At 42.5% G+C, this 143,535-nt stretch overlaps 8 protein-coding genes, 1 long non-coding RNA gene and 1 pseudogene across 23 annotated transcripts in view; 6 read left to right on the forward strand and 4 right to left on the reverse strand.

Moving 5' to 3' along the window:
• The first annotated feature begins 12,918 nt into the window (after positions 1-12,918).
• On the forward strand, positions 12,919-17,855 carry LOC139559934 (retinol-binding protein 1-like). Its single transcript, XM_071376409.1, has 4 exons — positions 12,919-13,124; positions 13,603-13,781; positions 16,211-16,312; positions 17,132-17,855. The coding sequence occupies exons 1-4, from the start codon at positions 13,052-13,054 to the stop codon at positions 17,180-17,182; spliced, it is 405 nt and encodes a 134-aa protein (XP_071232510.1). The 5' UTR covers positions 12,919-13,051; the 3' UTR covers positions 17,183-17,855.
• Positions 17,856-23,868: 6,013 nt separating this feature from the next.
• On the forward strand, positions 23,869-44,029 carry LOC139560561 (coatomer subunit beta'). 2 transcript variants are annotated; one of them, XM_071377446.1, is made up of 21 exons: positions 23,869-24,034; positions 32,168-32,305; positions 32,424-32,510; positions 32,658-32,784; positions 32,913-33,061; positions 33,248-33,394; positions 33,762-33,861; positions 34,057-34,199; positions 34,438-34,637; positions 34,953-35,063; positions 35,257-35,345; positions 35,575-35,681; positions 35,900-36,043; positions 36,165-36,295; positions 38,466-38,673; positions 38,918-39,028; positions 39,392-39,606; positions 42,462-42,738; positions 42,935-43,018; positions 43,291-43,449; positions 43,608-44,029. In XM_071377446.1, the coding sequence occupies exons 1-21, from the start codon at positions 24,032-24,034 to the stop codon at positions 43,701-43,703; spliced, it is 2,826 nt and encodes a 941-aa protein (XP_071233547.1). In that variant the 5' UTR covers positions 23,869-24,031; the 3' UTR covers positions 43,704-44,029. The 2 variants fall into 2 exon arrangements, with proteins under 2 accessions (XP_071233547.1, XP_071233549.1); XM_071377448.1 differs by having other exon boundaries at positions 23,895-24,034; positions 43,294-43,449.
• A 5,522-nt stretch (positions 44,030-49,551) lies between these two features.
• On the reverse strand, positions 49,552-51,547 carry LOC139560250 (uncharacterized). The gene is made up of 2 exons (XR_011671898.1): positions 51,186-51,547; positions 49,552-50,274 (listed from the first exon to the last, which is right to left on the reverse strand). It is a non-coding gene; the product is annotated as an uncharacterized lncRNA (long non-coding RNA).
• A 2,911-nt stretch (positions 51,548-54,458) lies between these two features.
• LOC139559647 (piggyBac transposable element-derived protein 4-like) lies at positions 54,459-60,379 on the forward strand. Of its 6 annotated transcripts, none has more exons than XM_071375825.1 (4): positions 54,459-54,564; positions 54,820-54,892; positions 55,481-55,639; positions 57,665-60,379. In XM_071375825.1, exons 2-4 carry the CDS (start codon positions 54,840-54,842, stop codon positions 59,892-59,894), a joined length of 2,442 nt encoding a protein of 813 aa, XP_071231926.1. In that variant the 5' UTR covers positions 54,459-54,564; positions 54,820-54,839; the 3' UTR covers positions 59,895-60,379. The 6 variants fall into 6 exon arrangements, with proteins under 6 accessions (XP_071231926.1, XP_071231925.1, XP_071231924.1 ...); XM_071375824.1 differs by having other exon boundaries at positions 54,556-54,658; XM_071375823.1 differs by having other exon boundaries at positions 54,557-54,646.
• Positions 60,380-65,749: 5,370 nt separating this feature from the next.
• On the forward strand, positions 65,750-81,870 carry LOC139559592 (segment polarity protein dishevelled homolog DVL-3-like). 3 transcript variants are annotated; one of them, XM_071375715.1, is made up of 15 exons: positions 65,750-66,366; positions 70,949-71,018; positions 73,335-73,465; positions 76,325-76,437; positions 77,145-77,277; positions 77,396-77,486; positions 77,579-77,648; positions 77,842-77,981; positions 78,182-78,258; positions 78,500-78,567; positions 78,697-78,846; positions 79,133-79,264; positions 79,666-79,833; positions 79,936-80,157; positions 80,685-81,870. In XM_071375715.1, the coding sequence occupies exons 1-15, from the start codon at positions 66,206-66,208 to the stop codon at positions 81,053-81,055; spliced, it is 2,097 nt and encodes a 698-aa protein (XP_071231816.1). In that variant the 5' UTR covers positions 65,750-66,205; the 3' UTR covers positions 81,056-81,870. The 3 variants fall into 3 exon arrangements, with proteins under 3 accessions (XP_071231816.1, XP_071231818.1, XP_071231817.1); XM_071375717.1 differs by having other exon boundaries at positions 73,335-73,456; positions 77,112-77,277; XM_071375716.1 differs by having other exon boundaries at positions 65,751-66,366; positions 73,335-73,456.
• Positions 81,871-106,804: 24,934 nt separating this feature from the next.
• LOC139560566 (AP-2 complex subunit mu-A) lies at positions 106,805-117,856 on the forward strand. The gene is made up of 12 exons (XM_071377457.1): positions 106,805-107,017; positions 108,043-108,164; positions 113,526-113,791; positions 113,891-113,973; positions 114,125-114,130; positions 114,253-114,388; positions 114,678-114,822; positions 115,768-115,893; positions 116,079-116,214; positions 116,422-116,519; positions 116,673-116,784; positions 116,902-117,856. The coding sequence occupies exons 2-12, from the start codon at positions 108,091-108,093 to the stop codon at positions 117,034-117,036; spliced, it is 1,317 nt and encodes a 438-aa protein (XP_071233558.1). The 5' UTR covers positions 106,805-107,017; positions 108,043-108,090; the 3' UTR covers positions 117,037-117,856.
• Positions 117,857-118,427: 571 nt separating this feature from the next.
• Positions 118,428-125,747, reverse strand: LOC139560562 (choline-phosphate cytidylyltransferase A-like). Of its 7 annotated transcripts, XM_071377452.1 has the most exons (11): positions 125,385-125,743; positions 123,601-123,724; positions 123,054-123,123; positions 122,816-122,936; positions 122,053-122,152; positions 121,761-121,877; positions 121,393-121,544; positions 121,195-121,273; positions 120,952-121,094; positions 120,104-120,292; positions 118,428-119,884 (listed from the first exon to the last, which is right to left on the reverse strand). In XM_071377452.1, exons 4-11 carry the CDS (start codon positions 122,927-122,929, stop codon positions 119,705-119,707), a joined length of 1,074 nt encoding a protein of 357 aa, XP_071233553.1. In that variant the 5' UTR covers positions 122,930-122,936; positions 123,054-123,123; positions 123,601-123,724; positions 125,385-125,743; the 3' UTR covers positions 118,428-119,704. The 7 variants fall into 7 exon arrangements, with proteins under 7 accessions (XP_071233553.1, XP_071233555.1, XP_071233554.1 ...); XM_071377454.1 differs by lacking the exon at positions 123,601-123,724; XM_071377453.1 differs by lacking the exon at positions 123,054-123,123 and having other exon boundaries at positions 123,657-123,724.
• Positions 125,748-127,991: 2,244 nt separating this feature from the next.
• Positions 127,992-131,797, reverse strand: LOC139560565 (stress-associated endoplasmic reticulum protein 1). Its single transcript, XM_071377456.1, has 3 exons — positions 131,530-131,797; positions 131,101-131,176; positions 127,992-129,358 (listed from the first exon to the last, which is right to left on the reverse strand). The coding sequence occupies exons 1-3, from the start codon at positions 131,611-131,613 to the stop codon at positions 129,318-129,320; spliced, it is 201 nt and encodes a 66-aa protein (XP_071233557.1). The 5' UTR covers positions 131,614-131,797; the 3' UTR covers positions 127,992-129,317.
• A 1,520-nt stretch (positions 131,798-133,317) lies between these two features.
• On the forward strand, positions 133,318-139,058 carry LOC139560563 (thioredoxin reductase-like selenoprotein T1a; annotated as a pseudogene).
• Positions 139,059-141,649: 2,591 nt separating this feature from the next.
• Positions 141,650-143,535, reverse strand: part of LOC139560567 (glutamate-rich protein 6) — a 13,654-nt gene continuing 11,768 nt past the window's right edge. The window contains exon 11 of the mRNA XM_071377458.1: positions 141,650-143,535. This exon is cut by the window's right edge and continues 5,341 nt beyond it. The gene's annotated coding sequence lies outside the window, so the exon portion shown is untranslated.

Genomic DNA, 143,535 nt, shown 5'->3' on the forward strand with positions numbered 1-143,535 from the left:
CCCTGAGGAGGGTGTTGTCGTGTGGTCTTCCTCCGGCTGGTCATTGAACTCTCCGATTTTTCATAAGCACCAAACAAAACTACGAGTGTAATAATAATGATACATAAGAAACTCAAAATCCCCACCCTTGATAAAGGCGAAAAACCAAGAAAGAAGAATCAATTTCCTTAAAGGTGTCCATAATGGAAAGAAAATTGCCTTATTAATGTGTATGCTTTAAGTTCATATGATCCTAAGTGTTTTGATTCTCTGAACAGCATATTGTTAGAATTAACCAAATTCCAAATGGTTATTGGGACAGACATGAACGCCATTCTGGACATGCGGGACAAATCTACAAAACTACAATTCACAGGCAACCAAGCCTCTCCAACATATACTCTCTAATAACTACCTCATTGATGCCTGGCGAGCTCAAAACCCTAAAGCAAAATAATACACTTTCTATTCAACCAGGCACAAAACATTCTACCGAATCGATTTCGTACTGTTATCTACTCCTCTATTTTCTTTCATCAAGAAATTTGAAATTCGACATATGAACCTACAGTATCTGATCATCATGCTTACTACTGCCAGATACACATTCCAGAATCTCCTGAAAGAGCCACAAGATGTCGCTTCAATGTTTTCTTACTACAAAATCCTACTTTCTGTGAACAATTTGAAACTTAATTAAATGAATTCATAATGATTAACCAAAAATTCAGTTGATGATCCTCTGATTTTATGGGAAAGTTTTTATCATCAAAGTTTTTATAAAAAACTATGCAACTGCATTTGCATCTGGGCTGAATAAATCACAATTAAAAGAATATATCAGAATTGGAAATGTTGTTAACGATGTTAGAGCATTCTCAGTGTGACAAATTGAAAATGTAGAGTTTCCATCAACTTCGCACGCAATGTAGATATCAAAGAACACCGCAGTTCGCGGGTAGAGTAGTGGGTGAAACCATTCACTTCAGGAAAAGGTGTGATATAAATAAAGTTTCCTTTCATTATGTGTTGTCAAATTCATAAAAATATATTCTGCCATTGTAGAAGGTTGCCAAAATGAGAGGTCTTCGGATTTAACATTTTTGTATTCTTTTCTTTGAAAGAACAACTAGTGGGTTTGGAGTGAGAGAGATATTCTGAAAGCAGGTTTGTGTCTCCTTCTTCTGTACACACAATAGTGTCTTTGGAAAACGGGTTCATATTCAATAGCGAATGTGGCTATGTAAACTCAGCAAAAAAAGAAACGTCCCTTTTTCAGGACCCTGTCTTTCAAAAGAATATTCGTAAAAATCCAAATAACTTCACAGATCTTCATTGTAAAGGGTTTAAACACTGTTTCCCATGCTTCTTCAATGAACCACAAACAATTAACATGCACCTGTGGAACGGTCGTTAAGACACAAACAGCTTACAGACGGTAGGCAATTAAGGTCACAGTTATGAAAATTTAGGACACTAAAGAGGCCTTTACTGACTCTGAAAAACACCAAAAGAAAGATGCCCAGGGTTCCTGCTCATCTGCGTGAACATGCCTTTAGCATGCTGCAAGGAAGCATGAGGACCGCAGATGTGGCCAGGACCATACATTACAATGCCGGTACTGTGAGACGCCTAAGACAGCGCTACAGGGAGACAGGACGGACAGCTGATCGTCCTCGCAGTGGCAGACCACGTGTAACAACACCTGCACAGGATCGGTACATCCGAACATCACACCTGCGGGACAGGTACAACAACTGCCCGAGTTACACCAGGAACGCACAATCCCTCCATCAGTGCTCAGACTGTCCGCAATAGGCTGAGAGAGGCTGGACTGAGGCCTTGTAGGCCTGTTGTAAGGCAGGTCCTCACCAGACATCACCGGCAACAACGTCATCTATGGGCATAAACCCACCGTTGCTGGACCAGACAGGACTGGCAAAAAGTGCTCTTCACTGACGAGTCGCGGTCTTGTCGTCGAAGGAATGAGCGTTACACCGAGGCCTGTATTCTGGAGAGGGATCGATTTGTAGGTGGAGGGTCCGTCATGGTCTGGGGCGGTGTGTCACAGCATCATCGGACTGAGCTTGTTGTCATTGCAGGCAATCTCAACGCTGTGCATTACAGGGAAGACATCCTCCTCCCTCATGTGGTACCCTTCCTGCAGGCTCACCCTGGCATGACCCTCCAGCATGACAATTTCACCAGCCATACTGCTTGTTCTGTGCATGATTTCCTGCAAGACAGGAATGTCAGTTTTCTGCCATGGCCAGCGAAGAACCCAGATCTCAATCCCATTGAGCACGTCTGGGACCTGTTGGATCGGAGGGTGAGGGCTAGGGCCATTCCCCCCAGAAATGTCCGGGAACTTGCAGGTGCCTTGGTGGAAGAGTGGGGTAACATCTCACAGCAAGAACTGGCAAATCTGGTGCAGTCCATGAGATGCACTGCAGTACTTAATGCAGCTGGTGGCCAAATCAAATTTATTTATATAGCCCTTCTTACATCAGCTGATATCTCAAAGTGCTTTACAGAAACCCAGCCTAAAACCCCAAACAGCAAGCAATGCAGGTGTAGAAGCACGGTGGCTAGGAAAAACTCCCTAGAAAAGCCAAAACCTAGGAAGAAACCTAGAGAGAAACCAGGCTATGAGGGGTGGCCAGTCCTCTTCTGGCTGTGCCGGGTGGAGATTATAACAGAACATGGCCAAGATGTTCAAATGTTCATAAATGACCAGCATGGTCAAATAATAATAATCACAGTAGTTGTCAAGGGTGCAGCAAGTCAGCACCTCAGGAGTAAATATCAGTTGGCTTTTCATAGCCGATCATTAAGAGTATCTCTACTGCTCCTGCGGTCTCTAGAGAGTTGAAAACAGCAGGTCTGGGACTAGTAGCACGTCCGGTGAACAGGTCAGGGTTCCATAGCCATAGGCAGAACAGTTGAAACTGGAGCAGCAGCATGGCCAGGTGGACTGGGGACAGCAAGGAGTCATCATGCCAGGTAGTCCTGAGGCATGATCCTAGGGCTCAGGTCCTCCGAGAGAGAGAAAGAAAGAGAGAATTAGAGAGAGCATACTTCAATTCACACAGGACACCGGATAAGACAGGAGAAGTACTCCAGATATAACAAACTGACCCTAGCCCCCGACACAAACTACTGCAACATAAATACTGGAGGCTGAGACAGGAGGGGTCAGGAGACAATGTGGCCGGATCCAATGATACCCCCAGACAGGGCCAAACAGGAAGGATATAACCCCACCCACTTTGCCAAAGCACAGCCCCCACACCACCAACTTACCATCCTGAGACAAGGCCGAGTATAGCCACGGCACAACCCAAGGGGGGGCGCCAACCCAGACAGGAAGATCACGTCAGTGACTCAACCCACTCAAGTGACGCACCCCTCCTAGGGACGGCATGAAAGAGAACCAATAAGCCAGTGACTCTGTAATAGGGTTAGAGCACCAGTAAGCCCCTGTAATAGGGTTAGAGGCAGAGAATCCCAGTGGAGAGAGGGGAACCGGCCAGGCAGAGACAGCAAGGGTGGTTCGTTGCTCCAGAGCCTTTCCGTTCACCTTCACACTCCTGGGCCAGACTACACTCAATCATATGACCCACTGAAGAGATGAGTCTTCAGTAAAGACTTAAAAGTTGAGACCGAGTCTGCGTCTCTCATATGGGTAGGCAGACCATTCCATAAAAATGTAGATCTATAGGAGAAAGCCCTGCCTCCAACTGTTTGCTTAGAAATTCTAGGGACAATTAGGAGGCCTGTGTCTTGTGACCGTAGCGTACGTGTAGGTATGTACGGCAGGACCAAATCGGAAAGATAGGTAGGTGCAAGCCCATGTAATGCTTTGTAGGTTAGCAGTAAAACCTTGAAATCTTAACAGGAAGCCAGTGTAGGGAGGCTAGCACTGGAGTAATATGATCAAATTTTTTGGTTCTAGTCAGGATTCTAGCAGCCGTATTTAGCAACAACTGAAGTTTATTTAGTGCTTTATCCGGGTTGCCGGAAAGTAGAGCATTGCAGTAGTCTAACCTAGAAGTAACAAAAGCATGGATTAATTTTTCTGCAGCATTTTTGGACAGAAAGTTTCTGATTTTTGCAATGTTATGTAGATGGAAAAAATCTGTCCTTGAAACAGTCTTGATATGTTCGTCAAAAGAGAGATCAGGGTCCAGAGTAATGCCGAGGTCCTTCACAGTTTTATTTGAGACGACTTTACAACCATCAAGATTAATTGTCAGATTCAACAGAAGAGCTCTTTGTATCTGGCCACACCAGATACTGACTGTTACTTTTGATTTTGACACCCCCTTTGTTCAGGGACACATTATTCCATTTCTGTTAGTCACATGTCTGTGGAACTTGTTCAGTTTATGTCTCAGTTGTTGAATCTTGTTATGTTCATACAAATATTTACACATGTTAAGTTTGCTGAAAAGAAACGCAGTTGACAGTGTGAGGACGTTTCTTTTTTTGCTGAGTTTATATATTTATTTTACCGTTAATGTATTTAAGGCCTATTTCGGCAAGTTAACCAAGTTTTTGCTGGCTTAGCTAGCCATGTTAAGGACGAGCTAACTAGCACCGTCTGTCAGTGCACTATAATGTCACGCTAGCTATTGCTAGCAGGTGATTTATCGAAATATTAAGTTAATGTTTATTTTCTTACTACCTTAAAAGGTTTATATAAAAAGGGTTGTACTTGTGCTCTGTATTTATGGATTAATATCACTTCACATTGAGGGCATGTATCATTACTGTTGCTCCTATCTAAAATATATATTGTGTCCTACCTAACCAGTGAACGTGTGGCTGTGACCATCCTGTCAATGCCTGTCATCACTGTGTGATATTTTTTACTGCAGATAAAAACCAAGTCATCCTGAAGTGTGGGTGTCCGTGTGCCTTTCTTCTGAAGGGCTATGTGAAGTTGTTTACATCAGCAAACACTTTTTCAGACCAAGTAGCGACTATTCAAGACAGAGTCAAGACAAAGTCAAGACAGAACTAAATCTATTGATAAGACAGAGAGTAGAAGTTGCCACCCATCGCGTTAGACTCTACCTTTACTTCCATGGTAATCGACCCAGTCGTCTACTGGCTAACAAGCGTCGCACTAATGATCAATTAGCAGATATTGCAACTATTGAATCTGAATCAGGTGAATTACTATCAGAACTCAAGTTAATCAACCAAAGATTCTCCTGTTCTATAAAGAATTGTACACCTCTGATTGTAAATCCACACCAAGCTAGATTGAGTTAAAAAAAAAAATATATATATATATATATACACTGCTCAAAAAAATAAAGGGAACACTTAAACAACACAATGTAACTCCAAGTCAATCACACTTCTGTGAAATCAAACTGTCCACTTAGGAAGCAACACTGATTGACAATAAATTTCACATGCTGTTGTGCAAATGGAATAGACAACAGGTGGAAATTATAGGCAATTACCAAGACACCCCCAATAAAGGAGTGGTTCTGCAGGTGGTGACCACAGACCACTTCTCAGTTCCTATGCTTCCTGGCTGATGTTTTGGTCACTTTTGAATGCTGGCGGTGCTTTCACTCTAGTGGTAGCATGAGACGGAGTCTACAACCCACACAAGTGGCTCAGGTAGTGCAGCTCATCCAGGATGGCACATCAATGCGAGCTGTGGCAAGAAGGTTTGCTGTGTCTGTCAGCGTAGTGTCCAGAGCATGGAGGCGCTACCAGGAGACAGGCCAGTACATCAGGAGACGTGGAGGAGGCCGTAGGAGGGCAACAACCCAGCAGCAGGACCGCTACCTCCGCCTTTGTGCAAGGAGGAGCACTGCCAGAGCCCTGCAAAATGACCTCCAGCAGGCCACAAATGTGCATGTGTCTGCTCAAACGGTCAGAAACAGACTCCATGAGGGTGGTATGAGGGCCCGACGTCCACAGGTGGGGGTTGTGCTTACAGCCCAACACCGTGCAGGACGTTTGGCATTTGCCAGAGAACACCATGATTGTCAAATTCGCCACTGGCGCCCTGTGCTCTTCACAGATGAAAGCAGGTTCACACTGAGCACATGTGACAGACGTGACAGTCTGGAGACGCCGTGGAGAACGTTCTGCTGCCTGCAACATCCTCCAGCATGACCGGTTTGGCGGTGGGTCAGTCATGGTGTGGGGTGGGGTGGCATTTCTTTGGGGGGGCCGCACAGCCCTCCATGTGCTCTCCAGAGGTAGCCTGACTGCCATTAGGTACCGAGATGAGATCTTCAGACCCCTTGTGAGACCATATGCTGGTGCGGTTGGCCCTGGGTTCCTCCTAATGCAAGACAATGCTAGACCTCATGTGGCTGGAGTGTGTCAGCAGTTCCTGCAAGAGGAAGCATTGATGCTATGGACTGGCCCGCCCGTTCCCCAGACCTGAATCCAATTGAGCACATCTGGGACATCATGTCTCGCTCCATCCACCAACGCCACGTTGCACCACAGATTGTCCAGGAGTTGGCGGATGCTTTAGTCCAGGTCTGGGAGGAGATCCCTCAGGAGACCATCGGCCACCTCATCAGGAGCATGCCCAGGCGTTGTAGGGAGGTCATACAGGCACGTGGAGGCCACACACACTACTGAGCCTCATTTTGACTTGTTTTAAGGACATTACATCAAAGTTGGATCAGCCTGTAGTGTGGCTTTCCACTTTAATTTTGAGTGTGACTCCAAATCCAGACCTCCATGGGTTGATAAATTTGATTTCCATTGATAATTTTTGTGTGATTTTGTTGTCAGCACATTCAACTATGTAAAGAAAAAAGTATTTAATAAGAATATTTCATTCATTCAGATCTAGGATGTGTTATTTTAGTGTTCCCTTTATTTTTTTGAGCAGTGTATATATATATATATAAATAAGAAGTCCTGTTCTCTCAATGGAGGAAGTCGGCTTGCTGGGAGCCCAAATCTCTCGCCATGAACTCAAAAGAGCATTGGATAACATGAATAAAGGCAAATCACCTGGTTGAGGTCTATTTAACATTTTGGAACCAAGTAGGTCCACTGTTACTTGAAATGATTTACACAGCCGTTCACAAAGATTCATTTGGAAGGGATGTACCTTTTTTTTATATATAAAAAAGGTAAGGACACCACCCAGTGTTCTCACCATCGCACCCTATCTTTGATAAACACTGTCTCGAAACTTAACCAAATCGGTACATCCGGACCAAATCCGGGTTTGTTAAAACATAATTCTCCTCAAATAACCTCCGTCGTCTGTTACATATCTTACATGCTTCATCAGAAACCAAAGCTCCTTGGGCAGTTCTATCTCTCGACGCAGAAAAAGCTTTATGTCAGTCCCTCAACCATAGTAATAATAAGCAATACCTGCTCTGTTCCGTTCAGAATAACTAGAAGTAGTGTAACAGTACTCTTCTTGCGTTGTGAACGATCATCGACAAGGACTCCAGCATGTAGCACCATTCAATAGTTTATTATCTGATAGGGAAACAGCACAGATAGTGAGTTTATTATCTGATAGGGAAACAGCACAGATAGCACGTCATGCAATGCATCCAAAACAGATCATTCTACTCTCTGCACGCACGCTGATTTGGCGCTTGTTGATTGGGGTAACCACAGTTACCAAAATAATGCAAGTTTACCACAACAGGAATATGTGAAGATTACAATGCACAATATACTAATCATTTCAGAAATGTACCTGATAGGGAAACAGCACAGATAGCACATCCTGCAATGCAGTCACCACAGATCATTCTACTCTCTGCATGCCCTATACAAAATACATGAAACAGCCCCAGACATAGTGAATAACCATCTAGCATTAGCTGAAATTATATTCACAAAGGAAATACCACACATCTGATGTACAATATATCAAGCAATGTTTACAAACAAATTGATATAACTTGTACATTCCTATCTGCACTTAGGAGTATACAAATTACTTCAATTATATGAATTTGTGTTGTACATGTAGCCCCCACCCAGCAAGAAAATTGGTCACAAAGAAATTATCATTGTAAGAAGATAGTGATCACATAACTTGGAAAACTGGATCTAAAAAAGAACAGTATTGCTATTAGTCAGATTTATGAATTGTTGTGTCCAATTGTTTTTTTTAACTATTCAAGTCACAGCTGATTTCTCTTTGTATCTGAATAGTCCACTCTTACCTTTTGTATTGACTGCTCATCCCCAGGGGATTTCAAAAGTTAGTGGCATGGTGATTACTCATGTAAGCCCCTGAAAGTCCCATATTGAATTAAATGGATTATGGGATGTAATCAGAATGCTCGGGGTTAGTTGCGTTGTACGGTGTGACTAGGGTTGCAAAGGGAGGGTATATTCCTGCACTGTAAAAAAAACAATATGTTGATTCAACATACCATTGTAAGGCAACCAGCTGCAAAAGGATTGTGAGTTTGCTCAACAGTTGGGCATAAATCTGAACATGTACATTCTTAAGTTTAATTGTATGTTCACTCAACTTTGAATTTTTGGTTGAGTGACTTGACAATTTATTATACTTTATCTGCATATTTCCCAGCATGCCTTGCTTTTTGTTTGAATTATAGTTGCCAGTGTTATGATATGGGAGGAAGGATAGTGTTAGTGTAACAGTATAGCTTCCGTCCCTCTCCTCGCTCGAACCAGGGACCCTCTGCACACATCAACAACTGACACCCACAAAGCATCGTTACCCATCGCGCCACAAAAGCTGCGGCCCTTGCAGAGCAAGGGGAACAACTACTTCTAGGTCTCAGAGCAAGTGACGTCACCGATTGAAACACTATTAGCGCGCACCACCGCTAACGAGCTAGCCATTTCACATCGGCCACACTAGGACATAGACAAACACACTACCCTGATACACTTCCACACTCCAGGTGACAGCACCAACTGGGTGAGGGCTGTGTTCTTCCAGGAAGCCTTGATAATTCCCCAGGTGCAAGCGATCAAGATGATTGTGACTCAGGTTTCCTGACAACTCTCTCACACTATCTGCCGGACTTTTGTTTTTCTATGTGTTAGTTAACCTCTTTAGTTGGGCATGCCTTTTTGTAGTTTGGTTTTTGTACAGATTTATTTTGTCACCATGAACATATGAATAATGTGACCAGGTGCATTCAACACCTAGTCACACGCTTAAGTCTCACATTTATGCACACATCAAATAAGGTTCCAGCTTGGCCTAAGACCCCTCGACATAATGAGTGCCGCAAAATCAGGCTAGTTATTGGTTTCGTAACACCTCCATGACTATCGGTTAGTGACAGAGTAGGGCTGTCAAAGTTTATGCGAGTAACATGTTTATTGGCTTACATTTTTTTGACCGCCACAAAGGTATATGCCTCTCCTATTTCTATAATTTATCTTCTTAAAATGTGATTTTAACCCTAACTTTAACCCTAACCTTAAATTAATACGCTGAATAAAAATATAAACGCAACATGCGACAATTTCAAAGATTTACAGTTCATATAAGGAAATCAGTCAATTGAAGTAAATTAATTAGGCCATAACCTATTTATTTCACGACTGGGAATACAGATATGCATAGATTGATCACAGAGACCTTAAAAAAAGGTAGGGTCGTGGATCAGAAAACCAGTCATTATCTGGTGTGACCACCATTTTCCTCATGCAGTGTGTCACATCTCCTTCGCATAGAGTTGATCTGGCTGTGGATTGTGGCCTGTGGAATGTTGTCCTACTCTTCAATGACTGTGCGAAGTTGCTGGATATTGGTGGGAACTAGAACACGCTGTCGTACATGTCAATCTAGGGCATCCCAAACATGCTCAATGAGTGACATGTCTGGTGAGTATGCAGGCCATGGAAGAACTGGGACATTTTCAGCTTCCAGGAATTGCTTACAGATCCTTGCGACATGGGGCCATGCATTATCATGCTGAAACATGAGGTGATGGTCCAAACACACCAAGGTAGTTGTGAATAGGGCACGGCAATAGCTTTCCCCCTAAGGAGACTGAAAAGATGTGGCATGGGTCTCCATATCCTCAAAAAGTTCTACAGCTGCACCATTGAGTGCGTCCCGACCGGTTGCATCACTGCCTGGTATGGCCACTGCTCGGCATCCGACCATGAGGCGCTACAGAGAGTAGTGCATGCGTAAAGCCCAGTACATCACTTTGATTTGATTTGTCACGTACACAGTTTACACCATGTATAAAAGGTGCAGTGAAATGCTTGCGTGCTAGCTCCCTCAACATTGCAGTACAATAATCAGTATCAATAATTAATTATTAATGCGGCAGTGTAGCCTAGTGGTTAGAGCATTGGACTAGTAACCGAAAGGTTGCAAGTTTGAATCCCTGAGCTGACAAGGTACAAATCTGTCGTTCTGCCCCTGAACAAGGCAGTCATTGAAAATAAGAATTTGTTCTTAACTGACTTGCCTAGTTAAATAAAGGTAAAATAAAAAGTCAAATAAAAAATATCAAATCATTAGAAGGTAGTACTGAATGAAAAGTAATAAACAGATATGTACAGAATGGGATGTACAATATAGATGATGAGTGTGCTATGTCAAGTATAACTGTATTTACAAATATGAAGTGGGTAGTGTATTGGTCACGCAGTTAAATAAATAATATATAATAGAACAGCGGTGTTGAGTGTGTGTGTGTATATATAGAGTCAGTGTAAATAATCTCCAATGTTCCAATACCACTTGCCAGATGATAACGTAGTGAACAGTCCGTGGCTAGGGTGACTGGAGTCCTTGATGATCATCCAGGCCTTCCTCATACACCGCCTGGTGTAAATGTCTTGAAGGCCATCTGCACCACCCTCTGTAGAGCCATGCGGTTTAGGGCGGTGCAGTTGCCATACCAGGCGGTGATACAGCTGGTCAAGATGCTTGTGATGGTGCAGTTGTAGAACTTCTTGAGGATCTGAGGGCCCATGCCAAATTTCTTCAGTCGCCTGTTGCGCCTTCTTTACCATGGTGTCTGTGGGATTGGTCCATGTCAGGTCCTCTATGATGTGCATGAAAAGGAACTTGAAACGTTTGACCCTCTCCACTATAGCCCGTCTATGCAGATGGGGGCATGCACATGCCCTTGTTTCCTGTAGTCCACGATCAGCTCCTTGGTTTTGAGGGATGTTGAGGGAGCGGCTGTTTTCCTGATAACCCCTCTGCCAGGGCTCTAACCTCCTTCCTGTAGGCTGTCTCGTTGGCGTCGGCAATCAGGCCCACCAGCGCTGTATCGTCGGCAAACTTGATGGTGTTGGAGTCATGTGTACAGGGATTACAGTAGGGGGCTGAGCACATACCCCTGCGGGGCCTCCGTGTTGAGAGTCAGCTTGGCGGAGGAGTTGTTGCCTACCCTCCTCACCTGGGGTCTGCCTGTTAGGAGGTCCAGGATCCAGGGCCCTGAGCTTAATGATGAGCTTGGAGGGGAATATGCTATTGGAAGCAAAGCGCTAGTCAATAAACAGCATTCTCACGTAGGTGTTCCTCTTCCAGGTGGGATAGGGCAGTGCAATGGCGATTGCATCGTCCGTGGATCTGTTGGATCGGTATGCAAATTGTAATGGGTCCAGAGTATCAGGTAAAGTGGAGCTGATATGGTCCTTAACCAGCATCTCAAAGCACTTCATGATGACAGAGATGAGGACTGCAGTGCGATAATCATTTAGGCAGGTTACCTTTGTTTGCTTGCGTACAGGGACAATGGTAGACATCTTGAAGCATGTGGGGAAACTATTACATTTTCGCTCCGCCCCATGGCAAAATTAGTAGAATTGCATGAAATTAGTTTTAAAACTGCAACGTTTTGAATTGCAGAAAATGTACTTTACCACCACAAAAAACACACTGGCACAGTCGTTAATTCATTGTATATTCTACGTTGGTTCAACGTAATTTCATTGAAATGATGTTTAAACAACATGTATTCAACTAGTGTGCGCCCAGTGGGAAAAGAATCCACTGCCAAGAGTGGATGGCACCAACCAAATATCGGTTAGGGCCCCCATTTATTTTACCTTTATTTAACTGGGCAAGTCAGTTTAGAAAAAAATCTTATTTTCAATGACGGCCTAGGAACAGTGCCTTGTTCAGGAGCAGAACTGCCTTGTTCAGGAGCAGAACGACTGATTTTTACCTTGTCAGCTCGGGGATTCAATCTTGCAAGTGTAACCGATGTGAAATGGCTAGCTAGTTAGCGGTGGTTCGCGCTAATAGCGTTTCAATCGGTGACGTCACTCGCTTTGAGATCTTGAAGTAGTGGTTCCCCTTGCTCTGCAAGGGTCACGGCTTTTATGGAGCGATGGGTAACAATGCTTCGTGGGTGACTGTTGTTGATGTGTGCAGAGGGTCCCTGGTTCGCGCCCGGCGAGGGGACGGACTAAGGTTATACTGTTACACAACCTATGGGTTACTAGTCCAACGCTATAACCACTAGGCTACCTGCCGCCCCATAAGGCTAGGAGCCTCTCATGGAACAGATGGATTTTCCATTTTATTTACTTTATCATAATAAATAATGCCACGTGGTGAAGAATAAATAAGTAGCCTAAATATTTGAAGAAATTCTTGTTGTCTTTTTTTATGAGTCAGCAGGAGACCGATTTTGCGTCTCTATTCTCCTCTCAGTGTAAGCAGGTGCCTCTATTCTGGCAGAACACATTGAGCTCTTCATTACCCATTCTATATCATTCTCCATTTGATGTCACACTGGGTGACTCAGAGCTGTCAGAGCAGTCGCCCACAACAGCGAGAAGTACTTTCAAGTAAGCACTCTCAAAATAGCTCATGCGTTAATTGTTAATTGGTGTAGGCTCTTCACCCAAAATGCAGTTTGGACAGGGTTGGATTGGGGGTGAGATGAGGTAGTGGATCAGCGACAGAGGCAGGGAATGAATTAGCGGAATTCCAATTCTGTAAAAAAGTAATTGGATTAAAGTGGTTCTGGTTAAAATTGGAGGTATGGACAGCGGTCCGACACTCGATCGCAAGGAAACAGCGGTATCAGATCTCCTTTACCCTTTTCACTGGAAACAAGGAAACTAGAAACACACAGCCAATATGCCAGTTGACCTGAATGGGTATTGGAAAATGACCTCTAATAACAACTTTGAGGAGTACATGAAAGCCCTCGGTGAGTTGTTCCAGCATCTTTCATGGAGTTGTGGTGTAGGGGGACTCGAACGTTGATGATGCTTGAAGATACTGGCACTGCGCTCTGCGCTCAATATTTGCACTCAATCAAAACCTAAACCAGGCTTATAGCTAACATTACCACACGGAATATATTGACAAATATAGAGGGCTAAAGCTGAAAATTGGTTTATGAGCACTGGTAGATACTTACTGTTACTGACATATTGGTTGTCAATTTGAATCCTCTCCAAAATGTTAGTTAAAAAAAATCATATTTTCAAAGATGTCCAAAAAGAGGACAGGATTTACTGAGTTGGATCCAGTTATAGGTTGGATCCTACTGAATAGTGCCTACTTCTCACTTAAAGCATAGTTTTTTAAAGGGGTAGGAGAGAATGAGTGTGATGTTTGGGGCCACCTTACTGGTCATTAGTATTAAACTCTCTCTCTTCTTTCCTTGGGGTTCTATCACACAGATGTAAATGTTGCCATTAGGAAAATTGCCAACTTGTTGAAGACCGACAAAGACATCAGTGTTGATGGTGACCACATGGTCATCAAGACCCTCAGTACCTTTAAGAACTACAACATGGACTTCCATGTTGACAAGGAGTTTGAGGAGGATCTGTCAGGGGTGGATGACAGAAAATGCATGGTGAGTCTGTTGTACATTCAAACTACATTTTTATTTGGTCAAAACATCTTTCTGGATATAGACTGCATGAGAACAAAGAGTAAATGTGATGTCTCAGTATGATTTGATTAACCAAATGCCCTCTCAGATCCAAATGGCAGTCTTTATGTGCTTACCCACACATGACTGAATTACAACTGTGAATACAATGGGCCTTGAGTTGACACTGAGGGGGGAAAGGTAGATTGCTGCTTCAGAGGGAATCAGCTGAATAAGGCTAAAGCGGGTGGGTATAATTTGTGGAACGTTCCAACAGGAATCTGTTCCAAAAACTTCGTAAAGTACAAGGTTGCCAACAAAAAACGCATACAAAGTAGCATGATCACTTCACCTAGCTAACTAGCTGCCGAATAGGCATCAACTCACCACGTAGCTTATTCTTAATGTTTGTCCATAGGGTACCAGAGTGAGAACAGACATTTTTTTGAATAAACGGGGTGAGTGAAAAACTTTATAAAATGGCCCACTCCCTACCCGGTATCTTATTCTGCCACTATACAACTTTGTATGCGTTGTTTGTTTGCAAACTGGTTATTTACAAAGTTTTTGCCACAGATTCCTGTTGGAACGTTCCACAAATTATACCCACCCGGCTAAAGACCCCTGAGTACTGGAGAACACTTATGCCTATAGGGCCAAGCCCAGTGGCACTAAGGTAGCCTGGTTGAGCACCCACCATAGTTGTTGGAACTGCTTAAAAGGACAGCGTGGAAGGAAAAATATCCAAGCCAGCACAGTACAGTTTGGGTCGGCCTCAGTGTGAATCAGGCTATAGAGGACAATGTTAGAAGGATAGTCAGGATCTCTGAGAATTGATTCTGATCTGCGCATTCTTCGCCTCAAAAATAACTGCCCTTGTAAATTTGTAGGCAAATTACTTTCCAAGCCAATTACATGCTGACTAGAACGGGAACGCAAGTGCGGCATCGTGCGCATGTTGATTTTGTCCATCCACACCAGACGCGGTCAGGACAACCAGGTTGGACTCTGAACCAGCTATATTAATTTGGCGACAGGTCAAAACACATGAAACATTCATGGTCATTTAGCTAGGTAGCTTGCTTTTGCTAGCTAATTTGTCCTGAGATATAAACATTGGGTTGTTATTTTACCTGATATTCACAACGTCCTTTTTTTCTGGATCGTTTTAGAATTTTGTCCCATTTAGAGTCACACAAAATTGTGTGTGCTCTACTCCGACAATTAATCCACAGATAAAAGGGGAAATCTAGGTCATTTCTAGTAATCTCTCCTCCTTCAGGCTTCTTCTTCTTCTGTGGACTTTATATGGCAGTTGGCAACCAACTTTACGGTGCATTACCACCACCAATTGGACTGGAGTGTGGACCTCAGTTCATCTTTCAATCACTGACGTGGGTATATGTTCCTAAAAACCAATCAGGGGATGGGAGAGGCGGGACTTACAGTGAGTAACGCGTATAACCAAGTTCTATTTTAGCACCTGGCTACGAGTTTGGATTAAATTATTGAATAATATGTATGTTTACATTTATTTTGCAACATTTCCACAACTAACGCGAGCGGTGTGGTCAGCATGTTAGCCATCACCTTGTGCGCTGCTGCGAGTAGGCTACAATCAGGGAATGAAATGACGTAGTCTGTTATTGACCACTGGGATAACTATTTATTGTTCTAATTTACCATCTGTGAGTCCAATTGATAAATACTTTACTATACCTTTATGACTATTTACGGTTGACTCCTGACTTGTTTCATGTCATGAAAGAGCTGGTGTGTATAATATCTGGTCAGTATTGTGTGTATATATATATATAGTCAGAATGACTTAGCACTAGAATGCTCCTGTTGGTATGAATATGAACTGGCTTGGTGTAGTGTTTTGAAAATGCTGATGGGTAAAGTGGTCATATCAAAATGGTTGACTCTCTGTGGTGTAGCTGGTTGTGATAACGGTACAGGCACTGCACTGACCTGTATAGAACTGCATTCTCGTGTTTCTCTTTTTTCTATTTTTTCATTTTTATCTGTATTTTTACCTTTATTGTGCATTGTTGGGAAAGAGCTCGCAACTTCTCAACTTAAGCATTTCACTGTTCTGTTTTACACCTGCTGTATCCTGTGCATGTGACAAAAAAACGTGAAACTTGGTGACTTCAACAACATGGGAAGAAGATCTCATTCAAGTTCTTTAGCATATTATTTTCTCCATCTTGTAACAGTAAACTCAACAAAAGTTATTTTTGCTCTGCTGAGAAAAGTGTGTGTTTGTTTGCAAGCTTCTGTCTGCATGTGTGTTCCCTGTAAGTTGTTCTACATATGGTCATGCACCCTCTGTGTGTGTGCGTGTGGGTGGGTCATGCTCCTAACTGACAGTAGAATGCATAATGGTGTCTCCTTTCTTCCCGTAGACCACTGTCTCATGGGAGGGGGACAAGCTGGTGTGTGTTCAGAAGGGAGAGAAGGAGGGCCGAGGCTGGACCCATTGGGTGGAGGGAGATAGGCTTTATTTGGTAAGAGAGTCTATTCATGTCATTTGACTTCCTCAGTTCCTGATTTTACTTTTTGTCACAACATATCTCAGATCAGGTGATTAAAAAATATATATATATATATAGATGGATAGGCAATAGAAAAAAATAGCAGAGATGAAAACTTGCATTGTTTTTGTATGATTCAGTTTTGTTCAAATATAGCTGGTTTCTGGCTTTGGTAATCTCGTAAACAAGATTTGAACAAAACATGAACCACCGGGGGAAATACTGCATTACTAAATTCATAAACTTTGTGGATAGCATTGGAGTCTAAGGACCCTTAATATAATTGGCCCTTTTATAGTGCACCCCATGTCAACCCATACACAAACATTAGTACATTTACTGACCTCTACAATGACTTCATTACCTTGTCATTACCGATTTTCATTGCTATGATTATTGTCATTAAAGCTAAATAAAAAGCATTTGACTGCCAACTTATGGAGTCAAAGTGATTCCAACAGATGTTCGCAATCTTTGGCCATTAAATTATTCATTAGCAAAGCGGCTCCCTGGAGTCACTAATCCCCGGATCACTGAACAACCGCGGCGTCTGGTGGTTAGAAATACAACTACAAGTACAAGTGCTTTACGTATGGTTATTCTCCATAGAGGAGATTGATTTACTGCAACCATTTTTGATGTCTTCACAGCTGTTTACCTCAATTAATGATGACAATGATGATTTATTTCTCTATCTCTGCACAAACAAATAAAGAACGAATCAAAGGGATTTATTAAAATCCTGTGCAATCTCTCGATGGAACATAATTTTACCTTCTGTTTTCTCTGAAGGAGCTGAGAGTTTGTGGAGTTGTGTGCAAGCAGGCTTTCCAGAAAACCTAAACCAGCACTGGAACAACAGAACGGCGCACCTGGCCTGAGAGCACAAGACAGACATGAACATGACCCGAGCCTGTGACAGAGAACCCCTATTGTAATCATCTGTCTGCCCATCCATCCATTCATCCTTTCTTCCTTATTTCCATCCATCCTTTTACATTTAATTCCATCAAGACTGTTACCTTGCCCCACTCAAACTATCCACAACAGGGGTGATGTAACAAAAAGGAAAACACCTATTCATCACTGTACTGTAACTCTGTCTCAGGGCGGGTGCTCAATTGATTAACATGTTATATGTGTGTACGCATTTGCATTGCAGTAGGTGTGGTAGGCTTTGTGATTAGTGCCTCAATCTCTGATGATGCACCGGACTGATAACTAGTGGTGAGCTTGACCACTACCAAGGAAGGTTTCAGTGTAAAGTCAACTAATATTTGGGCCATGAGAGAAGCAGTGAAATTCATTCAAACACACAAACTTTGGATGCTACATTTTAGGATGCATAAAGAAATGAAAAATCTGTATAGAAAAGAGTGAAGTAAAGAATACACATAAATGTAGGAAGATGCAGTGATCACGTAACCAGGACAACTGGATCTGAAAAAGACAAGCGGATTATTAGTTGGATTCATGAAATTGAATGTAAAAAATGTAATAAAAAATTCAAATCACAGTTTGTCTCTTTGTATCTAAAAAGTCCACGCTTACCTTTGATCATCCCGAGGGATTTTAAAAGTACCCTTTCCCAATCCCAGCGACAGACATACCTCTGGAGACAGACAGACAGACATACTTCTGGAGACAGACAGACAGACAGACATACCTCTGAAGACAGACAGACAGACATGGAGAGAGAAGAAAAAAGGTAATCACTCATATTGACTAAACCAATCAAATCAATACATTTTAATCTATAAAGCCCAACAGTTATCACAAAGTGCTTTACGTGGTCCATTCCCACAAATTCTGGTTTACATAATCAATCAACCAATCAATGAGCAGCCCATTAAGCAATCTATCAAATAGTTATCACTAGCCTTCTCATACCTTTTCACTTTCACCTTTTCACGCCAGCTGCAGTGGCGATTTTAGCATGTAAATCTTGGTGGGGCAACAAAAAAAAAGCAGGATGCATTCCAGCAAAGCCACTATAACCGTGTCAAACGGTGCCCACAAACTGTTAGGGCCTACATAAAGTTGTCCCAACAGCAGTCCCAACATCTTACCACCGCTACACCTGTCTATCAGTGGAGCCTTGTCTGGCAGAAAAATAGTCAATTCAGCCTCATTTACTGCCTTTTTAAAAAACATAGCTGATATGGCTGACTTGCTTAAACAAATGTGGTTTCTAATGACAATTGAGATGTACAAACTATGGTATAAGGGGACGACATATAATATCCAACAAGTAATCAAACAATTCCACAACAACGACCTAATACACACAAATCTAAAGGGATGGAATAAGAATATGTACACATAAATATATGGATGAGCGATGGCCGAGCGGCATAGGCAAGGTACAATAGATGGTATAAGGTACAGTATATAGATATATGATTAATGTAAGATATGTTAACATTATTAAAGTGCCATTGTTTAAAGTGACTAGTGATCCATTTATTAAAGTGGGCAGTGATTTGAGTCTATGTAGGCAGGAGCCTCTCTGAGTTAGTGATTGCTGTTTAGCAGTCTGATGGCCTTGAGATAGAAGCTGTTTTTCAGTCTCTCGGTCCCAGCTTTGATGTGTGGTCAACAGTCAATATAACTATTTGTTCAGCACTTTTGAAATGTAGAGCGATAGGATTCCGAACATGGACCGTTCTTACAGTGTACTCCCTGTACAAAAAGTCAGAACGGTAGGATAAATAAAGGAGGCATATAAACAGACAATGAAAGCTCTTACAATATTCGATGATTACATTTCTCTAAAACAGAATATAGGCTACATGTGCACCACCAAGTTAGAACAGTAGGTGAAATTAAGAGGTGAAAATAGACCAAATTATTAGGGTGAGGCACATTGAACGCCGTTCGGGTCTTTGCCTGTCAAAAAAGATACATGTCATATAACACTATTTGACTCGTTAAATAATCTTTTAATTTGACTCGTCAAATAACAGAATTCTATTATAAAATGATGTGTGTTCTGAATTTGCACGTGCAAGCCAAGCGCCACTACTACTATCAGTAGCACTGATACAAAAAAAGTTGTCCAAAAAAAAAGCTGTACAAAAAAAGTTGGCAAACAAGCACACACCGGCCACGAACGATGTGTTACAATACTGCGTTGGTGAAAATAGACCAAATTATTAGGGTGAGGCACATGGGCTGCTAACAGCTTACTATACAACATACACTTAGTATTACTTTCTTAGCTACAGTATACATTTATTCCTTGCATATTGTATCGTTTATGCAGCAGCATACAAGACATTTTTGGACTCTTGGGAAGGTGTAACGGCTTTCTTCCATAGGTGAAGGAGAGGACCAAAGTGCAGCGCGGCTAGTGTTCAACATGTTTAATAAAAGAACAAGTGAAACACTACAAACATACAAAATAACAAAATGTGCAAAAACCGAGACAGACCTATCTGGTGCAGACAACCACAGAGACAGGAAACAAACACCCACAAAATCCCAACACAAAACAAGCCTCCTATATATGATTCTCAATCAGGGACAACGATTACCATCTGCCTCTGATTGAGAACCATATCAGGCTGGACATAGAAACAGACAAACTAGACACACAACATAGAATTCCCACCCAGCTCACGTCCTGACCAACACTAAACAAGCAAAACACATAATAACTCTGGTCAGGACGTTACAGAAGGTGGCGCAGCAGTCCTTTGTGGGAAAATCAGACTTTGTCATTGAAGTCTGGCATTCTCTGGATTTATGGTGGGAACTCAGGAAAAAGAACACACAGCCACTCCATTGAATAGCAGGCTAATGTTAGTGGTTGCTTTGCAATGCTTGCAGTTAGCCACTGATTCGTTCCGAACGACTCATTGTTGAATTTTTGGGGGGACTTGCCTGTTTTGCATGTTATTTTGGCATTAATACGTGTCACATATCAGTTTGCAAACAATGTATATATATATATATATATATATATATATATAGATGTATATATATATAAAATATATATACAAGAACAAGTTAGACAGGCCCACTAGGCAAAAAATGAACCAGAAGAAATATGGCAAAATCAATGAGCCACACCAGTAATTTTGCCATATTTCTTCTGGTCCATTTTTTGCCTAGTGGGCCTGTCTAACTTGTTCTTGTTTTTTTGCGCAAAATGATAATTATCTGGCTAATAATGGGGATCTCAATTAATAAAATGGGCCATCGTGGGAGCCTCATGGGACAAAAATGGGACGTTGTGTTAGAAATGCCAGAGCTGATTTCTGGTCCCAGTCCGCCCCTGGAGAGGATTATCAGCAAGCAAAGCTTTTACTTTGTCTTTTGTCCTGTTATTTAAGCCTGACTTTTTTGTGTTTGTAGAAGTTTAATCTCAGAACACAGAACCAAATCTCACATGCTCTGGCCAGCAGTCTGTTACAAGGTGTGTTTAGTAACAGTAGTGTGTATGGTAGATTCAGCACAATTTCAAGAACATGATCTTGTGTGAGTGAGCCTTACTCAAACTTTTCAGTTTTCCATTAGCAGATACTTGGTTTGCACATTTTGAACTTGATCAACCTGCATGCTCAATAGCCTGATGTTTGAGCAGAATAAATACAAGGGACAAGAAAAAAAAGAAAAACTCTCAATGGTGCAGATTCAGTCGATGAACCTGTTTGCCTGTGTGTGTGTGTGTGTGTGTGTGTGTGTGTGTGTGTGTGTGTGTGTGTGTGTGTGTGTGTGTGTGTGTGTGTGTGTGTGTGTGCGCGTGCGCGCGTGCGTGAGAATTGGCACTACGTATCTCCCCATTTCCCCCTTTAAAAAAGAGAGAGTAATTTTGATGGATGGCTTACTGGTGTGAACACTACCGGGGCAGTCAGTGAGGTAAAACATAGAATGATACAAAAAAATGGCACCAATATCGTCTTACCAGTGATTTTGCCATATTTCTTCTCTCATTAAAGCCAAAAGGATCAGGAGCGGACTGGCCATCGGGCATCTCTTCCCCCATAGCCATAGCATTCAACTATTTTAGCAATAGTACTCTGCCCTCAGCCTTGGCTGATATATAGAGAGACTGGGACACTGTACACCTTCACATATGATTCAGCTAAAAGTTAACCATCCCACAGAACCAACATGCCAGCAGACTTCAATGGAAAATCAGAGTTGGAGAGCACTGAGAACTTTGAGGATTACATGAAAGCACTGAGGATTCGTTTTTTCTCCATTATCTCCATGGATTACCACAATGGTACATATCATATTTTTCCATCCATCTGCAGAGAAGGATGAGAAAAAATATATTTTATTATCACATACATACTAGTGCCTGTGCAGTGCTCACTACCACTGCCAATATGCTGTATTGTAACTGTTTAGTGTGCCAATATGCTGTATTGTAACTGTATAGCATGCCAATATGCTGTATTGTAACTGTTTAGTGTGCCAATATGCTGTATTGTAACTAATTAGCAACATTGCATACATGTTGCTTTCATTACAGTGCCTTCAGAAAGTATTCACACCCCTTGACTTTTTCCGCATTTTGTTGTGTTACCGCCTGAATTTAAAATGGATTCAATTGAGATTTTGTGTCACTGGACTATACACAACAACCCATAATGTCAAAGTGGAATTATGTTTTTAGAAATGTTTAGAAATGTTACAAATAAAAAGCTGAAATGTGTTAGGTTCTAAATAAACAGAGTAAAACTCACAGACGACTAGGGTCACAGAGCTGCAAAAGACAAAAACATATTTACACAAGCACTGGTATTCCTCCTATGCTGTCTCCTCCTTACACATCTGGACAGCTGATACATCTCTGTTGCTAGACAGGACTTTAGTGATGCCTGTTCTTTCTCACTTCATCTGACGTGACCTCAGCCCAAATTCCTCACTCCTCCCCAACTCACGGCTGTCTTGTTGACTTATACCAGACTGTGGCCCTTCTCCTCTCCATAGGATACCTGATGTCTAACAATAACATGTTCTGACAGAATATAAACGTTCTGCATTCCCCTCTCTCCCTCAGGAACATGAATAAGGATATTTCATATTTCAAGTTTAGAAGTCAGTACCCATCAAATGTCTTGGGTCAATAAGTGTTCAACCCCTTTGTTATGGCAAGCCTAAATAAGTTCAGTAGTTAACATTTGCATTGCCTCACGCTGTGTCCAATAATAGTGTTTAACATGATTTTCAATTGACTACCTCATCTCTGTACCCAACACGTACAAGTAAGGTGCCACAGTCAAGCAGTGAATTCCAACCACTGATTCAACCACAAAGACCATGGGGTTTCTCCAATGCCTCGCAAAGGGCACCTATTTGGCAGATGGGTAAAAAAAGCCTTGAACATCCCTTTGAGCATGCATGGTGAAGTTATTAATTACACTTTGGAAGATGTATTAATACACCCAGTCACTACAAAGATACAGGCGCCCTTCCTAACTCAGTTGATTTCACCATGAGGCCACAGTGACTTTAAAACAGTTACGGAGTTTAATGGCTGTGACAGGAAAAATTGATCCATAACATTGTAGTTACTCCACAATACTAACCTAATTGACAGAGTGAAAATAATGAAGCCTATACAGAATACAATTATTCCAAAACATGCATCCTATAAGGCACTAAAGTAACAACACCTGATATCTGACCTCAGACACTTGAGATGTATTCTCTGAATTCACAGAAACTGATCTGTGAGGACATAGTCTGCTTGTAGGCATTTAAAAATTAAGAAAAAATTATAAAGGACATCTGGATATAAGTTACTGGATTCACCACTTTTTTTTGTCATACTGTTTCAAACTCATATCATAACACAAGCAAATCTGAATAAAGCATTGTTTATTGTTCACTCTTTTTAGCCTTATATGTTGTTTTTGTTGGGCAAATCTTCCATAACTCTAATACAATGTTGTGAGTCTTTTCATAGAAATGAATCCGTCATATGTTAGCCTAAAACCTCTCAACGTTGATCATGGGAACCCACTATTATTGCTAAATAATTTATTAGACTTATTTGTATAGCCCAGTGTTTCTTAACCTCTAAGTCATTGACCAGTGTCAGTCTGAGGGATGTGCTGAGATAGTTAATTTACAACTGAGTAGTTTTCAGTTCTAGTTTTAATGTAGGCAGTCCCCCAAGCAGGAAAAGCCCTGACACAAGAGGGACCATAGCTTGTTGGTCCCAGCTGGCATAAAAAACTACTACCTGATCAAAGACAATCCCATGTGGCCATAGCTGATACACAGCGAAGACTCCTAAACCATATAGAATTAGGAACATCAACTAGTGGGTATGCTTTCTACCCTGGACTGAACACCAGTCTTACAAAGATGAGTTACAGTTGGGCAAATGCAGCAAGTATACTGGCATTTGGGCCATCACAGTGATTCATTTTGCTCGGGAAATAACCCTGTCTGAACATGTTTATAAACTGCAGAAACATCTTAATATGCACAACATGTATATGCTATGTTCGAAATAGTAATTGTAACAAAATAGCTCAACTACAGCCATGCACCTTGGAAAAAGTGCCACGACCCCAAACCACACGTCATCGATTGCCATCGCACGCAGTTTCAGGAAGTTTCATGGGTTCCACGTCACTACTCGACAGTCCGTCCACAGAAAACGCAGCATCGACTGTAATTATTCGTAATTCATTCACATAAAGAGAGACAATCCAGGAATAAAACATGGTGAGACAAGTTTACATTCGATGTTGAAAGTTATGTATTCCGTAGTCTGAATTGTAATGTTTGGTGACATGTGACCAGTTTATGTCAGGAAAGACGGTACGGTAGTGATTGAGACAAGCTAGCCATGCTAACTAAGGGTAACGATAGCTAGCTAAACAAGCTAGGCCTGTTGCTAGTCAGTTAGCTCACAATTTGTCCACCTACTAACGTTAGTCAATCAAATGTATTCATAAAGCCATTTTTACATCAGCAGATGTCAGAGTGCTATACATAAACCCAGCCTAAAACCCAAAACAGCAAGCAATGCAGATGTAGAAGCACGGTGGGTAGGAAAAACTCCCTAGAAAGGCAGGAACCTAGGAATAAACTCAGAGAGGAACCAGGCTTTGAGGGGTGGCCTGTCCTCTTCTGGCTATACCGGGTGGAGATTATAAGAGTACATGGTGTTCATAGATGACCAGCAGTGTCAAATAATAATAATCACATTGGTTGTAGAGGGCGCAACAGGTCTGTATATCAGGAGTAAATGTCAGTTGGCTTTTCATGGCCGAACATTCAGAGGTCGAGACAGCAGGTGCGGTAGTACTGTTCGCCCTTGTGTCTAAACTATTCCAATGCATTATTATATTTTGGGAATGATGATAGCTACCCAACACTTGCTAGCTAAGTAGTAAGGATAATCAAGTCAAATCAAATTGTATTTGTCACATGCTCTGAATACAGAAGGTATTTCACCTTACAGTGACATTTTTTTTTTTTTTGACCTTTTATTTAACTAGGTAAGTCAGTTAAACTAATTATTATTTTAAATGACGGCCTAGGAACAGTGGGTTATGCCTTGTTCAGGGGCAGAACGACAGATTTTTACCTTGTCAGCTCGGGGATTCGATCTTGCAACCTTTCGTTTACTAGTCCAACCCTCTAAATGCTTACTTACAAGCCCTTAACCAAAAATCAAATAACATTTTATTTTTCACATACACATGGTTAGCAGATGTTATTGCGAGTGTAGGGAAATTATTTTGCTTCTAGTCCCAACATGTAATCTAACAATTCCACAACAACTACCTAATACACACAAATCTAAGGGAATGGAATAAGAATATATACTTATGAATATATGGATGAGCAATGACAGAGCGGCATAGGCAAGATGCAATAGATGGTATAAAATACAGTATATACATATGAGATGAGTGATGCAAGATATGTAAACATTATTAGTGGCATTATTAAAGTGACTAGTAATCCATTTATTAAAGTGGCCAATGATTTCAAGTCTGTGTGTAGACAGCAGCCTCTCTGTGTTAGTGATGGCTGTTTAACAGTCTCATGGCCTTGAGATGGAAGCTGTTGTTCAGTCTCGGTCTCAGCTTTCATGCACCTGTACTGACCTCGCCTTCTGGATTGTAGCGGGGTGAACAGGCCTTGGCTCGAGTGGTTGTCATCCTTGATGATCATTTTGGCCTTCCTGTGACATCGGGTGCTGTAGGTGTCCTGGAGGGCAGGTAGTTTGCCCCTGGTGATGCGTTGTGCAGACCGCACCACCCTCTGGAGAGCCTTGCGGTTGTGGGCAGTGCAGTGGCTGTACCAAGCGGTGATACAGCCCGACAGGCTGCTCTCAATTGTGCATCTGTAAAAGTTTGTGAATGTTTTAGGTGACAAGCCAAATTTCTAAAGTCACCTGAGGTTGAAGAGGCGCTGTTGCGTCTTCTTCACCACACTGTCTGTGTGGATGGACCATTTCAGTTTGTCTGTGATGTGTGTGCCGAAGAACTTAACTTTCCACCTTCTGCACTGCTGTCCCGTCAATGTCGATAGGGGGGTGCTCCCCCTGCTGTTTCCTGAAGTCCATGATCATCTCCTTTTGTTTTGTTGACGTTGAGTGAGAGGTTGTTTTCCTGACATCACACTCCGAGTACCCTCACCTTATAGGCTGTCTTGTCGTTGTTGGTAATCAAGCCCACTACTGTTGTGTCGTCTGCAAACTTGATGATTGAGTTGGAGGCGTGCATGCCCACGCAGTCATGGGTGAACAGGGAGTACAGGAAGGGGCTGAGCACTCACCCTTGTGGGGCCCCATTGTTAAGGATCAGCAAAGTGGCTAGCCTGTCTCAACAATGCAGTTTAAAGAAAAATAAGTGTCAAGAAAGTATTTACAAAATAAAAAGTAAAAATACTATAAAAAAAGAAGGAAAATAACAAATACAGTTGAAGTCGAATGTAGAGGTTGACCGATTAATCAGAATGGCCGATTTTAATTAGGGCCGATTTCAAGTTTTCATTACTATCGGAAATCGGTAATTTTGGGTGCCGATTTTGCCGATTCATATTTTTTTTTTACACCTTTATTTAACTAGGCAAGTCAGTTAAGAACAGATTTTTTATTTTCAATGACGGCCTAGGAACGGTGGGTTAACTGCCTTGTTCAGGGGCAGAATGACAGATTTTTACCTTGTCAGCTCAGGAATTCAATCTTGCAACCTTATGGTTAACTAGTCCAACGCTCTAACCACCTGCCTCACGAGGAGCCCGCCTGTTACGCGAATGCAGTAAAAAGCTAAGGTAAGTTGCTAGCTAGCATTAAACTTATCTTATAAAAAAACAATCAATCAATCATAATCACTAGTTAACTACACATGGTTGATGATATTACTAGTTTATCTAGCGTGTCCTGCGTTGCATATAATCGATGCAGTGCTCATTCGCGAAAAAGGACTGTCGTTGCTCCAACGTGTACCTAACCATAAACATCAATGCCTTTCTTAAAATCAATACACAGAAGTATATATTTTTAAACCTGCATATTTAGCTAAAAGAAATCCAGGTTAGCAGGCAATATTAACCAGGTGAAATTGTGTCACTTCTCTTGCGTTCATTGCACGCAGAGTCAGAGTATATGCAACAGTTTGGGCCGTCTGTCTCATTGCGAACTAATTTGCCAGAATTTTACGTAATTATGACATAACATTGAAGGTTGTGCAATGTAACAGGAATATTTAGACTTATGGATGCCACCCGTTAGATAAAATACGGAACGGTTCCGTATTTCACTGAAAGAATAAACGTTTTGTTTTCGAGATGATAGTTTCCGGATTCGACCATATTAATGACCTAAGGCTCGTATTTCTGTGTGTTATTATGTTATAATTAAGTCTAGGATTTGATAGAGCAGTCTGACTGAGCGATGGTAGGCACCAGCAGGCTCGTAAGCATTCATTCAAACAGCACTTTTGTGCGTTTTGCCAGCAGCTCTTCGCAATGCTTCAAGAATTGCGCTGTTTATGACTTCAAGCCTATCAACTCCCGAGATTAGGCTGCTGTAACCGATGTGAAATGGCTAGCTAGTTAGCGGGGTGCACGCTAATAGCGTTTCAAAGTCACTCACTCTGAGACTTGGAGTAGTTGTTCCCCTTGCTCTGCATGGGTAACGCTGCTTCGAGGGTGGCTGTTGTCGATGTGTTCCTGGTTCGAGCCCAGATAGCGGCGAGGAGAGGGATGGAAGCTGGCAATACTAAAGTGCCTATAAGAACATCCAATAGTCAAAGGTATATGAAATACAAATCGTATAGAGAGAAATAGTCCTATAATTCCTATAATAACTACAACCTAAAACTTCTTACCTGGGAATATTGAAGACTCATGTTAAAAGGAACCACCAGCTTTCAAATGTTCTCATGTTCTGAGCAAGTAACTTAAACGTTAGCTTTTTTACATGGCACATATTGCACTTTTACTTTCTTCTCCAACACTTTGTTTTTGCATTATTTAAACCAAATTGAACATGTTTCATTATTTATTTGAGACTAAATTGATTTTATTTATGTATTATATTAAGTTAAAATAAAAGTGTTCATTGTTCATTCAGTATTGATGTAATTGTCATTATTACAAATATATATATATAAATCGGCTGATTAATCGGCATCTGCTTTTTTTTTTTTTTTTTTTTGGTCCTCCAATAATCGGTATCGGCATTGAAAAATCCTAATCGGTCGACCTCTAGTCAGAATAATAGTAGAGAGTGATTTATTTCAACTTTTATTTCTTTCATCACATTCCCAGTGGGTCAGAAGTTGACATGCATTCAATTAGTATTTGGTAGCATTGCCTTTAAATTGTTTAACTTGGGTCAAACATTTCGGGTAGCCTTCCACAAGCTTCCCACAATAAGTTGGGTGAATTTTGGCCCATTCCTCCTGACAGAGCTGGTGTAACTGAGTCAGGTTTGTAAAGCCTCCTTGCTCGCACGTGCTTTTTCAGTTCTGCCCACAAATTTTCTATGGGATTGAGGTCAGGGCTTTGTGATGGCCACTCCAATACCTTGACTTTGTTGTACTTAAGCCATTTTGCCACATCTTTGGAAGTATGCTTGGGGTCATTGTCCATTTGGAAGACCCATTTGCGACCAAGCTTTAACTTCCTGACTGATGTCTTGAGATGTTGCTTCAATATATCCACATAATTTCCCTACCCATGATGCCATCTATTTTGTGAAATGCACCAGTCCCTCCTGCAGCAAAGCACCCCCACAACATGATGCTGCCACTCCCGTGCTTCACGGTTGGGATGGTGTTTTTCGGTTTGCAAGCATCCCCCTTTTTCCTCCAAACATAACGATGCTCATTATGGCCAAACAGACCAGAGGACATTTCTCCAAAAAGTACGATCTTTGTCCCCATGTGCAGTTGCAAACCGTAGTCTTGCTTTTTTATGGCGGTTTTGGAGCAGTGGCTTCTTCCTTGCTGAGCGGCATTTCAGGTTATGTCGATATAGGACTTGTTTTACTGTGGATATAGATACTTTTGTACCTGTTTCCTCCAGCATCTTCACAAGGTCCTTTGTTGTTGTTCTGGGATTGATTTGCACTTTTTGCACCAAAGTACACTCGTCTCTAGGAGACAGAACGCGTCTCCTTCCTGAGCGGTATGACGGCTGTGTGGTCCCATGGTGTTTATACTTGCGTACTATTGTTTGTATAGATGAACATGGTACCTTCAGGCGTTTGGAAATTGCCCCCAAGGAAGAACCAGACTTGTGGAGGTCTCCAATTCTTTTTCTGAGGTCTTTGCTGATTTCTTTTGATTTTCCCATGATGTCAAGCAAAGAGGCACTGAGTTTGAAGGTAGGCCTTGAAATACATCCATCGATACACCTCCGATTGACTCAAATTATGTCAATTAGCCTATCAGAAGCTTCTAAAGCCATGACATAATTTTCTGGAATTTTCCAATCTGTTTAAAGGCACAGTAAAGGCACAGTCAAGTTAGTGTATGTAAACTTCTGACCCACTGGAATTGTGATACAGTGAATTATAAGTGACTATAGTTTGTTTTAACAAGAAATTTGTGGAGCGGTTGAAAAACAAGTTTTAATGACTCCAACCTAAGTGTATGTAAACTTCCGACTTCAACTGTAATTAAGGAGCAACAATAAAATAACTGTAGCGAGGCTATATACAGGGGGTACCGGTACAGAGTCAATGTGCGGGGGTACAGTACCAGTCAAGATAATGAACATCTTGCCTCTTTAACTCCATTATCTGTTCTCTGCTACTGACCTACTGTATATTTGACTCCACGCTAATTTTGATCATACAAGTCATTTGATGAGCATCAACAGATGTACTATTTACTAGGGTTGGGCTGTATCCAGATTTGAATACCCTCATACCGTTCCTGTACCTTACCAGGACATACAGGTATTACTGGCAGTGCACACACAAGGTGCTATTACTGTCCAAACGTAAAGAATAACAATGAAATAATACTAATACTTTTTTGATGCACAAAACTAATTTAGGGATATTGATCCAAGAGGGGATTGATTGTCTCTGATGTAACCAAGAAGCTTGATCTTGCAAGATAGCCACTTAGCTAGCAAGTTAGCAAACCAAATGCATAGCTGGAGCCCTGAGCTGGATATAATTTACAGTGGCAGTCAAAAGTTTGGACACACCTACTCATTCAAGGGTTTTTATTTTTACTATTTTCTACATTGTAGAGTAATAGTGAAGACATCAAAACTATGAAATAACACATCTATGGAATTATGTAGTTACTAAGAAAGTGTTGAACAAATCAAAATATATTTTGCCTTGATGACAGCTTGGCACACTCTTGGCATTCTCTCAACCATCTTCACCTGGAATGGTTTTCCAACAGTCTTGAAGGAGTTCCCACATATGCTGAACACTTGTTGGCTGCTTTTCCTTCACTCTGCGGTCCAACTCATCCCCAACCATCTCAATTGGGTTGAGGTCGGGTGATTGTGGAGGCCAGGTCATCTGATGCAGCACTCCATTACTCTCCTTCTTGGTCAAATAGTCCTTACACAGCCTGGAGGTGTGTTGGGTCATTGTCCTGTTGAAAAACAAATGATAGTCACACTAAGCGCAAACCAGATGGGATGGCACATCGCTGCAGAATGCTGAGGTAGCTATGCTGGATAAGTGTGCCTTGAATTCTAAATAAATCAACGATACTGTAACCGGCAAAGCACCGTCAAACCTCCTCCGTGAGATCATCCGTTCACCTACTCTGCATCTCACAAAGACACAGCGGTTGGAACCAAAAATCTAAAATTTGGACTCAAGACCAAAGGACAGATTTCCACCGGTCTAATGGCCATTGCTTGTATTTCTTGGCCCAAGCAAGTCTCTTCTTCTTATTGGTGTCCTATAGTAGTGGTTTCTTTGCTGCAATTCGACCATGAAGGCATGATTCACGTAGTCTCCTCTGAACAGTTGATGTTGAGATGTGTCTGCTACTTGAACTCTGTGACGCATTTATTTGGGCTGCAATCTGAGGTGCAGTTAACTCTAATGAACTTATCCTCTGCAGCAGAGGTAACTCTGCGTCTTTCTTTCCTGTGGTGGTCCTCATGAGAGAGTTTCATCATAGCTCTTGATGGTTTTTGCGACTGCACTTGAAGAAACTTTCAAAGTTTCAATTTGCTTATTTGAGCTGTTCTTGCCATAATATGGACTTGGTCTTTTACCAAATAGGGCTTTCTGTATACACCCCTACCTTGTCGCCGCACAACTGATTGGCTCAAACACAACTGATTGGCTCAAACACATTAAAAGAAGGAAAGAAATTCCACAAATTAACTTTTAACAAGGCACACCTGTTAATTTAAATGCTTTCCAGGTGACTATCTCATGAAGCTGGTTGAGAGAATGCCTAGAGTGTGCAAAGCTGTCATCAAGGCAAAGGCCGGCTACTTTGAAGAATGTCAAATATAAAATATATTTTGATTTGTTTAATACTTTTTTGGTTACTACATAATTCCACGTGTTATTTCATAGTGTTGACTTCTTCACTATTCTACAATGTAGAAAATAGTAAAAATAAAGAAACTTTTGAATGATTAGGTGTGTCAACTTTTTAAACTGGTACTGTACATGTAGGTAGAGGTAAAGTGACTATGCATGAATAATAATCAGAGTAGTAGCAGCGTACAAATGGGTAGCCATTTGATTAGCTGTTCAGGAGTCTTGTGGCTTAGGCTAGCTATCCTTTGGCAATGACGCTCTTGTCCTCGTAGCTAGTTAATTAAGCTAGTTAACGTTAGCTAGCTACAGTACATATCACATTTCCCTACTACCGTTACGCGTGAGCAGTTACAAGTTTAATGTCACATGCATAATTACAGTGAAATGGCCTTTTTACAAGCTCTAAACCCAACAATGCTGTAATCAATATCCAATATTGTAGTCAATATTTATCTAGCTAGCTATCTTTCTACATTTTGCATGTAAAATATTTTGATGGTACGGTAGCTGCATTGCTAGCTACTGTGCTGTGTTTACATTTTTGGGGATTTTGGAAGGATTAGTAAATGTGTACCAGCTGAAGTTATATCACCATTAGCTAACGTTAGCTAGCAAACTAGCTATGATCTGCAATCTGGGGTTTATTCATTAAGCCGATTCTGTTGCAAAACGTTTCTTTAACAGAAGCAAACGGAATGAAACGTGGAGGGGCCTACCTGAATTTGTCCAATATAGACTTTAGTTTTCGTTGCAAATTGCAACTGTTTGGACTAATGATTACACCCTAGATCAGTACTCTGTGCACTGCTCTGTCAGTTTATTTGGATTGACTTGACAGCATCTCATCTGTCTCACAGCCTCTCAGGCTGGACATCAAGCGGAAGCTGACAGCCCGGTCAGACCGCGTGAAGAGCGTGGACCTCCACCCGACCGAGCCGTGGATGCTGGCCAGCCTGTACAATGGTAGTGTCTGTGTCTGGAACCACGAAACACAGGTAAACAAATACACACTGTTCCAGTTTGATGTTGAGTACTTGCACCATGGAGATAAACAACTCGAAGCGAAACTTATATGCAATTAAAATGTATGATTTGTAAATATCTCCAATCCAGACCTTGGTGAAGACCTTCGAAGTGTGTGACCTTCCAGTGAGAGCATCGAAGTTTGTAGCCAGGAAGAACTGGGTCATAACCGGCGCGGTGAGTGATGCTGATTTAACATTCAGGACAAGCATCTAATGAGAAAAGAGACGGTCTATCTTATCTTCCACCACTTTGTGTGGACTTGTAGAATGGAGACTACTCGCTCACTGCATTTGCAATGTCTTTCCTCCTTTCTCTCTGTAGGATGACATGCAGATCCGTGTGTTCAACTACAACACCCTGGAGAGGGTCCACATGTTTGAGGCCCACTCTGACTACATCCGCTGTATCGCCGTGCATCCCACCCAGCCCTACATCCTCACAAGCAGTGGTACGCAATCAGTAACTCTTCTTTTTTTGGGGGGCTCCCGTCTTTTTATACTTGTGTCAAATGCATGAACTCATTCTCTGTCACACAAGTATGATATTAAGTGACTGTTACATCCTGTGTGTGTCCAGACGACATGCTAATCAAGCTGTGGGACTGGGAGAAGAAGTGGTCTTGTAGTCAGGTGTTTGAGGGCCACACCCACTACGTCATGCAGATCGTCATCAACCCTAAAGACAACAACCAGTTTGCCAGCGCTTCTCTGGACAGAACCATCAAGGTAACACCAGACACTGTGTGTGTGTGTGTGTGTGTGTGTGTGTGTGTGTGTGTGTGTGTGTGTGTGTGTGTGTGTGTGTGTGTGTGTGTGTGATGACTGCCTAACAAAAGTCGTGTGCTTACAACAACCATAGAGTTTCGATGTTTGTGAGTGTTTTTTTCTGACACATGGTCTGTCTTATCCCAGGTGTGGCAGCTGGGCTCCTCCTCTCCTAACTTCACCCTTGAGGGCCATGAGAAAGGAGTCAACTGCATTGACTACTACAGCGGAGGGGACAAGCCGTACCTTATATCAGGTGCTGATGACCGTCTGGTCAAGATTTGGGACTACCAGGTAAGACAGCGGTGGGATGAAACAAGGTAGCCACTTCCAGATCTTAACAAGCAGTGAAATTACCTTCTACTGTAGTAGATTCAGATTGATATGTAGATGAGCATGGCCAAATTCTGTGTAACTCTGTCAGTAGTAAATGCAGTAAGACACCATGCAAAGCATCCATTCACTACTGTGTTACTAAGGGTGAGTGCTGTCCTGTGCCTCACCTACTCAATGGAGGCGGGGTTAGTGGACTGTGTGTTTGCGCATGACTATTTTAGTCTTGCTGCCGTTCTCATCCCCTTGTCTCTCACCAAGAAAAAAGTTATATTATAGATGTTTGTAGCAGAGTATCACTCTCTCTCTCTTTATTTCCTCCAATCAGAACAAGACGTGTGTGCAGACCCTGGAGGGCCACGCCCAGAATGTGTCGTGTGTCAGCTTTCACCCAGAGCTGCCTATCATCATCACAGGCTCAGAGGACGGTGAGGAAATTCCTTATACACTCTATCATATTCTGATCCTCTGAAAGTACTTATTCTGTTGTTGGTGAGCAGATCTATTTGCTCCACTCTGGATGATTTTACATATTGAAAAATACAAACGTTAAATAAAACCACACAAAAACATGCACACAAGTCCCAAAAATGTTTTTTGAAATCCATTCTCTGGTTCCTTAGGCACTGTGCGTATCTGGCACTCGAGTACGTACCGTCTGGAGAGCACGCTGAACTACGGCATGGAGCGCGTGTGGTGTGTGTGTGGCCTGAGAGGCTCCAACAACGTGGCGCTGGGCTACGACGAAGGCAGCATCATCATCAAGGTGTTCAATAGAAACGTCAATGACTATATATTTGTGCATAAGAGTCAAAACTCAAGATAATTTTTATTTTTTTCACACTGATGGGTTTCCACTGTGAGGTTGATAGAATTTCTGTTTGTACACATTGCACACGTACTCTTTAACTACCTTTCTATGTTGAAACAACTACTCAGTGACATCTCCTCTGCACCTCCTGAAAGCCTTGGTACTTTATTCCATCCTCTCCTGTGATCTGTAGCTGGGGCGTGAGGAGCCAGCCATGTCCATGGACACCAGTGGGAAGATCATCTGGGCCAAGCACTCGGAGGTGCAGCAGGCAAACCTGAAGGCCATGGGCGACACGGAGATCAAGGATGGAGAGAGGCTGCCGCTGGCCGTCAAAGACATGGGCAGCTGTGAGATCTACCCCCAGACCATCCAGCACAACCCCAACGGAAGGTCAGTCCGCACTGCATTGGACTCCCGTGTCAGCTAATTCAGTGAATCTATCCAAATGTCTTGCACAACAACTGCATATTTGTGTGCCACACCTTTAAAGGCAAAGCTGTTTTCAAATGTTATATCAAAAAACGAATTTGTTAGAAAACATGTGGACCCCCCCACACACACACACACATACTTTAAAACGTGTTCCACATCTCCAGAAATAAATGGCTCTTTCTCCAAACACACCTCAACTTCAAAGTCTGTTGAAAATCTGGATGTTTTATATTTATATCTTTAATCCATATGCATTGTTGTTTGTGTTGTCAGGTTTGTTGTGGTGTGTGGAGACGGAGAGTACATCATCTACACTGCCATGGCCCTGAGGAACAAGAGCTTCGGCTCAGCGCAGGAGTTTGTCTGGGCACACGACTCCTCCGAGTGAGTCCATCACACACACCCCTACAATTCATTCACAGCAATTGGGATTTAGCTTTATATAATTTTATTAAATAACCAATCAAAGTTTTTATGGTATGTGATGGTATTTTATGGTATGGTATATGGTATTTTTTCCCAGAATGGATGATTACTTTCTGTCACTCACAAATGTCCATGGTCTGTCTGGTCATAGGTATGCCATCAGGGAAAGCAACAGTGTGGTCAAAATCTTCAAGAACTTCAAGGAGAAGAAGTCTTTCAAGCCAGACTTTGGTGCTGAAGGTAAGTGGAAGAAGGCAGGCCCAGGTAGTTAGTTGTGTGAACAAAGACACTGCAAACAAATTGTTATGACAGTTTTGATGGAACACGGCAGGTAATGGAAAAATGTTTTACAACAGAAAATGAAATGAACGTTCTTATTGGACAAATCCAGGTAGTCCATATGCGTTTCAGTATGTTTTCTTCCAACTGGTGCCCAATGAATATGACCCTGATATAAATTTCCCTGCAGGTATCTATGGAGGCTTTTTGCTAGGCGTCAGGTCAGTGAACGGTCTGGCCTTCTATGACTGGGAAAACACAGAGCTGGTCCGCCGCATCGAGATCCAGCCCAAACATGTGAGTACTGTAGAGAAAATAGCATCTTTATCAGAATATAGATATGTACAGGAGCATCCTAGCATGTACAAGGGTCTGTTTCGGTGAATGTTTGCTTTTCTACCCAGTACCGTATTGATAGAAATGTGCATATGACATTAACGTTTTCATCATCATGACATCAGGACTGTAAGCGAAGCATGAGATAACACTGCATCCTCCTCTCTCTCTGTTTGTAGATCTTCTGGTCAGACTCAGGGGAGTTGGTGTGTATAGCCACAGAGGATTCCTTCTTCATCCTGCGCTACCTGTCAGAGAAAGTAGCCGCCTCCCAAGAGAACAATGAGGGAGTGACCGAGGATGGCATCGAAGACGCCTTTGAGGTGTGTGTGTGTGACAGGCAAATACTCTGGTGCCCTCGACAACAGAACACCAGTGAACACCCACCCCCCCCTTCCTCCTCCCTAATCTGTCGGCCATTTTGTGTCTGTTTTGATCCTCCAGGTCCAGGGGGAGATCCAGGAGGTGGTGAAGACAGGCCTATGGGTGGGAGACTGCTTCATCTACACCAGCTCTGTCAACAGACTCAACTACTTTGTGGGGGGAGAGATTGTCACCATCGCTCACCTGGACAGGTACGGCGAACCAGGGTTATATTTATTGGAGCACCGCGTAGCAATACGTTTTGCAACAGAAAACAAAAACTAATATTTCTTATTGGACAAATTGAGGTAGGTCCCTCTCTGTTTGCTTCTGTTTGGTTCATAGTGAATACGATCCAGGAGTAAGAGACTGGAGTTGAAGAATAAGTGGAGCTCAGTACTGCTGTTGCTTTGAGTGCGACCCCAGTCTTGCTGGCTGTGTAAGCACTAGTGTTTGGGGTATAAGACCAGAAACAATAACCTCTGTAAATTTGCTAAATAGGCTAAATGTTTGTGTTATGTCAGCTAATGTAAAGCCAAAAGTCCCCACTAGTGTCCTCTTTAGGGCAACATTTGAATCAGTCAAGTCCTTTTGTGTTGAAAGCAGCAGATGTGCTTGGGCTACATTGACATTCATTCTACAACAAGACTATCCAACAAATAACTGAACTGAATAAATAGGGTGAGATGGGAACCCCACTAACTTACTCAACAACCTCCTAAGTGTATTTTTTTTGTTCTGGACAGAGATTAAAGTGGAACTGACAGCGTTTTAACTACTTTGCAGATATCAAACAGACAGTCATATCAGTCAAAAATATCAAATTCACAGTTTATGCTACAAAACCAACAAAAACTTCCAAGACGTACAGTAAGACATTGTTGGCAGAATAGATGGATGTTGTTCAGAACATGATTAATATAATTCACCAATACATTTCTTGGTAGACCAAAAAAAGATTGCTATCAGGTTATAAATCACAGATGGCCTGGTACATTGTTTGCTGCCTCCACCCACTCGGGATGCACTGTTTCAGTTTCAATTACTTGAAACTGAAACTATGTAACTAGGCTGGGAATGTCAATATAATCAAACTAGCAAGGACAATGATCACAAGTCAGTCATAACATGGCTAATAGGCTACTTATCTATTTAGGAAGCTATTAGCAAGCTAAAAATACAGAGCCCAACGTTAGTTAGCTAGCTGCTGGGAGGATGTCATGTCATTGGACAAGTGGGTGAGTGACTGACTTTTTCCCCTCGCTGTTTTTCGGGGGCTACAGCTAAAGATGCAGGTGTCATTTGGTTAGCTAGCAAGAAATGTGAATTGCTTTGCTAGCTATGCTGAACTTGAACATCTTTTCTCCACAGAATGAATATCTCTTAGTTGTCAATCAAATGTATTTGGCATTGATCAAATGGGCAGGCAGGCAGTTCCCATTCAATTGTCAAAATGTGGGTTGGGACAAGCATGCATTGGCAGGCAAGCTGCAGAAGGGCGAGCAAGCTACTTTTCCCCATCGTTTATCAGTGCAATTTTGACGGCCAACTTTAAAGCTGAAGAAGAGGGTTTGTCACTCTAGATTTGAGCTCATCTGGCTCTGGCTAACTTTTGTTGTTGATTTTAGGGAGGAAGAGCGCCTACCTGTTCATGGTGGTTTGATCAATAGGACTGTAAAGTTCCCAAATATAAGAGGACTCCTGTGGTATTTACATTACTGCAGAAACCCATTCAGGTCTTGTGCGAATGCTTTTTAATGATCTAAAGACGCACTGTTGCTACTGCCTGTAAACACACAGTCCAGTTGAAAGTGAGTGATGGCAGGCCCTACTGCCTGTAAACACAGTCCAGTTGAAAGTGAGTGATGGCAGGCCCATATGTCTTATTTGCAAACACGCCTACTGTAGTTCTGATTGTCTATGGCGCACCGGTCTATGTAGAGTCTGGTCCAGGACAGGGCCGACATCTTTATTAGGTTTTATTTACTGCGGTGTCTATTAATTGTCCAAACACATGGACGCTTTCTCACTATATATTATTGTAGAATTTTCACAAATGCCTTACTCTACGTCATTCCCAAACATTCTATGAAAGTGCTCAGAAAATGTAAAATAATAAGGGGGCGTCATTCTTCCTTGGGGTGTATATGAACAGATTTGTATCAGATTTCACGTTGCTAAAACGCTGTCAGTTACACGTTAAGCCTAGTCCTGGACTAAAAAGATCTTCCTATGAAAAGATCTTCCTTCATTCAGCATGCTTTTTAGTCTACAACTAGGCTTTATCTGTGCATTGGAAACTAGCCCTAGAACGCCAGCTCAAAGTGTGATCAGTTTCCTTTTAAATCCCTATTACACATTGTCTATCTGCTCCATCCGTAGGACCATGTACCTCCTGGGCTACATCCCCAAGGACGACCGCCTGTACCTGGGCGACAAGGAGCTGAACATCGTCAGCTACTCCCTACTGGTGTCTGTGCTGGAGTACCAGACAGCTGTGATGCGCCGGGACTTTGGCATGGCCGACAAAGTGCTGCCCACCATCCCCAAGGAGCAGAGGACCCGTGTAGCACACTTCCTGGAGAAACAGGTCAGAAACTTCCTGTTCACAGAGGAAGTGAGGCGAATAGATGAAGTAAAATGTAGTATTTTGAATCTATGGTGGAGCCGGGGTGCAACGGGAATTCTAGCTAGACTATGGGATGCTAGCATTTCTGGACTCTCCATTTCAAAACAAAAATTTTATGTGGCTGCTGTTGTATGTTGTGAACTGACTGTGTGTCTTTGCGTGAAATGTTACAATGTTTACTGATATGTTCTTGTTGGTCATCCAGGGCTTTAAGCAGCAGGCTCTGGCCGTGTCATCAGACTCGGAGCACAGGTTTGAGCTTGCTCTGCAGCTGGGGGAGCTGAAGATCGCCTATCAGCTGGCTGTGGAGGCAGAGGTGAGACCAACAGTACAATAGGCAATGGAGAGACCACTGCACACACACTACAAGAGTTCAAAGACTAAAGATGAATGTATGTCAGTCATTCTACAATTAGTTATTCAATACTGAAGACTATCTTCTCGGTTTAAATCTATTTAGTCAACATCTGATTTAGATCTGAATGGACTTTGTAGTCAAATGGTTAAATTCAATTAATTAACCGTCCTTCAGCTAAGCTGCACTAAACGATGCTTAACTATGTAATTGTTTTAGCTTGAAGTGAGGATTCAACTTCGTACGATATCCGTCTAACTGACAGTACTGTATAACGTGAATGTAAACGTTTAACATTAGAACCGTTGTTTTCTCTGGTGGCAGTCGGAGCAGAAGTGGAAGCAGCTGGCAGAGCTGGCCATCAGTAAGTGCCAGTTTAGCCTGGCCCAGGAGTGCCTTCATCACGCCCAGGACTACGGCGGCCTGCTGCTGCTGGCCACCGCCTCGGGCAACGCCGCCATGGTGGGCAAGCTGGCCGAGGGCGCCGAGCGGGACGGCAAGAACAACGTGGCATTCATGACCTACTTCCTGCAGGGGAAGTGAGTACAGAAGAGGGGAACAGGCAGGTGGATGGAGCACATCATGTGATTTACATTGAACAAAAATATAAACGCAACATGCAACAATTTCAACGTTTTTACTGAGTTACAGTTCATATAAGGAATTAAGTTAATTGAAATAAATTCATTAGGCTCTATGGATTTCACATGACTGGGCAGGGGTGCAGCCATGGGTGGGACTTGGAGGGCATAGGCCTACCTACTGTGGAGCCAGGCCCAGCCAATCAGAATGAGTTTTTCCCAACAAAAGGGCTTTATTACAGACAGAAATGCTCCTCATCACCCCTCCCCCCACAGATGATCCCGCAGGTGAAGAAGCCGGATGTGGAGGTCCTGGGGTGGCGGGGTAACACCTGGTCTGCGGTTGTGAGGCCGGTTGGACATACTGCCAAATTCTTTAAAACAATGTTGTATTTATTTAGGATTCCCATTGCAGCTACTCTTCCTGGGGTCCAGCAAAATGAAGGCAGTTTATAAAATTTACAACATTAAATCAAATCAAACGTTATTTGTCACATGCCCGAATACAACAAGTGTAGACTTTACCGTGAAATGCCTACTTACAAGCCCTTAACCAACAGTGCAGTTGAAGATGGGTTAAGAAAATTTATATTTACCAAGTTGACTAAAATAAAAAGTAACACAATAAGAATAACGAGGCTATATACAGGGGGCACCGGTACCGAGTCAGTGTGCAGGGGTACAGGTTAGTTGAGGTAATCTGTACATGTAGGTGGGAGTGAAGTGACTATGCATAGATAATATACATTACAATACATTTCACAACACGCTGTGTGCCCTCAGAACCCTACTCCACCACTACCACAGATCTACAGTACTAAATCAATGTGTACGTGTGTGTATAGTGCGTATGTTATTGTGTGTGTGTGTATACATGTGTCTGTGCCTTTGTTTGTGTTGCTTCACAGTCCCCGCTGTTCTATAAGGTGTTTTTTGTATCTGTTTTTTAAATATAATTTTATTGCTTGCATCAGTTACTTGATGTGAAATAGAGTTCCATGTAGTCATGGCTCTTTGTAGTACTGTGCGCCTCCAATAGTCTGTTCTGGATTTGGGGACTGTGAAGAGACCTCTGGTGGTATATCTTGTGGGGTAATGATGGGTGTCTGTGCTGTGAGCCAGTAGTTCAAACGGACAGCTTGGTGCATTCAACATGTCAATACCTCACATAAATACAAGCAGTGATTAAGTCAATCTCTCGTCCACGTTGAGCAAGGAGAGATTGACATGCTTATTATTATTATTAGCTCTCTAAGTCCTTTTTGTGGCACCTGACCACACGACTGAACCTAGTCCAGGTGCGACAACTTGGGCCTGTAGAACCTGCCTTGTTGATAGTGCTGTTAAGAAGGTAGAGCAGTTCTTTATTATGGACAGACTTCTCCCCATCATAGCTATTGTTGTATCAATATGTTTACAATCTAGTGTTACTCCAAACAGTTTAGTCTCCGCCACTTGTTCAATTTCCACCTTATTTATTCCAAGATTTAGTTGAGGTTTAGGGTTTAGTGAATGAATATTTGAATATCCTAAATATTTAGGACTAACTTATTACCTGCCACCCACTCAAACTAATTGCAACTCTTTGTTAAGTGTTGCAGTCCTTTCAGTTGCTCTAGTAGCTGACATGTAGTATAGTGTTGAGTCATCCACATACATAGACACGCCAGTGGCATGTCATTAGTAAAGATTGAAAAAAGTAATGGGCCTAGACAGTTGCCCTGGGGAATTCCTGATTTTACCTAGATTATGTTGGAGAGGCTTGGGCTCCCAAGTGGTACAGCGGTCTAAGGCACTGCATCTCGGTACTAGAGGCGTCACTACAGACACCCTAGTTCGATTCCAGGCTGTGATTGGGAGTCCCATAGGGCGGTGCACAATTGGCCCAGAATCGTCCGGGTTTTGCCAGTGTAGGCCGTCATTGTAAATAATAATTTGTTCTTAACTGACTTGCCTAGTAAAATAAAGGTTAAATAACATTAAAACTCCAGCAGCAGACTATTGTCGATAATGTCAAACGCCGCACTGAAGTCTAACAAAACAGCCGTCACAATTTATCATCAATTTCTCTTAGCCAATCATCAGTCATTTGTGGAAGTGCTGTGCTTGTTGAATGTCCTTCCCTATAAGTGTGCTGAAAGTCTGTTGTCAATTTGTTTACTGTAAAATAGCATTGTATTGTACCAAGTTGTCAGACCCTGGTGGCTTGTCATTGTTGATAGACAACGGCTTAGGCTGCTTATGGTAGAGAAATTAACATTAAATTCTCTGGTGGACATCCCTGCAGTCAGCATGCCAATTGCATGCTCCCTAAAAATAAATCTGTGGCATTGTGTTCTATGACAAAACTGCACATTTTAGACTTGCCTTTTATTGCGCAAGGTGCACCTGTGTAATGATTATGCTGTTTAATCAGCTTCTTGATATGCCACACCTGTCAGGTGGATGTATTATCTTGACACCGGAGAAATGCTCACTAACAGGGATGTAAACAAATGTGTGCACAAAAGTTTAGAGAAATAAGCTTTGTGTGTGTATGGAACATTTCTGGGATCTTTTATTTTAGCTCATAAAACATGGGACCAACACTTTATATTTGTTTAGTTTTTTTGTTCAGTGTATTACCAATGGAGTCTTTCTGTCACCGGCGCTATTCCTTCATCCATGTCAGTGAGGCATCCGACTTCCTTGTTGTAGCTGTTAACAATGAGCTCTTGGAAAGTACATAACTCTACTCTTTATGATAGAACATGTGATTAGTAGGAGTGTTTTGGACCTCTCTCTGACACTGGTGTCTGGCTGTCTGTCCTCAGACTGGACCACTGTCTGGAGCTGCTGATCCGGACCAACCGGCTGCCCGAGGCGGCCTTCCTGGCCCGCACCTACCTACCCAGCCAGGTGTCCAGAGTGGTCAAGCTGTGGAGGGAGAGCCTGGCCAAGGTCAACCAGAAGGCGGCTGAGTCACTGGCCGACCCCACTGAGTATGAGAACCTGTTCCCCGGGCTGAAAGAGTCGTTCGTGGCCGAGCAGTTCCTCCGTGAGACCTGCCTGGGCAACTCCCGGCCGGCCACCGACTACCCTCTCATCACGGTGAGTGGTGGGGGTTGGAGGTGGAGCTCTAATAAATGTGAATAATCTGACGTTCACATCTCGAAGCTGAAAGATAGTTATGGATGCATATTTGCATCACAGAAGTAGTCCACTCTCTCCATCCTTATTTCATCCATTGCTGTCTTTGTCTGATCGTTGACACACAACACCCATTCCTCGTGTCTCTTCTCTCCAGCCCAATGAAGAACGTAATATACTAGAGGAGGCCACGGGCTACGAGCCCAAAGGAGCTCCACTCTCCCTCGCTACACCGGTACTGGTAAGTCTTAATTCTTCTCAGAAACCACCACTACAAAGACTAATTTGTAGCCAACTTGATGAAAGGCTTTGTAGTTCTAGTTCTACACAGACAATATGTTTTTGATATCACAGACCTAGAAGTGGAAGAGTAGAGTTTCACATCTAGAGAAGCCCTCACATGTTGGCTGGATTAAAGATGGAAACAGGGGAGATGCTAAAAAACAGATCACACACCCCTTGTGTGTACTGTGTGTGGAGTCCTGCTCATGTCTGTGTGTGTGCGTCCACCAGCAGGCTGAAGACAGCGGCGAGGAGACCATGCCGGCTGCAGGCGTGATGGCGTCCGTGTTGGCGGCGGTAGTGGCTGCAGCCGTGATCCCCTCGGAGGCAGAGCCTGAGGTTGCACCTGAGGAGGAAAGCCCCAGCTCATCTGAGTCACAGAAGGACAAGGTAGGCAACAGCCTCCCTAGAAATAGACAAATGTTCAGTAGGTGAGGCGCTTTACACAGTGAGAAGAAATCGAGATGTATGAACATAACCTGTTGCAATATCAGTACCATTAGCTGTGTTATGGGCCAGGTGTTAACGTTGTGTGTTTACTTCCCCAGGTCCTGGACGAACTTGAAGACGACCTGGACAACATGGAGCTGGACGACATTGATACCTCGGACATCAACCTGGACGAAGACTTCCTAGATGACTGAGAACTCCCCCTCTCTCATTCACGCTATCAATTTATTTAAGAGACCAAACCTACTTTTGTATTTTTACTTTACCTGTGTTATTTTTGTCCTACAGTGTTTGGAAGATTAAGTAGATTATGATGCTGATTCCCAGGCGAGGGAAAGAGAGGCGAGTTATACATGTCTTGAATCTTAAAGCAGATTTTTTTTTAACTTCATCCAGGACCTTGCCTTCACTAATTATCTGTGCATTGAGTTATATATTTTCACCCCTGTATGTGTTCGATGGCAAATCAGTGTTCATTTACGCCAAATAAATTGCAAATGATGTACATGTATGTCAAACACTGGTGTTGTCAGTTTGACCTTTTTGATCCATTGGGGGTGTAATCATTAGATGCTGGCTTTTAAACTGACCTCTAAAAAGTTCAAGATTTAATTTGTGCTGTGTTTATCAGCGTTCTTTCACAGTAGACTTGATTGTTGTTAACTCAGTTTTTTAGCTTCATTTCTCGTTCCTCATGTATAAAACTAGCTGGTTTTGAATGTTATTTCAAATTGTTTTAAAGCAACCGTTATTATAACTTGCCAGTAAGCCATCATAAAGTATGTTTTCGCTTTGACCAGTAGGTACACTGCTTGACTTGACCAGGTGCTCACCGGAACCGAGTGCCAGTACCTCACATTTTCTACTGCTTGTTGCTGCACCTAAATATAAACAGTACCGGCATCTAGTTCAGTCCTGTGTTCAGCAGGTCACACAATTGTGGAATATTCAGAAAAATGTGTAGAAATCTAGCGTTATCGTATTTTGTCTAAATCCCTCACGGATTCAACAATTAACCACGTCTAAAAGAGAGTGTAGTGTGTGTGTGTGTCTGCGCAGCTTAACTGCAATGTAGTCTCCCTGATGTCCATGATCTCGCCATCACGGTTGACAACTCCATTGTGTCCTCCTCCCAGAGTGCTAAGAACTTTGGCGTGATCCTGGACAACACCCTGTCGTTCTCGACTAACATCAAGGCGGTGACCCGTTCCTGTAGGTTCATGCTCTACAACATTCGCAGAGTACGACCCTGCCTCACACAGGAAGCGGCGCAGGTCCTTATCCAGGCACTTGTCATCTCCCGTCTGGATTACTGCAACTCGCTGTTGGCTGGGCTCCCTGCCTGTGCCATTAAACCCCTACAACTCATCCAGAACGCCGCAGCCCATCTGGTGTTCAACCTTCCCAAGTTCTCTCACGTCACCCCGCTCCTCCGCTCTCTCCACTGGCTTCCAGTTGAAGCTCGCATCCGCTACAAGACCATGGTGCTTGCCTACGGAGCTGTGAGGGGAACGGCACCTCCGTACCTTCAGGCTCTGATCAGGCCCTACACCCAAACAAGGGCACTGCGTTCATCCACCTCTGGCCTGCTCGCCTCCCTACCTCTGAGGAAGTACAGTTCCCGCTCAGCCCAGTCAAAACTGTTCGCTGCTCTGGCACCCCAATGGTGGAACAAACTCCCTCACGACGCCAGGTCAGCGGAGTCAATCACCACCTTCCGGAGACACCTGAAACCCCACCTCTTTAAGGAATACCTAGGATAGGATATAGTAATCCTTCTAACACCCCCCCCCCCTTAAAAGAGTTAGATGCACTATTGTAAAGTGGTTGTTCCACTGGATATCATAAGGTGAATGCACCAATTTGTAAGTCGCTCTGGATAAGAGCGTCTGCTAAATGACTTAAATGTAATGTAAATGTAGTCGATCTCAAACGTTCCCCCTCTTCAAGTGACCGGTCCTACACTTTAAGTAAACACGTGTAGCTTTGTCTGCTCTTGGCTTTAAGCACAATGGTCTCTTGGCGCGCTCTTTTATACAGAGCTTTTCAGGAGTACATTTTCGCTTTAATCTGAAAATCCGGTGTTTCTCAACCAGATAAAATCGTTCAAACAAGCTACTTTAGATATATGGCCACAGCAAATAAGGAGATGGCTTTATCTGCCTAAAGTAGCAACATCGTTTTCATTTTACGTTCCCGCGGAGACACAGGTAGCATTGGCTACTACTAGCTACAACAAGCGGAATAGCCGCCAGTTTAGCGGCGAAGGGTATGGATTGCAATGTTCTGACATTAACATTTCATTTTCGAGATGGCTTGTGATTTCGTGGATGAGTGCAAATGAGGGTTGTAGTCCTTCTGTGTGGGATATCATCTGAACTACTTAGGCCGGGGGTGTTTATGCTGTTCCACGTTTTTGTGGCCACCGACGGCCATGATGGAGCAAAAGGAAGTGAGAAGAAATGGTGGCGCGGCTAAACGCACTGTCGTTGAACGCAAGAAGAAGACCATGGTGGTGTGAGTTTGTGGAAATGTATCTAAATAAGTTCATAAGAGCCTACAATGGTGACTCCCTTTGGGTTTCAATCATTTTGCTCAGATGAATACTATCCAGAGGTTGACTAAAACCCAATATGCACTAAACGGTATTTATCTACACATTAAGAAATGTCTAACTTGTTGTTTTTTTTATTGGGCACAGAGGGGGTAGTGCGTTTTTTCCCCCCATGTTCACATTAGGTCTTTTGCAGGTTTTACTATCTATTTTTACCTTTTATTTAACTAGGTAAGTCAGTTATGAACATTAAGAACAAATTCTTATTTACAATGACGGCCTAGGAACAGTGGGTTAACTGCCTTGTTCAGGGCCAGAATGACGGATTTTTTACCATGTCAGCTCAGGGATTCAATCTAGCAACCTTTCAGTTACTGGCCCAAAGCTCTAACCGCTAGGCTTAGAGTAGCCTAGAGACTTGCTCTTAGTCCTTCTGGGTCTCTAAGTCTCTAACAGCTGTAATCACTGCCAAAGGTGATCCTTACCTACCGGAACTTAAACTTGCATAACAGCGAGAGAGAAAAAAATCCTTAAAATACAAAGATACACTTACTGTGCAAAGTTGCACCCAGCTGTTTTCACACACCGCCACACCACCTTCCGCTCGCATTCCACATTTCTGTCTTGATCCTGTTTCTCAAAATACAGCCGGGTGAAACTTTCCTTAACTGCGTACAGTAAGTGCATCTTTTGAATTAGATTTCTCTAATTTCCAGTGCCTTCAGAAAGTATTCATGCCATTTGACTTAATCCACATTGTTGTTTTACTGCCTGAATTCAAGGGTGGCAGGTAGTGGGGTGGCTCTAGTGGTTAGAGCGTTGGGCCAGTAACCGAAAGGTTGCTGGATCGAATCCCCAAGCTCCAAGGATCGATCGAATCCCCAATCCCCAATCTGACAAAATCTGTCATTCTGCCCCTGAACAAGGCAGTTGTTCCCCGGTAGGCCGTCATTGTAACTGACTAGGGGGAAAAAGTGAAAACATGTTTTTAGAAATGTTTGCGAATGTATTGAATTAAATAAAGTAACATCTCATTTAGAAAAGTATTCACACCCGAGCCAATACTTTGTAAAAGCACATTTGGCGGCAATTACAGCAATGAGTCTTTTTGGGTTAGACTAAGAGCTTTGCACACCTGGAATGTACAATATTTTTGCCCATTATTTTTTTTTTTAAATGCTTCAAGCTCTGTCAAGATGATTGTTGATAATTCCTAGACAACCATTACTTGCCATAGATTTTCAGGCCGATTTAAGCAAAGACTATAACTAGGCCACTCAGGAACATTAAATGTCATCTTGGTAAGCAACTCCAGTGTAGATTTGGCCTTGTGTTTAAGGTTATTTCCTGCTGAAAGCCGAATTCCTGTGTCTGTTGGAAAGCAGACTGATCCAGGCTTTCCTCTAGGACTTTGCCTGTGCTTTTAGCTGTATTCTATTTCTTTTAATCCTAAAAAACTCCCTAGTCCTTGCCTATGACAAGCATACCCAACACATGATGCAGCCACCATCATGCTTGAAAATATGAAGACTCAATGAGATCAAATGTATTTATAAATCCCTTTTTACATCAGCCGATGTCACAAAGTGCTATACAGAAACCCAGCCTAAAACCCCAAACAGCAAGCAATGCAGGTGTAGAAGCATGTTTGCCCCGAACATAACACTCTGTATTCATGACAAAAAGGTAATTTCTTTGCCACAATGTTTGCTGTATTTTAAGTGCCTTGATGCAAACAGGATGCATGTTCTGGAATATTTTTTATTCTGTACAGGCTCCTTCTTTACACATTTAGGTTAGTATTCTGGAGTAACTCCAATGTTGTTGATCTATGCTCAGTTCTCATATCACAACCACTAAGCTATGTAACTGTTTTAAAATCATCATTGTCCTCATTGTGAAATCCCTGAGCAGTTTCCTTCCTCTCCGGCAACTGAGTTAGGAAGGACGCCTGTATCTTTGTAGTGACTGGGTGTATTGACACAGCATCCAAAGCCAAATTAATATATATATATTTTTTTTTTTACATACACATGTACCATTAGGTGACCTTCTTTGCAAGGCATTGGAATATCGCCCTGGACTGTGTTGTTGAATCTGTGCTTGAAATTCCCTGCTCGGCAGTTGTATGTGTGGGGTACAGAGATGAGGGTAGTTATTCAAAAACCATGTTAACCACTATTATTGGGCACGGAATGAGTCCATGCAAGTTATTATGCAATTTGTTAAGCAGATTTTTACTCCGGAATTTATTTAGGCTTGCTATAAAAAAGGGGTTGAATACTTATTAACTCAGGACATTTCAGCTTTTGTTTTATTTTGAGATTATGGGGTATTGTGTGTAGATCAGTGACAAAATCAAAATGTAATCAATTTCAAATGTAGGCTGTAACACAACAAAATGTGAAAAAGTAAAGGGGTGTGAATACTTTCTGAAGGCACTGTATATGAAAGTTAAGTTCCAAATGTTTCCAAAACTGTATCACCTGAGGCGTATTTGGATTTAGAAAATTGGGGCAGTCGTCAGGGTATTTGCGTCAAGGCTAAAGTCCAATGGCTCAATGTAATGAATAAGTTAGTCACGAAACGGCGATGCCTTCAATTGTGTAGGCAACACTATGCACATTTACATAGAAAAACAACAAAACGTTCCTTGTCTGTCATGAATGTTGAATAAAATTATATTTGAACCTACTCTGCCGATTGATTGTCCGTGGTGTTGGTTCTTCACCTGGTTGAAATTTGACAAAGTAAAATATTACTAAATCAACTTCAAAACGCGGGTCTGTGTGTGTGGCGATCAAGATGTTTGCTCATGACTGAAGGCACGTGCACAAGAGTACATGTACGCCATGTGTGCATACTAACAGGTATTTACATGGTTTTGCGCATGTGCCAGGTGATAGAAATTTCTATTTCAGTACCGACACTCTAAAAGTCAGGTAAACAATACTTTCCTGTGGATATTTAGTCTCAAATTTTGAGCAGCTGAAGGACCAACCGCACCAACAACCCAGAGTAAATGTAAATATCATTTTATTCAACATTCTGGTTTGTAAAAATGGCTCTGATTTTGCAGTGCTTTGTTTGACTGTATACCAATAATTGGTATTGAAGTCTGATTTTAGGGAAGAATAATGGTTGTATACTGACTAGATAACACACTTAAGTATCAAATCGAAAAGGAGGGTGGAAATCCCCAAAAGTAAAATGTCTGCCCTTGCACTGTTTAAGGTTATTTTTTGATTTATTAAGGTTATTTGATTTATTATAAAATGTTTGATTATCAACTGTTGTCAGTCATGCACATGGGAATTTAAAGTCTATTTTCCTCCTGTATGGTGAAATCATATGAACCATCTTAAACCACACAACATAGTCGGAAAAAAAGCCCAGCTGATTCATAATCATAAACCATGTTTCTTATCCACAGTTTATCCCAGTAAAGGCATACCGTAGAAAACAAATAATGAGCTGTGAAACAGGTACAATTTTATAAATGGCAAGAGATAATTTATTCATTTGACATGGTGGGATCAGTATGTCGGTAAAATGTATTAAATCATATCAGATTTTATTTGACACATGCGCTGAATACAACAGTGGAATGCTTACTAACAAACCCTTAACCAACAATGCAGTTAAGAAAATACCTAAAATAGTAAGAGATACAAGTAACAAATAATGAAAGAGCAGCAGTAAAATAACAATAGCGAGGCTATATACAGGGGGTACTGGTACAGTCAATGTGCGTGGGCACCGGTGTCGAGATGGAGGTAATATGTACATGTAGGTAGAGTTAAAGTGATTATGCATAGATAAGAGTAGCAGCAGCATAGAAAGGGGGGGGGGGCAATGCAAAGTCTGGGTAGCTATTTGAATAGATGTTCCGGAGTCTTATTGCTTGGGGGAAGCTGTTTAAAAGCCTCTTGGACCTACACTTGGTGCTCCGGTACCGCTTGCCGTGCAGTAGCAGAGAGAACAGTCTATGGCTAGGGTGGCTGGAGTCTGACAATTTTTAGGGCCTTCCTCTGACACCGCCTGGTATAGAGGTCCTGGATGGCAGGAAGCTTGGCCCCGGTGATGTACTGGGCCATACGCACAACCCTCTGTAGTGCCTTGCGGTCAGAGGCCGAGCAGTTGACATACCAGGCAGTGACGCAACCAGTCAGGATGCTGTCGATGCTGCAGCTGTAAAACCTTTTGAGGATCTGAGGACCCATGCCAAATCTTTTCGATTATGCAAGAAATGGTTGTGGAAACACCTTTATGTGTAAATATTGATATAATAACCATCATATCGAAGTAAACTTGGGGTCACGTGATGATATGGTGTGTGGTCCTCCCACTATGACTCAGGAAACCATGCAGTTTATTAGGCTACAGATGAAATAAATTATGAACTTCGCAGGGTGGTGAAAGTGCACAGTGATCTTGATGCTCCTTTCCAACAAATAGAGGGACTTATTCTGGTGACATGATGATCGATGCTTGCCTGTCATTTGACAAATAAAAATATTCTCGCTCTTAACTATAATAATATCATCATGTAGACCAGTGATTCCCAACCAGGGGTACTAGGACCCCTGGGGGTGCATAGCCTATCCACAGGGGGTACAAGAGAAGACTCATGAGACCATAGGCTTGCTGGTAAAATGCACATGAAGGGGTACTTTACCACCACTGTATCTGCAAACTGACGACTAGAGCACATTTGCTATTAAACGCAACAGTTTGTGACAAAACTATCCGTAGAGTTGAAAATGCGATGTAAACACAAGTACCTTGTGTGCACTAAGTTATCGCCCACTTAATTTTATCCTCAACAAATCCTTTGTGTGGAAACACCACTGGTGAGGAAATGTGCATGTTTTCTTCAGCTATACGGATGATAGAATATTCGCATGATAATCTGTCGCCAATTGGATGAAATTCAGTTACCCATAGATTGATACATTGTTGCGATTTCCGCGCCAAAATAGAAACCACTCCCCCGCGGTTTGCCTTGTGAAAGCACGTTAGCTAGCTAACATAACTAGCTATTGTTACCGCCATGACATAGACACCACGTTATTACAACAACTGAACAATGGCAGAATGGAATCACACATTAACAATTTACCTTTGCCAAGTGTGCTCAGATGCTTCCCAACGCGTGTAGCTAACAAATAGCTAGTGAACGTGGCAGGGATGGTCTGGCTTGGTGTAGCACCTATTCTAGACACTGGTAAGATACTGCTGTTGGACAAAAATAGTGTACACCTGGAGAGCAGTGGAAACTTTGGCCATGTGATCTTCACAAGCGCTTCCTCTTCTTCACAACAAACTATGTAGCTTAGCAAGCATGTTTCATATCGTTCTCAAGATGATGGACGCGCGAATTCGTGGCCAAACTGAAAACATCTCGTCTACGTCATTATGTGACGGGCGGGCATTCCGTGCAGTATTTCTTTTTACTCCCAAGTTTTTTTGTTTGGTTACATCCCAAAAGGTGTATTGCCGACACCTACTGGGTGGGGGTAAAAACGGAGACACTTAATAAAAATAAATCATTATTCTCAAAAAAACGAATCAAAAGTCAATGTACTCCTTCACTTAGTAAAATGTACTCAGATCCCTACACAGGCTCTGGAACCTGAGAGGGGGAAGCATATTCAGACAGTATTCCCTGCAATGTTTCAGCTGTGAGTCTTCAATAATGATATTCTGTTTGCAAAAACTTGACACATGGCCAAATTTTTTACATTTATGACATATCAGATGCTTTTGGGGAGATGGCTGGGACTGCTGTCCTAGCTTCAGCTTGTTCCACCATTGGGGTGCCAGGACAGAGAAGAGCTTGTACTGGGCTGAGCGGGAGCTGCCCTCCCATAGGGGTGGAAGGGCCAAAAGACCAGAGGTTGCAGAACAGAGTGCTTGGGTTTGGGTGTAGGGTTTGAGCATAGCCTCAAGAGAGAAAGGGGCAATTCCTCTTGCTGCTTTGTAGGCAAGCACCATGGTCTTGTAGTGGATGCGAGCTTAGACTGGAAGCCAGTAGAGTGTGCGGAGTAGCGGGGTGACATGGGAGAACTTGAGAGGGTTGAAAACCTGGCGGGTTGCAGCGTTCTGGATAAATTGCAGGGATTTGATTTGCCTAGTTGAATAAAAGGTTAAATAAAAATAAAAATGAAATTGATGGTACAAGCAGGGAGCACAGCCAACAGCGAGTTGCAGTAGTCCAGACGGAAGATGACAAGTGCCTGGATTAGGACCTGCGCCGCTTCCTGTGTGAGGTAGGGTTGTACTCTACGGATGTTGTAGAGTATGAACCTGCAGGAGTGAGTCACTGCTTTGATGTTTGCAGAGAACAACAGGGTGTTGTCCAGGGTCACGCCAAGGTTATTTGCACTCCACAAAAGACCAGTATACAAACAAACAAGAACAACAAATTACAGATAATACAAAGGCCTTAAAAGACGCATCTATTGACTGTTTTTACAGCTTTCTTCGACCCCAAAGAACTGGGATGTATTCATTACACCGATTCTGTTGCAAAACGTTTTCTTAAATGAAAGCAAACGGAACGAAACAGGGAGGGAACTACATGAAAACTCTAGTTTTCATTGCAACTGTTTGGATAATAATTACACTCCTGTTCAGCAGGACGCAACGCTTTGGAACGTTCAGATAGAAATAGGCTATGTAGCACAAACATGCCTCTCTGACATATGGAATAAGGACTCACATCAGCTCTATTCATGTTATTTCTATCTGCAATGTTCAACAAAATCTTGAAAAGTGGAACATATAAGTAAATAATATGGAATTGGGGAATGCACATGTCTTCTGGAAGATCTGATTAAGCAGAAGATGATGGCGGTATGGTCGCTGGAAGATGTGTGGGGGGGGGGGGGGGGGGCTGTGAAAGTGACTTGAAGCGGAATCATGTAGATTTTTTGCATTTCTGCTGTCCAGAGGGAGCGTGCGCTCCGCACCACGCGATTGGGGAGGAGAACTGTGACTTGCTTTCCTCTCCAGAGCAGGGTGCCGTTGAAAGGAGTGATAACTGGAGTGGCGTTAAGTGTTGAGGAAGGTCAGCTGAAGTTGAAGTTTCCCGGTGTCTGTGACGCCCGCTGTTTGGTGTGATGCAGACCGGTGGAGAGCGTTGTTAAACAGACAATACACTGTCTGTACTACTACATTTTGATGCATGTCTTTACCAGATAAAGTCAAGTTAGGATGTGTCAGTTATCCCGTGAGAGCTTTTTCCCCGAACCCATTACGGTGTTTTAGGTGTCAATCTTATGGTCATGTGGCAGCAGTGTGTAGGAGAGAGATTCCTAGATGTGAGAAGTGTGCAGGAGGACATGAGACAAAGGAATGTGTAGTATCAGTGGAAAAAGTTGTATGTGTAAACTGTAGGGGTACCCATGGTGCTGGAGATCAGAGGTGTCCGGTGAGAGAAAGGCAGGTTGAGGTTGCCAGGATCAGAGTAGTACAGAAGGTGTTGACTGCTGAGGCAGTGAAGAGAGGAAGATAGATCCAGGGTGAGGGATTCTAAGAGGATCCCTGTGAGTAGGACGAGGCCAATAGAGAGTGATAAAAACAACTTGTGCTTCAATAAGATATATTTTTGGGGCGTTCATGGCCATGGTTGTCAATAGTACCGCAGGAATGGAACATAAATCACAGAGGATAGATGTTGTGGTGGCAGCTGCAGAGAAGTACTTTGGTGTACAAGATTTTACTGCAGAAGAGTTTACATGATGTTTTGAACGATAGTGTTGAACGAACGTGACGTTTTGATAACCATGTAAATCTCTCTCGGACAAGGTGACTTTTATCCGTATATTCGGCACTATTTACTCTCCAAATCGAAAATGCTAATTAGTATCAAAGTAGACATAATGCAATACTACAAATCCTTGCGAGCTCCTGCCCGCCATCCCTAGCTGACACCTTCCTAACAGATATTGTGTCAATGTAAAACTTGCACAAGGCAGTTCACAGAATTGACAATCTAAAGAAATGTAGCCAATTTATTAATTACAAAATGTAGCTAACATTAGATAGTTAATCCAGAGATTTTTACCTTTGTCTCGATTAGTCAGTCTCGTCCAGAGTTACATCATGGCATTTGTAGTTCTTTATGATAGCCTAATTAGCGTTTCATTTTTGTCGGGATAAATTCAGGCGAATATATTGATAAAAGTCACCTTGTCCTAGAGAGATTTAGTTGGTTATCAAAACGTCACGCCAGGGTAAGTCTACACAAAACATAGTCCTCATTTTAATTGTTTCTAAAATCCCCTAGGGGAAACATGAATGGTGGAAAAACGATTGGAACAATTTCCTTGTTTGACCGCTAGGTTTTATGGGTGTTGTGGCTCATACTGTTGTACTCTATGAATTCATACCTCCGAATAGTAGGCTGATACATAGGCAATACAGTAGGTGGCGGCATGCACCTATTACATCTGTATGCTGACAGTCAAAATACCAAAAAAGAAGAAGTAGAATTGGTAGGTGGCGTGTATGTGCTTTGTGTTGTTTTTGGTTGCGTTGTTGTGCGAACTCTGTGTTGAGCAGCGGCGGAAGAGAGAGGTAATAACAGAGGTGCATATCTCTAGTAAAAATGTGGGATGGTGTTCGGGTGATGTAACATGTTAGAAACGTAAATATTAAGCATATATAACCGAAAGGCCCTAGTGCTGCTGTGGAACCATATGGGTTTGGTAGAATGACGTTATGGCTGCGATCATGTGTTTTGGCTTCAGGCAGTGGACAAACAGCCAAGATGGAGCTGGAGGAGGTGCAGGACAAACGCTCCCTCTCTGAATGCGATAAGAGGTAGTATGCCTGAAGTACTTTCATATAAATTGCAAACATGTTAAAATACTTCTCCCAAAGAACACGTATTCCAAAAAATGACCATTTATAACCATTACGTCACATAAAATGCAAAAATATGTTCTAATGCAAATGAATGGTTCTGCATTCCGTCTCTATGGAAGTATTTTATCACAAACAGGAAAAGCTGTTTTTTATCAACGATTGCACAAAACAGCAAGATAGTGAGTCACAGCCAGATTAATCTATTTTAATATACCTTGCTGATTAAATACATTACATTTTAGCCTTCATAGGGTGGTCCTGAGGGCAAGAGTCACACCTATATTTCTTGACTTTCTTGTGATTTTTGTCTGCACCTTGACTCCTATTGCTGCAAGCTACAAATCTGGTATGACTCCAGTCTTTGCTCCCCTTCTCCACATTTGATGTTGATCAATCTACTGGCATTTAGAAATATCGCACACACAGTTAATGAGTTGAGAACATGCATCATATGATCAATTGTTTGCTCTGTGCTCCAGTCTTGGGCTCCCACTTAATTTGTGTGAATTCATTTCCATTGTTTTTGTCTGAAATGCCTTCCAGGAAGAAGGCAATGCAACCTGAGAACAGCAGCGTTGTTCAAGATGATAATGGAAAGGAAGCGGGAGAAATTCATTCTGATGGAGAATTTCAGGGATGTGACAGCAACGATTCATTTCTAGATTCCATCTTTGAAGAGGAGATGGATCGACTTTTGGACCTGTGAGTTGAACTATTACATTATTCAGAGTGGATAGCATTTTAATTTAAGCATCCACTCAGTATTGTTTGATTAAATATCTTTAATGTTCTAACACCCATTTTACACATTTTGATATTGAGTCATTTGCATTTTTATTTATTGAAATTACCACACCCAGTGTGATATTTATAGTTTGTAAATTATATACACTACCAGTCAAAAGTTTTAGGACACCCACTAATTCAAGGGTTGTTCTTTATTTTTTTCTACATTGTGGAATAATAGTGAAGATGTCAAAACTATGAAATAACACATGGAATCATGTAGTAACCAAAAAAGTGTTAAACAAATCAAAATATATTTTAGATACTTCAACTAGCCACCCTTTGCCTTGATGACAGCTTTGCACACTCTTGGCATTCTCTCAACCAACTTCATGAGGTAGTCACCTGGAATACATTTCAATTAACAGGTGTGCCTTGTTAAAAGTACATTTGTGGAATTTCTTTCCTTCTTAATGTGTTTGAGCCAATCAGTTGTGTTGTGACAAGGTAGGGGTGGTATACAGAATATAGCCTTTTTAGGTAAAAGACCAAGTATATATTATGGAAAGAACAGTTCAAATAAGCAAAGAGAAACGACAATCCATCATTACTTTAAGACATGAAGGTCAGTCAATATGGAAAATGTCAAGAACTTTGAGAGTTTCTTCAAGTGCAGTCTCAAAACCATCAAGCGCTATGATGAAACTGGCTCTCATGAGGACCGCCACAGGAAAGGAAGACGCAGAGTTAACTCTGCTGCAGAGTATAAGTTCATTAGAGTTACCAGCCTCAGAAATCAGCAATTAACTTTACCTCAGATTGTAGCCCAAATAAATGCTTCAGAGCAGACACATCTCAACATCAACTGTTCAGAGGAGACTGCGTGAGTCAGGCCTTCATGGTCGAATTTCTGCAAAGAAACCACTACTAAAGGACACCAATAGGAAGAAGAGACTTGCTTGGGCCAAGAAACATGAGCAATGGACATTAGACCGGTGGAAATTTGTCCTTTGGTCTAGAGTCCAAATTGGAGATTTTTGGTTCCAACCGCCTTGTCTTTGTGAGACGTGCGGTGGGTGAACGGATGATCTCCGCATGTGCATTTCCCACCGTAAAGCATGGAGGAGGAGGTGTTATGGTGTGGGGGTGCTTTGCTGGTGACACTGTCTGTGATTTATTTAGAATTCAAAGCACACTTAACCAGAACGGCTACCACAGTATTCTGCAGTAATACGCCATCCCATCTGGTTTGTTTTTCAACAGGACAATGACCCAACACACCTCCAGGCTATGTAGGGGCTATTTTACCAAGAAGGAGATTGATGGAGTGCTGCATCAGATGACCTGGCCTCCACAATCCCCCGACTTCAACCAAATTGAGATGGTTTAGGATGAGTTGGACCGCAGAGTGAAGGATAAGCTGCCAACAAGTGCTCAGCATATGAGGGAACTCCAAGACTTTTGGAAAAGCATTCCAGGTGAAGCTGGTTGAGAGAATGTCAAGAGAGTGCAAAGCTGTCATCAAGACAAAGGGTGGCTACTTTGAAGAATCTAAAATATTATAATTTTTTGGTTACTACATGATTCCATATGTGTTATTTCATAGTTTTGATGTATTCACTATTATTCTACAATGTAAAAAATAAAGAAAAACTCTTGAATGAGTAGGTGTTCTAAAACTTTTGACCGGTAGTGTATATCTATTGATTCTTGAAAAATAACACTAATGTCTCATGGGCTTAGTTGAACTGTATAAAATGTATTTGTAAACAAACAATATAAAACGGGTTAGAAAACCTATCATATTGGCCTTATGGACTGTCAAGCTCTCCATTCAGTATTATTTTCCTAAATCTGTAATTTTGCATAAATCTGTAATTTTATCAACAAACCCAACCTTTCTCTAAGTAAGTTGGTAGAAACCAGATTGTCACAATGATGCTGTTTATATGTATGGCACCACCTAAAACATATTCTATTATTTTATTAATTGTTTTTCAGAGATGAGAATGAAGACCTTCCTTATCTGACGGAACCTTCAGAGGCTATGGAGGGGGATGAATCCCCTCCCAATGGAACAGATGTTACAGAAACTAGAAGGGGAGATGACTTCACTCCCAACAGGACAGAAGTTACAGAGACTATAGAGGAGGATGAATACCCTCCAGATGGGACAGAAGTTACAGAGACTAGAGGGGGAGATGACTCTCCTCCAATTATGACACGGCTCAGGGTAAGGGGCATCTCCTCTCGCCCTAAGATAGAAGCTTCAGAGTCAAGTGAGGAAGATGGAGAAGACCTTCCCCCTGATACAGAAGTCATCGAGAGCAGGGCTTCAAAAATAACAAAACTCATCTCTAGCCCCAAAGCAGCACCGCAAAGGAAGGCCAGGCCTCCATCCTCTCCCCCCTGGACACCCAGCCCTGCCAAATCCAAAAACAGAGCTCATGCAGCCACACCTCTTTTCAGTGGGTCAGAGAGGAAGTGGAGGACTGAGGATGAACCAGACCAAGAGCATAAACTGTTACCTTTTGAACCAGCTAGGACTCCTGGACCCCAGCTAGACACTTCAAAGAACTACACTGTTCTAGAGCTCTTCCAGCTCTTCTTCAGTAATGACATTGTTGATACTCTCTGCTCAAACACCAACAAGAATGCCAAGAGAAGACAAGAACATGGAATCAAAGAACCATGGAAACCTGTATCTGTGGAGGAAATGTACAAATACCTCAGCATTGTAATCTATATGGGTCTGCTGAATGTGCACACTGTATCAGACTACTGGAATCGAAACAGAATATATTGTCTTCCTTTTTGTTGTACAGTCATGACTATGACAAGATTTCGGGCAATCACCTATTCACTGCACATGAGTGACCCAGCAGAGGATGAGGAAAACGACAAGAAGAAGGGGACTGCAGGGTATGATCGGCTCATGAGAATCAAACCTCTCAAAGACCAGATTTTGGATGCATGCAGGGCCTTCTACCACCCATTCCAGAATCTTTCCATTGATGAGCGCATGGTGCACTCCAAGGCCCGCCACAGCCTCAAACAATACATTAAATCCAAGCCCTACAGGTATGGATTCAAGCTGTATGTTTTAGCAGATTCAAGAAATGGCTATACCTGCGACTTCAATGTCTTTATGACCAAAAACCCATCTGCTTCAGGCAAAGGGGAGAGCTATGATGTTGCCATGAACCTGTTGAAGGTGCCTTACTTGGGCACAGGATACCACATTTATGTTGATAACTTCTTCACCAGCACAACTTTCTTCCGTGACCTGTACAAAATGAAATTGGGAGCATGTGGAACCATACGTGAAATCCGTGTGGGCATCCGAGAGAACAGCATGCCTGCTCGAGCAGAGAAAGGAACCATCCGCTGGCTCCGTGACGGGGAGCTGCTCTTCACCAAGTGGATGGGCGCACAACCAGTCACCATGTGTACCACTATTCATAAGGCATTTGCAGGGGAGCAGGTCAAAATCAGGAAACAGAGCAAAAATGGATCCTGGACAACACAGTGCATACCCGTCCCAGAGGCAATCAAGCCGTACAACAAGTATATGGGGGGTGTGGACCTGTCTGATGCCCTTATCAAATGCTACAGTGTGGCCCACAAAACCATGAAGTGGTACAAGACCTTCTTCTTCCACTTTGTAGACATTGCTGTGGTGAACAGCTTCCTCCTGCAGAAGGACATGGCCCAGATGAAGAAGAAAAAGCCAATGACCCACAAGCAGTTCAGGGAGCAGCTGTGCCTGCAGCTTGCTGACATTGGTAAGCAGGAGGAGGCTGAAGAAGAGTCTTCGGAGGAGGAGGAGGAGGAGGAAGAAGAAGATCAACCAGAAGAAGAGAAGGAATTGGTGGAAGTGAAGCGACCATGCTACCCTGTACCCATAATTGATCCTACCACTGTTGACACCTCTCAAAGAAAATCTAGTGGCAGGAAGAAATGTTGTCTGTGCAAGGAAAGCCAGACCAACTGGCAGTGTGAGTCCTGTCAGGTAGCACTCTGTATGATACCAGACAGAAACTGCTTCAGAGTTTGGCACATGAATAAAAAGGATCTCGTAGCAGAAGTTTTCAAGAGGCATATAAAGTACAACCCATACCCTACCCATCCTTGGATGGAATATGGGGGGGGAAAAATTGAGTTTAATTCTCAAAAACAGGCGCAGAGTTTCATTAAACGTCATTTTGGCTTGAGGAACAACAGGAAGTAAAACTATTTTGCTGTCCTGTGCACACTAATGATCTTACCACTATTGACATCTCTCAAAGAGAAACCGTGGGCAGGAAGAACTATTGTCTGTGCAAGACCAACTGGCACTGTGAGACCTGTCAGGCGCCGCTCTGTATGATAGAAGACAGGAACTGCTTCCGGTTCTGAGTGTGGCATAGGGATCAATAGAATGTCTCTGGCACAACTTTTCAGTTGCATTGATAATACCAGTGGTCTCAAGTGGGATGATGATTATGGTAAAGATTATTATTATTATGGTTAGGCCTATTATCTGTATTGTTTTATTATTTTAGTTTATTCTATTAATATTTGTGCCCAAGAATGATCCCAGCACTCTTAAAATCTCTCACAGATGTACTGTACACATGAAGTGTCATTTGTGCAATGATTATTTAGATGATTTTGCAGAGTTAGTCTTGCCAGAAACTTCAAAATATGGAATGTGATTAAAGACAATGAACAGACTGATGCAAATATGTTTTTTCCCTGGACTATAAGCTTTCTGAAATGGGTAATAGAAGAGTGTTGTTCAACTTGGCAAGATTTTGCAAGTTCATGGGGACGTAATAGAAAAAATGATTAGATTAATATTGCCCCAAGCCTGTGTGCAAAGTTGGTATATAGAGTGCCTTCAGAAAGTATTCATACCCCTTCACTTATTCCACATTTTGTCTGAATTCAAAATGGATTAAATCTTTTTTTTATTTTATTTTTTATCTTACCCATCTACACACTAACCTATAATGGCAAAGTGAAAACATGTTTTTATAAATATTTGCATATTAATTGAAAATGATGTACAGAAATATCTAATTTACATAAGTATTAACACCCCTGAATCAATACATGTTAGAATCCCCTCTGGCAGCGGTTACAGCTGTGAGTCTTTCTGGGTAAGTTTCTAAGGCCCTGATTCCGACCCGAGTTAGAATGTTATTCAATTTTTATGCACTTTTCTCTCTATGCGTATTCCTACCTTGAATTTAAGCATGAGAATAGCACGCTATTCACCTGCTATTCGTTCTGGGTGGAGATCAAATAAATGAAGGCGTGGCGGAGGTGTCAATAGATACGCCGTATTCTGACCGTGACTTAATTCCACCACCTTTAAACAAGAGGAAACCATGTTGAGCAAATCTGCCGGTTCCAAGTGGAAAAAGCATCAACTTTATTTTTCCGATAGAAATGCCAGCATTCTCCATATACTGTAATTTGCAACGATAAGAGTTAGGTTAATGAGTCATCCGTTTAGATAAAGGAATTGTAAATATAAATTACACGTGTTTTAGATCTATTTTACATTGTAATCGGTGGAGACAAATGTGAAACCAGTCATATGGCAGCAAACTGAAGCATATCAACTTTCCCACTGAAGTTTATGAAATGCTGTGGCATTATGCAGAATTTTAATGGTATGGCCTTTTAACTTGCAGGGATGAGCACTCTCGAATGTCATAATTATATGCTACCCCGACTTTCTCTGTTTCCTATTTCTATCGTGTTAAATATTAGTCACTATCAGTATCGACCGTCAGTAGGCCTAATAACCAGACATATTCAACTGTCAATTTACTGTTAGTTCCATTCAGTTGGTATAGCCTAACTTTCTTAATTTACCTTCATTTGTTTCCTCTGTAAATGCTGTCACAGCCATGTGGGTGTTGCTGAGGATCATTAGTAACAGTTCATAACATTAAAAAAAGACGTCATATTTATGGAGCAGAGCGCAGACCAAGCCGTTACAGTTTCATCCTGACCCATGGCACAACACTTGGCTGTGTCATCACACAGTTCCATGGTTAGTGCAGGCAATAGAGGGTATCGACTACTATTGTACATTATTCTCCCTATTATATTTCTATGTACACTAATCTTCCAACATCACCGTGGGTTAAATAACAATGTGGCAATTTTCAGAATGAATCAAACCACTGTATTTTTGATTAATCAGTATATTTTGTGCATACATTTTTTTTTAATGATTCATATATACTTTCCTAGTCCTAAAATGTGCCTAAATAATCTACAAGAACATGTTATTTTTTAGATTTACCAGTTAGTATTAAAACGGAGATGAATAGGCATATAATTAGATGGCTTTCTTTCATTGATGCCTGTTTTCTGAACCCGTTCACTCAGTGTATTCTAGTCTGTCAACAAAATTCTAATTGACGGTACACCGTATTTAAAGGGATGGCTTAAGATAAATGTAATAAACTCCATGAGAAATTCTGTTGGCCAGCAAGTTGGAGGGTTTTCAGCAGTTGAATTACATTTTATTCAGCACACGCAAGGGAAACAGCCCTGCAAAGCCCATTACGCACCTTCATAAGGTAAGTCAATACTAACTACTGAGAAGTGCGTAGGAAAGGGGTTAATAGGAAAGGCGTAATTACTCTGTCGGGAATCGGGCACTAAGAGTTTTGCACACCTGGATTGCACAAAATTTGCATTCTTCAAGCTCTGTCAAGTTGGTTGTTGATCATTGTTATACAGCCATTTTCATGTCTTACCAAATATTTTCAAGCCGATTTAAGTCAAAACTCAGGAACATTCAATCTCGTCTTGGTAAGCCACTCCTGTGTATATTTGGCCTTGTGTTTTAGGTTATTGTCCTGCTGAAAGGTGAATTTGTCTCCCAGCTCGTTCCAGTGTCTGTTGGAAAGCAAACTGAACCAGGTTTTCCTCCAGGATTTTGCCTTTGCTTATAGCTATATTCTGTTTATTTTTATCCGGAAAAAAAAACACTCCTTAGTCCTTGCCGATTTAAAAAAATATATATTAAAAAAATTGAACCTTTATTTAACTAGGAGGCAAGTCAGTTAAGAAAAAAATATTTTTCCAGTGATGGCCTACCAAAAGGCAAAAGGCCTCCTGCGGGGATGTGGGCCTGGGATTACAAATACAATTTAAAATATAAATCTAGGAAAAAACACACATCATGACAAGAGAGACAACACTACATAAAGAAGACACCTAAGACAGCAACATAGCATGGTAGCAACACAACATGGTAGCAGCACAAAACATGGTATAAACATTATTGGGCACAGACAACAGCACAAAAAGCAAGAAGGTAGAGACAACAATAGATCACGCAAATCAGCCACAACTGTCAGTAAGAGTGTCCATGATTGAGTCTTTGAATGAAGAGACTGAGATAAAACTGACCATTTTGAGTGTTTGTTGCAGCTCGTTCCAGTCGCTAGCTGCAGCGAACTAAAAAGAGGAGCGAACCAGGGATGTGTGTGCTCTGGGGACCTTTAACAGAATGTGACTGGCAGAACGGGTGTTGTATGTGGAGGATGAGGGCTGCAGTAGATATCTCAGATAGGAGGGAGTGAGGCCTAAGAGGGTTTTATAAATAAGCATCAACCAGCGTCGTCTGGGTTAGGGGAGGATTTGGCCAGCAGGGAAGTCCTTGTCCCATCACGCAATAGCGACTCCTGTGGCGGGCCGGGCGCAGTGCACGCTGACACGGTCGCCAGGTGTACGGTGTTTCCTCCAACACATTGGTGCGGCTGGCTTCCGGGTTAAGTGTGCATTGTGTCAAGAAGCGGCTTGGCTTGGCTGGGTTGTGTTTCGGGGGACACACGGCTCTTGACCTTCGCCTCTCCCGAGTCCGTACGGTAGTTGCAGCGATGAGCCAAGACTGTAACTACCAATTGGATACTAGGACATTGGGGGAAAGGGAGTAAAAAATGTTTTTTAAAGACCCAGATGTTTTTTGGGGGTCAAGTTTCAGGTGCTCTTTTAGCACCTCGGACTCAGTGACAGCCTGCAGGGAGAAACTTTGTAGTGGGGCAGGGGAAAAAGAGGGAGAAGCATCGGGGATAGTCACATTAGAAGGAGTGGGAGATGAGGAAATGTCAGACGGGCAAGGAGGCATGGCTGAGTCAAATAGGAACCCTGACTTAATGAAGTGGTGATTAAAGAGCTCAGCCATGTGCTTCTTGTCAGTAACAACCACATCAACTTTAAGGGACATGTGCAGATGTGAGGAGGATTTATTCTTCAGGTCTTTAACTGTTTACCAGAACTTCTTGGTGTTAGACCCACAGAGAGAGAACTGCTCCTTAAAGTAACTAACTTTGGCCTTCCGGATAGCCTGAGTGCACTTATTTCTCATTTGCCTGAACGAGAGCCTGAGTATGCATGTGCCGAGCCTTTCGCCAAATGCAATTCTTGAGGTGGAGTAACTCTGCAAGATCACGGTCGAACCAGGGGCTGAACCTGATTTTAATTCAAATTTTCTTTATGGGGGCGTGTTTGTTAACAATACCACTGAAAATATATAGAAAGAAGGTCCAAGCGTCTTCGACAGAGGGGATGAAACTGATTCTATACCATTTTACAGAGACCACTTCATGAAGGAAGGCTTGCTCATTTATGTTTTTTAGCAAGCGTCTATGACAAATCAGGACAGGTCGTTTCACTGAGCAGCCATTATGAACACAGGCTGTAAAACAGTGATCACTAAGGTCATTACAGAAAACACCAGACTGATACCTATCAGGATTATTTGTGAGGATAACATCAAGGAGAGTAGCATTTTCTGGGTGTTTGGAGTCATACCTTGTGGAATTGGTAATAATCTGAGAAAGATTTAGGGAGTCCCATTGCTTTAGGACTTGGTAAAATGGTTTAAGCATGTCCCAGTTTAGGTCACCTAGCAGGACAAATTCAGACTTAGTGTAAGGGGCCAGGAGAGAGCTTAGGGCAGGTAGGGTACAGGCCGGTGCTGATGGAGGACGTTAGCACCCAGCAACAGTCAACAAATAGCTATTTGAAAGCATACCCATAACATGATGCAACCACCACCATGTTTGAAAATATGAAGAGTTGTAGTCAGTGATGTGTTGTGTTGGATTTCCACCTAACATAACACTTTGTATTCAGGACAAAAAGTTCCTTTCTTTGCCACATTTTTTGCATTATTACATAAGTGCCTTGTTGCAAACAGGATGTATTTCTTGGAATATTTGACTTCCAGTCATTGCACTAACACAAGATTTATAGGCTACAGTCTCAAATGGGAACAAATTAGTCATAGTGGGCAGAACAAGCAAGAAGGTGGGCAGAGCCAGAATGGCGCTTCGGTCTAAGGCACTGCATCTCAGTGCAATAGGCGTCACTACAGACCTTGGTTCAATTCCAGGCTGTATCACAACCGGCAGTGATTGGAAGCACCCATAGAGCGGTGCACAATTGGCCCAGCGTCATCCGGGTTAGGGTTTGGCCAGGATAGGCTGTCATTGTAAATAACAATTTGTTCTTAACTGACTTTCCTAGTTAAATAAAAGAGCCGAAAGCGAGATCCTATTGGCGCGTTCTAGCATAATCTGCGTATTTCCGTTAGGGAACACCTCTATGAAGTGCGCGTGTGCAATAACTAAATTCGCCTTTGCACTCCTAAACAACGCGATTTTGCAAAAGGTAAAGTCTACAACACACTGTTCATAACATATTCTAGTTTTGGGAACAGAAAGCTGTATTGAGATCAAATGTTTCATCAATGATAAAATGTTCAGAATGTCGGCCAAAATCCATCTCTTTCCATCTTCTCCCACTGCTGGCCAGTGGGCTTCCTCCCCAGTTTTATGCTACACATTTATACATCCAGTGAAATATCTGTCTCGACATTGTTCTATCTGTGGTGTAGACACATACAATTTAGCAATGACTCGCGAAACTGTCTCTAACTTGCCGAGACATAAATATTTATACATTCGCTTATTGATTCTGGGGAAGTAGAAAACGGGTTTCATTGCCAAAATCCCGAAGTAACGTTATTCCTTGAAAAGCCATTGTGATTCTTTTTCTTTCCTCCTCTCCGGTAGAGGGAGCACTTTTAGCTTAGGGTTGGTGGTTGTTTGTTGTAGACTGCATTCTGAACTCAGGAGGAAAGATTCTTCGTGTTTATTCAACAAAGTAACTGCCAGCTAGCGTGAACAACTACTGCCTAAATTCACATTTAGTCAAGATTGGAAAGTAGATACATTTGGTAGGTTGCGCCCTTTCAAATTGGTAACATAATATCCGGGTACGTAATAGTCTTCGTCTGGCTGAACCTTTGTGGAGCGAGGTGCTTCTAAATAGCTAGCTAATACTAGCTAACGTTAGGTTGCTACCGTAGCTAGCTAAAAGGATTCAAAATAAAAACTGGTAGCTAGCCGGCTAGCCAGAAAGCCAGGGGCATCACAGCAGCACCACGGGGAGCCGAGGCCCGAAAGGGAGCCTTCCAGGACCGCGGCTTGATGTACCCTGCCTGCCTCGCCCCAGCATCCCACAATGGGGGAGACCAAAGTCATATATCACCTCGACGACCAGGAAACACCTTACCTGGTCAAATTGGCAGTGCCCGCGGACAGGGTCACACTTGCAGACTTCAAAAATGTTCTGAAGAAACCTAACTACAAGTTCTTCTTCAAATCTATGGATGACGATTTTGGGTGAGCATTATTAGCATCTAAACAGTCTGCTACGGGAACGTTAGCTATTCTTTCACAATGAAATTATAATTTGTCAAAACGGGTTGGCTAACGTTAGCTAATCAACGTTTTCATGTTAATCATGGCATGAGTGTTATTCCTTTGTTTAACGTTATTCGTCGCTTTTTTATATTACACAGTTAACGTTAGTTTGCTAGCTATTGTAACAGTTATATATTTTAGCTAACTAACGTTCAAATGATATACGAAACTAGGCAACATTGTCAATTTTCCTATTGCACAAGATTCAAGTATGGATAATTGAGATAGGTGGGCTATCTAGTTACCTATCGGTTGTATAATAGCCAGTGAAGTGGCTTACATCAGGGAGAAGGCCAACAGACCAGACCAGGATAATGGTCTCTTCTCTTCTCCTGCTGTTGTTGTCAAAAAAAGGGATGCAGTAGACTGGTTGGTTGGACATAAACCGTCGGTCACTTACTCTGGAATGCGCTGTTGTTCACTGGCATGTTTACAAGCCAGCCCTTTGCGTGTGAAATGGTAAAGGAAATGATTCCATGTCCCATTAATCACTGAAAATGGCCTTAAACTTAACAGTAAGGTGATTTGGGATAGATCTTGTGTTCCTTCAGAGCGTTTGGGTGTTTCAAAATACAGTGCATGTCATAAATGGGTAACATCAGTGTTGAATATTTCGTTGAGTAAAATGTAAAAAAGTGAAACCTCAATGGCCTGTTTATAGAGAATGGCTAAGGCCTAACTGTCTATCCGGACGGTGGGGAACTCCCAAAGGGCTTTGCCAGATTGAGCTCCTGGTAGAAGTCCAACTCCTCAGATTGAGGGTCAGGACAGGTTATGTATTTGATCTCAAACCGGTCTGCAATGGGACTGAATGCACCACTGAGATGCAGTGCATTGGGAAAGTATTCAGACCCCTTCACCTTTTCCACATTTTGTTACACTACAGCCTTATTCTAAAAAATGTCCTCATCAATCTACACACAATACCCCATAATGACAAATCCAAAACAGGTTTTTAGACATGTTTGCCAAACAATTAAAATGATATAAACATAAATACCTTATTTACATAAGTATTCATACCCTTTGCTACAAGACTTGAAATTGAGCTCAGCTGCATCCTGTTTCTATTGATCATCCTTGAGATGTTTCTACAACTTGATTGGAGTCCACCTGTGGTAAATTCAATTGATTGGACATGATTTGGAAAGGCACACACCTGTCGATATAAGGTCCCACAGTTGACAGTGCATGTCAGAGCAGAAACCAAGCCATGAGGTCAAAGGAATTGTCCATAGAGCCCCAAGACAGGATTGTGTCAGTGCACAGATATGCGGAAGGGTACCAAAACATTTCTGAAGTGTTGAAGGATCCCAATGGTCACTCTTACAGAGTTCCAGAGTTCCTCTGTGGAGATGGGAGAGTCTTCCAGAAGGACAACCATCTTTGAAGCACTCCACCAATCTGGCCTCAATAGTAGAGTGGCCAGACGGAAGCCACTCCTCAGTAGAATGCACATGACAGCCCGCTTGGAGTTTGCCAAAAAGCACCTAAAGGACTCTCAGACCATGATAAACAAGATTTTCTGGTCTGATGAAACCAATATTGAACTCTTTGGCCTGAATGCCAAGCACCTCATCACCTGGCCAATACCATCCCTACTGTGAAGCATGCTGTGGGGTTGTTTTTCAGTGGCACGAAATGGGAGACCGGGTCAAGGGAAAGATCAACGGAGCAAAGTACATAGAGATCCTTGATGAAATCCTGCTCCACTCACGACCTCAGACTGGGGTAAAGGTTCACCTTCCAACAGGACAATGACCCTAAGCACACAGCCAAGCGAAAGCAGGAGTGGCTTCAGTACAAGTCTCTGAATGTCCTTGAGTGGCCCAGCCAGAGCCTGGACTTGAACCCGATCGAACATCTCTGGAGAGACCTGAAAATGGCTGTGCAGCGATGCTCCCCATCTAACCTGACAGAGCTTGAGAGGATCTGCAGAGAAGAATGGGAGAAACTCCCCAAATACAGGTGTGCCAAGCTTGTAGTGTCATACCAAAGAAGACTCGAGGCTGCTAAAGGTGCTTCAACAAAGTACTGAGTAGAGGTCGACTGATTAATCGGAATGGCCGATTAATTAGGGCGATTTCAAGTTTTCATAACAATCGGAAATCAGTATTTTTGGACACATTTTTTTTTTTTACACCTTTATTTAACTGGGCAAGTCAGTTAAGAACACATTCTTATTTTCAATGACGGCCTAGGAACGGTGGGTTAACTTTCTTGTTCATGGGCAGAACGACAGATTTTTACCTTGTCAGCTCGGGGATTCGTTTTTGCAACCTTGCGGTTACTAGTCCAACGCTCTAACCACCTGCCTTACATTGCACTCCACGAGGAGCCTGCGTGGCAGGCTGACTACCTGTTACGCGAGGGCAGCAAGAAGCCAAGGTAAGTTGCTAGCTAGCATTAAATTTATCTTATAAAAAACAATCAGTCTTAACATAATCACTAGTTAACTACACATGGTTGATGATATTACTAGTTTATCTAGCGTGTGCTGCGTTGCATATAATCGATGCGGTGCCTGTTAATTTCTCATTGAATCACAGCCTACTTCGCCAAACGGGTGATGATTTAGCACTGTCGTTGCACCAAACCTAACCAGAAACATCAATGCCTTTCTTTAAAATCAATACACAAGTATATATTTTTAAACCTGCATATTTAGTTAATATTGCTTGCTAACATGAATTTCTTATAATTAGGGAAATTGTGTCACTTCTCTTGCGTTCCGTGCAAGCAGTCAGTGTATATGCAGCAGTTTTGGCCGCCTGGCTCGTTGCAAACTTTGTGAAGTCCATTTTTTGCTAACAAAGACCGTAATTAATTTGCCAGAAATGTACATAATTATGACATAACATTGAAGGTTGTACAATGTAACAGCAATATTTAGACTTAGGGATGCCACCCGTTAGATAAAATACGGAACGGTTCCGTAGTTCCGTATTTCACTGAAAGAATAAAAGTTTTGATTTCGAAATGATAGTTTCCGGATTCGACCATATCAATGACCAGAGGCTCGTATTTCTGTGTGTTATAATTAAGTCTATGATTTGATATTTGATAGAGCAATCTGACTGAGCGATGGTAGGCAGCAGCAGGCTCGTAAGCATTCATTCAAACAGCACTTTCGTGCATTTGACTGCAGCTCTTCGCTGTGCTTCAAGCATTGAGCTGTTTATGACTTCAAGCCTATCAACTCCCGAGATTAGGCTGGTGTAACCGATGTGAAATGGCTCGCTAGTTAGCGGGGTGCGCGTTAATAGTGTTTCAATCGGTGACGTCACTTGCTCTGAGATTTGGAGTAGTTGTTCCCCTTGCTCTGCAAGGGCCGCGGCTTTTGTGGAGCGATGGGTAGCGACGCTTCGAGGGTGGCTGTTGTCGATGTGTTCCTGGTTCGAGCCCAGGGAGGGGCGAGGATTTGGACGGAAGCTTTACTGTAACACTGGCAATACTAAAGTGCCTATAAGAACATCCAATAGTCAAAGGTATATGATATACAAATGGTATAATAGAGAGAAATAGTCCTATAATTCCTATAATAACTACAACCTAAAACTTCTTACCTGGGAATATTGAAGACTCATGTTAAAAGGAACCACCAGCTTTCATATGTTCTCATGTTCTGAGCAAGGAACTTAAACGTTAGCTTTCTTACATGGCACATATTGCACTTTCTTCTCCAACACTTTGTTTTTGCATTATTTAAACCAAATTGAACGTGTTTCATTATTTATTTGATGCTAAATTGATTTTATTGATGTATTATATTAAGGTAAAAGAAAAGTGTTCATTCAGTATTGTTGTAATTGTCATTATTACAAATATATATTAAAATGTTTTATTTGGTCCTCCAATAATCGGTATCGGCGTTGAAAAATCATTATCGGTCGACCTCTAGTACTGAGTAAAGGGTCTGAATACTTATGTAAATGTAATATTAGTTTATTTTTTATAAATGTCTAACAGTTTTTGTTTTGTCATTATGAGGTATTGTGTTTGTGTAGATTTAGGAGATGTTTATTTTTTTAAATCCATTTTAGAATATTGCTGTAACGTAACAAAATGTCAAGGGGTCTGAATACTTTCCAAATGCACTGTGTGTGTATGTATGTATGTTCGGCCTGCTAAATAACGTGCTCTATTGACACCAGGCTAAATTGAAATTTGGCACTGCAGGTTTGTTTCGCACACGACACACACGTTGTAGAAAATCAAAGCTTAGTAATTGAACTAGCTAGCGCAGTTATTTAACAAAATTGAGACTTAGATCTTGGCCCATATGTTTCTACCATGAGGTGAATTATTAGAATGTCTTTTGTCTTTATGGGTTTGGCCTAAAGCAGCGAATTATAAAAAAATTAATACAATTTTTAATTTTTTTAGACTGTTGGTTTCCCTATTGTTGGGACTGGGAGTGTTTCACCCTAGTGTCAGTGCATTCTTTACCAGCATTTGTGTACACATGTTGAGTAAATGTTGTTCTCTCTTTTCCTCGCAGGGTGGTGAAAGAAGAGATATCTGATGATAATGCCAAACTCCCTTGTTTTAATGGTCGTGTGGTATCTTGGGTAAGCACACACACACCACCTTTGTCTTAAGTGTTTGTCAATGAAACCCATCTGTTGTGGCTGCTATTGACTCCGAACATCACTCTGTCTCTGGGGAGGAGCCTCACTCATTTGTTTGATAATATCATTATTACTAGGGCCGGGATGATACCAGTATTGCGATACTCGTAAGTATTGTGGCAAGGAAACAACACAAAGCATAATTAACTTAAGAAAACAGCCCTAATGTTGGAAACAAACAACATTATGTTGTCCTCCAGGGTCATATCTATTTATTTTCCTAGTTATAGCACACAATATTATATACTGAACAAAAATAGAAACTCAACTTGTAAAGTGTTGGTTTCATGAGCTGAAATAAAAGATCCCAGAAATGTCCAATACGCACAAGAAGCTTATTTCTGTCAAATTTTGTTCGCAAATTTGTATACATCCCTTTTAGTGAGCATTTCTCCTTTGCCAAGATAATCCACGAACCTGACAGGTATGGCATATCAAGAAGCTGATTAAACAACAGTATAATTTCACAGGTGCACCTTATGCTGGGGACAATGACAACACAATGTCTCAATTTTGATTGAGCGTGCAATGGGCATGCTGACTGCAGGAATGTCCACCACAGCTGTTGCCAGAGAATTGAATGTTCATTTCTCTACCATAAGCCGCCTCCAACATTCCTTTAGAGAATCTGTCAGTATGTCCAATTGGCCTCGCAACCGTAGCACACGTGTAACCACGCCAACTCAGGATCTTCACACCAGGCTTCTTAAAAATAAACTTTTTTATTATATTTTATTAAAACATGCAATCTACTTGCAGTGAAGACACTCAACATTTACACCTGGCTTTTTCACCTACCGGATATTCTGAGACCAGCCACTCGTACAGCTGATGAAACTGAGGAAACTCGTTCTAATTGTTTGGGCCTGGCTCTCCAGTGTGTGTTCCTGGCTCCCAAATGGTTGGACCTATGCCTGCCCAGTCATGTAAATTCCATAGATTAGGGCTTGAAATGTATATTTAAATTGACTGATTTTCGTATGAGCTGTAACTCGGTAAAATTGTTGAAATTGTTAAATGTTGCGTTTTTAGATTTTTGTTAAGTATACATAGAGCAGGGGGTTTAAAAGACCAAAGAGTTTAATCTGCTTCGTGTTTTCATTTTTGCCATTGAAAAAAATATCGCAATACTGGTATCGTCCCGGCCCTAATTACACACACACGCGCTGTTTCTCATTCTCTTTATTTCTCGTCAATCTTTTTAGCTGTCTTCCAAATACACTTGTTGTTTGTTTCCAACTCATACGTTCTCAGTACACACAGACCAGTGTGTGTCTTCGTGACTGAGATGTGTTTTTCTGCACCTCCTTGCTTGTCCTCTTTCTCAATTGAGTTCTCATTAAGACAAACTGAAATCACAGGATCATAGACATCACTCTGAAATAAAGAACTTCACTGCACCTAATGAGAAGATTGAATCACAGAGAGTGGCAAAAGAAAGTGAGGAGTGAAAGGGTGGTTTGTTTAAGAAGGAAATGGTGTATGTACTCTGAGATTCATTTTGGAGACATTAACAACTAGTGCAGGGTTCCCCAACTGACACCCCCGGGTGGTTTAATTTGGCCCCCCAACTTTTCTGACCCCCCCCCCCCCCCCCCCCAAAAAGAACACTTGGATTTTTTCCTCTTGTTGGACATAAGACTGTACAAACACCAGGAAATCAGCTCCAAGTGATTTTAATTTATGAAATCTGTTCTCAAGTATTCCCACGTGATTTTATACAAATGTAAGCAAGGTTTGAAATGATTGTTTTAGTCAAACATATCTGTTTGGGCTTCTTGCAGTCAATTTTCAGTCTACAAATTATTCGTAATTATTTTCCGGACCCCCCCCAACCATCCGCTCAATAAAAAATTGTCCCGTGGCTGAATCTAGTTGATGATCCTTGAACTAGTATGTATTTGTAAGATTGACAAGGAGAGGGACTGTGTGTGGAGGGAGAGGGTGTAGGCCTACCTTCTTACTATAACTAGGAATATCTCTGGGCCCTAGGTTATTGGCTTTCTTCCATACAGTACATGGTCAGGAAAGTATGATCATCATCTCTGGTTGTGTCTATGTATATTTATCTGTCTGTATGTGTCAATTGGCTTTGTCTGTCTCGGTCTCTGTCTGATCAGGCTAAAATTAAGTTCTAGTGAAATGTGTTTAGTATCGTTGTAAAACGCATTTGTAAAAATAGCTGTATAGTGCATGCAAATACAATTTGAGGGTGCATGATTGTTGGAGTCTCAACGTTGGTTTCTGTGTCCTCAGCTGGTGTCAGGGGACGGTGCTCACTCAGACGGGGGCTCGGTGGTTGAGAGTTTGTTGGAGCTGCCGCCACCCCCCCTGGAGAGGACTGGGGGCATCGGGGACTCCAGACCACCATCCTACCAGTTAGTTGTGTGTGTGTGCCTGTTCAGCTGTGTGCGCAATGTACTGTTGTGACTTTACTTTCATTAATCTGATGACTGTTATTTATGTAATCAACTATGTTTATTTGTTACCCGATTTTCAATTAATCATGTAACAATTAACTCATTAGGAATTGGGGCACCACGAAAGTTACCATCTCCCGAATTAAACTCTAAAGGTCTTTAGCTATCACCGCCATAAACAGTCAACGGATTAATCATAACCTCGTATCATATCATCATTCTGAACAGTCGTAACCTCCTGTATCTGCAAAAAACCCAGCCTGATGATTCTGTACTACACAAATTAGTTTAATTATTTATTTACTAGCTAACTAAATGGTAAGACAGGATAAACATACACACTTAATACATTAGAAACAGGTCCCTAGTGGACTGACTCAATATGGCGGCTTGTTACAAAGGAGATGGAGAAAGATAGGCTAGCCAGCCGTGTCGATGGTTCCCATTGGTGATGAGAGTAGTAGAATACGGTGATTTGAGAAGAGTAGCTCCCACTTAAGTTCACTTTTCTAGATGCTTAGCATAGCTAATCAGCCGTACCAGTGATTGTCCGGGAGGTGACTACCTTGTTGAGATTTCAGAGTTCCAACCACTTTGGACGTGTGCTGCAGCTCAACGCCTCTCTGGTCTCATATGTTAATTCTTAACCCACCTTTTTTAGACGGTTCATCCTAAAGGGGTGGTTCGTGAGGCTGACACGATCTCTGACCTCACTCAAGGGGGCGGTGACTACTCACTTGTACAAAGTTATAGAAATAATTCCCTCTTATAGTTTCTAAGATCACATACCTCTCTTAACAAAAATTTTGCGTTTGTCCTATTTCATACACAACGTAGAGGATGGACACTTTGTACATGTAGTATGTATACTTTCTAAGTTACAGTATTTCCTTTATAACAATATTTAATGATGTCACAATTACATTATTATTCTTTAGATGGCCTCTGACCATCCCCCACGTTCTATGTTAGAGATATTGTTCCAGTATTTGCTATAGGATGTTTTAGAGTTTTGTCGGGAAAACCTCTGTGAAACAAAGGCACACTCCTGTGTGAATTTGGAGAAGGAGACAGCTGAAAGTTCTAATCCTTGGTTTACAGCAGGGTATGAGCTGTCGACCCCCCCCCCCCCTACCAGTTCCCTCCTCCACTCTCTGTGGGTGAGAGAGGGTCTGGTTGAAGTCATCCAATGCAAAGCTGATCCGACCCATCTGGAACATCACAGTACAAGAGAAGTTGTATGTGTGCTTGTGAATGAGTGTGTTTCTGTCTGTCTCCAAGACTCTGTATATGTCTTAGGGTGTGTTTGTAAAATCACCCTAAAGTGTCAGAGTGCACTCTGGGCCCATTCATAAATTGGCAGAGTTTCGTTCTTGGTGCGGTCAGAGTGCACACTGGATGCCCTGACCGAGGTGGACACTGAGGTTTAGAACACTCGAGGTGGACACTGAGGTTTAGAACACTCGAGGTGGACACTGAGGTTTAGAACACTCGAGGTGGACACTGAGGTTTAGAACACTCGAGGTGGACACTGTGAGGTTTAGAACACTCGAGGTGGACACTGAGGTTTAGAACACTCGAGGTGGACACTGTGAGGTTTAGAACACTCGAGGTGGACACTGTGGTTTAGAACACTCGAGGTGGACACTGAGGTTTAGAACACTCGAGGTGGACACTGAGGTTTAGAACACTCGAGGTGGACACTGAGGTTTAGAACACTCGAGGTGGACACTGTGAGGTTTAGAACACTCGAGGTGGACACTGTGAGGTTTAGAACACTCGAGGTGGACACTGTGAGGTTTAGAACACTCGAGGTGGACACTGTGAGGTTTAGAACACTCGAGGTGGACACTGAGGTTTAGAACACTCGAGGTGGACACTGAGGTTTAGAACACTCGAGGTGGACACTGTGAGGTTTAGAACACTCGAGGTGGACACTGAGGTTTAGAACACTCGAGGTGGACACTGTGAGGTTTAGAACACTCGGAACAACGGAGGTCAAACGCCCAAGCTAACTGGCTAAAGGTGGCAATTAAAAAAATATGATTATTTAACAGTTAAGAACAAATTCTTATTTACAATGACGGCCTACCAGGGAACAGTGGGTTAACTGCCTTGTTCAGGGGCAGAACGACTGATTTGTACCTTGTCAGCTCGGGGATTCGATCCAGCAACCTTTTGGTACTGGCCCAAAAATAACCGCAAAAGCTACTAGCTTCCAGACACAATGAAAGAACACCATATAATCGCTTGACTCCTAAGTTTACTTTGATGGGTATTCTATCAATATTTGTGCATAAAGGCGTTTCCACCGCCATTTCTCTCATAATTAATTTTACAGACACAAAAAGACCCCACCATGTCGAACGAACAAATTACCTGATGGCATGTACAATTTTTACCAGAACTTCCTGTTTCTATCACAGCTATTGTGATTTTTCTTTAAAATACGGTATGACTTTACTCACAAACTGTGGATGGAAACGTGCTTACTGGCCACAAATATATTTTTTGCCAGTGTTTTCTTAAACCTGCCATAACAACCAAGTTTATGGCGTTTGTAATTTCCCTAAATTATTCTGTGCTTTATCAAACCAGCTCTTAAGTCGGTGTAGATTGACAGGGTGAATTTACAAATAATGTATCCTTTGTGCTTCTAACATCTGCCTAATAACCATGACAACCGTGAGCACAACTACTTGCTCAATGGAATAATTATTACTTTTGTGACACGCCACTCTTTTCTCTCTCCCCCTCTGACCCACTCTCAATTTCTCTCCCCTCCCTCATCCCTTTCTCCATCCGTTTCTCCATGTCGCACTGCAGTGGGAAGGCCACAGGTGGACGAGACTCGTTGGACAACGAGACTGAGACGGGCTCGATGGTGTCCCAGAGGAGAGAGAGGGAGCGCCCGCGCCGGAAACCCACTCACCAGCCTGGTCTGAGAGCAGTCTGTCCACTCCTCTCTTTAGTCACTCACTCAGCATCTCTCTTTCACTCCTCTCTTTAGTCACTCACTCAGCATCTCTCTTTCACTCCTCTCTTTAGTCACTCACTCAGCATCTCTCTTTCACTCCTCTCTTTAGTCACTCACTCAGCATCTCTCTTTCACTCCTCTCTTTAGTCACTCACTCAGCATCTCTCTTTCACTCCTCTCTTTAGTCACTCACTCAGCATCTCTCTTTCACTCCTCTCTTTAGTCACTCACTCAGCATCTCTCTTTCACTCCTCTCTTTAGTCACTCACTCAGCATCTCTCTTTCACTCCTTTCTTTAGTCACTCACTCAGCATCTCTCTTTCACTCCTCTCTTTAGTCACTCACTCAGCATCTCTCTTTCACTCCTCTCTTTAGTCACTCACTCAGCATCTCTCTTTCACTCCTCTCTTTAGTCACTCACTCAGCATCTCTCTTTCACTCCTCTTTGACATACTCTCTTAACTCTACCATCCACTTCCTAGTGGAAGATGTGACAAATGAACATTTTTGGATAGGCTTGGTGGAATATGCACCTATCAAGGGGCAGTGGGAAGCTATTACCACCATTTGAAACTATCCAGCTTTATAGTTATCCAAACTACATGACGTTTCTAGGGCCTGGGCCTATAGCGTGAGGCCTTTCGCTCAGTGCCGTGTCGCCCCCTGCAGGTGGGAAGAACGGTTACTCACGAGTGGGCCGAGGGGCTGAGCTGAGCCAATACGACAGCTGCTCGTCCTTCATGAGCAGTGAGCTGGAGTCCACCAGCTGCTTCGACTCTGAGGACGACGACGCCACCAGCCGGTGAGGCCCTCCACCTAACCGTCACGCAACGTTTGTCTAACCTCCACTTTCTTGCCTCCTTCCAGTGGGAACCTTTGCCTTATGTCTACTGTGACCCTTTTGGGCTTTCTCCTCCCAGCTTCAGCAGTTCCACAGAGCAGAGCTCCTCTCGCCTGATGAGGCGACACCGCCGGCGCCGGCGGAAACCCAAAACGTCCAACATGGAAAGGGTGAGATGGGCGGACACACACACAGTATTTTGATATGTAAATTACCTTATGTCTCTCGTCATGCTTCTTTGTCTCCCGCTCTTTTTTTATAGTCTTCATCCTTCAGCAGCGTCACAGACTCCACCATGTCTCTGAACATCATCACTGTCACACTGAACATGGGTAAGTATTTCTGTTGCTGTATTTCTCACTTTTCCTGATAAATTGTAATAAAACTTTGGATAGTCCTCTCTGTTCATAGTTCTCAAAGTGTTTTTTGACAAACTGGAATATGAACTAATTAACTACAAATATGAAGTAGAAATCCTACACTGTCTCAATGTGCCTCCTCTCTCTCTATCTTTCTAACTTGTAGAGAAGTATAACTTCCTGGGCATCAGCATCGTGGGGCAAAGCAATGAGAGGGGAGACGGCGGCATCTACATCGGCTCCATCATGAAAGGAGGGGCTGTGGCCGCAGACGGACGCATTGAGCCCGGAGACATGCTGCTGCAGGTGTGTCTGTGACTCAACATTGGAGCAGGGTGATCAAGCAGTTGAATTCAGGGTTGAGTTCATGATGCATTAAATGGACTGAAACAGGGTGGAACTACCTGAATATGTCCAATAAGAAAGTGCTTGTTTTGCTACAATTTGCTCTGGTGAAACCTAATAGGTACGAACCAGATCAGAGATTGTCTCCTCACTTCTAACAGGTGAACGACATCAACTTTGAGAATATGAACAACGACGATGCGGTTCGAGTGCTGAGGGACATCGTACACAAGCCAGGGTGATTCTCTCTCACATACACACCTGTGTTCTTTCACAAGCACATTTACAAACACACACAAGTTGCAACCACAGTCTTAGGACAGAGAAAGAATGTTGTATTTTATACTTTCACTTTCTTTGGTATTGTATTCTGTCTGTAAAAAGACAGGTGTAGGTTTAGCAGCTTTACCTTATAAATGTGTGTTGTGTGCATAGCCAGCTCTGTGTTAAGTGTGTGTGTGTGTAAACTCTGTTTACAGTCCCATCACTCTGACTGTGGCTAAGTGCTGGGACCCCAACCCCCGGAGCTGCTTTGCTCTGCCTAGAAGTGAGTATTCTCCTGCTGTGTCTTCCTCACGCAACACACCACTCAAAATATGTTAATGTTTGTGAATATTTGTGGTGGTTTTGTGATATCTGTGTACTATGTCCCTCTAACCCCCTTTTCTCCCACCAGGTGAGCCGATCCGGCCCATTGACCCTGCTGCGTGGGTGTCCCACACTGCAGCGATGACGGGGGTGTACCCTGCCTATGGCATGAGCCCCTCGATGACCACGGTCACCTCCACCAGCTCCTCCATCAGCAGCTCCATCCCTGAGACTGAACGTGAGTCACACCTACACCTGGGTCCCATCAAAACTCATGGAAACACTCTATAATACCTCTTGTTTTATTGCGTCATGAAGCAATCGACAGTCTAGTATGTGAACGAGATCCTAATGTGATACCTTTTAATAAGTTCCACTAATCTTTGAAAGGAACCCACAACTGTCATACTGGGGAAAACCTGCGTCCTAACTAAAGAGTCCCACTGTCCCATTCTAAACCTGTAAGCCATGGTTGCTACCCTGGCTAAACCCAGTAACCCACACCTCCCGTTTGCTCCTCACAGGCTTCGACGATTTCCACTTGTCCATCCACAGCGACATGGCAACCGTTGCCAAGGCCATGGCTTCCCCGGAGTCGGGCCTGGAGGTGCGAGACAGGATGTGGCTAAAGATCACCATCGCAAATGCTTTTATAGGTATGCTCACTCTCTTTTCCTCTTTCTCTCTCTGTCTCTCTGTCTACCTCTCTCTCTCTGTCTGTCTACCTCTCTCTCGATCTCTCTCTCTACCCCTCTCTCTACCTCTCTCTCTCTCTTTGTCTGTCTATCTTTCTCTCTACCCCTCTCTCTCTGTCTACCCCTCTCTCTCTCTCTCTGTCTACCCCTCTCTCTCTCTACCCCCCCTCTCTCTATCTACCCCCCTCTCTACCCATCTGTCTGTCTTCCTGTCCTCCAGTTTTTCACTTTCTCATTTTGTCTAGATGTCTTTCTAAATTCCTCCTGTTCTAGGCCTTACTTTGTCTCTTTTGCAGGTTAATTGCCATTGAATGTGTATGTTTGTGTCTAGACTCATTGTGTGCGTGTGTGTGTCTTCCCAGGCTCAGACGTGGTGGACTGGCTCTTCCATCACGTGGAGGGCTTCTCGGACCGAAGGGAAGCCAGGAAGTACGCCAGTAACCTGCTCAAGGCCGGCTACATCCGCCACACCGTCAACAAGATCACCTTCTCCGAGCAGTGTTACTACATCTTCGGAGACCTCTGTGGCAGTGAGTGTTTTCAGTAGATCCTCATATTTCCTAGTTTGAAAACAGTCCCTAGTCCGAAACTACAACATTTATGTTCTTGACCTCTCTCTGTCTCTCTCTCAGACATGACCCACCTGTCTCTGCAAGACCACGACGGCTCCAGCGGAGGGGCGTCGGACCAGGACACCCTGCCCCCTCTGCCCCACCCTGGGGCGGCCCCCTGGCCCATGGCCCTACCCTACCAGTTCCCCATCGCCCACCCCTACAACCCCCAGCCCCAACACGACCTGCCCCAGGGCTTCCCGGGAGTAGGGGCGGGCAGCGCTGGCAGCCAACACAGCGACGGTGAGGAGAGCTGGGACTCACCAGCAGAATTCAGTCAAACCCAGACAGAGAGAGGGGGAACTAGTTTCAGTTAACCAACACTACAGCCTAGGACAATGCAACACTTTGAGTTAACACACATTGTAAAAGATAATCATAATACAATCGTAACAATATTTCCTGTTGATTTAAAAGCTATTGAGCTATTTATCTGCCGCATTTGAACTTATTGGCCAGTCAATATCAGTCATTATGTGTTGGCCAGTCAATATCAGTCATTATGTGTTGGCCCCGGCATGAATCAGCACTACCATGCCTGACTTGAGTCACAGCGTAAATAAATGATATAGAAAAACTTCAGAAGGAGATTTTAAGATTATACAGGAGTGTTGCTCTAATAGATAAATGTATTTGAATATATCTACAAGTCATGTACGCAGCAAAGCCAGAACGTACACAGTCAATCATATAAAACATTTGCAGTCATGTATGAAGGTCAAATAGTTGGATGTTAACACACTTTGTTTGTTTTCCTCCCCTGACTCCAGGCAGCAGCGGCTCCAACTGCAGTAAGACCGAGGGCAGAGGCGGTGCCGGGGGCTCCAACAAGTCGGGTGGTAGTGGCAGCGAGTCAGAGATCAGGAGCCATCGTGCCCCCAGTGAGCGCTCTGTGGCCCCTAGCGAGCGCAGCACCCGCAGTTCCTACAGCCATCGAAGCGCCCACTCACTGTCCTACGGCCCCGGCTTGGTCTATGCCCCCCCAGGCCTGCCCCCTCAGCCCCTCCACCTGGCCACAGCTGCCCCCGGAGCACCCCCAGGCCGAGAGCTGGCCAACGCTCCCCCAGAGCTCACCGGCTCCCGCCAGTCCCTGCGCATAGCTGTGGGCAACCCTGGCGAGTTCTTTGTCGATGTCATGTGACGCAGGTCATGTCATAGGCACACCACAAAATGGTGGATAAGAATTGTTTTGTTTAGTGCTGAGAGGGACAGACAGGAGGAGGAGATCTCTAGAAAATCATTGTTGGGGTCAATTCCATTTCCTTTTTGAATTGGCAGAATTATAATGTAATTGAGCCCAACCCTGCTGGAAATGTCCTCTCTTGCTCTTCTGCTCTACTTTCTTCAGTGAAGAAACCCCCGTCAGTTTCCTCCCTGTGAGGAGAGTTGTGTTTGGGTCGTGACCGGGAGGGAGGCCGGGGAAACAGCTGAGGATGACTCCGCGCTTTTCTACTTGGATGTTTTTAATTTGTTATTTTCTGTCTTTCCTCTCCTTATCTGCACGTCCTCTGTCCTCCCCAACCCCAGTCCATCAGAGACAAAGGTTAAAAAAGCTTCCTCCCTCCCTCCATACTTTCTTTCACCTAAAATGGTCCCTTAACAACAGATTTATGTTTGCAAAGTGAAAGAAATAGAAAATTAACACTAATCTTAAATTGACTTGTTTGTATGACTTTGTTTGACTATGAAAATGTAGTGCAAGAGACCTGATGCCCTTTCTGTTCTCTTGTGTTTATCATAGCTGGTTGCAGATACATGTAGTTTATTTTTCAACACTTAACATGAGCTTCCAGCTTAGACTCATTGTTAAAGTATATTTGTCTGTTAACCAGAGGTATATTTGTGTCTCTGTCTTGCGATAATGTACAGTGGAGAGAAAAAAGGTTTTCTTACCAACTCTCACTACTCTTTTATTAAGAAATGTGTTTTTATTTATAAATAGTTTTATGACTTTAATGTGTTGTTTTGTGTGTGTGTGTGTGTCCGCAAGAAACCTGGGGAAGGACATTATTTGCACTTTAAAGCAAGCAAGGAATTGTGAGTGTGTGTAGCTTCCTTTTAACTGGTTGATCCACTGCATCAAAAAGCTTCCAAATGTAAAGGTCTGGATATGACACTTTATGAAGGGAAAATGCTAAGGGAGCATGACTTGATCATGCAGTTCCAGGATACATATTTTGAGATGAAGTTGGTAGGACTGCTGTAACATCAAATTCTATTAGTCATGTGTCGAATACAACCTTACAGTGAAATGCTTACTTACGAGCCCCAAACCAACAATGCAGTAAAAAAAAAAAAAAAAAGTTAAGAATAATAGATAAAAGTAACAAGTAATTAAAGAGCAGCAGTAAAATAACAATAGCGAGACTATATACAGGGGGTACTGATATAGAGTCAATGTGCTGGGGCACCGGTTAGTTGAGGTAATATGTACATGTAGATAGTGTTATTAAAATGACTATGTGTAGATGACAACAAAGAGAAGCAGTGGGTTAAAGAGGGGGTGAGGGGGGGCACTGCAAGTAATCTGGGTAGCCATTTGCCTAGATGTTCAGGAGTCTTAGGGCTTGGGGTAGAAGCTGTTTAGAAGCCTCTTGGACCTAGACTTGGCGCTCCGGTACCGCTTGCCGTGCGGTAGCAGAGAGAACTGGCTGGAGTCTTTGACAATTCTTAGGGCCTTCCTCTGACACCGCCTGGTATAGAGGTCCTGGATGGCAGGAAGCTTGGCCCCAGTGATGTACTGGGCCGTTCGCACTACCCTCTGTAGTGCCTTGCGGTCAGAGGTTGAGCAGTTGCATTACCAAGCAGTGATGCAACCAGTCAGGATGCTCTCGATGGTGCAGCTGTAGAACCTTTTGAGGATCTCAGGACCCATGCCAAATCATTTGTCTCCTGAGGGGGAATAGGTTTTGTCGCGCCCTCTTCACGACTGTTTTAGTGTGTTTGGACCATGGTAGTTTGTTGGTGATGTGAACACCAAGGAACTTGAAGCTCTCAACCTGCTCCACTGCAGCCCCGTAGATGAGAATGGGAGCGTGCTCGGTCCTCCTTTTCTTGTAGTCCACAATCATCTCCTTTTGTCTTGATCACATTGAGAGAGAGAGGTTGTTGTCCTGGCACCACACGGCCAGGTCTCTGACCACCTTCCTATAAGCTTTCTTGTCGTTGTCGGTGGTCAGGCCTACCACTGTTGTGTCATCGGCAAACTTAATGATGGTGTTGGATTCGTGCCTGGCCGTGCAGTCATGAGTGAACAGGGAGTACAGGAGGGGACTGAGCACGCACCCCTGAGGGACCCCTGTGTTAAAGATCAGCGTGGCAGATGTGTTGTTACCTACTCTTACCACCTGGGGGCGGCCAGTCAGGAAGTCCAGGATCCAGTTGCAGAGGGAGGTGTTTAGTCCCAGGGTCCTTAGCTTATTGATGCGCTTTGAGGGCACTATGGTGTTGAACGCTGAGCTGTAGTCAATGAATAGCATTCTCACATAGGTGTTCCTTTTGTCCAGGTGGGAAAGGGCAGTGTGGAGTGCAATAGAGACTGCATAAGTTACAAACAAAGCAAATAAACAAACAAAACACTCGGCTGCCTCCTTCTCCGGTGCCATCTTACACATTCATATATGGAACTGATGTGGAATCCTTACATTATGTAGGGATACAATTGAATGTTCTGGAAACAATATTGATTTTGCTCTCCTTTTCCAGTAGACAGAATAAATGACCAATGTGCTTATCTTCAGGGTGCGGTTTGACTGTTCCCAGTTCAGTTCAACCGTGCCTTTTCCCAATGGTATCCAGCTGCAACACCGGCGTAGCTGTGACTAAAACCAATACTAACTCAATCTACTGGCCGTGGTTAATCCCTACCACATTTATTTGTATTTTATTTAACTAGGCAAGTCAAGAACAAATTCTTATTTACTGGCAAAAGGCCTTCTGCGGGGACAGGGGCTGGGATTAAAATGAAAATATAGGACAAAACACATCACAACAAGAGCGACCGCACTACGTAAAGAGAGACCTAAGATGACAACAGCATGGCAGCAACACATGACAACACAGCATGGTAGCAGCATAAAACATGGTACAAACATTATTGGGCACAGACAACAGCACAAAGGACAAGAAGATAGAGACAAGAATGCATCACACAAAGCAGCCACAACTGTCAGTAAGAGTGTCCATGATTGAGTGTTTGAATGAAGAGATTGAGATAAAACTGTCCAGTTTGAGTGTTTGTTGCAGCTCGTTCCAGTCGCTAGCTGCAGCGAACTGAAAAGACGAGCGACCCAGGGATGCGTGTGCTCTGGGGACCTTTAACAGAATGTGACTGGCAGAATGGGTGGAGGATGAGGGCTGCAGTAAATATCTCAGATAGGGGGGATTGATGCCTAAAATACATGTGTACTCATTTTCTTTCCTAGATTGTTTTCCTCTCTTTCCGTTCCTAGCTTCCTCGGCTTAGCTTTTTTATGGTTATTTTTGCATGAATTCTTACTTTGCTTGCTCATGTTCGTGCAATAATTTTCTATGACCGACAAACCTTTCTAGATGATGAATTGGAAGCTACACACTTCTCTCTCAGCCTCCCAGATCAGGAATACTACATTTGCACCTTTGTTCCCCGCACAGCGTGTTTACCTGTTGCTGCTGACCAAGATGACCGGTGAAGAGGAATGAAAGGGAGACTCCAAGTTAGGCTGAAAAGATGGGATACACGACCTCTTCCTAGTATCCTGATGGTTAATGTCCAGTTGCTGGAAAATAAACTTTGAACTCAGAGCAAGGCTTCAATCGCGGAGGGACATCAGGAAGTGCTGTGTGTGTTTTTACAGAGACATGGCTTATGGATGATACAGTCTACTCAGCTATTCAACCAGACGGCTATCCCATTTTCCAAATGGATCGAATGGCGGCTTCTGGTAACAGTAAGCAGGGAGGGTTATGTTTCCTCATTAACAATTCCTGGTGTACCGAAGTTGAAAACATCTCGAGTTCCTGTTCACCCGACCTGGAGTGTCTGATGCTAAACGCCGACCCCACTATATACCGAGGGAATTTACGTGTGTTATCACAGCTGTGTATATACTGCCACAAGCAAACACCAAGGTAGCACTCAGCGAACTGAACAAGATCATCCTGTTCTGGATGACTGTGTGATAACGCTCTCGGTAGCCGATGTGAACAAAACCTTGAAACAGGTCAACATTCACAAAGCCTCTGGGCCAGACGGATTACCAGGACGTGTACTCAAAGCATGCGTGGACCAACTGGGAAGTGTCTTCACTGACATTATCAACCTCTCCCTGAACGAGTATGAAATACCTATATGTTTCAAGCAGACCCCCATAGTCCCTGTGACCAAGGAAGCAAAGGTAACCTGCCTAAATGATTATCGCCCCGTGGCACTCACGTCGGTAGCCATGAAGTGCTTTGAAAGGCTGGTCATGGCTCACAGCAACAGCATCCTCCCGAACACCCTAGACCCACTCCAATTCGCATACCGCACCAACAGATCCACAGATGACGCAATCTCAATCACACTCCACACTGCCCTCTCTCACCTGGACAAAAAGAACACCTATGTGAGAATGCTATTCATTGACTACAGCTCAGCGTTCAACACCATAGTGCCCACGAAGCTCATCACTAAGCTAAGGACTCTGGGACTAAACACCTCCCTCTGCAACTGAATCCTGGACTTCCTGACGGACTGCCCCCAGGTGGTAAGAGTAGGCAACAACATGTCTGCCACGCTAATCCTTAACACTGGGGTCCTTCAGGGGTGTGTACTACGTCCCCTCCTGCATTCCCTGATCACCCACGACTGCGTGGCCAAACATGACTCTAACACCATCATTAAGTTTGCCGATGACACAACAGTGGTAGGCCTGATCACCGATAACGATGAGATGACCTATGGGGAGGAGGTCAGAGAACTGGCAGTGTGGTGCCAGGACAACAACCTCTCCCTCAATGTGAACAAGACTAAGGAGCGGATCGTGGACTACAGGAAAAGGCGGGGCGAACAGGCCCCATTAACATCGACGGGGCTGTAGTGGAACGGGTCGAGAGTTTCAAGTTCCTTGGTGTCCACATAACCAACAAACTATCATGGTCCAAACATACCAAGACAGTCGTGAAGAGGGCACGACAAAACCTTTTCCCCCTCAGGAGACTGAAAAGATTTGGCATGGGTCCCCAGATCCTCAAAAGGTTCTACAGCTGCACCATCGAGAGCATCCTGACCGGTTGCATCACCCCCTGGTATGGCAACTGCTCGGCATCTGACCGTAAGGCGCTACAGAGGGTAGTGCGAACGGCCCAGTACATCACTGGGGCCAAGCTTCCTGCCATCCAGGACCCATATAATAGGTGGTGTCAGAGGAAAGCCCGAATAATTGTCAGAGACTCCAGTCACCCAAGTTACAGACTGTTTTCTCTGCTACCGCACGGCAAGTGGTACCGGAGCGCCAAGTCTAGAACCAAAAGGCTCCTCAACAGCTTATACCCCCAAGCCATAAGACTGCTGAACAATTCATAAAATCGCCACCGAACAATTTACATTGAACCCCCCCTTTTGTACACTGCTGTTACTCGCTGTTTGTTTGTTACCTATGAATAGTCACTTCACCCCCACCTACATGTACAGATTACCTTAACTAGCCTGTACCCCAGCACACTGACTCGGTACGGTGCCCCCTATATATAGCCTCGTTATTGTTATTCTTATTGTTACTTTTTATTATTACTTTTTATTTTAGTCTTGTTGGTAAATATTTTCTTCTTCTTGAACTGCACCGTTGGTTAAGGGCTTGTTGTATTTTGTTGTATTCGGCGCATGTGACAAATAAAGTTTGATTTTATTTGAAAATCATTAACCAGTAAGAATCTTCTCACCCGGAAGCAGTCTTTTATTGTAGCGTGTGATTTAAACCAAGAACGTTTCAAACACATTTTTCCAAAATATCACCAACATGTATCCTGACCCACAATAGTGCTGACCATCTACAGTATATTTTTTATCTATCTAACTAGACAAGTCAGTTAAGAACAAATTCTTATTTTACAATGACGGCCTACCCCGGCCAAACCCTACCCTGGCCAAACCCGGATGATGCTGGGCCAATTGTGCGCCGCCCTATGGGACTCACGATCATGGCCGGTTGTGATACAGCCTGGGATCAAACTAGGGTCTGTAGTGATGCCTCTATCACTGAGATACAGTGCCTTAGACCGCTGCGCCACTCGGGAGCCAGTGTATAGCTAACAACGTCACAAAGACGATGCACATGGTTCAATGGTGCAGAAGTCTGTGTTGTTCATTCTGGATGGCCAGACAGCTAGCAACATGACAAGAAGTTGCCGTGTGGGGAATCAGGTGGCTCGTTTCAGCTAGTTTTAACTTGTTCTTCATACCATGTCTTGTTTTGACTGATGTCATGTATACTGAACAAAAATATAAATGCAACATAAAACAATTTCAACGATTTTACTGAATTACAGTTCAGATAAGGAAATCAGTCAGTTGAATTAAATTCATTAGGCCCTAATCTATGGATTTCACGTGACTGGGCAAGGGCACAGCCATGGGCAGGCCTGGGAGGGCATATGCCCACCCACTTGGGAGCCAGGCCCACCCACTGGAGAGACAGACTCAGGCAATCAGAATTCGTTTTTCCCCACAAAAGGGGCTTTATTACAGACAGAAATACTCCTCAGTTTCATCAGCTGTCCAGGTGGCTGGTCTCAGACGATTATGCAGGTGATGAAGCCAGATGTGGAGGTCCTGAGCTGGCGTGGTTACACGTGGTCTGTGGTTGTGAGGCTGGTTGGACGTACTGCCAAATCCTATAAAACGACGTTGGAGGTGGCTTTTGGTAGAGAAATTAACGTTCATATCTCTGGCAACAGCTCTGTTGAATATTCCTGCAGTCAGCATGCCAATTGCACACTCCCTCAACATTTGAGGCACCTGTGGCATTGTGTTGTGTGACGACAACTGCACATTTTAGAGTGGCCTTTTATTGTCCCCAGCACAAGGTGCCCCTGTGTGATGATCATGCTGTTTATTCCGCTTCTTGATATACCACACCTGTGAGGTGGATGGATTATCTTGGCAAAGGAGAAATGCTCACTAACAGGGAAGTAAGCAAATGTGTGGCAAACATATTTGAGAAATAATATTTTTATGCAAATGGACCATTTCTGAGATTTTTTGTCCACCTCATAAAACATGGGACCAACACTTTACATGTTGCGTTTATATTTTTGTTCATTATAATATGGAAAAAATGTGCTAGCTAGCTAACCAACAACTGTAACTATGTATGTGAGAGACAGGAGCTCATTGTCCAAATGTATTTATGGTTTCAATAAACATTGGAGACGAAATATACACTACATGACTTGCTCGTTGAACATCTCATTCCAAAATCATGGGATTAATATGGAGTTGGTCCCCCCTTTGCTGCTATAACAGCCTCCACTCTTCTGGGAAGCCTTTCCACTAGAACATTGTTGTGGGGAACATTGTTGTGGCGACTTGCTTCCATTCAGCCACAAGAGCATTAGTGAGGTCGGGCACTGATGTTGGTCGATTAGGCCTGGCTCGTAGTGGGCGTTCCAATTCATCCCAAAGGTGTTCGATGGGGGTGAGGTCAGGGCTCTGCATGCCAGTCAAGTTCTTCCACATCGATCTCGACAAACCATTTCTGTATGGACCTCGCTTTGTGCATGGGGGCATTGTCATGCTGAAACAGGAAAGGGCCTTCCCAATAACTGTTGGCAAAAAGTTGGAAGCACAGAATCATCATTGCATGCTGGAGCATTAAGATTTCCCTTTACTGGAACTAAGGAGCCTGAAACATGAAGAACAGTTCCAGACCATTATTCCTCTTCCACCAAACTTTACAGTTGGCACTATGTGGTCGGGCAGGTAGAGTTCTCCTGGCATCCGCCAAACCCAGATTCGTTCGTCGGACTGCCAGCTGGTGAAGCGTGATTCATCACTCCAGAGAATGCGTTTCCACTGCTCCAGAGTCCAATGACGGCGAGCTTTACACCACAATGCCAAGCCAGCGCATGGTGATCTTAGGCTTGTGTTCGGCTGCTTGGCCATGGAAACCCATTTCATGAAGCTCCCGACAAACAGTTATTGTGCAGACGTTGCTTCCAGAGGCAGTTTGGAACTCAGTAGTGAGTGTTGCAACTGAGGACAGATTACTTTTACCCGCTTCAGCAGTCGGCGGTCCTGTTCTGTGAGCTTGTGTGACCTACCACTTCGCGGCTGAGCCGTAGTTGCTCCTTGAACTTTCCACTTCACAATAACAGCACTTACAGTTGACTGGGGCAGCTCTAGCAGAGCAGAAATTGGACGAACTGATTTGTAGGAAAGGTGGCATCCTATGACGGTGCCATGTTAAAAGTCACTGAGCTTTTCAGTAAGGCCATTCTACTGCCAATGTGTGTCTATGGATATTGCATGGCTGTGTGCTTGATTTTATACACCTGTCAGCAACGGATGTGGCTGAAATAGTCGAATCCACTGATTTGAACGGGTGTCCACATACTTTTGTATATATAGTGTACACTGAGTATACCAAACATTAGGAACACCTTCTTAATATTGAGTTTCCCCTCCCCCTTTTACCGTCAGAACAGCCTCAGTTCGTCTGGGCATGGATTCTACGAGGTGTTGAAAGCGTTCCACGGGGATGGTGGCCCATGTTTACTCCAATGCTTCCCACAGTTGTGTCAAGTTGGCTGGATGTCCTTTGGGTGTTGGACCATTCTTGATACACATGGGAAACTGTTGAGCATGAAAAACCCAGCAGCGTTGCAGTTTTTGACACAAACTGGTGCACCTGGCACCTACCCTGTTCAAAGGAACTTAACTATTTTGTCTTGCCCATTCACCCTCTGAATGGCACACACACAATCCAAGTCTCAATTGTCTCAAGGTTTAAAAATCCTTCTTTAACCTGTCTCCTCCCCTTCATCTACACTGATTGAAGTGGATCAATAAAGGCTCATAGCTTTCACCTGGATTCAGCTGGTCAGTCCATGTCATAGAAAGAGCAGGCGTTCTTAATGTTTTGTATACTCTGTATAGTTTACATGTCAACAATCTAAGCAAACCCTGTCTGTTTTGCCCCATAGTTGCGCACATTTGTTTTTGTTGCTAAACAACCAACCAGTGTGTACAAACTTACAAAGTCATACCCTGCCCCCACTTCGGCCAATCAGATCACGTCTCTCTGTTCCTACTCCCCGCCTACAAGCAGCAACCCAAGAGGGAGGGTAAAAAATAGTGAAGGGCTGGACAGAGGAGGCAGACTCAATGCTACAGGATTGTTTTGAGAATACTAATTGGAATATGTTCAAAGATTTACAATGACATAATCCACTGATGTTTGGTACATTAGGGGAGGAGTGTATTTGCATATATTATGGATCCCCATTTGCTGCTGCCAAGGCAAAAGCTACTCTTCCTGAGGTCCAGCCAAATTAAGGCAGTTATACACAATTTTAAAAACATTACAATAGATTTCACAACACATTAAGTATGTGCCCTCAGGCCACTACTCTACTACCACATATCTACAACACAAAATCCAAGTGTACGTGTGTGTATAGTGTGTATGTTATCGTGTGTGTGTGTCTCTTCACAGTCCCTGCTGTTCCATAAGGTGTTTTTTAATCTGTTTTTTTAAATCAGATTTTACTGCTTGCATGAGTTACTTGATGTGGAATAGAGTTCCATGTAGTCATGGCTCTATTTACATTTACATTTAAGTCATTTAGCAGACGCTCTTATCCAGAGCGACTTACAAATTGGTGCATTCACCTTATGATATCCAGTGGAACAACCACTTTACAATAGTGCATCTAACTCTTTTAAGGGGGGGGGGTTAGAAGGATTACTTTATCCTATCCTAGGTATTCCTTAAAGAGGTGGGGTTTCAGGTGTCTCCGGAAGGTGGTGATTGACTCCGCTGACCTGGCGTCGTGAGGGAGTTTGTTCCACCATTGGGGTGCCAGAGCAGCGAACAGTTTTGACTGGGCTGAGCGGGAACTGTACTTCCTCAGAGGTAGGGAGGCGAGCAGGCCAGAGGTGGATGAACGCAGTGCCCTTGTTTGGGTGTAGGGCCTGATCAGAGCCTGAAGGTACGGAGGTGCCGTTCCCCTCACAGCTCCGTAGGCAAGCACCATGGTCTTGTAGCGGATGCGAGCTTCAACTGGAAGCCAGTGGAGAGAGCGGAGGAGCGGGGTGACGTGAGAGAACTTGGGAAAGTTGAACACCAGACGGGCTGCAGCGTTCTGGATGAGTTGTAGGGGTTTAATGGCACAGGCAGGGAGCCCAGCCAACAGCGAGTTGCAGTAATCCAGACGGGAGATGACAAGTGCCTGGATTATGTATGTATGCTCTATGTAGTACTGTGCGCCTCCCATAGTCTGTTCTGGACTTGGGGACTGTGAAGAGACCTCTGGTGGCATGTCTTGTGGGGTATGCATGGGTGTCTGAGTTGTGTGCCAGTAGTTAAAACAGAAAGCTCGGTGCATTCAACATGTCAATACCTCTCACAAATACAAGTAGTGATGAAGTCAATCTCTCCTCTACTAATGTTAGCTCTCCGTGTACATTTAAGGGCCAGCTGTGCTGCCCTGTTCTGGGCCAATTGTAATTTTCAGTCCTTCTTTGTGGCGCCTGACCATATTACTGGACAGTAGTCCAGGTGCGAAAAAACTAGGGCCTGTAGAACCTGCCTTGTTGATAGTGCTGTTAAGAAGCCAGAGCAGCTCTTTATTATGGACAGACTTCTCTCCATCTTAGCTACTGTTGCAGCAATATGTTTTGACCATAACAGTTTACAATCCAGGGTTACTCCAAGAAATTTAGTCTCCCCAATTTGTTCAATTCCCACATTATTAATGACAAGATTTAGTTGAGGCAGGGTTGCAACATTCACTGGGGACAGGGGGACATGTCCCCCCCACATTCTGAAATTGCATTTTTGTCCCCCCCAATTTTATAATTGGAATGTGATACTTGTGCTTTAGGACCATAGGGATGCCTCCAATCGTTGGGTAGGCTGTTTGGAGTGTTTATCCGACTGGATAAAAATATATATATAATTATAATTGTGTCCTCCCCACTTCTATAACTAAAGTTGCACCCCTGAGTTGAGGTTCAGAGTTCAGTGAATGATTTGTCCCAAATACAATGCTTTGAGTTTTTTTTTTATATTTAGGACTAACTTATTTCTTACCACCCATTCTGAAACAGAACTGCAGCTCTTTGTTATGTGTTGCAGTGATTTTACTTGCTGTGGTAGCTGACATGTATAATGTTGAGTCATCAGCATACATAGACACACAGTCTTTACACAGAGCCAGTGGCAGGTCATTAGTAAAGATTTTTAAAAGTAAGGGGTATAGACAGCTGCCATGCAGAATGCCTGACTCTACCTGGATTATGTTGGAGAGGCTTCCATTAAAGAACACCATCTGTGTTCTGTTAGACAGGTAGCTCTCGATCCACAATATAGCAGGGAATGTAAAGCCATAACACATACCATTCAAAGGTTTGGACACACCTACTCATTCAAGGGTTTTTCTTTATTTTGACTATTTTCTACATTGTAGAATAATAGTGAAGACATCAAAACTATGAAATAACACATATGGAATCAGGTAACCAAAAAAGTGTTAATCAAAATATATTTTATATTTGAGATTCTTCAAAGTAGCCACCCTTTGCCTTGATGACAGCTTTACACATTCTTGGCATTCTCTCAACCAGCTTCATGTGGAATGCTTTTCCAACAGTCTTGAAGGAGTTCCCACATATGCTGAGCACTTGTTGGCGGCTTTTCCTTAATTCTGAGGTCCAACTCATCCCAAACCATCTCAATTGGGTTGAGGTCGGATGATTGTGGAGGCCAGGTCATCTAACAGATGACATTCATATTCTGACTCTCTGAAACTCACTTAGATAATACCTTTGATGATACAGTGGTAGCAATACATGGTTATAACATTACCGAAAAGGCAGAAATGCCAACGGAGGAGGTGTTGCTGTCTATATTCAGAACCACATTCCTGTAAAGCTTAGAGACGATCTAATGTTAAATATTGTTGAAGTAATATGGCTACATGTTCATCTGCCTCACCTAAAGCCCATTCTTGTGGGAAGCTGCTGTAGACCACCAAGTGCTAACAGTCAGTATCTGGATAATATGTGTGAAATGCTTGATAATGTATGTGATATCAACAGAGAAGTATATTTTCTGGGTGAATTAAATATTGACTGGCCATCATCAAGCTGCCCACTCAGGAGAAAACTTCAAACTGTAACAAGTACCTGCAACCTGGATCAGGTTGTCAGTCAACCTACCAGGGTAGTTACAAACAGCACAGGAATTAAATCATCAACATGTATTGATCACATCTTTACTAATGCTGCAGATATTTGCTTTAAAGCAGTATCCAAATCCATAGGATGTAGTGATCACAATATAATAGCTATATCTAGGAAAACCAAAGTTCCAAAGGCTGGGCCTAATATAGTGTATAAGAGGTCATAGAAGAAGTTTTGTAGTGATTCATATGTTGATGATGTAAAGAATATTTGCTGGTCTGTGGTGTGTGATGACGAGCAACCAGACGCTGCACTTGATGCATTTATGAAACTACTTATTCCAGTTACTAATAAGCATGCACCCATTAAGAAAATGACTGTAAAAACAGTTAAATCCCCTTGGATTGATGAGGAATTAAAACATTGTATGGTTGAGAGGGATGAGGCAAAAGGTATGGCAATTAAGTCTGGCAGCCCAATTGATTGGCAAATGTACTGCAAATTAAGAAATAATGTGATGAAACTAAAAAATAAACTGCACTATGAAACAAAGATAAATTATATAAAGAATGATAGTAAAAAGCTTTGAGACATGTTGTGGCATTTTCCTGTATTACCAAATTAGGAGAGTTACAAACTACATACCAGTCAGAGTTATACTTAAACTTCATCTTTAATGAGCTTTAAGCTTTAGCCTTTTGACTCTCAGATCAATTCAGTGTCTATAATGAATTCTGAGAGTGACTACAGAAGAATACAAAGATATTTTATAGCCAAGATACACCCCTCTCAACTTACATGACGAACCACTGATAATAGGAACTGTTCACAAAGAAAGACTTTTACTTGAGAGAGGAGTATCCCATAGCCAGATAGCATTCGCTATAAATTATTGTTCAGTTTGGTCTCTAAGATGAGGTTTTAATCTCGTTCCTGGTACTTCATAGTACAAAACTATTACCTCATCCAATGACATAACTCAATTGTCAACTCTAGATACTCCCATCTCAAGTAAACCCCCTCTTGACCCCACTCCTGGACAAGCTCACTGAGGGGAGTGACTTGCGCACAGACATTGTGGAGACAAGTAATTGGTTCCCCCTTAATCACGCCCTCCCTTCACATGGTTTAACAGACACATTCACATATGAAGACAATGTTCCATCCTGTCCTCTTCCCTTTCTGATATTCTGCATAGCACCAGAGACATGTAAAAGACAAGCCTGACCTCTCCCCTCTCTGGGCCCCAAATGACTGAGCCCCAGCTGAGGGAAGAAATGCAACTGCCAACACTAGAGTCTATTAGAAATACATTCTAATAAAAAGTATATCACATAAGAATATTATGCAGATATGACATCTTAATTACTTATGTTACCCAACTAATTCTGATTCATCCACCACAGGCACCTTAAATGACATTTTTGTAAAAAAGCCAACTTGGCTCCCTCATTCATTGAATCAGATGGCTCATTCATCACAAAGCCCAGTGATATTGCAAACTACTTGAATTACTTTTTCATTGGCAAGAATAGCAAATTTAGGGATGACATACCAGCAACAAACGCTGACACTACACATCCAAGTATATCGGACCAAATTATGAAAGACAAGAATTGTACTTTACAATTCTGTAAAGTCAGTGTGGAAGAGGTGAAAAAATTATTGTTGTCTATCAACAATGACAAGCAACAATGACAGTCTCGATGGAAAATGACTGAGGATAATAGCAGACGATATTTCCACTCCTATTTGCCACATCTTCAATTTAAGCCTACTAGAGAGCGTGTGCCCTCAGCCCTGGAGGGAAGCAAAAGTCATTCCACTACCCAAGAATAGTAAAGCCCCCTTTACTGGCTCATATAGCCGACCAATCAGCCTGTTACCCGAGCCTTAGTAAACTTCTGGGAAAAATTGTGTTTGACCAGATACAATGCTATTTCACAGTAAACAAAGTGACAGCATGCTTATAGGGAAGGACACTCAACAAGCACAGCACTTACAGAAATGACTGATGATTGGCTGAGAGAAATTGATGATAAAATGATTGTGGGGGCTGTCTTGTTAAATCAAATCAAATCAAATCAAATTTTTATTAGTCACATACACATGGTTAGCAGATGTTAATGCGAGTGTAGCGAAATGCTTGTGCTTCTAGTTCCGACAATGCAGTAATAACCAACAGTAATCTAACCTAACAATTCCACACTACTACCTTACACACACACACAAGTGTAAAGGGATAAAGAATATGTACATAAAGATATATGGATGAGTGGTGGTACAGAACGGCATGGCAGATGCAGTAGATGGTATAGAGTACGGTATATACATATGAGATGAGTACTGTAGGGTATGTAAACATAAAGTGGCATAGTTTAAAGTGGCTAGTGGTACATGTATTGCATAAAGATGGCAAGATGCAGTAGATGATATAGAGTACAGTATATATACATATGAGATGGGTAATGTAGGGTATGTAAACATTGTATTAAGTGGCATTGCTTAAAGTGGCTAGTGGTACATTTTTACATAATTTCCATCAATTCCCATTTTTAAAGTGGCTGGAGTTGAGTCAGTGTTAGACTTCAGTGCAAATTTTGACATTATCGATCATAGTCTGCTGCTGGAAAAACTTGTGTTATGGCTTTACACCCCCTGCTATAATGTGGATAAAGAGTTACTTATCTAACAGAACACAGAGGGTGTTCTTTAATGGGAGCCGATCAAATATAATCCAGTTAGAATCAGGAATTCCCCAGGCTAGCTGTTTAGGCCCTTTGCTTTTTAAAATATTTACTAACGACATGCCACTGACTTTGAGTAAAGCCAGAGTGTCTATGTATGCGGATGACTCAACACTATACACGTCAGCTACTACAGCGACTGAAATGACTGCAACACTCAACAAAGAGCTGCAGTTAGTTTCAGAGTGGGTGGCAAGGAATAAGTTAGCCCTAAATATTTCTAAAACTAAAAGCATTGTATTTGGAGCAAAACATTCACTAAACCCTAAACCGCAACTAAATCTTGTAATAAATAATGTGGAAATTGAGCAACTTGAGATGATTAAACTGCTTGGAGTAACCCTAGATTGTAAACTGTCATGGTCAAAACATATTGATGCAGTAGTAGCTAAGATGGGGAGAAGTCTGTCTATAATAAATCGATGCTCTGCCTTCTTAACAACACTATCAGCAAGGCAGGTCCTACAGGCCCTAGTTTTGTCGCACTTTGACTACTGTTCAGTCGTGTGTTCAGGTGCCACAAAAAAGGACTTAGAAAAATTGCAATTGGCTCAGAACATGGCAGCACGGCTGGCCCTTGGATGTACACAGAGAGCTAATATTAATAATATGCATGTCAATCTCTCCTGGCTGAAAGTGGAGGAGAGATTAACTTCATCACTATTTTTATTTTTGAGAGGTATTGACATGTTGAATGCACCGAGCTGTCTGTCTAAACTACTGGTACACAGCTCGGACACAATTTATACCCCACAAGACATGCCACAAGAGGTCTCTCCACAGTCCCCAAGTCCAGAACAGACTATGGGAGGCACACGGTACTACATATAGCCATGACTACATGGAACTCTATTCCACATCAAGTAACTGACTTAAGCAGTAAAATTTGATTTAAAAAACAGATAAAAAAAAAAAACTAATGGAACAGCGGGGACTGTGAAGCAACACAAACATTGGCACAGACACACACACAATAACATACGCACCATACATACACATGGATTTAGTACTGTAGATATGTGGTAGTGGTGGAGTAGGGGCCTGAGGGCACACAGTGTGTTGTGAAATCTGTGAATGTATTGTAATGTTTTTAAAATGGTATAAACTGCCTTAATTTTGCTGGACTGCAGGAAGAGTAGCTGCTGCTTCGGCATGGAGATGGAGATCCATAATAAATAGAAATAGAAATATAAAATACAAAGCCGCACCATCACTCTCCTTCTTGGTCAAATAGTCCTTACACAGCCTGGAGGTGTGTTTTGGGTCATTGTCCTGTTGAAAAACAAATGATAGTCCCACTAAGCGCAAACCAGATGGGATGGCATATCACTGCAGAATGCTGTGGTAGCAATGCTGGTTAAGTGTGCCTTGAATTCAAAATAAATCAAACAATGTCACCAGCAAAGCACCCCCACACCTCTTCCTCCATGCTTCACTTTGGGAACCATACATGCGGAGATCATCTGTTCACCTACTCTGCGTCTCACAAAGACACGGCGGTTGGAATCTCTCAGCCAATCATCAGTAATTTGTATACTGTAAGTGCTGTATATGTTGAATGCCCTTTCCTATAAGCATGCTGATAATCTGGATCTGAAAAGCCCTCAAAGTACGAAAAAGTGCTTGCTTCATGATTATTATGTGTTTATGTTGGCTTAGCCTACATGTTCACACGTTTTATATATGTAATGTATACAATAACTATGTATTCATACTATGACTCTTCCATATCCATGGGATGTCCACTGCCCTCATATGGCAGGTCTGCTTAAATGTTTTCTGGTTCTTCAATGACAGAAAGAACAGACAAGGTTAACTTTGATTCTATACAAGTAAAGGCCAACAAAATCTACTTTATTACATGCAATGTTCACAGGCTTCATGATGGCAAAAATAAGCATAATGTTCTTGAACATTTGAAGAGATTGTCAGCGAATGTGGTTTCCCTGCAAGATCTTCACTTCAAAAAAGGAGAAATTAAGCCTCCCGGGTGGCGCAGTGGTCTAAGGCACTGCACCGCATAATGATTATGGATCATTCTCATGTATCATCTTGCTTAAATACACCAACAGAAAATACACTTAGGGACAAAATATGGAGAATGAACAGAGCGCATCTTCAAGAACCGAAATGTATTAAAAATGTAAAAATAAAGAGACTCTGGGTTCGAGCCCAGGCTCTGTCGCAGCTGGCCGCGACCGGGAGGCCCATGGGGCGACGCACATTTGGCCTAGCGTCGTCCAGGTTAGGGACGGTTTGGTCGGGAGGGATATCCTTGACTCATCGCGCACTAGCGACTCCTGTGGCGGGCTGGGCACAGTGCGCGCTGACCAGGTCGCTAGGTGTACAGTGTTTCCTCCGACACATTGGTGCGGCTGGCTTCCGGGTTGGATGCGCGCTGTGTTAAGAAGCAGTGCGGCTTGGTTGGGTTGTGTTTTGGAGGACGCATGGCTCTCGACCTTCGTCTCTCCCAAGCCCGTACGGGAGTTGTAGCGATGAGACAAGACAGTAACTACTGACAATTGGATACCACGAAATTGGGGAGAAAAAGGGGAGAAAAAAAATAAAGGAGAAATTGAATATTTAAAGAGGAGCTGGGTTGGTGAGGCCTATCCTGCCACCTACTGTAGTACCAGCAGAGGTGTAGGCATCCTGATAAATAAGAATGCACACTTTTCCCTTATATCCCAGCAAACAGACCAAGAAGGACATTTTAAAATGTTTCATTGTACACGTTGATTTCATTGTATATCCCTCCTCGGCTAACAGATAGAATTCAAGTTATATTAGATCAAACCCAGAAAATAGCTATTATTTTAGCAGGTGACCTAAATCAAGCATTCAGCAAGTTAGACAGACAGCAATAAAAAAAGGCCAATTCATGGAGCCTCTAATCAGGCTTAAAATGGTCATCTCTACAAATATTTTACAGGACACCTGGAGATTATTCTTCCCAACTACAAAAGAAAAGACTACTCCTTTTTTTCTCAAAGTAAGAAGCTATTCAAGAATTGACAACATTTTTATTTCCATAAATACACTCAACAATATACTGGGTTAAAAAAATCCATGATATAATGATTATGGATCATTCTCATGTATCATCTTGCTTAAATACACCAACAGAAAATACACTTAGGGACAAAATATGGAGAATGAACAGAGCACATCTTCAAGAACCGAAATGTATTAAAAATGTAAAAATAAAGACCTTTACCATTACAAATGTAGACACAGAGGACAGAGAAAAGCCGACCCCTGACATAATTTTGCGTGCTTTTAAGGCGTACATTAGGGGAATGGTAATCTCATACTCGGCAAAAGTTAAATCTGAGTTTGTGATTTTGTTAATTTAAATGTATATCTTAGAAAAAGACCATAAAAAATATTTTCAAGGTAAAGAAGAAAATACAATTTCTGAACCTAAGACAGAATATAATCTTTTACTTTTGAAGAGAGCCAACAACCACAGGTTAAACTAAAATAAATCATACTATTTAATGCCAAATAAACCTGGTAAACACCATGCAGCCCTCACAAAATGAATACATGCCAAACCAGTTATCATTTTAAAAGATAAGGATACAAATGCTTTAACTAGAAACAGCAATGCTATTAATAACAATTTTAAAAGATCATATGAAAGAATGAAATAACAGTTTGACTGATCCTACTGTCACGCCTGCTCCCTCTCCCGCTCCCTGGCACTCGAAGGCGCCAGGCTCCCTAGCATTACGCACTCCTGCCACCATCATTACGCTCACCTGCCTTCCCCCATCACGTGCATCAGCAATTATTGGACTCACCTGGACTCAATCACCTGTGTCATTACCTCCCCTATATCTGTTCCCCTATATCTGTTCCCCAAGCTCTGTTCCCTGCTTCAGGATTCATATTTGTTTGTCTTTGTATACTTTTCATAAAAATATTATAGAAATATCCTAAAGAAAAAATACACACAAATAATAGATTATCTGATGAAATTGCTTTTGAAAGGGGCACAAGACAGGAATGTCTTCTCTCCCCCATGCAGTTTACAAAGGCAGAAAGAATTAGACAGGACCTAAACATAAGGTATCAGTATTGGTAAACATGAATATAAACTAAACTTATTTGCCAACAATCTCCTGATATACAGCTGACGTCAAAAGTTTACATACACTTAGGTTGGAGTCATTAAAACTCGTTTTTCAACCACTCCACACATTTCTTGTTAACAAACTACAGTTTTGGCAAGTCGTTTAGGACATCTACTTTGTGCATGACACAAGTAATTTTTCCAACAATTGTTTACAAATTATTTCACTTACAATTCACTGTATCACAATTCCAGTGGGTCAGAAGTTTACATACACTAAGTTGATTGTGCCTTTAAACAGCTTGGAAAATTCTAGAAAATGATGTCATGGCTTTATAAGCTTCTGATAGGCTAATAGACATAATTTGAGTCAATTAGGTGTGTCTGTGGATGTATTCCAAGGTCTACCTTCAAACTCAGTGCCTCTTTGCTTGACATCATGGGGAAATCAAAAGGAATCAGCCAAAACCTCAGAAAAAAATTGCTCCTTGGGAGCAATTTCCAAACGCCTGAAGGTACCACATTCATCTGTACAAACAATAGTACGAAAGTGTAAACACCATGGGACCACGCAGCCGCCATACCGCTCAGGAAGGAGACGCGTTCTGTCTCATAGAGATGAACGTACTTTGGTGCGAAAAGTGCGAATCAATCCCAGAACAACAGCAAAGGACCTTGTGAAGATGCTGGAGGAAACAAGTACAAAAGTATCTATATCCACAGTAAAACGAGTCCTATATCGATATAACCTGAAAGGCCGCTCAGCAAGGAAGAAGCCACTGCTCCAAAACCGGCATAAAAAAGCCAGACTACGGTTTGCAACTGCACATGGGGACAAAGATCGTACTTTTTGGAGAAATGTCCTCTGGTCTGATGGAACAAAAATAGAACTGTTTGCCCATAATGACCATCGTTATGTTTGGAGGAAGGGGGATGCTTGCAAGCCGAAGAACACCATCCCAACCGTGAAGCATGGCAGTGGCAGCATCATGTTGTGGGGGTGCTTTGCTGCAGGAGGGACTGGTGCACTTCACAAAATAGATGGCAAGGAAAATTATGTGGATATATTGAAGCAACATGTCAAGACATCAGTCAGGAAGTTAAAGTTAAAGCTTGGTCGCAAATGGGTCTTCCAAATGGACAATGACCCCAAGCATACTTCCAAAGTTGTGGCAAAATGGCTTAAGGACAACAAAGTTAAGGTATTGGAGTGGCCATCACAAAGCCCTGACCTCAATTCTATAGAAAATGTGTGGGCAGAACTGAAAAAGCGTGTGTGAGCAAGGAGGCCAACAAACTTGACTCAGTTACACCAGCTCTGTCAGGAGGAATGGACCAAAATTCACCCAACTTATTGTGGGAAGCTTGTGGAAGGCTACCCGAAATGTTTGACCCAAGTTAAACAATTTAAAGGCAATGCTACCAAATACTAATTGAGTGTATGTAAACTTATGTGTATGTAAACTGAGTTTAAATGTATTTGGCTAAGGTGTATGTAAACTTCCGACTTCAACTGTACCTGACTAATATTGAAAACTCAATGTCCCCCTTGTTAAAAATATTTTCGGAATACTCTAAAATCTCAGGATATAAAATTGACTTGGGAAAAATGAAATAATGGCAATAGGAAAAATAAAAAATAATAACTCAGGATCTACAGCAATCCTTTAAGTGTGTCACGTCTGCTCCCGCTCTTCCCTCCCCCTGGCGCTTGAGGGTGCCAGGTTGCCCTGCATCACGCACTCCTGCCATCCATCACGCACACCTGCCTTCCCTCGTCACGCGCATCAGCGTTATTGGACTCACCTGGACTCACTTATCACCTGTTAATTTCCTCCCTCAGTTCCCCATGCTCTGTTCCCCGCTGCTGCATTGATTGTTTTTTGTCTTTGTTTTCTGTTTGCTGACGCTGTTCCTGTCTCATTCCATGTCCGTTATTTATTAAATGTTTGACTCCCCATACCTGCTTCGTCTCTCCAGCATCAACTCATGTGACAAAGTGGACCACAAAAAATATGAATTACTTAGGATGTTTAGTAAGTGACAACAAATAAACTCAGCAAAAAAAGAAACATCCCTTTTTCAGGACCCTGTCTTTCAAAGATAATTCGTAAAAATCCAAATAACTTCACAGATCTTCATTGTAAAGGGTTTAAACACTGTTTCCCATGCTTGTTCAATGAACCATAAACAATTAATGAACATGCATCTGTGGAACGGTCGTTAAGACACTAACAGTTTACAAACGGTAGACAATTAAGGTCAGTTATGCAAACTTAGGACACTAAAGAGACCTTTCTACTGACTCTGAAAAACACCAAAAGAAAGATGCCCAGGGTCCCTGCTCATCTGCGTGAACATGCCCTAGGCATGCTGCAAGGAGGCATGAGGACTGCAGATGTAGCCAGGGAAATAAATTGCATTGTCCGTACTGTGAGATGCCTAAGACAGCGCTACAGGGAGACAGGATGAACAGCTGATCATCCTCGCAGTGGCAGACCACGTGTAACAACACCTGCACAGGATTGGTACATCCGAACATCACACCTGCGGAACAGGTACAGGATGGCAACAACAACTGCCCGAGTTACACCAGGAACGCACAATCCCTCCATCAGTGCTCAGACTGTCCGCAATAGGCTGAGAGAGGCTGGACTGAGGGCTTGAAGGCCTGTTGTAAGGCAGGTTCTCACTAGACATCACCAGCAACAATGTCGCCTATGGGCACAAACCCACCATCGCTGGACCAGACAGGACTGGCAAAAAGTGCTCTTCAATGACGAGTCACGGTTTTGTCTCACCAGGGGTGATGGCCAGATTCGCGTTTATCGTCGAAGGAATGAGCATTACACCAAGGCCTGTACTATGGAGTGGGATCGATTTGCAGGTGGAAGATCCGTCATGGTCTGGGGCGGTGTGTCACAGCATCATCGGACTGAGCTTGTTGTCATTGCCGGCAATCGAAACGATGTGCGTTACAGGGAAGACATCCTCCTCCCTCATGTGGTATCCTTCCTGCAGGCTCATCCTGACATGACCCTCCAGCATGACAATGCCACCAGCCATACTGCTTGTTCTGTGCGTGATTTCCTGCAAGACAGGAATGTCAGTGATCTGCCATGGCCAGCGAAGAGCCCGGATCTCAATCCCATTGAGCACGTCTGGGACCTGTTGGATCGGAGGGTGAGGGCTAGGGCCATTTCCCCCAGAAATGTCCGGGAACTGGCAGGTGCCTTGGTGGAAGAGTGGGGTAACATCTCACAGCAAGAACTGGCAAATCTGGTGCAGTCCATGAGGAGGAGATTACTGACTATAGAATACTGACTGTTATTTTTGATTTTGATCCCCCCTTTGTTCAGGGCCACATTATTCTATTTCTGTTAGTCACATGTCTGTGGAACTTGTTCAGTTTATGTCTCAGTTGTTGAATCTTGTTATGTTCATACATATATGTACACATGTTAAGTTTGCTGAAAATAAACGCAGTTGACAGTGAGAGGATGTTTCTTTTTTGCTGAGTTTATATATAAAAATATCCCATTACTCAACAACATGAAAGCAGATCTAATGAAATGGAACAATCTCCCCATACATCATATAGGTAGAATAAACCTCTTTAGAATGGCATGGCTCCCAAAGTTTTTATTTATTTTCGGTAACACCAATTACCCCACCTAAGACATTCTTTAAATAAGTATACTCAGCCATTGTCACGCCCTGATCTGTTTCACTTGTCTTTGTGCTTGTCTCCACCCTCCTCCAGGTGTCGCCCATCTTCCCCATTATCCCCTGTGTATTTATACCTGTGTTCTCTGTTTGTCTGTTGCCAGTTCATTTTGTCTGTTTTTCTCCTTGCTCCTGTCTTGTCTTAGTTTCTGTTTTCTATTTTTTTTCTCGGCTTTGACCCTTCTGCCTGTCCTGACCCTGAGCCTGCCTGCCGTTCTGTACCTTTGCCCCACAACTCTGGATTACCGACCTCTGCTTGACCTGACCCTGAGCCTGCCTGCCGTCCTGTACCTTTGCCCCTGTTGTTGTAATAAACATTGTTACTTCGACACAGTCTGCATCTGGGTCTTACCTTGAAAGGTGATAGCCATAACAAACGTCATATGGGCAAATAAAACTCATAGACTAATTAGGAAAGTTTTACATGTACCTAAATCTGAGGGTGGTTTAAACCTTCCAGATATGGAATTGTATCAACTTGCCACCCAAGGCTTTTACTTTTGACATATTGTTAAATGCACTAATGAGGAACAATGGGTACATGTTGAAGATACGCATACTCATCCCTAGAATCTTTTCACGTGTCTGTTTTCTAAGGATGTAGCTAAGAACATTAACAACTTGATAGTTAAGAACACTATAACAACATGGAAGAAAATTAAACGGATTCCAAAATAACCAATATCCCTCCCTAAAAACACATCTCTATGGAACAATCCTTGGATAGTTTTTCAGAATTCACTAATAAATTGGCGCACGCGGAAAACTAAAGGCATAGCAACCGTAAATGAAGTAGCAATAGGAATTATTATATTTTCCATGACAGAATTAAAAATCAATTTTGGATTGACCATTGTAGACATTTTCAAATATATGCAACTTAAAAGTTTTATATCACAACATTTCGACCTGGAAGCTTTAGGACATCAGAACAATGTTGAGGGAATCCTATTTGTGTGAGAAAAAGATACTCATATGACAGGTAAGATATACAAAAGATATACAAATGCTGAACTGTAGTCAATGAACAGCATTCTCAAATAGGTGTCCAGATGTGTCATGAAGTGCTTTGTGAGCCTGGTCATGGCCCACATCAAGGCCAACATGCCAAGCACACTGGACCCACTCCATTTTGCCTACCACTCCAAAAGATCCATGGAAGCTGCCATTTCCATCACTATTCACATGGTCGTAATACATCTGGACAACTGCAGAAGAGTTACAAGGTGTGTTGAACGAAAATATCCCATCCTCCCAGGCCATCAGCTTGGTGTAGGATCAGTTAGGGTCAAAGTAGTGGAATGGGGTAGTGATTGTTATTTTATGAAATAGTGGTATAGGTGTTGGTTAGTTGGTGGTGCAATTTTTTCCTGTTTCCACTTTCTATTTTCATATCACAAAATGTAACGCGATTGACCACACACTACCTGACAGTAGGTGGAGGTCTGCACAAACAAAATGTGCGAACACCATGATACCAACAAAGAAGAAGAAGGAGTAACAATGGTCAGCTAGTGGGATGCTGGTACATGAGCAGAATTGAGCAATCGGAAATCCCTCTCAGTGGTGTGCTGGGGCCTCCACCTCCTTGCCTCCTTGCTCAAAGAAAATAAATGCCTCTCCAAATTCATTCAATTCATAAAAATCACAATTTAATCAACACCCATCTATTTTTGTGACTACCTGGACCTACCATTTGGTTTTAAAGTATTGAAACCAAACCATATGACATGAATGAAAAGTACTTTAATAAACATGAAAAGGTGAATGTAATAAGCGCTCATCATTTCAAATAGGCTACATGTTATATTAAACAACATATAAACAATCCAAATAGGTCAGGAACCAGACAGGGAGCCTAAGAAGGAACGGCAATTAATAATGTAGGCTATGTTATTTCAATTATTTTAAGGCTATAGCCTACAAAAAATACATTGTGAAGCATTTGCGAGTGTGACACAATAGGCTGGTAGGAACAATTTTACCTTGTGCACTGGTCAGTAAAGGAAGAGGTGGGAAGTATGGGATGTAGGAAGTTTTGTGGAGTAGACTATGGGTTGGGCACACAGGGTTGAATGCCACGTTGTGGATGATAGTGCGACATGAAACAGGTCTGTGTGATGAGTGTTAAGTGGAGGAAACGGTGGAGTATGTGTTGATATATTGGGAGCTGTATGATGTAGATAGGGAAAGATTGTGTGAGGGGTTCGAGACGGTGTTGCCAACTCATTTTCAGGGTAAGTTGCTAGTCAGGTTGATTTGTTGCTAAAGGTTGCTAAATGACGTTGTGATGTCATTGCGTGATAACGTAAAACTGCGTCATTACGTAGAATACACAATAACGTTACTCAAATTGTATGGCCATCCCTGCAAAAAAATTTTTTAGGTACAGACTCCCACTCTTTTCTGTACTTCTGGCTGTACATTTTTGATTGAGACATGTTGATTGATGTTGTAAGTTCTGTTCAAGATCAAACATTCGTGACCAACTATATTCATTGGTTTTGGCTCGTCGAACCCGTACTACTGCTGCTGCAGTCAGCCAACAATGACTGGCAATTTGCTGAAATTGCTGCTGCCTGTGCACGAGCTGAGCGCCTGCTGATGACGTCAATCACAATGCATTTTTGCAGCCAGGCACGTGTGTTGTGACTGAGTGTGTGACAGAGAAATCGTTTTTGTGTCATTTAGAAAGAAAATGCGTGTATTTTTGAATTTGAGTCACTTTTCAAAAGTTGCTAAAAGTTCAAAATAAAATGTTTAAAGTAGCTAAATTTGTTGCTAGGTACTGTTTGAAAAAAATGTTGCCAGGGTAGTCTGAAAAGTTGTTAAATCTAGCAACAAAATTGCTAAATTGGCAACACTGGTTCGAGAGGCTTTGACGGGGTTTGAGTGGTGAAGTGGGAGGAAAGGGGGCGTAGCCTTCAGGGCTCTATTTCAATTTCTTAAAAGGACTGGGACTAATGAAGATAGTTTAATAACTGGGTCGTGATTGGCCTCACACTCCAGTACAGTTGGTGGCGGTGTACTCACCAAGAAGAAGAAGACGGTGGTCAGCTGACGTTTAAAGAGGAGGGGAAAGCAATAGGCGCATAATTAGCTAGTGTGTGTTGTAGAACTTTTGCTAACGAACCCTGAAATATATCGGAGAAAAAAGGGACGTGAACTTAGGTGTGTGAGAAGACTGAGGTAAGATTGTAATTATATCGAAGACAAACAAGTCTTAACATATGCAACAGTTAACACAGTCTAGCTAGCTACCGGCGTTTATACCAGAGAGGCGCTAGTTAGCTAACGTTCATTTTAGGCTGGCTGGCAGCTAGCTAACTATAGTATCTGTCTTGCTAACTCTCCATCCTGTTTATCCCAAACCGAAGGTCAACTATCCACTAAAGTTGTAACGTTATGTGTAGCTAGCAAGACATGGTGGAGTATACGTGTTCAGTTGTGCGTTAAAAATTGAAGGGAGAATATAAACAATTTATGAAATTGTCGAGCTATCTTTTCCGGTCAGGCAGACATCTTGGTGGGGCAATAAAACAGCGAGTAAACTGCTTAACGTTAGTGGCTTCATGCCAAGCACACCATGTCCGCTAAGTCAAACATCCTCCTTTCGTGGAAGGGAAATTATCTTGCTAATCCAGCTATATGTGTGTCCAGCTAAGTAAAATCATGTGCTGGCACGGGAAACTGTCTCGCCTTCTGTTACCGTACCTGGTCACAGTTAGAATTCCAGGAATGTCTTTCATTTCATGCATATTATTCGTACGCCTCATTATATTATAAACTACAGAAAATGATTAACGTTAATACGTTATTTGTCCCCCACCGCACTTGGCATAATAAGGAAATTCTTCAATCCAATACCAGCAACCGTCCATATGAACTTGAAACCACTCCCATACTATTCATAGCTAGCTAGCTACTGGGAATTCTGCAAAACATTAAGACTAACTAAAATGGCTCTCATTATCATATCTAAGCTACTACTCATTAATCCTACTTTGGATGCGAGGTGACATGAGTTTCTGTGTGTACACATCACCATTGTGACTGAGTGATCATCACTAAAGTGGGAGTTAATATAGGATTCTCTGCTGGAAACATCCTAGATATTTGGGTCGTTCAGAATCACCATTATTTGCGAAGTACATTTGCATGTAACAGGAATTTGACTTGGTGAGATGTCATATCACCCTTTCGCTCTTCGTTAGGTGGGTGTTGTTTTCACCATGGCCAGTTTGGACTAAGGAGCAGCCACAATGATTGGAGGACTGTTCATCTACAACCACAAAGGGGAGGTCCTTATCTCTCGTGTCTACCGCGATGACATAGGGTAAGTGAGGTGGTAATTGGTTCTGGGGATTATAGAAGTGGGTTCTGTTACAAAGAGGGGAGAAGGAGATAGGAAATGGTGTCCATCTGGTTGGCCTGAGGTAAGTTAGGGAGATGACTAAGATGATCACTTTATTTGTAAATTGTACACAAGGGGGGGGGTAGGTGTCTTGCTCAAGGGCATAACGTCTGGCAATGGAATCTAGGATTTGATAGACCCAACCCTTAGCTTGCCAGCTCACTTCCCGACAGCTCTGCCTTGAAGTGATCCCTGAAGTTCAATGTGAACTGATCAGTGTAAGTAATCACACAGCTTTCACCTGTCAAGCCCTGTCTGATCAGGTTTGCTTCAGGGGAGGGATCGGGGAAGGATGCATTTGTATGAGAGGGAGCTGTCCCTAAAATTTTGGTCGACCAAGAGTTTGTTCTTTCGACCCAACGATTGGTCGAAATTAAAAAGTGTTTTTCAATGTAGACATCCTGTGTTTTAATCAAGTCAAGTACAGTGTATTCAACGTATTCAGACCCCTTCACTTTTTCCTCATTTTGTTACGTTATAGCATTATTCTAGAATTGATTAAATTACTTTTCCACTCAAATCTACACACAATACCCCATAATGACAAAGCAAAAACTGGTTTTTAGATTTTTTTCCCAAATGTATAAAAAAACAAACTGAAATATTCACATAAGTATTCAGACCGTTTCCTATGAGACTCGAAATTGAGCTCAGGTGAATCCTGTTTCCGTTGATCATCCTTCAGATGTTTCTACAACTTGATTGGAGACCACCTGTGGTAAATTCAATTGATTTGACATTATTTGGAAAGGCACACACCTCTCTATATGTTCCCACAGTTGACTGTGCATGTCAGCAAAAACCAAGCCGTGAGGTCGAAGGAATTGTCCGTTGAGCTCCAAGACAGTATTGTGTCGAGGCACAGATCTGGGGAAGGGTACCAAAACATTTCTGCAGCATTGAAGGTCCCCAAGAACACAGTGGTCTTCATCATTCTTAAATGGAAGAAGTTTGGAACCACCAAGACTCCTAGAGCTGGCCGCCTGGCCAAACGGAACAATCGGGGGAGAAGGGCCTTGGTCAGGGAGATGACCAAGAACCCCATGGTCACTTTGACAGAGCTCCAGAGTTCCTCTGTGGAGATGGTGTCCTTCTGGAAGGTTCTGCCATCTCTGCAGCACTTCACCAATCAGGCCTTTATGGTAGAGTGGTCAGACGGAAGCCACTCCTCAGTAAAAGGCACATGACAGTCTGCTTGGAGTTTGCCAAAAGGCATCTAAAGACTCAGACCATGAGAAACAAGATTATCTGGTCTGATGAAACCAAGATTTAACTTTTTGGCCTGAATGCCAAGTGTCATGTTTGGAGGAAACCTGGCACCATCCCTACGGTGAAGCATGGTGGTGGCAGCATCATGCTGTGGGGATGTTTTTCAGCGGGAAGGGACTGGGAGAGTAGTCAAGACCGAGGGAAAGATGAACGGAGCAAAGTACAGAGATCCTTGATGAAAACCTGCTCCAAAGCGCTTAGGTCCTCAGCCTGGGGCGACGGCTTGCCTTCCAACAGGACAACGACCCAAAGTACACAGCCAAGACAACGCAGGAGTGGCTTTGGGACAAGTCGCTGAATGTCCTTGAGCTGCCCAACCAGAGCCCGGACTTGAACCCGATCGAACATCTCTGTAGAGACCTGAAAATAGCTGTGCAGCGACACTCCCCATCCAACCTGACAGGGCTTGAGAGGGTCTGCAGAGAAGAATGGGAGAAACTCCCCAAATACAGGTGTGTCAAGCTTGTAGCGTCATACCCGAGAAGACGAAGCTGTAATCGCTGCCAAAAGTGCTTCAACAAAGTACTGAGTAAAGGGTCAGAATACTTATGTAAATCTGAGATGGATATCCATCTATTTTTTGTTGTGCCGGGCTCAAACTTACTGCGCTGTCTGTGTTGCTTAAGCTCAACATAATTACAGCCATTTCGGATTGAAAAGTTCTGTTAGTGAAATCCCTCATATTTTTGGGAAAAACATTCCCTATTCCATCAACCCTTGCTCTCTACAAAATACATGTATGCATCGTGTGCACATGACCAATAGGGCCTGACCTGTAGCATAGCATAATCATGTCAATAAATAGCTTATAACAAACTATGAATGTTTGAAACAATGTAAACAACACCAAATACATTATAAGTGTACCGGAGTCTATTTTTTTTTATTTATTAAGCCTTTATTACAGCAGCCTAAACAGTCGCAATCATTCGTGAATGCAACTTCCGAAATGGAATGGTTTATTATTGTTTAAGCAAATAAATTTTTTTTTTAACTAAAATGCTTGATTGCATTTCAAATCACGAATGACTCATATGCTGTGTGACGATTTATTGATACAGTAGCCTATAAGTATTGAAATATAGGCTTAAGTTACGGTATTAAGACAAAACAGAATGTACTCTTATGCCTACAGCTTGACCGTGGTAATACAAGACTACTATACTAAGCCTACTAATGATGATTACATTACTTATTATTATAATGATCATAATATTAACAATAAGGAAATCAAGAAAAAGGAGCATTATTATATAGTATTATATAGTTTTTCGGACTATTTGGAACAATGTAAACAACACTAAATATATGATAAATAATACCAGAAGCTGTTCTAATGAAAAAAAGTGTAAAGCCTTTACAGCGAAGATTAAAAACAACTGCATTTGTGTAGTTGTTTACTTGACATGTCGTTGCGTGAGGCTTCGTACTCACGGATTCAGTAGGCTATTAAACACACTCAAACAGGAAACAGAAGCAGGATCTGTACATAATTAAGTTGGGATTTCCTCACTTTTCTTAGTCAATAAGGCAAGGCCTGTTTTTTGATCTCTTCATTCTGCTGCTGCCTCCACTGCATTGTTCTCAACACCAATATACTGGTTAACTTTGCTATTATGCACATAGCAACATGGTCTAGGAAAAGATAACAATTCAACAGCGCATTGATGTGTTTCAGAACCACGGAGAGCAACCAGTATCCAACGCGGGAGAAAGAGCATTTGTTATAAAATATTATTTGTATTATTGTTGCACCATTGTTCTTATGTAATATGACCATATACGATTTCTTTAGACTAATGGACTGTGCCATCCCCACGGCCTCCACAATGGATTAGTCCACTCACAGACACCAATCAGAGAGGTGTATTGTACACCATGATATTTAGCAACAAAAAAAAATTGCTACTGCTCGACTAAAGAAATCTCAGTCGACCAACAGACTTGACCAAACAATCGACCAGTCGACTAAATGGGGTCAGCCTAATAAATAAATAATTGTAATTACTTATGTTAACTTTGATCTTAAAACAAGTGTAATGCCATTTAAGTTATTGGTCTTTTCCTCCAATAGGTGATGGAGTGTATGTGTAACATTTTTACAGGCATCATCACCTCAATGCACTGTGTATCAATCACTCTAATTCTAGCCCCTTGTCGAACCTAACCTCTAATTCGCAAGATCATAGTTATAGTAACTGCTTTCATTAGTCATTCATGTCCTTCCTCTTTATCTAGTGGTTAGGAAAGTGAGGTGGAAGGCAGTTTTTACATGTAGAGGAATTAGTGTAAACCGGTTATTAGAAGTACAGTCGAGCCTTGTAAGGCTTTATTTAACATGGGCTGGTAATTGTCTTTTTTGAAATTGAGAACAATGTTTTTACTACCGAGATATTGGACTAGCATTACAAATATATTGTGAAAGCTATATAAATAACAATGGAACAAGTATTCATAGTTCATATTGCGTCTGAGAAATGTTGGAATGTTTTATCGTAACCTTGGTTGTCAGATGAAAATTTAGAAAAACGTACTCTAAATTGACTCTTTGATAAACAAAACAACTCATCCAACAGGAAGATTTCAACAGATGGGTCCACTGATTTTTGCACCCACCAAAGAAAATAACTGGGCTAATAGCCCGACTATATCATCTTGTGGATAGTCGCTATTGTATCAGGTCTCAGACATGGCAAGCTCTCTGGAGTAGCAAATGCTCAACCAACTATCTAACCACACCACTACAGCTCGGATTGATGCAGAATCAATACATTCAACTGCCAAGATTTTCCAGATGAGACTCGACACATTCAAGCTGCTTAAGATTTTAAGACAAGTCTTAAATTCAACCACATTGGTGGTAAAAGTAATTCATTTGAACACAAACTGCATTTGGTTGCCGACTACAGTGTTCCTCTTCCATGGATGGTATTTCAACACAATGTTACTCGCTCTATGTACATGCACAAAAATGTATTTGTGTGCATTTTGTCTTTCTCTCCTTTACATCATCCCTCTTTATCCGTTTGCCATTTTTCCTCCATATCGCCATCTTTGACACTGTAGGAATAGGTAAGCAATGCACCAGCCTATCGAGCATGTACCCTGACCCATGGTAACCAATTCCTGACTCCCAATGCATGACCTCTGACCTACAGCAACTACCTGATGACCCTTTCAGCATGTCACCTGACATATCAGTGACCGAAGAAAACAAAGTTAATTATTGCAACCAACTAATGCCCCACTGATTTTATACACATTAGCAACAGGTGTGGCTGAAATAGCCAAATACACTAATTTGAAGGGGTGGCCACATACTTTTGTGTATATATAGTGTCTCTTCCCTCCTTAATGGACATTACCTTCTGAAAAAACAGCAGGACAGACTCTGTTAAATGAGCTAGTATGGTACCAGTGCCCCTTCCATCTTTACCTCCATCTGTCTTAACTAGTGCAGTCCTGACTCTGCAGAGTCTGAAATTGGTTCCAGAGATTCATATTTCTGGGAACTATTTCCCTGGATCGGCTCTGGTTCCAAATAAAGGTATGATTAACTACTAACCAGTAGCTTTGTGGTCAATATCATTTTGACTACTGTCAAGCTCACAGAAGTTGTGGACCCGGCACCTAAGGATCTATTCCAGAATATTGCACATCACTGATTGAGAATCGTCAGTCTTGTCTGGACATGCTGCCTCATCTGTAGTAAGAACTGTCGTGATTTATACATCTTGGATGTCAAGTAGGTGGTCTGAAAAGGGAATGTATGGAAGGTAGTGTAGGTGATTAGTGTGTGTGACTATCCCTCTGAAAGCCTAGAGGAGACTGGTAATTTATACACATTACTTTACAGACTACTTATGTATATGTGCGTATTAATCAAGAGCGTGTTATTATGAGTTTGCTTTTGTTGTGATCAACTGCAGATAGGAGGAAGATCCTCTTCCACATTTGCTCCTTACTCCTGACATAAGTCATCCGTATCTTGCTCTCTCTGCCTCCTTTTCTCAGGCGCAACGCGGTGGACGCATTCCGTGTGAATGTGATCCATGCCCGGCAGCAGGTGCGCTCTCCTGTGACCAACATTGCACGTACCAGCTTCTTCCATGTCAAGCGCTCCAACATCTGGCTGGCGGCGGTCACCAAGCAGAATGTCAACGCTGCCATGGTGTTCGAGTTCCTCTACAAGATGTGTGACGTCATGGCCGCCTACTTTGGCAAGGTCAGCGAAGAGAACATCAAGAACAACTTTGTGCTGATCTATGAGCTGCTCGACGGTAACTGTCACTTCGCACAGTCATGCCTTTCGGATCTTCTTTACTCTCTCTTACCCTTCATCATTTATTCATGGTTTGGTTTCTTTGTTTTGTGTGCAGAGATCCTGGACTTCGGGTATCCCCAGAACTCTGAGACCGGAGCACTAAAGACCTTCATCACCCAGCAGGGCATCAAGGGCCAGGTGAGGATGAGAAGTATCTCCTTGTCACTGTTGATGAGCTCTGCAATGGGCTCTGTAGCAGAACTGTGTGCCGTCTGTTTTCCAACTGTTTTCTAAAGGTTTCTCCTATTGTTTCTTCTTTCTCTGGGATTGTGGACACGGCCGGCTGCAGCATCAGGTAATGATGAGCCTCATTTGGTTTGGGCTGTTGATTTCAGTTCTATTTGGGACATTGGGCCTGGTTTTAACCATATGTTGTTTTTTCCACTTCATATCATGTTGATCTGCCTCTTTTTCCAGACAAAGGAAGAGCAGTCTCAGATCACTAGTCAGGTGACTGGGCAGATTGGTTGGCGTCGCGAAGGCATCAAGTATCGGCGCAATGAGCTCTTCTTGGATGTGCTGGAGAGTGTCAACCTGCTTATGTCGCCTCAAGGTGAATGTTGGTCATAAGACTTGAAAGTAAACTGCCTAAACAGGTGTTGAATATGCTAAGAGCAAAAATAACTAGGGGAAGTGTAGGAGTAATGTTTCAATGGGAGAATCACAATGGCATAGTGCTCACGTCCTCTCTCCTCGCCGTCTCAAAACCCATTGAATGAGAAAGCCAGAGGTCCCTCCCCTCTCAGCTTCTCTTCCAATGGTTTTTGAGGAGAGCGGACACGAGGAGTATGCGATTGAGAAAAGGCCCTACTGATTGAACCTTTCACTTTTATCCCCTCCAGGTCAGGTCCTGAGTGCCCACGTGTCCGGCCGTGTGGTAATGAAGAGCTACCTCAGCGGAATGCCGGAGTGCAAATTTGGCATGAATGACAAAATTGTCATTGATAAGGCGGGTAAAGGCGGTGTCACTGATGAGGTGGGAAAGAGGTGAGTAAGAGGGGCTGTTTTTGGATGGACCCAGGGTTGGTGTTTATTCCTTTTCAATTCAGGAACTAAACTGAAATTCCAATTGCAAATTTCATGAGGAGAATTGGAATTTCAGTTTAGTTCCTGTTCTGAATTGAAAAGCATTTGACCCCAACTCTGGACAGAGCTTGTCATTAAAGGGCTGGAGCGTAATACAAGAGACTTGTGCTGCAGAATCAGATAAAGAATGTATTTCTCAATTGATTTTCAACTTGGACTATTCAGACTGATAGGCAGTGGTGTTGATTCTGACTTAACCTTCTGTGGAAATAGGAATGTGATCTTTATCAGACCAACTGTCAGTCCCTGGACTAAGACTTCTATATAGAGCTTGTGTTGAGACTTACCATTTTTTCCATTCGATACATCTTTCTTTCCCTCTCTCTTGTTCTGTACCTCAGTGATTTGGGGGGAGGAGGAAGGTACTGTATTGATATCTGGCCTTACTCACATACCTCCCTGCTGTCTTGTCTATGGTGTCATTAATGGCGACTGCTTTACTAAGCATTTGAGGAGGCTCCCAACATTTACTGTATTACCCGAATAGTGTGACATTCTCTTCAATTAGCAAACTAGCCTTCTCAAATCTTTAGTGGACTTCCCAATGGTTGTGTATTTCTTAGTCATCAGTGAGAGTCTTTATTACCCACATTCCCACCCGCTTGACCCTTAACCCTGACCCAGTCTTTGACAGGGATAGCATCCACTGGGTTGCTGTGTTGCCATGGTATCCCTTTTTGTGTGTATGTGTTGTGAGTGTGTTTGGGTGGTGGTGACGTGTTAGGAAGTGGGGCATGTAGAGTAGTGCGTTTTTAAATGACTGGTTTGTGTGTTAGTTTTGAATGTCTGTATGAACAGGTGTGTATGGTGCATAGACAGTCAACCCTTCTCCCTCTGCTCCTGTAGTACCAGTGGTAAGCAGTCCATAGCCATCGACGACTGTACATTCAACCAGTGTGTGCGTCTCAGTAAGTTTGACTCGGAGCGCAGCATCAGCTTCATCCCCCCGGATGGAGAGTATGAGCTCATGAGGTAAGTGTCACAGGCTAAACTTCAAACCTATATTACCCTGTGAACGCGCATGTCATTTCGCTTTCTGTGTGCATTTATTCAGATGTGCCCGATGATTTTACCCGGCCTATATCTTTGTACGTCTTTGTACTCTGTTGCCCCCTGCGTGTGTCTGCTTTGACATGAGTTTGGTGTGGTTTTACCAGGTACCGTACCACTAAAGACATCATCCTACCTTTCCGAGTCATTCCGCTGGTCAGGGAGGTGGGCCGCACAAAACTGGAGGTCAAAGTGGTCATCAAGTCCAACTTCAAACCCTCGCTACTGGCCCAGAAAATTGAGGTAGCTATTCAGCCTTTTGTCTTTTTAGATTGTGGTTAGTAACCTTGGGGTAAACCTGTTCCTCTTTTGAAGTTACCTTATGTTTTGTCTCAGACCAAGAAAATACCAGGTTTATGTTAATTTCAACTATTGTTTTAAAAAGTTCAGGTTTAGACTGCTGTATGAGAATTTGTTTATCATGTTATGACATGTTTTCTGTTGCTCCAGGTGCGCATTCCCACGCCGCTCAACACAAGCGGTGTCCAGGTGATCTGCATGAAAGGCAAGGCCAAGTACAAGGCCAGCGAGAACGCCATCGTATGGAAGTTAGTGTTATTTTAACCCTCTACTTCTCCATCACAGTACCAAAGATCACACTCGTTTTGTATCTCCTTCCTTGATTGTGAATGTCTCTTTCTGATGTTGAATGTGTGTGCCCCTGATCTTTTGTTGTATTGGTGTGTGTTTCCTGTATGTAGGATCAAGCGCATGGCTGGGATGAAGGAATCTCAGATCAGTGCTGAAATCGAGCTACTGCCCACCAACGATAAGAAGAAGTGGGCCCGTCCTCCCATCTCCATGAACTTTGAGGTAAGGTTGCAGTCACACACACCCTCTCAGCAGTAATGACAAATTTAGCATACAGTATAAATATGCAGTTGTGTAGAACTTGTAACCTGGATGTCTTTGTCCCTCTCTTCCACTCAGGTTCCATTTGCCCCCTCTGGGCTGAAGGTGCGTTACTTGAAGGTGTTTGAGTCCAAGCTGAACTACAGTGATCATGATGTTGTCAAATGGGTGCGCTACATTGGCCGAAGCGGCATCTACGAGACTCGATGTTAGACCGAGCTGAGGCATACCTAGCATTCTCCCTCCACACTTTACATTTTTTCTTATGTCCATCTCTCTTCCCTTTATTCCTCAATGTTAGGGATGAATTAAAAAAACTGGCATAATGTACAGATACTGTATATGCAAAATGTGAACCATAGTATGGCATCTCTTACTATAGTTAAAGGTAGACTCGGTGATATGATGTAGAAAGTAAACCGCATAGTGGGTCATTTTCTGCAGCAACTAAGAGCGTTGAAGCGCGAGGCTCAACTTCTCTGCTATTTTGGTGCCCTGGCTACCACGCTGTGAACCCCTGCACTGTGTGAGCTAAGTGTTGCATCTTGCTCATTTCAATAGCCAGTGCTGCTCATGGCAACATCATTTCGATGAGTCTACCTTCAACTTGCAAACAAACTGCTCCTGTATAGAAAGAATACAAATAACCTGAAAACTGGCAGGGGTGGTATTGAAGGGTCCATAATGTTGGAGGAAAGTGGGGGTCAGTGTTATTGTCCAGTCTGCAGTTTTTATTATAGGGTCAAGGTCTTTGAAGAGTCCCCTTGTGATCCATCCTTTTTCTAAATGGCCTTTTGAGTCCAACATCCTCTCTTACCTGTGAAATGCATCTAGTGAGCTTATTGATAATTGGCAGTTTGTTTCATTGGGTGGAATACAACCTGAGCACTACAGTGGCTTGGCGCTGACCTGCCTTTTCAGAGCCTGTGATGAGGTCGCCCCCCCCCCCCCCCGGTGGTCACATTGCCTCGTCTGGCTCTCCTTGTTTGTAAAACCTGGTGACTGTCCAGTAAAATCCCATCATGTAACCAGCTCCGCTTGTCATTGTCTTTTTCACGTGTTTTATAAACTGGGTGGTTCACGTCCTGATTGTCTGACAGCATACCACAGATGTTACAACTTTTTACTGCTCTAATTACATTGGTAAACAGTTTATAATAGCAATAAGGCACCTCGGTGGGGGTTGTGGTATATGGCCAATATACCACAAACCCTTGTTTGTGGTATATGATTGAACAAATTTCTAAACAGTGACATATGTCAAGCAATGACTTGGGATAGATACATGGTTTCACATGCATAAATGTTTGCTCTTGATAAAAATGCATACGTGCTGTGTCTGCCTTGCGAGAATACATTATGGAAAAGATGTTTCTGAACGATACAACATGACCTGGCGTAGATTACTGTTGATTTGACGAGGGTCACAGCCCAATCAATCTCAATATTTTACAAAACCCGAAGGATAGGTCCAGCTAATGCACTGAGCAGGGTTCTCTGATTTAATGTGTGGCTGGTCTGGAGTGTAGTAACTGTTTCTTGGCCGTGTGATCAATGAGCATTGAGTTTCACAATCAAGCACATTAATACAGCAGGACCAGGGATTGAGGATTCAACATGGTTAACTTTATTTATTCCATTTACATGTTCTACTGGTTTCTCTTAGCCCTGCACATGCAGGAGCTAAACAAATTCAACCCTAACAGTAAAACAATGTTCTTGTATATAGTGGAAGGATAGTTAGACAACTCTTGCCACCAAGTGATCTATAGGCCATGCCCCTACTGAGAAGCAATTTGAACTGATACATTTTAGTGGACTGATTCTTTAATCTAACATGGTTACAATACTATGCTTAAAATAATCCCATATTTCAGCTACCCTACTGTATATAGGAAATAAAACAAACACTCCTGCTTTGCCACCATGGAGACAAAGACCAGTAAGGGGTGGGCCAACAGCCAAAAACAAACACTGCCCAACTACAGGAGGAGAGATGGGACCGGGATAAAATTGTATTCCAGTCGTTTTTAAAATGAAGTCTTGTTATTGGGCACATTTTGGGGGGGGTTTACTAGAACCTCCTGGAAATAAATTTTCCCTTTGAGCCCTACTGAACGAGATCTAGTTCTGTAGTTCAAACGCTGGGCACTATACTTTAAAGTCCACTGTCCAAAGACTGACCATCAAAACCAACTAAGCATTATTATAATGTGCAAAACAGGTCAAGCTGAATCCAGGTCAGTCCATGGATGGAGGACATTGACATGCCTACACAAACTAGCAGTTTACACACATACATGCACACACTCAGACACTAACACTTTGAGGGGAGATCAAGGGACTGATGGTTCCTACATTGCAAAGAAAAAGACTCAGCTCTGCTGAGAAGGAATTCAACAGTGCAACGAACACCCCTCAACACAATATGTATGAATATGAATTCCCCACTAAACTCAAGGTTAACAAAATAAAATCACCTCGCTAGGATTAACATCTTGAGTAGGAAGTGTGCATCAGAAATGTTCCTATCAGTGAGAAATAATTGATGTGAAATTAAAATTTAAAAGTGACAAATGTAACATGAAGGGTAATGAACACACAGCTCCAAATGCCTCCAGTGAGTAGTGGTTACTGACTGAATAAAATAAAGAGATGTGACCGCTACAATGTGCATTAACCCCCCTCTGACTGATGAAGTAGTACAGTCCATAAATGGACACCAATTGAGAAAGGGAGTGAAAAAATGAAACGGGTAGAGCAAATGAAGTGAGAGACAATGCTATACAGATATAAGTGGACATACTGATGATTTGTTTGGAGGGGTTGAATGCTGATATTGTCGAGGGGCGGGATTAACAGACAAAAAAAAAGGGGAGCCTTAATCTTCATCAGACTCATCATCCTCGCTGATGGGGTATCCCCGTGCTGCGCTGTGGTGGGATGGAGGGGAAGGTGAGGGCTTGTTTAAGAAGGGCGAGGGGGAGCGCTCGCGGGTGGGGCTGCTGCTGGGGCTGATGGCCTGCAGCATGCGGCCTCTGCCCTCCTTCAACATGTGCTTCTAGAGAGAGAGAGAGAGAGAGAGAGGCGGCATCTCAGTCTAGATTTCAAGTTAATTTGTTGTTCTTAGGCTATAAAACAAATCCACGTGGATCTACAGCATGACATCTTCCATTGAACTCTACACTATATTATTCTCCAGAGCAGTAAATTAGGATTGCCACAAAAGACACCATTCTAGTCTACATTACAATACACACACAAAACAAAAAGTTCTCACCAGTGCTCCCTCAGGGCCGAACATCTGCAGAAAGTTGCCAATGAACTCCCGGGACTTCTCCTCCCACTTCTGGATGAGGTCGATGCTCTTGTTCTCCACCTTCTGCACAAACTCTTTACTCTTCTCCTCCACATCTTTCACCTTCCTCTTCACCTTGTCCACACGCTCTTGCAGGTGGTACTTCTTCTCCTGAAAGACAGGGACACAGTGTCATACCAGTGCAGTGTCATAACACCAGACCTTGGCAAGTGAGGCTGCACTAAACTAGTAAACAAATCATGTTTCCTAGCAGCTTTTATTCAAATACAACTAGTACCACAACTAATTCTGATTCCACTGTCACCCATGACAAATATACATTTTTCACCCCAATTTCATGGTATCCAATTGTCCCATCGCTGCAACTCCCCTACGGACTCGGGAGAGGCGAAGGTCGTGAGCCATGTGTTCTCCGAAACACGACCCTAACAAGTCGCACTGCTCGCCTAACCCGGAAGCCAGCCGCACCAATGTGTTGGAGGAAACACCGTCCAGCTGACAATCGAAGTCAGTCCGCCACAAGGAGTCGCTAGAGCGAGATTGGACAAGGAAATCCCGGCCGGTAAAACCCTCCCCTAACCCGGACGATGCTGGGCCAATTGTGCGCTGCCTCATGGGTCTCCCGGTCATGGGCCGGCTGTAACACAGCCTGGCATTGAACCTGGGTCTGTAGTGACGCCTTAAGCACGGCGATGCCAATGACAAATAGCTACCTCTCACAACTACTGCTCCTTATGACTCATCAAAAGTCAGCACAACCAAATACCATCATTACTACTAATAAGAATGATAGTAACATGAAGTGTTACATTGATGAAGCTGACGTTGAGCTCCTTGGCCGTGTAGCCGCGTTGCAGGTTGCGTCTCACGTACACATCATAGTCGCGGACGATGCGCGTGATGATGTCCGAGGTGGAGATTCCCTCCGTTCTCTGGGTAGGTGCAAACATGCCTGTAGGTACAAGGGGCCAAACGGTGAGAGGTCATCGTGACAGACACACGGTACCAGGACATTCATTTTGGACATTCCTGCTGGTTGTCATGATACCCACCCGCCTCCTTGATGTGCTTGTAAACGTCGTCCTGGCCTGCTGATGTATATGGGATGTCGTCATGGGCAACAAAGTCGATCTGGTGGGGTGAGGGGGGTGAATGAGAGAAGGAATACATTATACACTGCACAGACAAAATACACATTCTGAACACACAAAATTGCGTTCCATTTCCCCCCATCCTTCCCTCTCTCTCACTCTGTGCTTGGAGAGGAACTCGGGTGTAAGCGTCCAGGGCGCGTTCCTGACTACCTCGTCCACGTAGCGGCAGTGGCTGACTGCGTCGTAGCGCTCGTCCTCGTTCATCACCGTGAACCCTTTGAACTTGTGTGTCAGGTCATCACTACACACTGAGACGAGAGGAAAAGAAGCACGGGGGTTCAGGGGAAGTGAATAAACTTGAATTAGTTCTAGCACTTTACATAGCACTTTACATAGCTTGGCATTATGCCTCCGAAAAACTATTTCCTCGAAGAACCAAATAAATGGACAGACAGTAAACCAGCAAGAGGGCACTCAAGGCATGTTGAGCAAGGAAAGGTTGACAACCAGAGTGAGACACTCACCGCCCACAATGAGGTGTGTGTTCGGAAAGAGGCCCTTGGCCTGCATGAGGGCCCGGGCATGGCCTGAGTGGAACACATCAAAGATGCCATCTGCATATACCCGAACTGGCCTATCAACTGTGGGAGAGTGACATGATGGTGATGATAGCCAATCACAGGTCACGTCAATTGAGAAACATTCCTTATATTTTCAGAACTGTTCATGTCTTTTGAATGGTGCTGCTTGCTACAGTTTGAGAGTGATTCAGATGTGTTTCTGAGTGTAGTGTGTGTTGATGTGTGTGCGACTCACATGGAGTTCCCCTCTTGGCCTCCTCCATACTGACTCGCAGGTATGGAGTGTCCTCAGCCGACTCTAACTCATCAGCATAGGGGGCGGGATCTTTTAAACCCTAGTGTACGAATACACATAATTACCATGACAACCATGAGAAGGGTTTTCTTCCTAAGAATCATGACTCACTATCTTATCTTTTTTTTTTTTTTTTTATTTATTTTTTTTTTTTAATTTTATCCCCTTTTCTCCCCAATTTTTCGTGGTATCCAATCGCTAGTAATTACTATCTTGTCTCATCGCTACAACTCCCGTACGGGCTCGGGAGAGACGAAGGTCGAAAGTCATGCGTCCTCCGAAGCACAACCCAACCTAGCCGCACTGCTTCTTAACACAGCGCGCCTCCAACCCGGAAGCCAGCCGCACCAATGTGTCGGAGGAAACACCGTGCACCCGCCCCCTCGGTTAGCGCGCACTGCGCCCGGCCCGCCACAGGAGTCGCTGGAGCGCGATGAGACAAGGATATCCCTACCGGCCAAACCCTCCCTAACCCGGACGACGCTAAGCCAATTGTGCGTCGCCCCACGGACCTCCCGGTCGCGGCCGGCTGCGACAGAGCCTGGGCGCGAACCCAGACTCTGGTGGCGCAGCATAGCACTGCGATGCAGTGCTCTAGACTAGGCCTCACTATCTTATCTTAACCAACACACATCAACTCCCTGTAAATGCTCACACACACACACACACACACACACAAAGCCTCTTTCTCTTCCTCACTCACCACGGTGGATCTTGGGACTTTCCCTGGCCGTTCTACCTCCTCGGTCTCTCCGTTAGACCCATCTCTCCTCCTCTTCCTGGACAGGCTGGACCGGCTTGAGCTGTGGGCCTCCATCCCAGGGCTGAAATGTTACACACACACCGTAACAGCTATCATCTTGCTTAAAGAGAAAAAGCAATAAGATGCACTATTCCAAAAAAGATAATTTGCTGTCTGCATGGACAAAAACAACATTCACCTGTAGCGGGATGTGCAAACAAGGAGTCTTATTGCAGCTACTGAAGGTTATACCTTTGTAAGAAATAAGCCTGTCAAAATAAAGGAAACACCAAAATAAAGTGTCTTAATAGGGCTTTGGACCTCCATGAGCCACCAGATCAGCTTCAATACACCTTGGCATAGATTCTACAAGTGTCAGGAACTCTATTGGAGGGATGTGACACCATTCTTCCATGAGACATTCCATCAGCTGTTTTGTTGATGGTGTTGGAAAACGCTGTCTCAGGCGCCGCTCCAGAATCTCCCATAAGTGTTTGATTGGTTTTAAATCTGGTGACTGACACACACACACCCTTTAACCCCCCTGTTTCAAAGTCACTGAGATCTCTCTTCTAGCCATGGTAGTCAAAATAATGGGCAACTGGGCATTTATATACATGACCCTAAGCATGATGGGATGTTTCTTGCTTAAATAACTCAGGAACCACACCTGTGTGGAAGCACCTGCTTTCAATATACTTTGTATCCCTCATTAACTCAAGTGTTTCCTTTATTTTGGCAGTTACCTGTCTGTCATAGATCAGTCTCTCCCCAGTGAGTCTACATTGAATGCAATTCACACCAATTCCATTATCCACCACAGGGCGGCGTCCATCCACGAGGTAGAAAGGTCGAGTGGTGTCTTTGCGTCTGCCGGCAGGGTCGAATGGTGCGGTTACATAATAACCCAGGCATGTTCTCGGTGAACACGTTCACTGGCCTTTCAATCACCCACACTTTCAAGTCGACACTAATACCGTTCAGGTTTCATGCACGGACTGGTGTTGAAATAATAAATATGCAAATTTTAAGAATTTAAGATATGTATTTTTTGCCTCGTCTAATTGCACTAACAAAAGTGATAGGCTACTTGAAATGTAAACTGGTGCCAAACTGAAACAGTTAAAACACAACGTTCTCATAACTATTTACCCGTGTGTATGTTCCATGGGACCAGTTAGCGACTTTAAACTACAAAAAGTATTCCATTCCAGTCTACATCATCTAGCAAAGTGACTGTGTGGGCTTGTACTACTATCTTCATGGGTACCGGAAATCCCCAAAAGTCCCCACAAGGATAGAAAAACAAGGAAAAGTCTCCCTCATTGGGACAGTTCCCACTTCCCCACGAGTACAGAGGCTATTTTATGCTTACCGGTTAGGTTTGGGGCTACAATTACGGTTAGGGGATAGTGATATGAGTTAGGGATTATTGAAAATATGATTTTTAATTTAAATCAATTTTAGGTCCACACACGGATAGTAAAACGTATGGTGTGTGTATGTATCACCAAAGTTGTCACTCACTCCCTCCCCCACCCACTTTGCTAGAAGATTATTGTCTGTAGACTGGAAAATAATAATGCTTGTAAAGTCACAACCCACTACTGATCTCATGGAAGGCTCACCTACAGCTGCACAAGGGTCAGACGGGCTTCCTGTGTCGAGTAAAGGCGTCCGCATGCTTACTTTCCAAAAGTTTTTTCCCCCAGTTGTTCATGCACACAAAATATTTTCTCGAGACGAACCTTCGACCTTCACTTGAAAGTATCTATACTTGAATAACAAGAAAAAAAGCAGCAATATTACTGTTTACCCATCTTGAGTCACTGTAGCCACTTTCTCAAAATAGTCAGAATGAATCTAAAATAACTAAATAAATCATTAATTTTGACGTTTTTGCCAAGGAGATCTGTCTCGCAATTTTACATCAAACTGGGATGTTTGGTGCAGTATTTCTTAAGTGAAAAAAATTGCATGAAAATGTGTCATCTCTTGTTGACTGACAACAAACACTGACAACAATCACCAATAAAGGAACATTGACTCAAAAAAAAGTGTGTGCACGACCAGCCAACAAAAACCTTGCCGAAGACCAAAACGTCACAAACTGTTGTCATAAAATATGCTTAACTGTACCAAACTGTTTGGATGGAAGTATGCCAATGGATGCATTTACACGGGAAGCCTGTCCGACCTTGTGCAGCTGTAAGCAAACGGGGCGTATCTGCTGGCTACAATCTACAGCAATCGATTGTCATCTAATAGTAGAGAGAAAGGCGGAGGTAGGGGTTATCACACGTAGCTAGCTTCGTTTAACTGACAAAGAGAGAGTGACCTCGAAGTGCAGATGTCCAGTCTTAACAAGCTGTCTTCCATATATTAGCTTGACTATCTCTGACAATCCAACAAAGTACGTAGCTAGCTAGGTAGCCAGTTGTGCCAAGTATAACTCTCTGGAAAACCAATCTGATCACACTATAGCTAGCTAGCTAAAAATACTTAACTGTAATATGATTTACGAACTTACCGTTGTGCTTGGCCTGGGGTCTGTAGTGTAGAAGTAGCTAACGTTACTGTTGCAAACTAGCTCATAGGCAGTGTTCTAGGGAAATCTTTGCTACCTACTGACTGTGAAGTTGGTGCGCTTTCTGATGCTAACTAGCTAGCTGTTGGCTAGCGCTAAATTCAACAACTAGCTAGTATAACAATTTACCGAATTCCAACATGCCGGTAACGTTAGTCCAATGTCACGAACTGTGCCAGGAGCTCGATATGTAGAGGGGAAGAGCAGACGGATTATCAACACAGTACTTCTGCAATCCTCGGATTGACAGGTTTACTCAAAGACATTACAGTGTGTGGTTTACTCCACATAGGAACTACAACAACCAGAACATTTTTCCAGGAAATGACGTTATTTTTTATGCGTGGCCTGATGTTTCCGGTGAATTTTACGCTAAAATCTCTGAGGTCGGAGAACGGTATTATTCTGCCACCTTGAGGCAACTAACCATTCAGGCAAATTCTTTTCAGGAAACTACAATATTATGTATGTATGCATGCCAGTGGAGGCTGCTGAGGGGAGGATGTCTCATAATAATGGCTGGAACGAAGTGTTATGACTGGAATGTAGTGAATGGAATCAAACATCAAAACCATGTGTTTGATATTAGTCCAGCTATTATTTTGAGCCATCCTCCCCTCAGCAGCCTCCACTGATGTGTGTGTGTGTACATACAGTTGAAGTCGGAAGTTTACATACAGTTAGGTTGGAGCCATTAAAACTCGTTTTTCAACCACTCCACAAATTTCTTGTTAACAAATTATAGTTTTGGCAAGTTGGTTAGGACATCTACTTTGTGCATGATACAAGTAATTTTTCCAACAATTATTTACAGACAGACTATTTCACTCATAATTCACTGTATCACAATTCCAGTGGGTCAGAAGTTTACATTCACTAAGTTGACTGTGACTTTAAACAGCTTGGAAAATTCCAGAAAATGAAGGCCTACCTTCAAACTCAGTGCCTCTTTGCTTGACATCATGGGAAAATCAAAAGAAATCAGCCAAGACCTCAGAAAAAAAATTGGAGACCTCCACAAGTCTGGTTCATCCTTGGGAGCAATTTCCAAACGCCTGAAGGTACCACGTTCATCTGTACAAACAATTGTACGCAAGTATAAACACCATGGGACCACGCAGCCGTCATACCGCTCAGGAAGGAGACGCGTTCTGTCTCCTGGAGATGAACGTACTTTGGTGCAAAAAGTGCAAATCAATCCCAGAACAACAGCAAAGGACCTTGTGAAGATGCTGGAGGAAACAGGTACAAAAGTATCTATATCCACAGTAAAACGAGTCCTATATCGACATAACCTGAAATGCCGCTCAGCAAAGAAGAAGCCACTGCTCCAAAACCGCCATAAAAAAGCCAGACTACGTTTGCAACTGCACATGGGGATAAAGATCGTACTTTTTGGAGAAATGTCCTCTGGTCTGATGAAACAAAAATAGAACTATTTGGCCATAATGACCAAAGTTATGTTTGGAGGAAAAATGGGGATGCTTGCATGCCGAAGAACACCATCCCAATCGTGAAGCACGGGGGTGGCAGCATCATGTTGTGGGGGTGCTTTGCTGGAGGGGGGACTGGTGCACTTCACAAAATAGATGGTATCATGAGGTAGGGAAATTATGTGGATATATTGAAGCAACATCAGTCAGGAAGTTAAAGCTTGGTCGCAAATGGGTCTTCAAAATTGACAATGCAGACCCCAAGCATACTTCCAAAGTTGTTGCAAAATGGCTTAAGGACAACAAAGTCAAGGTATTAGAGTGGCCATCACAAAGCCCTGACCTCAATCCCATAGAACATTTGTGGCCAGAACTGAGAAGCGTGAGTGAGCAAGGAGGCCTACAAACCTGACTCGGTTACACCAGCTCGGTCAAGAGGAATGGGCCAAAATTCACCCAACTTATTACATTTACATTTAAGTCATTTAGCAGACGCTCTTATCCAGAGCGACTTACAAGTTGGTGCATTCACCTTATGATATCCAGTGGAACAACCACTTCACAATAGTGCATCTAACTCTTTTAAGGGGGGGGGGGTGTTAGAAGGATTACTTTATCCAATCCTAGGTATTCCTTAAAGAGGTGGTGTTTCAGGTGTTTCCGGAAGGTGGTGATTGACTCCGCTGACCTGGCGTCGTGGGGGAGTTTGTTCCACCATTGGGGTGCCAGAGCAGCGAACAGTTTTGTGGGAAGCTTGTGTAAGGCTACCTGAAACATTTGACCCAAGTTAAACAATTGAAAGGCAATGCTACCAAATACTAATTGAGTGTATGTAAACTTCTGACCCACTGGGAATGTGATGAAAGAAATAAAAGCTGAAATAAATCAGTCTCTCTACTATTATTTTGACATTTCACATTCTTAAAATAAAGTGGTGATCCTAACTGACCTAAGACGGGGAATTTTTACTGGGATTAAATGTCAGGAATTGTGAAAAACTGAGTTTAAAAATGTACTTGGTTAAATTGTATGTAAACTTCCGACTTCAACTGTACATGCAAATATGTTAGTATTTATTCTGGGTGATTGGTATCTTACATAAGAAAAGCACACAAAATAATGTACCAATTATCATATTTAATTAATTTCGCTCTTACATTGCCAGCATACTTTATGCACAGTAAAATAACCAGGTTGACATTTTCATCCAGCCCTTAATATTTACTTCTAAACACTGGTTTAGTGAAGATAATTACATTTTATCCAGTAAGCTTGAGCCTTGAACTGTTTCCATAAACATGAGGACAGGACGTCAGATCAACTATCAAAGCTTGAAGATGTCCTTCTTACTTTTACTGATCCATATTCAACTGACTGTGGATCAGTTGACAATCCCAAAGCCCCAAGAATAGGAGGGCCAATCAATAGATACAAAATATTTAAAAAGTAGATGAGGACTAGACCGCAAAAAAACAATAGGACTGCTTATCATTACGTACCACTAATTTCTACCAAAACCATATAGAGTTTGCCCAACTTCTTAAACCAACAACATGTTAGCGGCTTTGAGCATTCCATTTATATGACAAGTATTTTAATTATAGACATTCAGTTACATAGCATTGTTTAAAATTTAGAAAATTCCACGAACTGCTATTGGTTAATATTGTCCATAGGGAGCTAACATGGCTGCCATATGGAACTCTTTTGATTATACGGTGTCATGTAAATGGATCATAATGCCATAACTTCAATGTCCTAACTTTCTAAATACATGGCTCTGGTTTCTACCATTTAGTTGTTCTTTTGGCATGAGTATTATATCCAGCTTCAAATCTTGTGCTAAGATTTGTGTTGCTGAATTTCTTTCCAGTCTGACCAAGACATTTGGTCATTCTACCAAACAGAAAACATGTTCAAAGCAAAACAGAACATTTCTTTCAATACACTAAATTAAAGAAGAAATTGTAGTTCATATTACACACTGAAATTACAACAAAGTGGTGGCAAATAAGACTTCCAGAAAGGACCACCAAAAACAGAGCTCACAATTCCACAAGATGGCCAACTTGCCTGAGATTGACAGAGCACATCACCTTATTATTTCAGAAACCCCACTATTGGAATGCAGCTTGAATGGCTTTTTGTTGTGTGCTGAAAATTGTTAACCTCTATCATTTAAGGCACAAGGTAGGAATGACTTGACAGAGCTTGCCAAAAGTAACCAGAAAGACAAATAACAAAGGTCAAACAAAATAATACAAATTAAGAACAGAAAGTCACTAAAAGTGCAAGACAGTGGCTCATCGTCCTTGGCCTAGCTGTGTGCAACTTAAGAAGACTGAGAATGTTGAGTGAAGGATAATGGGACGTCATCGAGCTGAGAGAGGTGGTACTTGGTTCGGCGGATACTGAGTGGAATGGACGGGGTGGACATGTCATCCTACATGCCCATCCGAATGCTCTGAATGATCTGGAAGATAGCTGTGGAGAGAGATAATTCTGATGTTAAGAAAACAAATCTACACTGGAGTTCATTGACAAGGAATTTAGCTGAGTCAAAGAATACCTCAGATGACGCTAGAAAACCCTGACCCAAAGTGAAGGTTTTTATTCACTGACAACAGCAGTCGCCATTGAAGCTCGGAACACTGTTGGGAACTGACCAGAATGTACTGCTGGAATAGTCTACTCTACCTTTTCTCCTTTCTTTTAACTCGCCAGTGTGACTATATCCCTCCTTTCCTGCAAAGTATTAATTTATGTTTCCAAGGTGACTAATGTAATTGCTCTATTATGTTCTGCTGGAATCTCTGAAAGTGTTGCCAAACCCACTGACTAGTAAAAGCCTGGACTGGGACAAACAGTGGGAGGGGAGGACAAGGGAGTAAGCCAAAATGTCAAATCAGACCACACAGAAACAGTACAAACATTCTGTCTGACCCAGGATAAAAGATGAAAACAGACTCCCAACAGTTAGCAGGCGGAGTTCTTCGAACACTTATCAAGATTTGTCTTTCCCTAATATTAGCTGAGAGAGGCAACAAACGCATTGATATTGCCTGTTAAAAAGCAAATATTGACAAAAAGATAGATGTGCAAAGGCTGACAACCCTATGGCTGTCAGGATATATAGTGGTCCTTTGTAGCTCAGTTGGTAGAGCACGGCGCTTGTAATGCCAGGGTAGTGGATTCGATTCCAGAGACCACCCATACGTAAAATGTATGCACGCATGACTGTAAGTCACTTTGGATAAAAGCGTCTGCTATATGGCATATATTAAAGAGCCTAACAAACCCCTAATGAGACCATTGCTTGGTTTGAATACAGTATGAAGGTCCTGCCTACTTCCTGGATCATGTCCCACACTGTTTTTGAATGGCCTTATTATAGCATCATGAAACCGTGACCATTTAAGATACTGTATATGTACAATTCTATTAGTATTTGTGGATTAATTTAATTCTACCCAATGCCGTTGAACATGTTCAATTACACAAAAATAAAACATAATTGAAAAACCTTAATGAAAGGCATCAGGTAAATGTAAATTATTCCACGAATATGAATATAATCTTACATATGAATTTGATGATATAATCTTGAAGGCCATTCAAAAACAGAGTGGTCCATGATCCAGGAATTAGGTGGGACTTTCATACTGTAGACGTGGGTCTACACTAGGAACCAAACAGGGAGAGACCTACCTGAATTTGTCCAATAGAAACAAATTTTTGTTGCAAAAGATTTTCTGTTTGCTACAGTTTGGACTAATGATTATACCCCTGGTCTACTTTAAAGACTGTTTGTGAGATAAGGTTATGATATATGTTTTTTATTTCAATGTTATATTCAGCAACATAACAAGTCGTACAAGACATCACACCTGTGGGAATGTGAACACCTGCACACGGTTGAGAAAAAAAAGAAAAAAAAAGATTCTGTATACGCATGCTCATTTCAGATATGAAGAAAGAAGCAAAGGGAGGACACAATTTGCCCCAGCACTACGATTTCACGTTCCAAATCTACACTTGTAGACCTCAAAGGTATAGATAGGTAAGCAATTTAGTTTTATCTGGCCTTATGACAAGCTCGGCAGAATGTTGGATACACCTTTCCAATCCTTTCAGATCAACAAAAGTGTCTGGGATAAAGTACGGATCAATTTCAGAGTTCTGCTCATCATCACTGGGAAATTAGTAAAATAGTCAACAGAACTCACCTGATCCACACACAACAAAGATGAAGAGGGCCAACAGCCAGGGTCCCACAGCCACCTTATCATCTTGAGGGTTTCTCTGTGAAACCAAATACAGTACACGTCATGCTACTGTACTAACATGTCAACGGTCAAACATGTATAATTCTCAAACCGGTAATCAGAAACATACAGCTGTTTAAATAGAATGTAAACAACTTTGTATGATGTTACATTTCATGGATACTACCGCAACAGCTGACCAAAGATTGAGAGCTGGGCAACTTGGCAATTTGCATATACTAAGGGCAAAGCATAAGTATATGTTGACAAAAAAATGAAACAAAAAAAACGAGCAAACAATCAGACAATTAAGCATTTGCTAGTTACTCATTTTAAGTAACATATTCCTTAACCCGTTTGCAAACCAAAATAAAATAGTTCAAATGTTACCGTAGATTTGGCTACGTTGCCTCTTTGCGTGATATTCTTGCTGTGTTTTTCGTTGGCCATACGAATCCTCTGTTTGGCGACCATCTTCCAAATAAGTAGGTTATGAATTATTTTACAAAACTGTGGAATGTTAGTTATATGGTTAATATGGCTCACTGGTATGCAGCTGGCACTCGTCTACTCTACAGTACAAAATGTTTCAAAAGGGAGAATAAAAGCAGGACAAATGTCTACGTATGCAAAGTCTTAAGCCCGCCCACACAGGAAGACCGCATTTCGAACTTGCAATGTATATTTGCTATATCTTTCCGCCGCCCACTGTGTCGCGATATAGTTCTTCCCACTTTGATCATTACAAACTATCGCTTACCATATTATTGCATTTGCTAGTGTAGTTTCACAATTCTAGTACTTCAGCTCTTTCGACTTTGATATATGTAGTAAATGCAAACCTAATGCACTTGACTTCGATGGCTGCATTGACAGTGACATGTTCATTTCAAATTAATTTCAGTAGTTTTTAAAAATTAATTTCAGTAGTGTCTTCATTCTTGTATAGGGGAACATGTAAGGTAGGACAATGGTTACCCAAACAAACAATGATCAGAATGTACTCAAGCGGCAGAGTCGATATTCGCGCTTATAAACGCAGGGTCATTACAGTACTAATATATCCAATCCACAGTCATATGACAGGCAAGGCACTGCACTTGGTTGTGTGCAGTAAGATAATTCAATATTACAATTGACATATTTTTTGTTGTTGATAATTCAATTGTACAGGTAAACGGTCACCTACTCATTGAACGCTCGTTGCGCATCAATTTTAAAGCGTTCGCTCTTGTGATGCGGTCTTTAATGATGACGTGTATCTATTTCCCTATGCCAAAGAGTTTTATAACTAAACCAAGATAGAGCACAGCTTGTCATTTCAATTGGCTAGAAATGAGTCATAGTGGCAGAACACGCAAAAGCTAGCGAGATCCCATTGGCGTGTTCTAATATATTTGCATATTTCCGTTAAGGAACGCCTACTCTGTGAATAAACAACGGCATTTAAAAAAAACTTTAGTCCACTCTGTTAGTAATAGATTCTAGTTTTGGTAACAGAAAACTGTATTTTTAGCGTAATGTCGGCCAAAATCCACCTCGTTTCATCTTCTCCTACTGCCGGCCACTGGGCTTCCTCTCATTAGGCTACTATGTCATACTTCACTTTTGAATGAAGTAATTTCAACCCCCCCCCCAAAAAAAACCTGACCCCTGGCCCCTCATGGGTTGGACTAAACCTTTTTTAGATACATGCGAAATAAATTTACATTCCAATAACATAGAAAGGCACTCTTTCTTCTTAGATGTTTTCTAAACAGACTTTCTCTGGTTGAGCAACGTTCTTTTTTATTTAACTAGGCATGTCAGTTAAGAAAAATATATTATTTACAATGAAGGCCTACCCCCTAACCTGGACGACGCTGGGCCAATTGTGCGCCGCCCTATGGGACTCCCGATCACGGCCGGTTGTGATACAGCCCGTGATCGAACCAGGGTCTATAGTGACGCCTCTAGCACCGAGATGCAGTGCCTTAGACCGCTGCGCCACTCAGGAGCCTTAAAACTGGCTAGTGAACGTGTTTTTTGTAAGTGGCTTTAAAGGTGTACTGTCATGTATATTCATACTCAGAAAAACCACAGAATTTATTATACATGTGCTTATTTTTTCACTCTGTACTGTGACGTTTCACTTAACTCAATTTCTCGGGCAATATACTGCGTTCATACTAGTCGGAACTCTGAAATGTCCGACTTGCTAACTGGTTGCAGTTACATAAGTGCCGCGTTCAATCAGTTAGCAAGTCGGACATTTAAGTATTTCCTAGTTCCGTCTAGAACGTGAACGCGGCTGTAGTTTCACAGAGCAGAGTGGGGGACGGGAGCACGGGACTGATACAGAAGTGAAGAAATCGTTGCAGAATGGCGGAGAGGTGGCTACCTTTTTCGATCATATTTCTAGGAGTTCTCTCCTTGTACTGTGCTGCGTCGGCTGATAACAGCGGCATTAAGAAGATGAAGATGCAATTTGCAACAGGGCCACTTCTTAAATTCCAAATCTGGTAAGGGAGGACAATACATTTTTGAGTAGACCTCTGTTGTTCAGTTAGCATTAGCTACTTGCCTGTGTGAGTCTAAACCGAATTTGCATTTCCTGTCTCGGAACCAGAATCGTTATAATTTCCATGTAAACAAATTGACTGTCAAACTGGTGTAACGTCCCATATTTTTGTTCAAAACATTATCTAACCTATTTTTCCTGAATTAATTATTTAGCTAGAGGTAACGAGCTAACGAACCTAACTACGGCAGTGCAAAGCTACTGTAGTTAGTTAAATCCTATTAGGTAACTAGCTAACTAATTCTGTTCAGGAAGTTGGGTGGGTGTAGTCAACTAACCTTAATCAGCGCAATATTTTTGGTTAACTAACAACATCCACATGTTTATGTAGCTAAATGACAACCGTGTTTTGTCTGTTAATTAATCATCTGTGGTGAGAGTTTGAAAAAACATCTAGTTAGTTACTCTACTTCCACTGTCAAATAGTTAATCCTGTGATTTGCATACCCATGTAGGCAATAATTGTTGGATTAATTTATACCATATCAAGAGCATGGCATTAACTCAGACCAAGGGAGATTTGTGTTTGGAATGTGAAATGGTTACATTCAGTAGTTTAATTATGCATTTGTACAATAGAGTAACCGTGTGCCATACAATGAAATGTCACCACATGCTTTACTGGCAACACACCAGTATTAGCATGGAAGTCGCAACAACCAATCAAAGATGACTTTGGACTTTAGTTTGTGTATATGTTTGGCTGTGACCAAGTGTATCTAGCCTTGCCTCTGAGGACTGTGTGTTTTTCTGTCTGTTCCCCTGACTCTGGCCCTGTTTGACTCTCTCCAACTCTCTCTCAGCATCTCCTGAGGGTACAAGAGGGTGTTTGAGGAGTACATGCAGGTCTTGTACCAGCGGTACCCAGACATCCGCATTGAGGGAGAGAACTACCTTCCTCTACCCCTCTACCGGTAAATTACACTCAATGATGTATATAAACCCTGGATTGCTGATGTTATGTATTGGCCATTGAGAGGCTTTGAAGCCACCGGTCGGCCATATTGTCACTCTCCAGTAAGGAGCAGGCCTCCATAGGAATGAATGGAATTCTACAGTATTTCAGTTAAATGTTTCAAGGACAAAATTACATGTATTTACATATTTGTGTTGTTGTGGGGACAAGTTTACATTAGTCATCTCAAAAAATTATACTTTAATTAAAATGTTTTTACTTTTTATTTTTATGTTTAGCTCACAATGTAATAATGCATAATGTCATTACAATATCCATTGAGGTGTCTATAATAATGTAGACATTAATAAATTAATTTCTATAGGAGTGCTAAGATGGAGGCACAGTGGCTTCAACACAGTGCTCCCTATCAGACATCTAGTGTATATCAAAAGAACTGGTTACACTGTGTGCCACCATACCATGGAAACACTTGACACTTAAATTGGAAGCGTATTGCAATGTATTCTCCCATGTGTGGTTGTTAACAACAAATTGACCCTCAGGTCTTCATCTGTTCTGGGCCTAAGGGCTAACACACTACATACCGTCTGGTGTTCAACCTTCCCAAGTTCTCTCACGTCACCCCGCTCCTCCGCTCTCTCCACTGGCTTCCAGTTGAAGCTCGCATCCGCTACAAGACCATGGTGCTTGCCTACGGAGCTGTGAGGGGAACGGCACCTCCGTACCTTCAGGCTCTGATCTGTTCGCTGCTCTGGCACCCTAATGGTGGAACAAACTCCCTCACGACGCCAGGTCAGCGGAGTCAATCACCACCTTCCGGAGACACCTGAAACCCCACCTCTTTAAGGAATACCTAGGATAGGATAAAGTAATCCTTCTAACCCCCCCCCCCCCCCCCCCCCTTAAAAGAGTTAGATGCACTATTGTAAAGTGGTTGTTCCACTGGATATCATAAGGTGAATGCACCAACTTGTAAGTCGCTCTGGATAAGAGCGTCTGCTAAATGACTTAAATGTAAATGTAATACCGCCGGGTGCAAAATCCTTTTCTTTGTTGACGATTTACACCTTGATATCTGCCACTATGTTCTACCCTCTCTCTGGAAGTTGACATCTTGTTTGCTGTCCTCAGACACGTTGCTTCCTTCCTGTCCATGTTCAAGCTGGCACTGATCGGACTGATCATCATCGGCAAGGACCCTTTTGCCCTCTGCGGTATGCAAGCCCCAGGCGTCTGGGTCTGGGGACAGGAGAATAAGGTGAGTCTCTTAGGGAAAAAATGCTACATGACACTTGGTGTTAGCGTCACAGGCATACCGTATGTTATTGTATAACAATACTCTGCAGTTTAAGTATAGCCATGTTGATTTGTTTATTTAACTCAGTCCTTAAGAGATACATTGAAAATGTAAGAGTAGTCATAGACAAGTGACTACTGAGAGACACTCTCTCATACCTTACCCATGGGAGTTCATAACAACTGTTTGTTGTTTTCCCTGGCTATGAACCTGGATCTCCAAGGTAACATGAGCCAGTGGTGCTGAAGTAGAGTGCACGCAGTATTGAAATCCCATCCATATATACAGTGAGCTCCAACAGTAGAGCAGAAAGTTAGACGCACAAATATCCTCCCCCCAAGACATGCTGGGTGGGTAGCATTTTTTTGGGGGGGGTGGTATGATATTTATGATTAACTTTCTCACTCATTATTCATGATTCATTCAGGATTATCTGTAACCATGGTAGCATCCACATTAATGTAGATTCTTATTTACAATAAAATTGAAACCCGATATGGATGAAAATACCCTCCAAATGAAAGCTTTAACCTCATTGTCATTGTATAATTTCAAATCCAAAGTGCTGGAGTGCAGAGCTGAAACAACAAATGTGTCAGTGTCCCAATACTTTTGGTGCCTATAGTATATGCAAAACACACTGTGGGCAAATAAGAATGTACATGGGTTATGTAAGTAGTAACACAGGAGCACTACATTACTCTTGTGTGTTCCTTTGCCTACTGTTATAACATGTTGCTGTTTTATCCTTGAGCTGGGTACACAGACGTAAGGCTATGGAACAATTTGAGATTGTTATCTACACTTATATACATGTTATATACAAACTTTATAACTCAAAGTATTGAATTGACAACCAGTGAACTTTGCCCCAGAGAGGATGGAATCCATGGCAAAACACTCATCGATTGGTGTAGATATTGAGTTTCTGTTTGTCTCTTTCAGATTTATGCCTGCATGATGGTGTTTTTCTTCAGCAACATGATTGAAAACCAGTGTATGTCAACAGGAGCGTTTCAAATCACGTTAAACGGTAAGGCTCACTTTGCCACATTACTTGTTTGCATGAGTATGCACAAATCCTCCACGGACCCTGCATCATTGTAAAACATCACACAGAAAAGAGTGCGGAGAGTTGATTTGTTTGTACCTACCTGGGCAGATGTGCCAGTGTGGTCCAAGCTGGAGTCGGGTCACCTGCCCTCCATGCAGCAGCTGGTCCAGATCCTGGAGAACGAGATGAAGATGAATGTACCCATGGACACACTCCCCCACCACCGCTCCTAACCCTGTCTCACCCCCCCCCGGTGGAGCCATAGACCCCTCCACGTACGGAACCATCCTCCACGTCTTCTATCCACTTCAGTCTGCACAGTGGAAAGAACCACCGTCTCTCTCACACACACACACACACACACACACACACACTATCTCAGACTAATTTACTGTGTGGTATGGTGTTTGTGCGCTTAAATGTTCTATTCACATGACCATAGTTGTCAGTTTAGGAATACTGAACCTACTCAACCTCACATCAAAAGTTAGGGTGTCACTTTTTGACAGAACTTCAAGGACTTTTGGATGCGCTTGATGTACTCACTTTTGTCTCTTTTTTTCCTCTGCAGGTTTGAGGTGGGTTTCTCAATGGACTGTGAGGTGATGTTAATGAAGGTCTGCGCTGAAGGCAGGAAGACTGCTGGCTCAGACTGGATGTCCCCATCGCTCCTCACCACGCCCCTTAGACGCCCCGCCCCTGATGCTGGCTTGGGATCTACGGCAACCGCAACAGCCATTTTGTTGTACTATTACTACTGCAGATAGTTAATCTTGTTACAATAAACATTCAGTTTTGTCTCTTATGCTCACATGGATCAATTTAAGCGCAACAATATTGATGTGGATGGTCAGATATTAGAGATTAATATAGATTTCCCCCCCTTTAATTAGCCACACATCGATCCATGTGAGTTAGGCATGACCATAGGTGGCGTGTCCGTAAGGCCAAAATGATATAGCCTAATTAGCCTATTCCTGTCTACAGAAATAAATAAAATGATTTAAAATGGGCTACTAAAGTATGATTTGCCCACAGTGGGCCATAAGCATTGCCTACAGTCGGAAATGCAGCACACGGCAAATACCAAATGCATGATTGTTTAGTTGTGACTCATTGAAAAGCAAAGGCTCATCCAGGCATTTCGCAATATTTCGAAATACAATTGCAAGAAAACCTAGTTTGGAAAGTAAACTGTTATTGCTGTCAGGAGAAAATGATAAGACTAATCTGACTTTTACTATAACAATTATCAACTTAATTGAGCTAGTGGACCCCATCTTGACAGTGGTGTAAATAAATAAAACGTTTTAGAGTTAATTTCCTCCAATTCTACACATTTTGCCGCGGGGCAGAGAAGATTTAGCAATTTAACTAATTTCATGCAATTTTACTCATTTTGCCATGGGGCAGAGAGGAAGATTAGCTGTTTTACAATACATTTCCTGCAATAATATATATATTTGTGCCATAGGGTGGAGAGAAATGCTTGCAGTTTAATATATGAATGAGACTAACAAAATCAATGGTGGCTGGTAATTTGACCATGATAACAAGTCTAGATCGCTGACCGCTAAACTAATTTAGCAATCCCCCCCCAAAAATGCTGATGTAAAACCACATTTCGAAATTGCTCCTTGTGTATTCTACTATTCCAAGGGCTGCCAGTTGCCCTGGCCTAGGCCTGTACGCTATACATGCTCAGCATTACATCCAACAGGGATTGAGTTATATTATTAGCCTAAATTATGACAATCCAATCTACTCATCACATTAAGAATAGTAGGCTTGCATAAGTGCAAATGCGATGATGCATGGAATGCTTTATTATAAAGGTGCATTTTTATGGTGAAAATTTGCTTCCCCAAACTTAACTCACACGCCTCATATAGTCATGACGTTTTGCTTTTGAGCCATTATAGTATAACCATTGTTAGTGTACTACACAGAAAACATTTTACATCATCTGATCATGAGCATTTGAATAACATTTAAAATAGCATTTCAGAATTATTGTAATTTGTATATTTCTTTGCATAGCTGGAAGTGGAGCTAAGAAGATTAATAAAATGTCTGTCTAATGGTGAAAGAGTTGGGTGAGCTTGGTCTGCTTGAGCTAGGACAAGGTTAACTGATTTTGGTTGTTGGTATGACGATAAGTAAATTATTTTCTAACGTGACTAGGCGGATAAGATCAAGAGAAAAACCACACCAGCTGTTTTTCAAAGGTTACGTGCACAGATAAATCCAGGAGGGGATATATTTTTGTAAGAAACATGATCACAGTTTCATTCTAAAGACCTTTGTAAATGCAGGAGACCGATAACTTAGCAGATGTAAAGTGTATTGGAAATGTATTGATTTAGAATTTGCACTCTTCAGTACTTATGGAGGACTACAATGGATAGAAATTATATTGAAGGTACACTATATAATCTACCGTTCAAAAGTTTGGGGTCACTTAGAAATGTCCTTGTTTTTGAAAAGCAATTTTTTTTGTCCATTAAAATAACATCAAATTGATCAGAAAGAAACACAATGTTAACATTGTTAATGATTATTGTATATGTAACTGATGTGAAATGGCTAGCTAGGTAGCGGTGGTGCGCGCTAGCAGCCTTTCAGTCGGTGACGTCACTTGCTCTGAAACCTTGAAGTAGTGGTTCCCCTTGCTTTGCAAGGGCCGCGGTCTTTGCAGAGCAAGGGGAACCAGTACTTCAAAGGGAACCACTACTTCAAGGTCTCAAGTGACGTCACTGCTTGAAAGGCTATTAGCGCGCACCACCGCTAGCTAGCCATTTCACATCGGTTACATTCACCCCCCTTTCGACCTCCTCCTTTTCCGCAGCAACCAGTTATCCGGGTCAACAGCATCAATGTAACAGTATTACTTTAGTCCGTCCCCTCGACCCGGGCGCGAACCAGGGACCCTCTGCACATATCAACAATAGTCACCCATGAAGCATCGTTACCCATCGCTCCACAAAGGCCGCGGCCCTTGCAGAGCAAGGGGAACCACTACTTCAAGGTCTCAGAGCAAGTGGCGTCACCAACTGAAACGCTATTAGCGCGCACCACCGCTAACTAGCTAGCCATTTCACATCGGTTACATATATTCCATATGTTCCATTTAAAAATCAGCTGTTTCCAGCTACAATAGTCATTTACAACATTAACAATGTCTACACTGTATTTCTGATCAATTCGATGTTATTTTAATGGACAAAAAAATGTGCTTTTCTTTCAAAAACAAGGACATTTTTAAGTGACCCCAAACTTTTGAACGGTAGTGTATAAAAGTATATACAAACCTTTTTGACTCATCCCATACACTAACTACTGTGTATCTTTCCTGTTGTCTAGTCACTTTATTCCTAGTTATATGTACATACACTATATATACAAAAGTATGTGGATACCCCTTCAAATTAGTGGATCGGCTATTTCAGCCAAACCCGTTACTGACAGGTGTATAAAATCGAGCACACAGCCATGCAATGGCAGTAGAATGGCCTTACTGAAGAGCTCAGTGACTTTCAACGTGGCACCGTCATAGGATGCCAACTTTCCAACAAGTCAGTTTAGAATGACATTCTAGATGATTCTGTGCTTCCAACTTTGTGGCAACAATTTGGGGAAGTCCTTTTCCTGTTTCAGCATGACAATGTCCCAGTGCATGAAGCAAGGTCCATACAGAAATGGTTTGTTGAGATTGGTGTGGAAGAAATTGACTGGCCTGCACAGAGCCCTCACCTCAACCCCATTGACCACCTTTGCAATGAATTGGAACGCAGACTGCGAGCCAGGCCTAATCGCCCAACATCGGTGCCCGACCTCACTAATGCTCTGAATGGAAGCAAGTCTCCAAAGCATTGTTTTAACATCTAGTAGAAAGCCTCCCCAGACCAACTCCATATTAATGCCCATGATTTTGGAATGAGATATTCGATGAGCAGGTGTCCCCATACTTTTGGTCATGCAGTGCGTCACTATATCAAATACAATTATTCTAATCTTACAATAAAGCATGAAATTAATGATTTAAAATCTAAAAATTTAATGCAGTGCTTTGCCAGGCCTGTTTGTGGAATAGCCTACTATTAGCACACAATTGGCAATGTTCCAATACCATCTAATAAAATGATTTCCTAGCTAATAACTGACAGTTGAAATGGCTGAAATAATCTTTGCAGTAATACTTTAAGTTCGGGCCCCTGGATTCTTTCTGACCATGTTACTTGACCAGGAAAAACTCTGGGTTCTAGGCAGTAGTAATTGTACTCTATCACAAGGACCTAGAGTTCTAAAGATTGCGTCTTTGACCAGCTCAAATTAAACGAGCGTCGGTGAACCACGTGGGGATTTTGTCTCGAATCTCAAAAACTTGTCTGAGCAGCTAAATCCTGGCCAAAGTCCTGTAGTGTACACCCGGCTTTAGGCAGAGACAACAGGAGTAAATTCCTAGAAATGCGTGGAAAGGCACACTTAACAAATCCCTTTAATGAGAGAATTCCGTTAGAGAGTGTTCCACAACTGAAGCTTCGTTACTGTTCAGCTATTAACAATGTAAATAGTCAAAACGAAATAACTAAGTGTGTTGCATGGAAAGATGCCCCTTCCAATCATTCTTCTTCACACCAAAAGGTATCTATACTGAACAAAAATATAAACGCAACATACAACAATTTCAAAGATTTTACTGAGTTACACTTCATATAAGGAAATCAGTCAATTTAAATAAATTCATTAGGACCTAATCTATAGATTTCACATGACTGTGAATACATATGTTGGTCAGATACCTTAAAGAAAAATCAGGATCAGAAAACCAGTCAGTATCTGGTGTGACCATTTGCCTCATGCAGTGCGACACATCTCCTTCGTATAGAGTTGATCAGGCTGTTGATTGTAGCCTGTGGAATGTTGTCCAACTTCTCTTCAATGGTTGTGCGAAGTGCTGGATGTTGGTGGGAACTGGAACACGCTGTCATACAAGTCAATCCAGAGCATCCCAAACATACTCATTGGGTGACATGTCTGGTGAGTATGCAGGCAATGGAAGAATTGGGACATTTTCAGCTTCCAGGAATTGTGTACAAATCCTTGAGACATGGGGCCGTGCATTATCATGCTGAAACATGAGGTGATGACGGCAGATGAATGGCACGAAAATGGGCCTCAGGATCTCGTCATGGTATCTCTGTGCATTCAAAATACCATAGATAAAACGCAATTTTGTTCGTTGTCCGTAGCTTATGCCTGCCTAACCATAACCCCACCATAGGGCACTCTGTTCACAACGTTGACATCAGCAAATCACTCGCTCACACGACGCCATACTTGTGGTCTACTGTTGTGAGACCGGTTGGACATACTGCCAAATTATCTAAAATGACGTTGGAGAAGAAATAAACAGAAGAAATAAACATTAAATTCTCTGGCAACAGCTCAGGTGGACATTCCTGCAATCAGCATGCCAATTGCACGCTCCCTCAAAACTAGAGACATCTGAGGCATTGTGTTGTGTACGAAATCTGCACATTTGAGTTACTTTTTTATTCTCCCCAGCACAAGGTGCACCTGTGTAATGATTATTCTGTTTAATCAGCTTCTTTACAGTGCATTTGAAAAGTATTCAGACCCCTTAACTTTTTCCACATTTTGTTACGTTACAGCCTTATTCTAAAATATATATATATACTCTACCATAAAGGCCTGATTGGTGGAGTGCTGCAGAGATGGTTGTCCACAGAGAAACTCTGGAGCTCTGTCAGAATGACCATTGGGTTCATGGTCACCTCCCTGACCAAGGCCCTTCTCCCACGACTGCCCAGCTCTAAGAAGAGTCTTGGTGCTTACTGTGTTCTTGGGGATCTTCAATGCTGCAGAAATGTTTTGGTATCCTTCCCCAGACCTGTGCCTCGACACAATCCTGTCTCGGAGCTCTACGGACAATTCCTTCGACCTCATGGCTTGGTTTTTGCTCTGACATGCACTGTCAACTGTGGGACCTTTATATAGACAGGTGTGTGCCTTTCCAAATCATGTCCAATCAATTGCATTTACCACAGGTGGATTCCAATCAAGTTGTAGAAACATCTCAAGGATGATCAATGGGAACAGGATGCACCTAAACTCAGCAAAGGGTCTGAATACTTATGTAAATAAGGTATTTCAGATTTTTGTCATTATGGGGTATTGTGTTATAGATTGATGAGGGAAAATTGTTATTTAATCCATTTTAGAATAAGGCTGTAACGGAACAAAATGTGTTAAAAGTCAAGGGGTCTGAATACTTTCCCGAATGCACTGTATATGCCACAGGTGGATGTCAGGTGGATGGATTATCTTGGCAAGCGAGAAATGTTCACTAACCAGGTTGTAAGCAAATTTGTGCACATCATTTGAGAGAAATAAGCTTTTTGATCATTTCTGCAATCTTTTACAGTACTATGCAACAGTTTTAGGCAGGTGTGAAAAAATGCTGTAAAGTAAGAATGCTTTCAAAAATAAACATGTTAATAGATTATATTTATCAATTAACTAAATGCAAAGTGAGTGAACAG

This window comes from Salvelinus alpinus, chromosome 30 (assembly GCF_045679555.1).
Source record: "Salvelinus alpinus chromosome 30, SLU_Salpinus.1, whole genome shotgun sequence".
NCBI classification, from domain to species: Eukaryota; Metazoa; Chordata; class Actinopteri; order Salmoniformes; family Salmonidae; genus Salvelinus; species Salvelinus alpinus.

Bases quoted from the DNA above. Each gene is read 5' to 3' on its own strand.
- LOC139559934 (XM_071376409.1), top strand. From the start codon at position 13,052: ATGCCAGTTGACCTGAATGGGTATTGGAAAATGACCTCTAATAACAAC. The intron at 13,125-13,602 runs GTGAGTTGTTCC...TCTATCACACAG, and splicing joins GGAGTACATGAAAGCCCTCG to ATGTAAATGTTGCCATTAGG. The intron at 16,313-17,131 runs GTAAGAGAGTCT...TTTTCTCTGAAG, and splicing joins AGGGAGATAGGCTTTATTTG to GAGCTGAGAGTTTGTGGAGT.
- LOC139560561 (XM_071377446.1), top strand. The intron at 34,200-34,437 runs GTGTTCAATAGA...TGTGATCTGTAG, and splicing joins AAGGCAGCATCATCATCAAG to CTGGGGCGTGAGGAGCCAGC. The intron at 35,682-35,899 runs GTGAGTACTGTA...CTCTGTTTGTAG, and splicing joins TCGAGATCCAGCCCAAACAT to ATCTTCTGGTCAGACTCAGG.
- LOC139560566 (XM_071377457.1), top strand. From the start codon at position 108,091: ATGATTGGAGGACTGTTCATCTACAACCACAAAGGGGAGGTCCTTATC. The intron at 108,165-113,525 runs GTAAGTGAGGTG...TCCTTTTCTCAG, and splicing joins GTCTACCGCGATGACATAGG to GCGCAACGCGGTGGACGCAT. The intron at 113,792-113,890 runs GTAACTGTCACT...TTTTGTGTGCAG, and splicing joins GATCTATGAGCTGCTCGACG to AGATCCTGGACTTCGGGTAT.
- LOC139560565 (XM_071377456.1), bottom strand. From the start codon at position 131,613: ATGGTCGCCAAACAGAGGATTCGTATGGCCAACGAAAAACACAGCAAG. The intron at 131,177-131,529 runs GTAACATTTGAA...TTGGTTTCACAG, and splicing joins GCAACGTAGCCAAATCTACG to AGAAACCCTCAAGATGATAA. The intron at 129,359-131,100 runs GTGAGTTCTGTT...CTCTCTCCACAG, and splicing joins CTTTGTTGTGTGTGGATCAG to CTATCTTCCAGATCATTCAG.
- LOC139559592 (XM_071375717.1), top strand. From the start codon at position 66,206: ATGGGGGAGACCAAAGTCATATATCACCTCGACGACCAGGAAACACCT. The intron at 66,367-70,948 runs GTGAGCATTATT...TTTTCCTCGCAG, and splicing joins TCTATGGATGACGATTTTGG to GGTGGTGAAAGAAGAGATAT. The intron at 77,649-77,841 runs GTAAGTATTTCT...TCTAACTTGTAG, and splicing joins CACTGTCACACTGAACATGG to AGAAGTATAACTTCCTGGGC.
- LOC139559647 (XM_071375822.1), top strand. From the start codon at position 54,783: ATGACGTTATGGCTGCGATCATGTGTTTTGGCTTCAGGCAGTGGACAA. The intron at 54,893-55,480 runs GTAGTATGCCTG...AATGCCTTCCAG, and splicing joins CTCTCTGAATGCGATAAGAG to GAAGAAGGCAATGCAACCTG. The intron at 55,640-57,664 runs GTGAGTTGAACT...ATTGTTTTTCAG, and splicing joins ATGGATCGACTTTTGGACCT to AGATGAGAATGAAGACCTTC.
- LOC139560562 (XM_071377449.1), bottom strand. The intron at 121,878-122,052 runs GTGAGTCGCACA...ACTCTCCCACAG, and splicing joins GGCCAAGAGGGGAACTCCAT to TTGATAGGCCAGTTCGGGTA. The intron at 120,293-120,951 runs GTAACACTTCAT...CCTGTCTTTCAG, and splicing joins TCAACGTCAGCTTCATCAAT to GAGAAGAAGTACCACCTGCA.